This window comes from Xyrauchen texanus, chromosome 46 (genome assembly GCF_025860055.1).
Source record: "Xyrauchen texanus isolate HMW12.3.18 chromosome 46, RBS_HiC_50CHRs, whole genome shotgun sequence".
Taxonomy (NCBI): domain Eukaryota; kingdom Metazoa; phylum Chordata; class Actinopteri; order Cypriniformes; family Catostomidae; genus Xyrauchen; species Xyrauchen texanus.
Window position 1 is genome coordinate 12,118,169 of NC_068321.1, and position 118,608 is coordinate 12,236,776.

Here is a 118,608-nt window from a genome sequence, read left to right on the forward strand (position 1 = left end):
CCTGTCTTAGGTCAGTTAGGATCACTACTTTTAATTAAAAAATGTGAAATGCCAGAATTGTAGTAGAGAATGATTCATTTCAGCTATTATTTGTTTCATCACATTCGCAGGGAGTCAAAAGTTTAAATACAGTTTGTTAGTATTTGGTAGTATTGCCTTTAAATTGTTTAACTTGGGTCAAACATTTTAGGGAGCCTTCCACAAGCTTCTCATAATATGTTTCTGGAATTTTGGCCCATTCCTCCAGACAGAATTGATGTTACTGAGTCAGGTTTGTAGGCCTCCTTGCTCGCACATGCTTTTTCAGTTCTGCCCATAAATTTTCTATCATATTGAGGTCAGGGCTTTGTGATGGCCACTCCAATACCTTGACTTTGTTGTCTTTAAGACACTTTGCCACAACTTTGGAGGTATGATTGGGTTCATTGTCCATTTGGAAGACCCATTTGCAACCGAGCTTTAACTTCCTGGCTGATGTCTTGTGATGTTGCTTCAATACATTCATATACATTTCCTTCCTCATGATGCCATCTATTTTGTGTAGTGCACCAGTTCCTCCTTCAGCAAAGCACCCCCACAACATCAACAGGATGGTGTTTTTCGGCTTGCAAGCAACACTTTTTTCTCCAAACAGATCGATGGTCATTATGGCCAAACATTTCAAATTTTTGTCCCTATGTGCACTTGCAAACTTTTTTGGGTGGTTTTGTAGCAGTGGCTTCTTCCTTGCTGAGCAGCCTTTTAGGTTATGTCGATATAGGACTCGTTTTACTATGGAAATTGATTTTTGTCTACCGGTTTCCTCTGGCATTTTCACATGGTCCTTTGCTGTTGTTCTAGAATTGATTTGCACTTTTCGCACCAAGTACATTAATCTCTAGAAGACAGAATGCATCTCCTTCCTGAGCAGTATGATGGCTGCGTGGTCCCATGGTGTTTATACTTACATGCTATTGTTTCTACAGAAGAATGTTATACCTTCAAGCATTTGGAAATTGCTCCCAATGATGAACCAGACTTGTGGAGGTCCACAGTTGTTTTCTGAGGTGTTGGCTGATTTATTTTGATTCACCCATGATGTCAAGCAAAGAGGCACTGAGTTTGAAGGTAGGCCTTAAAATACATCCATAGGTACACCTCCATTTCAGTACAACTCCAATCAGAAGCTAATTGTCTAAAGGCTTGACATAATTTTCTGGACTTTTCCAAACTGCTTAAAGGCACAGTTAACTTGGTGTACAGCCGGGACAGCCCCCTCCCAGCAAAAGTGAAATTGACGTATCCTTACCTAGATGCAGATCAATGCAATTTAGAGGGTGCATCCGCATCTTTAACTGTTGTCACCTTGTTCTTTTCGCTGGCAGCAATTTTGCTCAGTGTGTGCTCGTCTTTCAAGAGTTTATCGTAAAATGCAGAGCAATCTGTCTAAAATTAAAATGTACGAAAAGCATTGCCTTCATGACTGTTACACTGTGTTGAGATTTATCTGGTGTCCATGGTGCATTCATTAATGAGAACACGACCCACACATGCAGATGTCCCAGGCAGGCATAAAACAAACTCCATGAGCTTGTTTAAGACTCTGAAGTTGATGGTTTTGCACTCCAGCTCACAAAAAACATCTGTCCATGTCTCAGACACAGCCATCTTTGTTCATGTTCCACTCAGTGATGTGACGATTAACAATATTTTTCATGCAAGCCCACTCATCAAAGAATGTGGTTTCGCCAATCAAACTGAGAGCGGGGATTCTGGAGTAGAAGTGTTTGAGGCTGCTCTGAATGTCTTTCCACTCTGGGATGTCTCTCAGTTGGCCCCACTCAAGTTTTTCTGTGTTCTTCAATGACCGGCTCCAATTTAGGAGGTAATTCACTGATGCTAAATAAAAGTTTCTCACTGTACAAAAAAATTACTCCTCTCGTATGTCACCAGCTTCAACCAGGGCATCCAACTACTTTTTAATGTCAGAGGGTATGAATGATTCCTCCAGCCTGGTCAGCAATACTTTTCTCAGGTCACGTCCTGCGGCTGATATGTGGTCTTGCTCTACTATCTCCAGTGCATGGTTAAAATTGGCTGTTTGCTAAGTGTGAAGCCACTCAGACCATTGAAAATGTGTATTATTCTTTCAAGAGCTGGACCAAAGAGAGGAAATGTGTGTTGCCATGCTGCAGTAATTTCTGATGGGCCAGCTGCCCTAAATCACAAACACCTTTGAGCTCCTTGATGCACACTATGTAGATATGGATGTATTTGTACACCTTCACAGCAAAACTCTCTAAATCTATTGGAAGACAAGCCACTGCTCTTTGCAGTGTGTTATAGATCATGTGTGCATTACAACTAATCCCCAACATTTCCTAGCTTTAACTGCAGCTTTCTCCAGAATTTGAGCTCCACAAATCTCACACCTCACTTTTCTAGGCTTTGTCTGTGACTCCTTTTTTAGAAATGTAAACTCTTTTTTAAGATCCTCATTAAATGGACATGCACACTTCCTTTAAATTTTTCCAGCAGCAATTTCATCTGTGTGCTCTTTCAAACTGACTGACTCTTTAATCAGTTCACTATCTGGACGTCTATTGATAGGGGATTGTGATTTGATAGTTTAATACAATAATGTACTTCAAATAACACAGTGTGATTTTAATGGGTTTATAAGCCATATCGTTGGCTACCATTTATTAGAAAGTGACTGAGAAAGCTGCATAGCCAATAGAGACATTTTAGTAGAGGGGAAATATGGGACAAAACACAATTGTTTCAGAATAAGTCGGGACACTAGAAAAAGTGCTTAAATACAGGACTGTCCTAGAAAAAACGGGACATCTGGACACCCTAGCGATAATGCGTGTAAGGGTTTAAAACACGAACGCAAGTTCTTCTTGTTTCCTCACGCGGCTATAATCTATCACAAGGGTCAATAATGCACTTTGATTAATGGCATTAAAATGCCGTTATAGTAATACATTGATACATAATGAATCATTTACGCTGACATCACCCAGGGTATAAGCCGCAGGTGAGCTGAAACTACACACACTCCCTTCCATTTTTAAGCAGGCACTCAGTACTAATTCAGACAGACATGAAACAATACCTAAAGCACTTGGGATTTCCACGTATTATTAAAATACTCGAGCAGCATTATCACAACATCCATTCTCGTATATAAATAATATATAAGTAAATAAATAAAATGGTAAGAAAGGTGAAATTAAAAAGGGGGGCAGGGGTGATGCCAGCGCCACTAGGAGCTATATCATATTTACCATGACCATTATTTTCATCTCGTCACATTCTTGCTACTACTGAGGATTACAGAAATGCAAAAAGTATCCCCATTTATCAAAATAAATATAAATCCTCCCGTACAGACTATAGGAGAGCTTTTCGAGGGCTGCCACCTGCCCTAAATCTGAAAGCCACTCAAAAATCGGAGGGTTTCCGGAATATTTCCAACATTTCACAATCACACGTCTGCCCAACATGATGCAGCTCTGTATCCACTGTGATTCCGTTTTTTTAACATGACTTAAAGGCAGAGGGTCATGTAACATGTTTGACATGTAATTGCATTTGATATCGTAATTGCATCAATACTAATTTACAAGTAAAAACTATAATTTTTTATTACTAGTGCAAATGTTGATTCCTGATATCAACAATTTAATTACAACAATTGTTTTTAAATGTGTAATTGGTTTAAACTAGTGGAAATGTTCGTTTCAGATATCTGTAATGTGATTGCAACTAGTAAGAACTTTATAAGCTATTTTTTAATTACCCTTCAATTTATTGATATCTAACATGTTGAAATACATTTACAGATATAAAGAAAATGAACATTTTGGAATGGATATTTGTATAAGTAACAATGTAACTAGATATACAAAATTATCAGTTTTCTTAGTAAGAAGTGCATAGCTGATATGCAAAATTGGCGTTTCAATTGATATAAAATGATTTGTAATTGTGTTTTGAATAGGAGTGATTGACAGATCATTGTAAAATTCTACTAGTGAAAATGCAATGCAGATATCAAGAATTATGTTTTTTTTACTTGTTGGAATCACATTTTTTATACCAAGAAAAAAAAACAAGTGCAAATGAAATTACTTAAATATGCACTCAGATTGTTTTGTTAATTGCTAAAGTTTTAAACCGTAAGAAATGGTAATAGTACAATAGCATTTTTGAAAAATATGTTTGAATATGAGATGAAGAATCTTGTCATATCAGTCTTGGCGAAATATAAGTGTTAGCAGTAGTTCGGGCAGGTAGACTCGTGGGATCTTTATGCCATTCATTCAAATCAGGCATGTCCTCTAATCATAATCCAGCCTCTGCTTTATAAGATCTGCACAGCTGACTTTCATCTCTCGTTATGCCTTTGTTTGTTTTTACCTCCCTCCACCCCATCACCACCTTTTTATGTCCGATCTAGCCACTGGGGTAAGTTCCTCTCCCCTGCCCTCATCGCCTTCTGGCAGGATCTGATGGTTCAAGCGAGCATCTCAGCACTGAACTGTAGGACAGGGTTTATGCCAAAGGAAATTAATTTATCACTGTATTCTTAATTCTTTCTTATTTATTTTGATTCTTTCTGGTAGAGAATCTGGTATGTTCATTCTACATACAATATGGTGCTTGGTGCACATTCATGAGTGCCGCCATGTTTAGATCATATGACCAACCGAATATTACTTGCTTATCTCAATAACCTCCTAATATTGGATGCTTTTAATTTGTGAAATATATTAATCATTGCCAACTGCAAATAGTGCACTACAATGAGAGTTGTGTCACAGTGGATGTGCACAGCTTATGGGGTTCAGGTTTGTATGTGGCTTGGGTCATGTTTTAATCCCTTTCCCCCTCATAACTACCCGTTATTGTTAAGGCAAAAAGACTGAAAAAAGTGTCAGTTTTGTAACAACCGCAACCATCCAACCTGCCTGTCATCATGGATGGTACATTTTATGTTGCAAGTCATTTCCATAACATACTGTTGGCCCACTGTTATATTATATAATAATATTTGGAGTGTGATTTATTTTTATTTTATTTTTTTTTTGGGCATTGAATACCCTACAGTATGTCCTTTCATATAAAACCACATTTCACTATACAAACTGGGAGGTCATTTTTATTAAACCACTGCTTAGGAAATGCGAGAATACTGTTGATTCAACAGTACCTTCAAGTTTGGTGTATCCTGAATCAAGTGATTGGTTTGCATGTTCAGATGGGGCATGCATGTACTGTACAAACTTGCTGAGAATGAACTGCTGTGTTGAACTACCCGTCTAAAGGGCAAACAGGCTGGCATGTGATCTGAACCTCTGCAATGAAAATAACAATTCTTCCAGTGCTCTGAATGTTCCTTGTTAGAGTAGCTTTTGGCACAAGTAATTATGGCATAATTGTATGGAAATATTAGCTTCTCCTACTTACAAAATTCGCATTTATGTAAACCATGTCCAGAGTACAAGTGATGAATCATTTATGGTGCTGTCCTTTAAATGTACCCAGGATGATGTCGTGATTACTGGAATTGGTGTCTGGAGTTTGGAGATGGAATTGTTGGTGTTTGGAGATGGAATTGTTGCATATTAAGATACAAATGGAAAGAGATTCACAAATAGAAAGTTGGTTCACAAATAAATTCAATCAAATTAACTGTATAATTGAATAACTAAAATGAATAAGGGGCGATAAATCAATAAGTACTAATACAGCAGGCTGGAAAAATAGACATTTATATATTTTAATATCTATTTAATATGTTGAAACTTGACACCTGGTGACATACACAGGAAAGTGCACCGTTAGATCAGTTTCATGCCAAAGAAGTACGTTTTTACATAATGTTTTCTCATGTAAATGTAAATGCGCATTATGCAACATCATCATACATGTCGAAAGGACTAAGGCCTGTCACGCAAAACATGAGCTCATTAGTGTCATCATTATTCCTGGTCGGAGTCTTCCGTAAATATTTAGTTTATATATAGGGTTACATTCTACCTAAATTTAATGGTGCGATGCTCAAATATTTAATAGTGCGTAAACTGTGACTCAATGCCCATTTACACCACAACTAGGCTAAATTGGAACGTGCGTATAGCTGGTGCAAGCGGCCCATGATTATTATCTTTATAGTTAACCTGTCTGACAGCATGAGTCTGCTATTTAATTTTAACAGTTTCTTTACTCTTAATGTCACATGGCAGATGTAAAAAATATTAATTAATTGATTGATTTATCTTTTTAGCACTTAGTGTTATGGAAGACCAGTCCAATGTTACTCATAAGAAATAATTATGTCAACCCTGTAAAACAATATGTGTTTCACTTATTTACCCAGGAGGTATATGGGCTGTGAGATACAGGAGAACAACAACAATAATAATAATAAAAGAGTTGCGAGGATACTGGAAAACTGGTGCTCTCTGCTCCACATCACAAAAAGATGGAATTGTGTTACTGGTGGTAAGACATCACAAAGGTCCATGGCCCAATCTTGTTTGTGTAACATGTTCTTTTCTATACAGTAATGGACTTGTTTTTAACGTATAACAGTTCCAATCATTTATGCAGAACGCTCTTACCCTGACTAGGAGTATCCTTCCCAGACAACTGATTCAACACCATGACGTGGCAATGGGGATGTTCATATACAACAAACTCAAGCAAAATGCAAGCACTCCAGTTGTAATGTTTAATTCCAGTGATTGTGTATTTAAATACATGTGTTCAAATGTAATGGCTTTTGTAGTTAGATGCATGACAACTTGTAATTTAACCAATAACCAAACAATTATACCTTTTTGCCAACAATTAAACTTGCTTTAAAGACTACTTGCTTTAAAACAGTCACTCATTAAAACATATTTAACTCAAAATGCCTTGATAGAACTCATCATCATTTGTCAAATGAGATGAGTTATAATTTATACTCATATTCATGTTGTTCCAATCCCAAACGACTGACAGAATTTTCATTTTTAAGTAAATCAACCCAAAGGCAATGTTACGGTTTATTTACATTTTGGAGCAGGTGAGTCAAGTGCTCAAAGTCAGGGCCGTAGCAAGGTAATCTTGGCCCCCTGACTGTACATTGCTCTGGTCCCATTCCTATTTAAAAATACAGTTTAGAATTTGTTGTGGGGCCCCTAGAATCATAACCAACTTTCACCCCACTAGCTACGGCCCTGCTCAAAGTTAATGGGCATACACAGGAGAAACATCTGAAAAAGATAGCAATAACCAATGTGTCAATTATCACTGTCAGAACATGATGCTGTATTTTATGAAGGGACCACATACCTCCTAAAACAATCACGCAAAAGGGCTAAATGCAAAATTCGAATAATTATTACCTTACAACTGCTTTTATTAAATACATTGGCATAGCAGATCTTGTACACTGTGTAATATAGAGTATTAATTTATGGTTTGTGCTCCTAAGATCATCTGATATAGTTCATGTTTTATAAAGACACTATCTGTACTACTGATCTTTTGTAGTGTCTAGAAGTGTGTCTGTTTGGATCTGCCATGTAACATTAAGAGTAAAGGTTTTGACGACACATTTCAGTCAAGAAACTCGGTTAAAATTAAAATGGCAGACTCATGCTGTCAGCCAGGTTAGCTAATGCTCATGCTGTCAGGTAGAAAGCTAATGATCAGAACACTCTACAAATGAGCAATTTTCAGCTGTTGTCATTTAATAAGACACTACACATCTTTATAACTGAGAGAAAATGATACAAACCTTATATCACAATATTCATCTGATGGCTTCTGTGTCTTTAAAAGTTTGCGGCCTTGGAGCTTATCTGTATGTGCTTGATTCCATGCTCATGAGAGCGCTGTGATTCTTGTCCTGCTCTGATAGTAAAATGAGCGTGGTTGGTTGAAGCTAGAACATGCTATGATTGGTTTGATTAATGTGGCTGTTATCTGATTCGCTTGAGTTAGACGATGGGTGGAGTCCACCTCCATAGTATGTGAGATGGCGCTTACCAGTATCTCAGCAGAATGGGGTCAATGTCAGTGTTTTGGAACATTCGGTATGTAATTCGGTGAATAATAAAAAATTCAGACTTCACATTACAGTGTGAATGCTTACTACACACATACTAGGTAATAATAATGGCTTTTACTTTTGACATACTGTTGCTATGTTTTGAAAAAGCCTCTAGTTACTCAGTGGCTTTGCTATCATAATTAATTGTATTAACATAATTAACTTATTCTATAAGCAGTTATGATTTTTTTTAATTCAATAATCAATATATTAAACCTAGTCTTAACCTGGTGTTAGATTTATAGACTCTGTTGAACAGTTCTATAACTTGTCTTCTCTTAAAAGATTTTAAAACACTTAATTGTATCTAATTATATCATTTAAATATTTTTGTTATTACAATTATAATTATTTTAGTATAAGAGGTAGTGATCAACCCAAATTTAATGTAATGCCTGTGAGGGGGTATATGAAAAATGTATGTGTAGTACATTGTAACATCCCGGAACCTGTTATTAGTGGTGAGCGAGTGGGGTAGTGTAAACTGGTAGTTTGTGGAGAAATGATGGAAACAGAAAAGAAGACATCACCACTGAAGCCTTTCCTTTCTCCTCTCCAGTTTTTCAGTCAAAAAAACACCTGGTAATTACTGGAATTCAGACTCACTCTTTGCCCAGGAGATGTCAGCATGCTTTTTTTTTTATCGATGGCTAAAGGTTAAAAGAAGGTACAAATGTTTTAATAAGAATGAGTACAGGGCAAAGACTGGTTATTGCACATCCCAAGAGACAAAATATTTCTAAATAATTGATTTTCTTAAAAAAAAAATTTACATCAAAGTCTGCACTGCAAAAACACACACGACTGATTACAAAATGCCTAGAAATGCTTTCCTCCAAACATTTGTAAGACTTGACTTCAAGTAGAGAATGCTTAAGGAATGCAGAGCTAAACAATAAGAATCTAAATAAAGGAGCATTTCACAAGGGATCTGTGTACATTAATTATAGAGCAGTAAAATTGGGTCATAGGTCTGTCCTGATAAGGTTGCGGACATCGGAGAAAAAAAGTTAAATGCAAAATACCACTAAATATATAATAACGCATAGATAGATAATCGCAAAACATTTCAAACTTTTAGAAATTCAACATATCTTTTGTTGTTGACATAAAAGGGTGTGCTTCAATGTATGCTGGGGCAAATTCATCTGTCACTTGGTAGACGCTAGCCAAATTTGTCAGGTGTCAAAATGGACAGGATGCGTGACATAACCTCATCCTCAAAAAAAAATATATTACTGCATTAAATATGTGCTGACATGAGGAAAAACATGGTTTGTATCAAGCATGTGTTTTGTTCTGCGAATTATTAGCTGCAGAGAGCCAATAGAAGATAAATGAGGAAATGAAACTTGAACATTTGTACCTCTCCTTTTGTGTTCCACAGAAGAAAGAACATGAGGGTGTAAAAATTATTACAGAATTTTTAATTTTGGATGACTATGTCTGTAATGATGATATCTGTTGATCAGTATGAACTTATGACTCCTTGGTCCATTGGGATAACTGTATGAATTTGTTGTTGTAGTTAAAAATTTACTTCTGTACTGTCTGTTCTCTATTGCACCAGCAAAGAACACAAATATCCATCTACCCACCAAAGCACACATTACATACTGCCTTTGATGTGTTCCCCATAGAGCACAAACTATGTGAAGGCACTGAATGACCCCACTCTCCCTCATATATATGGGTGTTTTCTTTCTCTTAACTTCCCGGCAAGGGGTCTGGAGGTGCTCGTGTTGGATATGTCTGTCCCACCCAAAAATCCAGGAATTCTTCCATCTGTAGATCAGGTTCCATGTCTGTGTTTCTGAGTGTATCCTGGGCTGAAAACAACACACTCTGAGGTGTGTCTCTGTTATGCATGATCTTGGTAGCCTTTTTACTTGTGCAATGATCTGCAATGTGCCAGATTCAACAAATAACATAAATGCATACAATTATTCAAATCCAACTCCAGAGCTATGTTTTATGTAAGAGGGAAAGTTTTTTGAGTTTTAGTGGGAGTATGTTTGTTTTCAGTAAATGTTGATGTAAAATTAAATTAAAGGAATCATTCATCCAAAAATTTAAATTCTTTCAAAATGTACTCGACCTCATTTTGTTCCAAACCAGTTTGAATTTCGTTCTTATGCAGAAAACAAAAGGATATGCTTTAAAAAAATATCACAACCTGTTTTTTTTTTCAATACAAAGTGACTCACTTTAAAGCCTAAAAAGGAATAAGAAGTATTATAAAAGTAATGTGGCTTGAGCGTCATATTCCAAGTCTTTTGAAGGCATACAACGAAAATCAAAACCGGAGATCACTATGAAACTAAAAAACAAGCTTCTCTCATAGCGCTCATGACAATGCAACAAACGTCAAGATTTTTACTGATAAATGGCTTTAATTGAAATTTCTGTTTTCAGAAAATTTGGAATATGAAACAGGAGTCACATAGACTACATTTATGATATATTTGGGTCCTTTTTAAGCTTTAATGTGAGGCACTATCAACTGTCATTGTGTTGAAAAAACAGGCTGTTAGGCATATGCCATAACATATCGATATATCGATTATATATTGGCAAGTTATTTTATCTATGTTTTTGAGGCATCGATATATTAACATTAGCTGACATTTACATTTGAAGTCTAATTTGCATGCTTTCCAATTCACTGTCAGTTAGCCTTGTTTAATGTTGTCTGGTGTAACAGCTTGTGGAGACCACAAATATTTACTGAAGCCGGTTGTGGGACAAGCCAAACAATTCTGAACTGTGGATCTTGTCACTATACACACAAACGTTACAAGGTTTTTGTACTTGTTCAAGAATGAACAAAGTGACGTTGATGAGTTTGTAGGTTAGTGTATGAAACTGGTGTAACTGCTCAAACTGAATAATTAGAAATCATTATGCAGTTTGTCTGTATGTAGCTTTGAATATGTTTCATTCAAGTTGTCAAACCACAAAAAGACACACATGTAACTGAAAATACATTGTGTAGGCTATATGAAAGATACATATACAAATATAACATCCAATGATGGCAAGAGTAAATAATCTTTGTCTTTCGATAATGATTTGGGTCGAATTTAATGGAAAACTATGCATGTTGCGCTCCGTGGTGCTGCGGAATTTTGAGCAGCCTCTGGGGTCACAGAGTCGTAGTTGTGTTGTATCTCTGCATTCCTTCATAGAAAATAATTATTTCAAATTTTAGAATGCGCCATGTCGTTTACCAGACGCGTACTGTGTGCAACACCCTTTAATTTACCTTGCTGCTCTATTTTAAATATCAAATGTTCTGGTTATCAATGCATGAAAAAAGCATTGAGGGCCATCCAGGCCTACAGGCTGTGATATTCATAACAACATCTTTTGTGTTCTGCATAAGATAGAAAGACCTATGGGTTTGGAATGACATGAAGATGAGAAAATAATGACAGAAATAAAATTTTTGTGTGAACTTTTCCCTTAATACTCCTTAAAAACAAAGACGGTTCCATCAATAAATGACGAGTTCTGACTAAATTAAATAAAAAGATTTACTAAATATTTTGTTTAGTGTACATTTTCCAGAAAAGTCAAAAACAGACACCCTCCTTTTCCTCTCCTTATGACTCACTTTTACCAAGACAAAGTCAACAATGGACTACATGCACCACATATTGTTTGCAAAAACAATAGTTTTATGTAAGGTCTTGGTCCAACATTAAACAAAGGATATAGAAGAGCCTCACATGCCCTAACAGAAGATGTTGAAATTCAACTGCAACAAAAAGAGATGCTATTTAATTTTAAATGAGCAGAAATCAGAGTTTTCCCAGGGTTTGTAATTTATTGCAATTTTGGTTGACAAGCTGAATCACAATCCACAGAGCCTCAGTCTACACGGAGACATCTTGGTCAACCATTTTTGTCTCATTACACCACACTGTTATACTGTATGTCATTTCTGTGGGAATAATTGGGAAAAGCAACATATTGTGTTCTTTAAATAATGAAAAATAAAATTAATTCTAAACACTGAAAATTAGAAATGTGACTATACGGTACACTGTTAAAATTAAAAGTTGGTTTAAAAGATAAAACATGGAAAGCATGGTTCAATCTATCACTTTTACTGGATATTTTTAAATTAAAAATAGATTTAAAACCTGCAACTGTTACCATAAAGAGCTACCAGATATAGTCAGGTTGATTCAGTAATATTTTTTACTTAAATAAAACCAGTTAATTTAGATAATACCACATGAAGCAAATTTTTCAGTGTATATTCATGTCAATTAAATTTGTTCCCAGTGCTTTTTGTTTTACCAGACAGATCTCACAATGAAAGGAAACAGAAGGTTGAGTTTTCTTGAGCTAAATTCGGCCTGTGCTTCCCCAATATTCTAAACAATGCCCCTAGTGGCCAAAGGGTGTTGTTGGGCATTTGAGCATGCATGAGCTCCATTTTCCAGGAATAATGTCCACTACTAGGTGCCAAAAGAGAGTTGTGAAGTTAGTTTTTTTCGGCTGTAAAGAATGTAATACAATGAAGAGGAACCCCCCAACCCAAACCCCAAACCTATACCTAACCATCAGTGGAGTAAAATGTTACAGGGAAAAATGCAATCTCTGAATTGTGCTCTTCACTGATTATGCAAATGCAATTTCCAAGTCCAGGGCTCCCATGTTGCTGACACAACCTGCTTACGGTTGTGCCACAAGGGAAGGTGTATATATACTTAAGCTGATGGAATAATGTCTGATAGCAGATTCTTGTCAGTGAGTCGGCATAATATGGTTGATCCAAGGGTACTGAAACTCTCAGAAACAACATGCCGACTTCCCGTGTGATCATATTGGTTTTACAAATACAGTCCACAGTCATATTTGCACAATAAATGTGTTTTACAGTATCAGACACTTCATTATGAGACAAAGACCCAAAAACATAATTACAGACAGACAGGAAAAATTAAAAGACAGGACCACCAGCAGCTCTCCCAGGACACTGTCTCTCGGGTGGAGGGAAGAGGCGATGCTACCTGAGGCATCTCACAATAGATACCGGTCCAGCCCTGATAACACTGACAGGTGAACTTTTGCCTCAATTCCAGGATGTCGAGGTTATTGGGGTGTCCACTGACATGAAAGAGCTGTCCACGGATGCCACGGTTTAGGCAAATTTTGTAGAATCGTGGGTTGCGGTGCAGATAAGTTCTAGAGTCTAGACTCTTACGGACACATTTGAAATTCTTTTTGCACAAAGCCTTGCTGCAGAGTGAAAATTGGTCAAATTTTTTCAGAACACCTGCCAAATAATAAAAAGAGACTCCAATTATTCATAAAAAATATTGTATATGTTTACAGTCTTATGATAAACAGAAATAAAAAAAAAACTAATCCTAATATTGTAAGCATGTAAAGTTCTTATTTTTATTCCACTAGATGGCAGAAAGTAAAAGAAAATAAATATTTCCTCTATCATCTTCCATCACAAAATGAAGATCCGAAATGTAGGTGGCACTCTAAAGGGACTTTTCCACTGCGCAGTACAACTCGACTCTTCTCGCTTTTTGGGGGTTTTCCACTGTGGATAGAACCTGGTACCTGATACTTTTTTTAGTACCACCTTGGTCGAGGTTCCAAGCGAGCCGAGCCGATACTAAATGTGATGTCACTACCAGCGTCACAGGATTTCTGACATGTGACATCAACCTGCTAGTTTTAAAGTTAGCAACAGCGATAACAGTATAATTTGTTCACCCGACTTTCGAATTGTGAAAAAATAAATGGCTGTGTGCAAAACCACGCCGTGGTCAATAAACGAGATGCAGACGGTCCACTCGTTAGCGATGAGCGAAACAATAAATTCTCTCAGGAAGTGTCTCAGCTGTTGGCCGTACACAGCTACCACCGGATCTACCAACAGTGTAGGGAAAAGTAAAAAGAAAAATTTAAAGTGACTACAGAACCATCAAGGAAAAATGGAAGTGGTTCGATCAAATGGACGCTATCTAAACCGGCGAGCAATGGGAGGGAGAGTGCCCTGGACTGGCATTGATCCACAATGGAGGATGGTATGTTTTGTTATGTTAACTCTATACTATGCTTGAAAGCTTCACTTTATTTAGTTGACAAGCTACTGGAAAGCTTGCTTCTAAAACAACCAGGCAAATTTAACTGTAACACTTGTGTAAAATCACCATGCAACAACTGCTTTATTCAGCACAATGAGCTAGTAGCTAACAGCTAGCGGTCTTGTTATTGTTTTGGTCAGTTTGTGTCGTGTTTAAGATGATGTCACAGCAGTAGAGGCGGCACAACTATGATGATCATCCTATAACCCTACCAACGTTGAGGTGGCACAAACTGCAATGGAAATGCAAGCTCAGAAAAGTCAAGCGAGCAGAGTTGAGACGAGTCGAACTGTAACGTGCAGTGGAAAAGTGCCATAAAGCATTTTAGCCCTCACAAATGTGCTTGTCCATAGACATTCAGTCTAATATTCAGTTCATGCACCACCCCCATTGTTTCATCGAATATCTCATCATCTGAGTGGACTAGAAGCTCAATCTACAGTAGGTGTCATTAGAAATCTGAGATTCTGCCCTTTGTGATTATATAAAAATAGTCCAAAAGAAATTTCCAGAGATTTGTTTAGCATGCTTTTCCTGCTGGACTGCATATTTTGTTCGGGACATATTAGATATAACATTGGATTATTCACCTAAGCAAGCTCAAGTTAATATGTGGCTCATTTTGTAGACAGCTGCCTAATATGCAGATATAAAGTTATTGGCTACTTGGGGATTACAGCTACATTGATCAGCATATATTTGATCATCTTTTGAAAATATTTCAAATTGTTGTATAAGGGCAACAAAATAAACTGTTCAGTCACATTCCTGATCATGAGAGCTTTCCTTTATATAACTTGTCCATTTAAGTGCTATGTGAAAGACTTTAAATTCACATTAATATTTCTACCACATTACCTCTAGGTGGCGCTTATTTGTGACGCAAATGTTTTGAGGCCTTATTTTATTATTTTATGTAATAATAAATAAGTATTTTATGTGTTTGTTGGTATTCTATGAAAAGTTTAGATTTTAAGCTTGATTCAAATGATACACCATATGCCTGACTTATGTATTTGGGGACTTTAACGTTTTCAGTGATACACCATATGCCTGACTTATGTATTTGGGGACTTTAACGTTTTCAGCGTACAATTATTTTGCAATATTTCGCCCCTCTATGGACTGACGGCAGGTCAGTTTTAAATAAAAAGAAACAAGAAGTAATAATTATACCTGTTAACGTGATTTAAGTGTGATAAAATAGCTCACTAACTTTTAATGTGTTTTATTCAGCAGGGAAATAGCAATAACATTCTAGTGGATAGCATAGCTCGGATAATTTGATTTGATTCATTTTGAAATGTTTGACTTTTGATTGCAGACTTGGATATCTTGGCAAATCTGGCCACAGTTTGTGACATTGTTGTGATTTGTTTTAAAAACTCCACAGACTTGTAAGATTATTGGGGTCTTTTTCTCTGGAGAAAAATATGAGAGGCAGGAGACTGAAGCCAAAGTCTCAATATGGTCTCCATTTAATCTAATAAACTACGTTTCCATTCAAGGATTTTTTGCGAAAAAAGTTTTAGTGCATCAAAATAAAGCTGATGGAAACGCATTATCGCTAAAATGTCACAAATGTCGACATAATATTTTTCCGTTTAACTCAAGCACATAAACTCTAGGTCGATACATCAAATGTCATGAATAACTGGTTTGGAAACACTTTTTATCTATAAAATTGGCATTAACGCATAAATGTAGTGTCACGTGACAGAGTTTGCCCCAATCGTTTGCCTGTGTTAATCATGAGGATAGTATTGAAAGCCAATTTATTGTATGTGATTATGGATTGATCTTTATGGAATAGACCCGATCTGCAAATGTGACACTTCCAGGAGTGCCAACAAAAATATCTCGTGCACATCGAACAAATGAATGGCCACTGTTGTTTGGCACACATACAGCCCAATTCTATTAAATTATTGTTTATTTTTACTTTTGAAAATTGTGAATTGCAAATAGTCAATAATCTCCCCATTTTACTCAAACTTCAGAGGAATGTTTTTTATTAAACACACATTTCTGAATGGAAACAACTTCAGGGCAGATTTATTTTGCGCTAAATCAAAATCTATGCGACAAAGACCTATGTTTTTTTTAGGCACGATGTCATCACGCACACCATTTTTATTGATAAAAGGCCATTTGAAAGGAAACGGGCAGAAGTCGGCAAATTTTTCACTTTGTCGATAACAAAATAGCACGAAAGGTGGATTAAGCTATTGATATTAAAGAGATGTGATTTTTCTTTCCAATAAATAAGTGTGTTTTTGTGTACTTGACAGCAAAAACACAACTCCGAGCTAGTCACAAATGTATAAGTGGGACATATTATATTCTAAGCTCATTTACGTGTCAGACAAGTAAATATTTAAAAAATGCCATTATGACATACAATAGAAAAACACAATAGCATGATGTTAACTCCTTCCATCTGGTTCAGTTAACTCTCACCCTGTGCTTTTTGTAAACAGGAAATGGGACGAACCCACAAAATGAGCATGTGTCCTTTAGAAGTACGTCAGTCTGTCATTGAGTGAAATATATCACCAAATACAGAGACACCCTGATGTCATCTGACATCATGTCACCAGTATCGTTCTATTTTAGGGTTAGACAGAAATAGCAGAAATAATCTTTGAGATGTCCCTTCATAAGACATAAAACATCAAACGGATAGATAGTACTCTGAGCTACCATAAGCTTGAATTCATTAGAATAATAAGTAGATGCTGATCCCAAAGTGGTTCCAAATGCTTCTGGTTATGAATGCAAATAGTAATGAATTTTATAAATGCACCATCTTAAAGCCAAAATGGTTTAATTTTGAATTTGTTTGAAGGATGTTTATTAGATTATTGATTCAGTGGTTAAATGTGCCTCATGTCTGATGTAGATGATGAGTACCTGAGATCTTGCATATTCAGATGACCCCTCACAGGATCATTCCAGCAGCCCCCAGTGCTGCACTCTCCCCTATGGTGTGCACCAGGTCACTTTGTACAAGGTGAGAATATCCATATAAAAGGATATACTATAGCTTCAGGCATTGCTCAAAAAAGGTGTGTGAGCTCCAAATTGCCATTAAATGGAGCCCTTATCAATTTTCCATCACCTTAAGTATATATACCTTTGCTTGTGACGCCGCCTTTTGGAGTTGATGCGGCCCTTTTTTGGGGTAACTCCACCCCATTTTGGAGTAACCACACCCTCTTTCAGGGAATCCAACCCCATTTGGAGGTCTCCGGCCTGCAGCTATTCCTACTTGACTTCAACCACCCTGGCAAACAACCCCAACACTCTTAACATCATAGCAGTAACTTTTTCAAATTCAAGGTCCATTTATATTTCTTCAGAAAATGTAAAATCTAGTTTGTAATATTAGCACAAAAGATACATTTCTTTTAAATGCTTTCTTATTTGCATCTATCTAGACATTGTACAAATGGGTAGTATAGGTAGTTAACTTTTAACTTATGGTCAGAAATCTGTTTTATCACAATGAACATATGGAAGCTATTGGTTGTAACCCAATCTAGTCATAAAAAGTACATTACCTTGATGTACCTCACTGTCTAGAAAGGCGGGTGGTCCCATCAAACTGAAAACATGACTGCAGACCTACTGCAGAGTTTGATTTGGAACATTCCCCTCATAATTATGTGACAGATGAGTGTTTTAGCATATCGCTGGCACTTCAGATTCTGGAGAGGGTCTGTCATTCAAGTATCTAAGGAGAGATTAAAACAATGTGTGTTTGAGAGGTTCCAACAGTGATAGAGGGCTGCAGCAATGTGAAGTAAAGTTAAAGAGTACTAAAACAATTCCATGCAAAAATTAATTCTAATTAACTAATTGTTAAAGGTAATTTTTTTAAATTATCAATAAATATGCAGAGACAACTTTAAGTAAGCCATTCATGTATTAGTTTTTTTCACCCAAAAAGTGTAAACACCAGACTGACATAGCAACTTTGGCTCAATTAATAGCGGGAGTTTGGAGATGGACCAAAATGATCTCATTGTGAATTTGGTAACAGTAGGTCAAAGGTTCTTCAGTTGAAATCGGCTTGTGCTTACTGAAATTCAAACCACTGCCAGAAGCTGGTAGAGGCAGAAGCTGGAAGTGTTGTTGAGTGTATGGGCAAGTGTGAGCTCCAGTTTTGGTGGAACTGGCCAAAAAGTGGCACCAAAAGATTTGTAGTGAGAAAACAGGAATGCATGTTTTTTTAATCCTACCTCCTAACCCAAACCCCAATCCTAAACTTAACTGAGGAGTAAAAATGCAATTTTAAAGAGAAAATGCACTCATCATTGTTAATGTGAGTGTGATTACTTCCTGGTTTCCATGGGTCCAGAACCTGTGTCTCTAAGGCTGCTTGCACAATGCACTGTAAGTTGCCCCATAGGAAAAGATAAACAATTTGAATTGCTGCAAAAATGTCTAATGGGAGATGCCACTTTTCAGTAATTCAGCAGAACGGGTCGATTTCAGGGGTACCAGGACATTTTGTAGCAACATATCGAGTTCCTGTGTAATCATGTTGGAGGGACTATTTGTTTTGCAATCCAGTTTCATATTGGGGAGTGTTTACTCCAGTGGCACTTTAACTTTTTTATTTATTTTTAACCTTTTGCCATTTTCTATTGATATGCATACGGTAGTAGGGAAATTATTGGAGTGGGATCGCAAAATGACATCTCCTTCAACCACTTTTCCACAGCTCCAACTTTTTTACATAAAATGAACTGATTGTTACCCCAAAACATTATCTGAACCTTTCAATACTCTGCTCAGCTCTGACAGTACAGCAGATGTGTTGGCATAGAAGGACCTTGAGTAGATGAAAACAGGCCATGTGTAGTCATTTGGGTGATTGAGGCAATCCGCATGGCCTCCTTGACACGGTAGTGCACAGATTTTACTCCATTTTGTGAAGACTTAAGCTCATAATCGAGATAGATTGAAGGGTAGAGGGCTGTACTCACTTTCAAAAGCCACATAAGGTGATCATTACATACATGCTCTATATTAGGACACACTCAAGTTAAATGTGATGGATGCTCCTTTATATCTGTAGTTGTAACTGTTAGGAAAGAGGTAAAAACCCCATAGACCATGTGGTCAGCAACTTTCGGCCAATAGAAATGTTGAATTCATGAACACTTGACCAGCTCTCTCATAAAGCTTTTTGCTTCATTTTCCACCTTACTTTCTGGCCAGCCTGAATGCAGCTTCCTAATAAGCTCCTTGGTCTTGTTCCGGTAAATGTCTTTAGAGCCCCAGTTGCACACCCGCTGTGGTCGGCAGTTTTCCCTGTCGATGACGGCCAAACCATGAAAGTCTTTGAAGTCTATAAGCTTGTCAATGTCAGCTTGAGCTTTGCTGAGGTGTTTGCTCAGACTTGGTTTTGAGGAAGTCAACCGTTAATGGGAATTCCTGAGCTGGTGTAGTAAGGGTAGTAACCAGGGTAACTGTGGTAAAAGATTGTCACGTTGGGGCCATTTAGCGTCTCGTTGTGGTTAGCAACTATGTCGAAGACACTAATGTCCAAATCTACCTTGTAAAAGAGAAAGACAAGATGGTATTTCCATCATTTAGACCACACATATGTAACATTTGCTAGATTGAGAGAGAAGACGTTCAACTAGTGTTATTTTCATTTATGAACACTAAAACGTGAACTAAAATTCAAACTAAATTAATACATTTTTGTCAAAGGTGCACTTAGTAAAGTTTATGTATGCTGCCAACTTGAGGTGTACGTAGAGCACACAGTTTCTGGTGTAATTTTAAAAATGCTCTAATTGCAGTCAGCTATGATGAATTTATTCCACAAGTAAAAGCGTAAAGAATAATTATTGTGATAAAGCTAGTAATATTTGGCTGATTATGTGATCTCAATATGGTGACGCTCAAATATTTGCTTCCAGCACCAGTTGTAGAATAAAGCATCTTTTTCTCAGGCTGATATGACAAAAGTCTTCATCTCACTTGAGTGTACAGTACATTTTAAAATATTTTCAAAAATACTATTCTAGTATTAGCTTCTATTTATTTCTGTTTAAAAGTTTAGCAATTAGCAAAAAAGTGTACTAAGTGCACCTTTAAGTAAAATAAAAGTTTAAACTAAACTGATACATTTTCATGAATTCAAAACTAACTAACATAAAAATGACCACAAATAATTATAGCTAAAACAAATAACTAAATATTTTAGTTTAAGATCAGTTAATTAACTAGCTTTGGCAACAAGTAAAAAAAAAGTCAAGTCAATTTGATTTGTATAGCGTCTTTCACAACACACATGGTTTCAAAGCAGCTTTACAGAAAATCAGGCATTAACAGACAATGAAACTGTAATATCTATGATGTCTTAAGAGTCATCATTGTGTTTTTTGATTGTGAATTGTGTTTAAAAATAAGTAATTATACAATAATTGTATTTATAACCCCAGTGAGCAAGCCGAAGGTGACTGTGGGAAGGAACACAAAACTTCATAAGATGTTGGTTAATGGAGAAAATAACCTTGGGGGAAACCAGACTCACTGTGGGGGCCAGTTCCCCTCTGGCTAACATCATGAATATAATGTCAAAATGACTTACGTATAGTGCAAGTCATGGTTTAAAATGATTAAACTAAGTAATTATTAAACTAAGTAATTGTTAAGGGACAGTGTTTAAACAAAGATTTTGAAATGAACTGTAAGATTAATGACTAAAGTCTTTGAAGTTCATCCTGGATTAACTGCAGAAGATACACTGATGAAATTGTCCTTGAAGGGTTTTGTTGGCAATTAATTGATAGTCTAGGTACGTATTCCATTTCAAGATTGTAGTCCATCATTAGACCGAGGTGATGCAGGCAGAGATCAGTTAAGTGCAGCGCAGTTCAGGTTGAGACAGGGAAACAAATAAAATAATATTAGCATAGATGCCATTCAATTTATTGCAGAATTATATAGATCATGATCAATGTTTCTGGTAAAACTTAAAAAACAACCAAATCAAATTTTAAAGGATGCATTTAAAATAAAGTGGAAATAAAAACTAAATAAAAAATGTGTTAAACCTTGAATCGAAGAAGGCAGGATTCAGTTTTTCTCATTCCACACAACCACGATGAAGCAGCAAAGGTGTGTAGGACTGTTTCAACTGATCGCCCCTGGCAACCACCAATCCACACTGCCAAAGCCAGATAGCCAATCAGTGTCATTGCCCGAGCACACTCATTGCCCAATCAACCCACATGCCACAACTTGAAGAGATCTATGAAGAACAAAATATAAAGAATCACATCACTGCTGAAAAAATTGTTTTATTATGAGGCTTTTGGCCTTTTGTCTTTGGCTCACCCTTGGGCCAAACAAAGCAAATGGGAAATGAGTTGGGTTCAATGTCAACGGTGGAGATTTGTCAAACTTGCCAGGTTGGCACCAGGGCGCCGTGTTAAAGGTGGGTTTTAGGGCAGCGCTGCATGGCTATTGGCCTGATGGTGGGAACGCAGATTGATTTTTGTCTCGCGGCTCAATGTCCGAGGGTATTGGCCAGTTGATATCCCTGGCTGGCACTGCCCCAATAGCAGAAAAGCTGCTCCCGGTTAGCGTGATTCAGAGTTTGCATTTTACTCTTAAATTACATTTTTAGACTGAGGGTTAGGTTTAGTGTTTGGAAGTAATAAAATATGTATTTCTCACATATACAACTCGTTTTGGCCACTGGGGGCAGTGCTTTGAATTTCGGTAAGCACAGACTGATTTCAGCAGCAGAACTTTCTACCTGCTGTTGCCGAATTCACAGTGCAAACAGTCTTTTGTCAAAATGTATGAGTTCATGATTTTAACAATAATGACCGAAATCAAATCTCTTGGTTTGGCTCAACTATGCACAGATTCAGAGAAAACTGCAGTAACTGAGTGTGAAAAGTGCAGTAACTAAAAAATGACTTAAAAATGACTTTAAGTGTGGATTTTGAAGTCATTTTTTCTTCGTTTCAATTTTAGTGTAGTAACTGTGTTTTTTGCCTTTGTAGGACAGAATTGCTGTAAAACATTTCCCCAAGACAGCGGTTTTACGCAACCACAAAACAACATCACTGACAATACCTAGATTCGTACCCCTGAATATTTGGGAACAGATTTGCAATTTTGCTCACATAACAGAAGACTAGTATGTTAAATTAAAGTCTGTTGTGAAGTTTTAATAGTTTCAAACAAAATAAGATTACAGGAGCTTTGGCATTCAAAGTTGTTATCTGTTTTTTTCCTCCTCCTTTGATAGACACTTGAAAATTGACGTGTTACATTAAACTTCCTCGCTAATCTCTGTTGAATCCCTTTCACGTTATAAGTGTGAGCGTGTACAGGCCGGAGGCCTCGTAAATGAAATCCACACTGAACATGGCCGTCCTGCCTATTTGTTTTTGTTTTTATTTTTTATAATTCTCTTGAAAGAAGTCTTATATTTTTGCTAAAATAAATTAATGATCAAGATTTGTTCTTATTTATTTTTATAAGGTGTTCTGCCTCATTCAGAGTTGTTGTTTTTTTTTCGTCTCTCTCAGATATTCTCATATTTTTTACAGATAATATCTCCTCATGGGTTTTTGGGGATCTGTCAGATACCATAAAGGGATGATGTTGCTATGTAGATGGGGAAGATCTGCATTTCCTCTTCCAATGAGATGGCAGTGAAATTTAAAGCTCTGCCCAAGAACAACATCGTGGTGAAGTCACTAAGTCCTTACATAAACCACAACCATCCACAGTTCCCAACCACAAAAAAGACCCCCCAAAAGTCATGTCTGAGACAAACTGGCACAGGCTTTTTCCTCAAACACAAAGAGGTTCTTAAGGGACATGAGAGCCAAGTCATTTTTTCCTTTTGTCTTAAAAAAAATTTATTAAATCCAGATGACTAAAAAGCTGAACATCATATATATATCTGCATTTATGTTGGAAAAATGAACTGTCACTTTAATAACTTTACAATGTAGATGTATGTAAAAGTTTTTGTGGACCACAAACCAATACCTTCATACTGTGCATGCATTGATCTGAATCAGTTTGATCAGATTTTTGCTTTCATTAAGACCTCAGAAATAATGAAATTATTTTTAATCTAAAGTAAACATCTTGAAAAAGTAAATGGACTGCAAAAAGTCTTCTCTCTTATATTTTGCGATAGAACCAGAGCATTTACTTCATATTGTAACCATCTGTGTGCAACTGGAATAAATACAGTGGTCAGCAGCAGCAATTAAAAGCCCTCATGTTGCATACTTAGTCTTGTGTTCTCTAACTTGTGTTCATTTTCTTTTCTGAAAAGTAAGTTGGAAAAATGGAGACAGTGCAGAAATAAATGTAAACCTCATTTAAACCTTTAAACACAGAAAAATAATTTTATATCTGAGACTGGGAAAAGGTTTGTCATTTCTGAAGTAGTAGATCAAGATTTTCCAACATTATTCTTGTAAGTTTATGACATAATAGCTTTGACAGAAACAAACCCTGAAGAGATTTTGCATAAGATATGATGATGTAAATCAGAATACTCTCTAAAAGAATATTTCATCATGCCACTGTGCATTGCTGGTGAAGCTGGAACTGGAGCTTGCCTAGCTACAAACTACACATCATTTTACTAAAGTCAAGCTAATCTTTTGAAAAGTTAAATTTTCTGAACCTAGATTCAATTAACCTGAAAGAAAATTCCCTTCAAATAATGTTTAAAAATAATTAAAAATTATAACAACACAAAATATTGTATAATAGACAGACCTTTTAGTATTTCTGGTGTGTGAGCATGTAACGGAGTGCGTACATTAATCCCCCACCCCATTCAGAAATTGCAAGCAATTGTATGGCCTGTGAATAATAATAAAAAAACACTCAAATGACCCTTAATGGAAAAAAGGTTCCCCACCCCTGATCTAAAACAAAAAGTAGCTAACTTTGAAGCTAGTTAAGGGGGCAATATATTTATTTTGACACAAAAACAAAGACTACTTTTGAATGGATGTGCATTTAAGCTTAACCAGAAAAATTTACACTAAACACAATGAGAGAAAAAAATCTATATAAGTTCAAAACATTTGTTATAAAAAGATACCACACAGGTACTCAAATCAGTGATGATACATATGAGAATATGCAGTTTAGGAGAGTGTGTTCTATTATTGCCTTAGTTTGCTTGGCTATAAGGTAGTGTGTGCAATACAATGTGACAAAAAATAATAGTGTAGCGTTTTGTAGTTTGCTTACACTTGAAAATAACAGGTAGATACTGAAAATACTGTCATGCTATTAAAAATGTAGCTAAGTTAGCAAAGTAACTACTTTTAGTTCGTTACTCCAACACTGTCCTTCCCTGATGAAAAAAATTAAAATAAGCTGGTCTCCCAGCCTGGCAAAGCTGGTCTCCAGCTGTTCCTCAGCTGGTCTCTTATCTTGGCCAAGCTGGTCTTCAGCTGGTCTAGCTGGTCACCTAGGCCGTCCACGCTGGTCTCCTATTCTGGCCACAGTGGCCTTAAGCTGCTCTAGCTGGTCCCCTAGCCTGGCCAAGCTGGTCTTCAGCTGGTCTAGCGGGTGTTCTACTGTAGCTTGGTCAAGCTGGTGTTTAGCGGGTATAGCAAGTCTTCAGCTGATCTCCCAGCCTGGCCAAGTTGGTGTTCATCTGGTTTAGCTGGCAGATTAGCTGGTCTCTCAACCGACAAGTGGCAAAAAGTCCTCTGAAACCAGCAATCAGATCAGCCTAACTAGGCTAAAGCAGGTTTAAGCTGTTTTCCAGCAGGATTGTGGCATACAACAGTTGTTGATGTAAGGCATTTTATATATATAGCTTGTGTGAGCATAGTGTGTACGTGATAATGTGTAAATTCTATAAAAACAATTTGCATATGGCTTTTGGCTGATGTGGGATACTTTGCATGGGGATAAGAATGTAAATTAAGAATGTGAGAGTCTTGCCTCAAGACAGAAAAAATGAGTCAGCTGCCACAGACTCTTTTGTCTGCTGGAGTCAGCATGTGAAAATACAGTATGTGTTTATATCTGCTGTTGGTCCCATATACCTTGTGGAAAAGGCATATAGAGTTGCTATGTTTGTATTTTTCTGGGTGCTCTTAATATATTTGTTCCCAAGGGTCATGTCATGTCTGAATGACCCGCTGTGCTTCATTGATTATTTACAGCTTTATGTGCTTCATCCGGACATATTACATCAAGTGGCCTTTTGTTTATGTGCTGTCACTCTACAGTTAAATGGTTCCCAAGAAACAGGTTGCCCTCGCAATGAATAAATGGGAACTGGTGCTATTGAAAGCCTCTTCTTTCAAGCCCTGATGAACTTTTCTCTTGTACAGTCCTAATTAGGAGTGACTTGGTCTCGCTTGGCCTACACTCAAACATTTTGTTACCAGCAAGCTCATCAGCAGGACTTTGTCCATGCCTTGAACATGTTGTTTCTTATAGTCAGCTTCTTTTTAACAGCTTTTGCTCTCTAATTTAAAGGTGAAATGTGTAATTTTCTGTACCACTAGTGACATAAAACGGAATTGCTAAAATAATGATTGTTTTTAAGTTTCCTAAACACTCCCCCTGTCTTCCATTGTTTGGAGGAAACAGTTAGGCCTTCCCAAAATGCCACTGGTTGAGCCAGAAGTTTACATGTCAGGCCTATACAAACAAAAAGATTAATGTATTGATAGCGCCACATTGCTTACATTTTTCGGGGAAATCAACCTTTGAATGGCTTACTTAATGTATAGTAAGTATTTAATATTAAAAAAATTACATGTTGGGTAATTTCCTCTGCATAGAAATCATATCCAATGGCAATGTTGAACTGGTTAAATTCTGCACAATATATTTTCTGTCAGTGGTAGGCTACTTGGTAGTCCTTCTTCTAAAAAACACTGGCAATTTATCCATAGCTTTTAGGGGGTTCATCCCGCATAAAACTCAATGTCAATGAAAGTTTCTGTTTTTAAGCTTCAAACTGTCTGAATGGTATTTCAGAGGATATAGTTGAGTCAGCAATACTTTACATTAAACATTAAAAGCTGTAAAGGATTTATGCAAGACTTGACAAAGGATTCGTCTCTTTTATTGGGATAAACACACTACACTCACCTCAACAGCCTGTTTTCAAGGAGGAACCAGCAGACTTCTTGAGCCACCACTGTGTCCTATGTCCCCTAATGCAAACTAGGAGGCACCAAGTAACACGTCCAGTGCCGTTATCTTGTCTCTTTATGGAATATCCAGTTTTGAAGTTCAGCTGTACAATTTGTGCTCAAAGGTATCACAGTTTATATGGGGTTGCAATATGTTTTGCAATACGAGTGAATGGCACCAGCATTGGCGCTCTCTTGCATTGGTAATTGAATTGGCTCCTCCTTACGAAGCTCCCAAATTAAAAAAACAATGTGCCAAAAGCAGTGTGTGTTGCTTCAGGATTTTTGGTCTGATAACAATTAAAATCTTTTGCACCAACAATCATACAAGCGATTATCTAATCAGCCAATTGTGAGACAGCAGTGCATAAAATCATGCAGATATGGGCCAGGAGCTTCAGTTAATGTTCACATCAACCATCAGAATGGAGAAAAATGTGATCTCCATGATTTTGACCTTAGCATGATTGTTGGTGCCAGATGAGCTGGTTTGAGTATTTCTGTAACTGCTTATCTCTTGAGATTTTCACACACAACAGTCTCTAAAATGTACTCTGAATGGTGGCAAAAAAACAAAAAGAAACATCCAGTGTGCTGCAGTTCTGTGAACAGAAATGCCTTGTTGATGAGTGAGGTCAACAGAGATTGGCCAGACTGGTTCAAACTGACAAAGTCTACAGTAACTCAGATAACCACTCTGTACAATTGTGGTGAGAAGAATAGCATCTGCTATTCTGAGATGTGTGTTGGTGCAGTGTTGGCGGCACGAAGGGGGCCTACATAATATTAGGCAGGTGTTGTGGCTGATTGGTGTATATATAAACAGACCGCCTAAGAAAGGAGCATGTATTGAGAATATGCTTAGCACTGCACCAAGATATACACTTGACATTCATTCTTATATTTATACAGTTGTAAAAACATGGCCCTGTTTTTTATCGTAATACAATATCGCTGTTGTCATGGGGAGTAAATCTACTAAAGTAGACAGTTTCTGTAATGTCAGGTGGATTAACTTTTCAGACACAAACGTTTAGACTACAAGACCCTATATCAGAACCACATGCCAGTTTCTTCATTTTCTTTTCTTATAATGCATGCATTTGTTGCTTCAGACACATTCCTATAGCTTTCATATACAGTACGACAAACGTTACATTTTTCTTGCAGAGGACGTGTTTTGGCAGGACTGATAGCCATTACAGAAAGCCTTATGGTGCATTCCTGTCAGTATTTATCTGATTTTGTTACCCACACATGGGAGGGAATCAAGACCAAAGGAAGTTCCCCATCTCTGCTTGCAAAACAGGAAAATTGCATACTTCAACACTATTTGGCTCCACATACAGCTCAAGGGCTATGGTTTGATTGCATATTCGTAATAGCAACACGAGGGGGGAGAATTGTCTCAGCCAAAAAAGTACAATCGAGGGTGCAGCAAGGTGTGCAATATACACAGACGTCATGCACCTATCAATTTATTTATTTACATTTTTTGAGGGGGCACCAGTGGCAGTTCTGACTCACTTGGGACTTTAGACATGACTAAAGGAAAAAAAAAAAACGTTTTTGTTCTTAATATAAGAGGAAGATGGGACAGTCTGGTGTCACAGCTTTTGTTTGGCTGAATGAGTAAAAGATATTAGAACCATGAGTTTGCCATCATGTGACATTTGTAAGAGTTGTGCAAGGGTTTAACAGAAGTGAATCAAAAACCAGTATTCATCAAGCATATAAAAGTCCTCTTATTTGAATACATTCGTGTCTGGTGTGCTCATCTGAGTGAAGATCACAGAGATGATTGTGCTGTTAGAATTTCATGAAAGAAAACACATGATGCTTCATTACATTACCTGATACAGACAGAAGATTTAAAGGAATCGTTCACCCAAAATGAAAATAATTTACTCACTCTTGCTTCAAACTCTGAACTCAAAAGGAGATATTTAGTAGAATGTCCCAACTGCTCTTATCCTTAGAATGAAAGTGATTGGCAACCATGTCTTGAAAATCCAATAATTAAAAAATGACAAAAAGTACTATAAAAGTATGGTAAAAATGATCGGCAAGATTTGTGTGCTACTGTATATTCTTCCAAAGCCATACAATAGGTTTGAATAAGAAAACAAATGCACAAGTCATTATTGACTGTAAAGCCTATAGATTTATTGTAATATTGCCATCTGAAAATACAATAAAACAATTATTTCTATCTGATTTCAATGTGTTTTAAAATAAAACATTTTATAAGTGTTTTGATTCTGTCTTACCACAACATTGTGGATTAGGTGAAGGTAATGTATATTGTCTTTTACTTCACTGTAAAAAACTATTGAGTTTTTGAGTCAAAGATACCACGAAATGTGAATTTCTTTCATCTACATAAAACACATGATAGAACAACATTCCCCCAAATGTTGTCCCGACTAAGTTATCTGAATGAACAATTTCGTATTGAACAATGAGTTCCCAGCATCCACTGCAACATGAATAATTTATGTGGTTAGTGTAGCCTAATAGGCTTTTTTTTTTAGCTGTATATTAACTTTATGCTGTTATTGTTGTTTTTTTATGCCATTGTTAATAAATTGTTGTGTGGTGATTTTGGGAGCTCATCTTTTAACTTAATGAGGTTTGTTGACTGTCACCTTTATTGAGGTTTGTGTGTTAAGGGTTTAGGTCTATTGTGTATCAAATAATAGTATGTACTGCCTTGCAAGTCATACCTCTCTTTAGGCCAAGATTGCAGTTACCTTCATGTCAAAATAATTAAAGATATTTAGTACAATTTCCCAACTGCTCTTGTCTTTAGAATGAAAGTGATTGGCAACCATATCTCGAAAATCCAATAATTATAACGTGACAAAAAGTACCATAAAAGAATGGTAAAAGTGATCAATAATATTTGTGTGCTACTGTATGTTCTTCCAAAACAGTGACAAAATGAAAGTTCTCGTATTGTGAATTGATAGTTGGTTGAACAAGAAATGAGTAGTTCTCTCAAAATGAATTGTTGCATTTAATGAACTGACAAATGCACATTGACTAAACAAAGCAATGTGACTGAGGACAATTATTACGCAGAACTTAGTCCATTACATGTGCAGACAAAAAGATGCATTTCCTGACAATGCTATTGAGACTTGAGTGGGAGAATGTGTTCTTGTGTGAAGAAGGAAATGGCATTGTAATTGTCTGGACTAAGCTGATGCCTAAAATTTCTCCAAGATGCATTGTGGAGAGGTCTGGGTGTAAAGAACATCCTGAACCAGCATAACACTAAAATCCTGACAACAAAGTCTGATGGAATAAGCCTGTGAAGCCAGAACTGACACATCACATCACTCCCTATAATTCCCAAAGAGCATTCAATCCTATACTCTTGCACTTCATTGCAATCTAGTGGCCAGTTCATAGAATACCACTTGTCTAGATGTTATGCTTATGTTTTTAACAGATGAGTTAACATTATCTGTTAAACAGGGTAGTCAGACACAACCATAATAGGCCACAATTCAACACATGAAAAAACATTTTGTTCAAGTTTTTGGTGTTAAAATGTAAAATCCTCTAAGTAGAAAAATAGCACCCAAGTGTGTACAATGCACATCCAAACCCAAGTTGGGTACAGGTGCAGGTCAAAATACAACAAATGTAGAAAAAAGAGAAAGCATGGTATTATCAGTGTGCAGACATCTATTTCCTTTTTCTAAAATCGTCTTTGTAAATACCTTCTTATAGTGTCTATAAGGGTGATCTACCAAACATATTTTCCTGCACATAAACATAGTCAGGGATCAATTTCCTTAACATTTCTAAAGAAAACTTATAAAAGAAAAAAAGGACATTTAAAAAAACACTTGACATGTATCGTCAATGTACCAGGCAGGTTTGAATGCGCAGAAGTAACAAGCGAATACTGATTATTTTCTGTGAATAATGTTATGGTTATGGATTTTGGATTACAAAGCACTGGCAATAAGACAATTAATAACTTACATTTATTTGTAATTATTGGAATTGTCAATTGCAGTCAGAGACTACTGGTACAAAATAGTCAGGAATGAGCACACATCCACCAAATGTCTTTATTTCTGCACATTTAGTCAGACATCGACAGTGTATCCCTAAAATGTCTAAAGTCTATAAAAGCAATCAAGCTTCAGTACTTAAAATCTGACAAGGCAATGGAAAATATAAAAAATAAATTGCATGATTATTGAATTAATTATGCATCTTCAGTGCTTAATGTATGTTATCACAAATTATAACTGTAAACAGTTTTTATAGTTCATTGTCAACAGTTTAAACAAATACATAAACATGGGTAATAGAGGCCATTAATAAATGCACATGAGAAAGATGTTGATGTTCAGAAATCACATGAGTAACCTTAAAGGCACAATTTTGAATTCGATTAGCTCTTTGCAAGACAAATTTAAGGAAACTGCATGTTTTAAACTATGAAGACATGCTATTTTAATATACTGAATGTTCAAGTAAGTGCTAATGTTTCATGCTAGCTCTGAACCCAAGACAGGAATGAATTTGGAAGAAGTTTGCCTACCAAACTTTTAAAAACAGATGTTGCTTGTCTATAGCTGTATCTGAATTATATCTACTTCACAACTGCTTGACTTGTCCAGCAAAAACAACCTCTTCGAATCTGTTAAAAAAACAACATCTCTCCATCCTGAACTAATTCCACTGAGAAAACACTTATACTGTAGTTTACAGATGAAACCAGTCCTGCTAGACCCGCTCTGAGCGGCATGGGAGGCGGATGCGCTAATGAGGAGGCTAAAGGCTGCAGCCCCTAGCGTCAGTCACTAGTGCGCCTTTTGAGGCCAGGGGAGTGAGGATTACAAACTGCACAGCTATCATATACTAGCTGGCTCCCATTGCACTCACCCCCCTAAACCTCACTCCCATCCGGGTCATGGCACCACTGTAACCGGTCCTGCTAGACCCACTCAGAGCGGGATTCGAACCGGTGATGCCAGCATGGGAGGTCGGCGTGCTATCAAGGAATCTAAAGGCTACAGACGGCTCCTGTTACACAGAGACTATTTCTTTTCTTATGAAATTATCACTGGCTCTTTGCTGGTCTGATTTTTGGTTAACTAGTAACTAGTGCTTCGTCTGAGGAACAAGTTCCTGTGTCAAAAGTCAAAAGCACGTAAAATAAAGGAGGAAATTGAAGGAAATTCTAAATGAGAGACCTCAAGGTGAGAGGTTCAGTGCAGAGAATGGACCAGAAGGACATTTTTTAAAACACACATTGGAAAATGAATTAAACTTCAGGCTGCGCAATCAATGGAATTAAAATGTTTGTTGATTTTAAAAGTATTTTGTACACACACACACACACACATATATGTATACCTTTGGTATAAATATCTTTAAAGTGGTTTCATGCATTATGTTCCATTCTTGTAGCTTTACTGCCAAATTAATCAATGTAAATAAATACTGGAATTGAAGAAAGAAAATACCACCACCATAAAAAAGCAGAATGATTACAGGTGAATAGGCCATTTAGACTGAATTTTGGGTAGATATCAAATATTAGCTAAAACACATTTTCTGTTTTTTCTTTCTTCTTTTTTTGGATTTTCTCCCCTTTTCTTCCCAATTTGGAATGCCCAGTTCCCAATGTGATCCAAGTCCTCATGGTGGCCTAGTGACTCCCCTCAATCCGGGTGGTGGAGGACGAATCTCAGTTGCCTCCGCGTCTAACCGTGCGTTCACACCAGAAGCGGTGAGAGCATCAAAATTCGCTCTGGCTGGCCTGCCTTCAACGCTCGAGGACGTAGTTGAAATAGGCGGCAACGTTTGTTCAGAATGCTTTGTTTTGTGAACTATATTTAAAGGGGCCGCAATTTAAACATCCAGACATGTCGACCATTTACTTTTTGCTGACCTATCACAAGTAGCGTATATCCTTATGAACTCTTTAAAATGTGAAAATAAGAAATCGATCGATGGCAGAAAGTAATTAAAATTATAGTTGTTTGTTATCAAAATAAAATAAATTTGTAATAATATCTGTGGTCTTGGTTGTTTTATATCCCTGTAAGCAAACAGGGACAGATCATATATTACTGGGAAACCGGCCACGGCAATAATTAGTTTCTCCTCCATTTTATCTTCAGAACTCCAATAAGTTGCCGCCGAACCGCGTCACAGCTCATTACCATAATGTTGACTGCACTTGAACTTTCATCTGATGCCCACACTGCCCAAGACGCTGGCTGTCATTGAAAATGAATGACTTCCGGCCGATTTGACGCTCTCGCCGCCTCTGGTGTGAACGCACGGTAAGACTGTCAATCCACGCATTTTATCATGTGGCTTGTTGAGCATGAAACATAGCGCTGGTGGAGGCTTCACGCCATTCTCCGTGGCATCCACGCACAACTCACCACGTGCCCCACCAAGATTGAGAACCACATTATAGCGACCACGAGTAGTTACCCCATGTGACTCTACCCTACCTAGCAACCCTGCCAATTTGGTTGCTTAGGAGACCTGACTGGTGTCATTCAGCATGCCCTGGATTCAAACTTGCGACTGCAGGGATGGTAGTCAGCATCTTTACTCGATGAGCTACCCAGTCCCCGACAAAATACATTTACAAACGTTTAGTCAGTTAGAAACTTAAATCTGTTGATTCTGAGCTCCTCAAGCAGCTGCTTCTTTGCTGTTTGCAAATTGTATTCCCAGGCTAAAAATAAATAAATAAATGAATAAGTATCAACCAACATATATATATACTGTATCAGAAAGAAAGTTTGAGTATTTGTGAGGGTATATGTCAGACTGTGATAGCTCACCTGGACTGTAGCAGGTTAACTGAACACTGAAAGTCGCTTTTGCTCCAAGTGTCTCTTCTGTGTCTTCAAACACTGGCTGTGGCAGATTCTGCTTTTTAAACCACTCATCTAAACAGTTTCTTGAAAATGAATTGTCTGGTTCTATGAAAGGATTAGAATGGAAGAAAAAGTATTATATTCCCATCATAAAACTGGAGATTCCTGTTAAGATTAGCTGTTGCGGTACATCTTGTGCTATATGTGAGACCTCACAGCCTCGTTTAATTTAATCTAAATTAAATACTGTATGGTGCTACTATGAATAATTTACACATTAAATGAAAAGCCCAGAGGGCTTCGACTTATGATTTAGGTCCCCTTAACCAAAGTAAAGATGTGTCAAAGCGTACGCCAAAGGTTAGGTTATTTGGACCCACTTTATATTAGGTGTATTTAACTACAGTGTACTTCAGCATTTGATACAGTGTACTTGGTATGTACATATGAATTGTTGCATTGTTCTTGCATTTATATACATCTGTAGTTACATTGTTGACCTTAACCCAAAACCTACCCTAACCATAATCCTACACCTAAACCTACCTGTACCTCAACCTCAGTAGTAGAGAATTCTGCACATGAACACATGTAGTTACACAATATATACATGGTATTGTACTGTATGTACACTCACCTAAAGGATTATTAGGAACACCATACTAATACTGTGTTTGACCCCCTTTCGCCTTCAGAACTGCCTTAATTCTATGTGGCATTGATTAAACAAGGTGCTGAAAGCATTCTTTAGAAATGTTGGCCAATATTGATAGGATAGCATCTTGCAGTTGATGGAGATTTGTGGGATGCACATCCAGGGCACGAAGCTCCCGTTCCACCACATCCCAAAGATGCTCTATTGGGTTGAGATCTGGTGACTGTGGGGGCCATTTTAGTACAGTGAACTCATTGTCATGTTCAAGAAACCAATTTGAAATGATTCAAGCTTTGTGACATGGTGCATTATCCTGCTGGAAGTAGCCATCAGAGGATGGGTACATGGTGGCCATAAAGGGATGGACTTGGTCAGAAACAATGCTCAGGTAGGCCGTGGTATTTAAACGATGCCCAATTGGCACTAAGGGGCCTAAAGTGTGCCAAGAATACATCCCCCACACCATTACACCACCACCACCAGCCCGCACAGTGGTAACAAGGCATGATGGATCCATGTTCTCATTCTGTTTACGCCAAATTCTGACTCTACCATCTGAATGTCTCAACAGAAATTGAGACTCATCAAACCAGGCAACATTTTTCCAGTCTTCAACTGTCCAATTTTGGTGAGCTCTTGCAAATTGTAGCCTCTTTTTCCTCTTTGTAGCGGAGATGAGTGGTACCCGGTGGGGTCTTCTGCTGTTGTAGCCCATCCGCCTCAAGGTTGTGTGTGTTGTGGCTTCACAAATGCTTTGCTGCATACCTCGGTTGTAATGAGTGGTTATTTCAGTCAAAGTTGCTCTTCTATCAGCTTGAATCAGTCGGCCCATTCTCCTCTGACCTCTAGCATCAACAAGGCATTTTCGCCCACAGGACTGCCACATACTGGATGTTTTTCCCTTTTCACACCATTCTTTGTAAACCCTAGAAATGGTTGTGCGTGAAAATCCCAGTAACTGAGCAGATTGTGAAATACTCAGACCGGCCCGTCTGGCACCAACAACCATGCCACGCTCAAAATTGCTTAAATCACCTTTCTTTCCCATTCTGACATTCAGTTTGGAGTTCAGGAGATTGTCTTGACCAGGACCACACCCCTAAATGCATTGAAGCAACTGCCATGTGATTGGTTGATTAGATAATTGCATTAATGAGAAATTGAACAGGTGTTCCTAATAATCCTTTAGGTGAGTGTATTTTATTGTTATAAATTTCATTTTTTTTGTCACAGTTTTTCATCTTCAAGAAAGACAAATTAGGTGAAACTGTTGGCATATCATTGCTCTCACCTGTCCTTACCCCCAGCAGGCCCAGTATGCGTGAACTAAGATGATTACGAGCTGCTTTCTTGGAGCTTTTGCATGTGCACTTCACTGTGTAGTCACTGAAAGATATCTGGATGCAGGCCTTTTTCAAAGGGTCTTTAGGGGATATAATGGGGTCTTTCTGCCCAGCCCCTTTCAGCATGGAGATCAGCTGATTCTCCACCTCCTCCGCAGTATTAGCTCCAGTTAGTGAAGGATAATTAAATAGAGGTGACAGTGAACTTAGGGCTTTCTGAAGAGCATCTAGCTTGGCTTCACTCTCTGAGGACCCTAAGAAAGACCATATCATATTAACAGAAAGGCAAGCATACAGGAAATTAAATACACATATCTTTCTGTACCCAATTAGTATACTGTTGTTTAATAAGGTGTTATTAATAAGGGTTCAACATAAGGGGTTGCAACCTTCAGTCTAATTTATACAATGGAAGAAGTGAACTAAAGCACCATAGACCAACGATGCCAGCATTTAAACAACATGTGGTGTAGTTTTAAAATCAGGGTTCCTACGGTCATGGAAAACCTGGAAATATCACAGAATTTTAAACTTGTGTTTTTCCTGGAAGTCATGGAAATGTATAGGTCCAAATTGCTCTGAACCAGTGAGTCGTTCGTTTGTGCTGATTTGTGTCTTTAAAACAAACACTGTAACTATTTATCTTCCTTATAAATAACATGAAACTTTTCGGGTGCAGTGACTTCACACCAAATCGCTTCAAACCAGTGTCGTTCATTTTTGTTGATTTGTGCTGTTAAAGGAAACATCATAACATATTCCTTTCTTTGTGTTTCATAAGATAGCTTTTGGGAGCCGTGAAATTATTCCAGCTCTGAATACATTTATTAGTTTTAATTCTGCTAGAAGCTGGCGTGACTTGTGTTGACATGTTTGTGTAATTGCATAGTCTTATATGTTAGCTAATATTCAAAATATTTGTTTGAAATTTCAGCTCAGTATTTGAAATCATGTTATGTGCCATTCACATGCTTTAATGCATTTGGTTTTGCACATGGGGTGGAGAGTGATGTCATTGCTACCGAATACAAGCTGTTTTTTCAAAGATACAGACATTGTTATTTTGCTAGCCATCTTAAACGGATCTTAAACTTATCTGCTGTTCTTTTGATAAACATAGTTAACTGAAGAACGTAGTTACACATACTTGGTAATACACAACAGACTATGCATAGTAGTTGACAAAAGAGGGATCCCTTCTAGATATCTGAAAGGACTTTGAGTTGGGAATCATTCAACAATGGAGCTTGGCTGCCCTCTATTGGAAATTTGTTGTAATTGCACTCAGAACTGGGATAGACATATGCATTATTTTCTAGTATTTTTACATTTCAGTTAATATTTTATTATATTTTATTCATATAAATATAAGAAATATGTTTATTAACAATAAACTTGAAAATCCAAGCGTGCCAAATACCTCAAAACATGTGAATATACACAAAAAGGAATGATGACATTTACTGCATTGTCATGGCAACAGTGTTTAAGATATCAAGAATCCCTTCAGAATTTTAAATCTGCACTGTCTTGACATTATTCTAAAAAAATGTATTAGTAATTCAGGTAAACATAATAGGGGTATTTTAAAGTCTGTTAAAAGTGACACACTTCCTTCCACCAGATGTTGGCGCTACGACCATGACCCACAATAGCCACATTAATTTGATCAGCCTGCAAAGACAAATATTTGGCTAAATTTTTATGTAAATGTAACGCAGAATATATGAGACATTTCCTTATTCCAATTTTTTTATGTTATTTTATCGTATCGCCATGGCAACACCGTTTGATATATCAAAAGTCCTTTCGCAATTTTGCATTGTCAATGTCTTGGCATGATGTTGCCCACATTTGGTACCTGTAACATGAAATCCCAGGCAGGAGTATTTCAAATTCCAGAGCATGCATTTTTCAAACAATCCAAAATGGCCAAATTCCTGTTGGGCAAAGCTTATGACTGTCAGCGCGAAAGTTGTCTGGCTTGATGAGATCTATATGTGTACAAAGTTTGGTGACTGTAGCTCAAAAGGGATGTGCTACAGAGCTCCCGAACATGTCCATGTTCTAGGTGGTGCTAGAGAGCCCCCCCCCCTCGCACTTTCAGTGCTTGGGTCCTAATTAAGCTTCATTTAATGAACCAAATAGCTTTCAGCTGTGTTTGATATAATGGCAAGTGATTTTCTAGTACCAAATTAGCAATTTAACATGATTACTCAAGGATGAGGTGTTGGAGTGATGGCTGCTGGAAATGGGGCCTAGATTTGATTAAAAAAAAATGCCACTTTGATTAATTAAATTACCAATTTCCGTTCCGAAACAGCAAAATCTGTACTTTATTCCAAACTTTTGGCCGCCAGTGTATATGTATATATATTGCTTTACAGTGAATAAAGTGCTCTGCTCTTTGACATTAATACACACACACACAGAGCGCATGTGATGTTAATCTTGCGGTTAGTGTATAGGCAGCTTCTCACATTCACTTTCTGTTAAAGCACGAAGCTCATGCAAACCGTGTAGGCTATTTTTTTTTATTAAATCTGAGCCTTTTGGGGTTTAATCATTGCACTAGGACATATGATTTTAATTTGATTAATGGTGCATTTATACATTAACCAAATATGTAAAATCCTGTGACATTCCATGATTCACGGTTAATTCCGCTTTTATAACTGAATTCTGCGATTCAGGCCATGTTTTCTGCAACACAACAACCTTAATGCCCTACATGTCAAATGAGTTTGTTGAGGAAAATGAATAACTAAAGAACGTCACTCATGGCCACCACAAACCCACGATTAGTTTTAACCAATCTTCGACTAGTTGAGTTTTCCTATCGCATGTCAAGAATTTCAGGAATGTGCACAAATAGGAAAAATATCACCAAACGATCATCTTTGCAGAACAAAAGCATACAGTCATGTCATTATAAATTTTTAGCCAGCAAAAGAAGCTTGTTTGCCCAGTAAGTTAGTTTATTTAGTTTAAATGTTGAACTTCTTGCAGAAATCCTAGTTTGTCTAGCCTCTCATATTTAGTTATAAGGTGTAGACAAAGCCAAACACTCAAGTGGGATGTGCAATGCAACATACTGTACCTGAAATCAGAAATCTGTTTACTTGCGCAAATCACTGGGGCACAGACAGCACTGCACAAACCAGAAACTGATCTGCACTACACTAAGTGGATCGCTCTCACTAAGGTCAGTTACGTTGCACAGTTTAGTTCGGTTGAACGGTATTATATTGAAAATAATAAATCGAAATAGGGGTAGGGGTGCTAAAAATGGAATTTAATTTAAAAAAGGTCACCAACCCTGTTCTACTTGATTCTACTAATTGAGTAAAAAAAACCCTGTTGCTTCACTCTACGCAACATCAAATGACAAAACGACTTACCTTGTCCCTCATAGACAACGTTGTAAGTTATGTTCTTTAGTAAGCAATAAAATGGTTTTGTTGAGGCCTCAAAATCTTCCTGAGGAAGGGCAAGAGAGTTCTGAGAAAAGTGTTGTTTCACCTTTTCACTGGACTTCTTTTCATCTTGAATTAGATATTAAAAAACAGCTTTGTTTAAGCAGCATAAATATAGCTATGTATAAGGAATATTTATGCTACAAGAATGCAGAAGTATTCATAATATGCAACAATGTACCTGTGCTAGGATCTAAAATTGCCAATGTGCAGCCGAACAACAGGTAGGTTTTTCGAATGGCTTCTTTCTTAGTGTCATAGCCTTGGTTGTTAGAAAAACTAAAATTTTCAAAGTTGATTCCCACAGTACATATGAAATTCTCATCATAATTGATGTCCTCAAATTTCACATGTGGTGGCTTCAGATTATATACATTAAACAGTTCGTCTATTTCTGTAAAAAGAAAAAAGAAAAGACAAACATGTTACAAACATGTACCTTATACCTGCAAATACCTTATTAATAAATACTTATCATATTTATTCAATCATTTTGAAACATCTATTTTCCTACTTTTATCAAAGGAAACACCCCCCAATGGCATCCCTCGCAATAATAGCACATCATCTTTCTTCATTAAGACTGTAGTCTCCATTACCTGGACAATCAATCCTGGCCTTTTTCCTGTGTGAGCCTGGAGAACTGGACTCTTTAGGCTCTGATAATTGAGGAACAGTATAACTGACTGGCTTCTGGTGTGATGAGAGCTCCAGTGGTGTGGAGATGCATTCAGACTCCAGCTCTGAATCCTGTTTCACTGGTGCCTGAGTGATAGATACTACAGAAAAATCACTAGTCAGACAAAAAAAAAAAGGTTTACTGGCAATAGAGAGGTGTAATTTATACTACAACTCTTTTATAATTAGCCAAAAAACTTAAACATACTTTGCACGATTCCATTTGCCACAGATGCCAGAGCATAAAAAACAAAAAAATAACTAAAGTCAAACTCACAATTTGAACGGTCTGTGCTGATTCCACTGATCACAGACTCTTCGCTTGGTCCTTCTTTTTTCTCTGTTTCATAGACAGCACTGCTGAGACTCAGCATCTCTAGACACTCCTTCAAACGACCTTTAAAATTCGTCTCAGTATCGGATATTGGAGCAGAGTTGAGGATCCCTGACAGATGCTGCAGAGCAACTTTAGCTGCCTGTTGCTCAGCCTGTTTCTTTTTGGTGGAGCCCACTAAGCAATTTAAGAAATGAAGACTAAAGATCAACATAAAACATCTTGAAAATGTAACCAAAACTCTTTTAGTGAAGAGAAGATAAATTGGTAATCTCATAAGGAATTATGACATATTTCACCCTAAAAATGTATGATATTTTTCATAAAGAATGTAAATCCAGTTTAAGATTTATTTGGATTTTAGATTTTCACTGTAACATTATCTTCATGAGAATTAAGCAAAATTCCAATGACAAATACTGCAATGATGTATATTACTATAGTTCTTTACAAATGTACTTTATCATTTAAATAATAGCTGCTTTTTTAGTTTTTGCATTATTCTAATGAGAATTACTCAAATGAGCTTTTCACATTTTAACAGACCACTGAATCAATTATTATAAATAAATATTTTTTGATTGAAAATCAACAGATTTTGGGATGAAATATGACAATTCTAGACAGACATTCACCCAAATGGTATGTAGTTGATGAATAACAGCAGGACAGAAATCACCTCTGTCATAAAAAGTAAAAGGCCCGTTGAGTTTGAGCTTGCAGATGATTGTGTTCTCATCAGTCGGAACAAAAATTGCTTCTGGTGTTTGGAAACCACACACGCTGATATATTCTGTGATTGCTGACCTGTATGTTTGACCTGTTGTAATGGGAATAAAAACCAACCTGATATTCTGAAAATCATTTTTAAACAATAATGCTAATTACAGAACATCTTAAACAATAATGCTAATTACAGCTTTATCTTTATTCAAAATATGCTGTAAATGCTAACAGGTTTGCCTCACAATAAGACCTTTAAGTCTTACCCCTCAAGAATCAGTGAAAAACCTTAGCTGTCAATATATTAGCTCAGACAAAAATATTTGAAAAATAATCTAAGCTTTATACTTTACCTTCTTTTGGAGCACTGATGCAAAAATGTTGCCATAAAACCTTATAAGCTGATTCACTTGCTTCCTCTTCATTTGAATAACGTCCATCAGACACAATTTCTTGATCAAGGACCACAGTAACTTTACCAAAGTATATAGACCCTGATATGTAAAAAATCATAATTAGATATATTTCAGTCAGCACTACATCCATCAAATGAATACTTGACTTGAATTATTTTATTCACTTATAGACAATTGAAGCAATATGATGATGTAGGCAGTATGGTTCTGTTCTGGGCAAACTCTCCACCCATCCGTGCATGGAACAGATCCAGTAGAGGTATTATAACATTGTTCATTGCACAATACATTAAATGGACACTTAATGAACTTCAAATACTGTATTTCAAGTTGGTAAATCAAGAACAACGTGCAATAACACATTGAAGATAGGAATTTCAAACTGGCAAACAATTGTAGTCTTGGTGTGCAGAACACAAGACAGATGTAGATAAAACTAAAAGCAAAATTGCCATACAAGAGGTGGAGCTGGGGATGGAGGAGGGTGTTCAGTGCAGTTTGGATCCATGTAATGAAAAGGCAGCTAAGGCAATGAAGAAATGGAGCACTTAAATAGGGCCGCTCTGATAAACGTCTAAATTGTATTGTACTGTATTGGACATCATGATCAGCTGAGGATCAGCTGATTGCGAGCTTGACTCACGTGACCTGCCTGAACTGATGCTATGCTTGATTTTCAAATTTGTGCATAAGGACTATGCACCATTATTTAATACTTCGATTAACTTTTAACCTTTCACCTAATATTGTACCTGTCACAAAATAATCAAAACTCAACATTGCTTTGATTTTTGAGTGGCCCAAACAATTGTACAAATATTTGTACGAGATGGCAAATTCATAAGATATCGTACTACTTGGCTTGTACGTAAAATGACGACTTTATAACAACGAATAAAAAAACTGAATTTCAAATCAATACAATACAGACATCCTATCCAACACTTTTTAGATTTACTGTAGGGTTGGGGTAAGGGGTTAAACATTATGGTTAGGTTTAGGTTTGGGATAAGGAGTTAAACTTAGGAAAAATCATAAAACCATTGTTTGCTGTTTTATTTAGACAGTATTTCTCTATGGGAGTAAAAGTTTTACATTTTGTACCAGCCAATTAGTATTTCACCATTTCGTACTGTTATTACAACTTGACATAAGAAATGATCAATGGCATGACTTTGGGGTGGGACTAAATGTTTGGCCAACAATGAATGATGGGGTGTTTGGGAAACATTACTTTTGCAGTTTCATCTGTTGTTGCTAATGGCAGAGGAATTGCACATTGTGACTAAATATGTATATGTGACCATTTATTTATTTATTTATTTGTTTGTATTTATTTTTTATTTATCTATTGGTTTGTTAATTGCTGTTTAAGATTTTTCTCTTCTGTTTTTTATTTTATTTGTTCTTTCACTTTTAAGTTTTTCATTTCATTATAAAAAAAAACACATTTTATTAAGTTATAACATTTTTCTGCCATTTTAGTCTGTCAACTTGCAATATACACTCACTGAGCACTTTATTAGGAACACCTGTACACCTACTTATTCATGCGATTATCTAATCAGCCAATCATGTGGCAGCAGTGCAATGTATAAAGTCATGCAGATATGGGTCAGGAGTTCAGTTAACGTTCACATCAACCATCAGAATGGGGTAAAATGTGATCTCATTGATTTCATCCATGGCATGATTGTTGGTGTCATGTGAGCTGGTTTGAGTATTTCTGTAACTGCTAACTTGGATTTTCACACACAACAGTCTCAGAATGGTGCCAAAAACAAAAAACATACAACGAGCGGCAGTTCTGCGGACGGAAACACCTTGTTGATGAGAGAGGTCAACAGAGAATGGCCAGACTGATTCAAGCTGACAAAGTCTACGGTAACTCGGATAACAGCTCTGTACAATTGTAGTGAGCATAATAGCATTTCAAATTGCACAACACGTTGAACCTTGAGGCGGATGAGCTACAACAGCTGAAGACCATGTCGGGCACTTTATTAGGACCATAGTGTTCCTAATAAACTGCTCAGTGAGTGTACATGCACCCTGTTCATGTTTTGAAATTACATTTAAATAAAAGCATTGGGAAACTACACAAAACTTTTTTGTTTTTTGGTCTTTCATTATACTCTAACTGGCGCCTCCTTCAATAGCACATCATCTTCTTCTTGAATGTATGCTCCATTACCTGGACAATCAATCTTGGCCTTTTTAGGAGAACTGGAATCTTGAGGGTTCAACGTTAGAGGAACAGTATCACTGACTGAATCTTGGTGTGATGAGAGCTCCAGTGGTGTGGAGATGCTTTCAAACTCCAGCTCTGAATCCTGTTTCACTTTAGCCAGAGTGACAGATGCTACTCCAATATATGAGAAGAAAAAACAAAGAAACCAAGAGGGATAAACAGTGTGTGAGTATGCAACACTTTATTATGTTTCGCCAAAATATCTCAAAATACCTTGCACAATTCCATATGTCACAAATTTTATGCCAAGTCATACTCACAGTTTGAATGCTCTTGGCTGGTGCCACTGTTCTCTGACTCTACGCTGGGTCCTTCTTTTTGCTCTGTTTCATAAATGGGAATTTTAAGACCTTGGCCCTCTAGACGCTCCTTCAAAACACCTTTAAAATTCGTCTCATTATCGGATATTGGAGCAGAGTTGAGGATCCCTGACAGATGCTGCAGAGCAACTTTAGCTGCCTGTTGCTCAGCCTGTTTCTTCTTGGTGGAGCCCACTAAGCAATTTAAGAAATGAAGACAAGATCAACATACAATAAGCTTTTAAATCAAAATAAATGTATTTTGTGAACTAAAGATGAATTTAACTGATCAATAACAGCAGGACTGAAATCACCTCTGTCATAAAAAGTAAATGAACCGCTGAGCTTGAGCTTGCAGATGGTTGTGTTCTCATCAATTGGATCAAAGACTTCTGCTGGTTTTTGGAAACCACACTTCATGAAATATTCCATGATCACGGACCTGTATGTCCGACCTGATGCAATGAAAATGAAATTGAGCTGTTCCAAAAATCATTTTAAAGCTGTATGTTCTCTTGCACAAACCAGAAATGGCTTTATTTAAAAAAAAATATGAAATTCTGACATGTTTGACACAATAAAGGCCAAAGTATACTTCGGTTTTCTGCATGCTGGTACATCTCACACACAGTATGCATGACGCAAATGTAATCAGCAGAGTACGTGCACTGCGCAGTCCGTGTTTTTGAGTGGTCGGCACATGCGTCTGCCGCTAACTGTACTAAAAGCATATCACAAAGTAGGCTTGGTTTCTATTTGTAGCATTGGTAAATGCCTATTGTGAAATCTTATTTTTCTGAAAATCTGAAGATAGTATGCATGCAGAAAAAGAAAGTATACCCTCCCTAGCCTTAACGGGAAATTTCAACGAAAAATTTAAATTCTCTCAGCATTTACAGCCATCCCAGATGTGTATAACTTTATTTCTTCAGAACATATTTGAAGAAAAAAGAAAATCTTAGCTCAGTAGGTCCTTAAAATGCAAGTGGATGGTGATCAGACATTTGAATCACCAAAAAGAACAGACAGTCAACATAAACCTCATCCATATGACTCCGCTGTTTAAATTAATGTCTTCTCGAGCTAAACGTGTGAATTGGTGTGAAAAGATAAATTGTTAAGTACTTGAAAATCATCACTTCTGGTCAGCAGCAGTATGTGCATTTTCGAGAGGGCGGAGTACAAGCGGCCTTTCGTGTGACGTATTTGCGTCGGCATGTTACGGACATAATTTCATGTTTTCCTCTCAGTTGAGACATCCAGGATGAGCACACAAATGCACTATTGTGAGTAAATAAATGTGCGTCTGTTCTGAACATGCCAACGCGATTACATCACATGCGCGTACTGCTGCTGACCGGCAATTTATTTATAGTTAAAAAAGTATTTACTGTACATATTCATCTTTTTTGCAGCAAAAGCAATCGTTTCACTTCAGAAGACATTAATTTAACCAGCGGAGATGTTTGGATGACATTTATGCTGACTGTCTGTTCTTTTTGGAACTTCAAAGGTCACTATCCACTTGCATTTTAAAGACCTACTGAGCTAAGATATTTTTCTTCAAATGCGTTCTGAAGATGTGTATGACTTTCTTCTGCTGAAGACAAATGAAGATTTTTGGAAAGATATTACAAGCTCTGTAGGTCCTCACAATGCAAGTGAATGGTGACAAGACCTTTCAAGCTCCAAAAATAACAAAGTCAGCATAAGTGTAATAATCCATATGACTTCTGAAGCGATACATTCACTTTGGGTGAGAAACAGATATTTAAAGGTGCTGTAAGCTATTTTTTCATGGAAAGATCTCTCTGAAAGATATTAATGAAATAAGTGTTGTGAGATATCGTTCTCTCTAGACTCTGTAAACAGCAAACAAAAATGTGTCCTCTGACCACAGTCTCTGATGATTTCTGCCTGTCAATTATTTTGCACGTTCTCGTAGTATTGTATTTGCAGCGAATTACTGAGGTATAATGCCCTTTTTAAGCTATGTTGTTCATAAAAGTTGTCAGTTGAGGGCGCTATTTTGATGCTGTTGTTTTTGACAACCATTTTTGCTCTATGTCGGTCTCAATAAAGCTCATTTGATATCTTTGTATTGCAGGGATTTGGAAAGAGGGGGTGTGGCTAATCTTATATATAAATTATAGATTAGCTTGCATCATCTTTAACTCATTATCTCATCACATTCTGAAAAGGAAAGTGAAGATTTATAGTAAACAAATATTTAAATATTGATCTGTTCCTCACCCAAAGTGATGATAACACTTCAGAAGACATATTAAACCACTGGAGTTGCATGGATTTCTTTTATGCTGTCTTTATGTGCTTTTTGGAACTTCAAAGGTCTGGTCACCATACACTTGCATTGAAAGGACCTCGTTTGTGTTCAGGAGAAGAAAGAAAGTCATACACATCTAGGATGGCATGAGGGTGAGTAAATGATGAGATAATTTTCATTTTTAGTTTAATTTTAAGTATTTTAAATGTACAGAAAAAACATTCCTCCTCAAGAATAAGTGGGAGGCCCTTTAGAGATGACAATAGACTATGCCATAGTGTAGCTTTACACTGATATTAAATTATTCCTACATCTTTAAAACCTAACCTAAGCATTTCATGCATTACCTTGTATTGGGTTCATAACACCTTGTAAATGTTTCCATAAAACCTGATAAGATGATTCAATTGCTTCTTCTTTGTTTGAATAGCATCCATCAGACTCAACTTCTTGATTAAGAACCACAGTCACTTTACTAAAGAAAGTGATCCCTGAAATGTCAGAAGTTAGAAATAGATGTTATACTTTCATCTCAGTTCAGGACTGCGCACCACATTTAAATACAGCAATTTTCCTTTTTTTTGTATTACCCGAGGAAGGAGAACTGGACATGTCAGTCTGAATGACTGATGAGGCTGAAGAGCTTGATGGTTCATTTGTGGTGTCAACCTGTAATTTCAGTTGCTCAAGGGCCATGCATGCTACCTCCTGATGGGCAGCCTTCCTGCCATTCCACACCTTTTTGCCGGTGAAAATTTGTCCATTCACTTCCACCCGACCCCTGTAGCCTGTACAGAGAAGAAATTAAATTACTTACCGGTAATGTTCTTCTGATCAAAAAACAACCAACCAGGGATGTTGGATTTTGTTCATGTCTTTCAAGACATTTTGGGTAAATTAAAAAAATGTATGATACCACATGTCTGTGTATGACAGAGTGGTTATTCAAATAATGGCACAGCAGTCTTTATTACTGCCTTAATCAAAACCATTATATAACTTTTAAAAGATTTGATACCATTAACATTACAAATTTTGGCAAATCCATTGATTAGATCTTCTTCAAAAGCTCTTAAAAAAACTTTAGCATGGGAAAAGATTTGGATATGGACAGTAGGGACTTGACACTACCTCCTATAAGGTATGAGACTATTGAATATACCTTATCAATATTGCTAGTGATTACAGTTGTGACAGAAATAAACATAAGTATTGAATGTAATATGAAGGCATTTATAGTCTGCACATTTTCTGTTTCACTAGGCAATGTTTGAAAAAGACTATTAAAAATATTAGCAGAATTAGCAAGAAACATGACTGAGGATAATTAGTTTGACTTCTGTGGTTAAATTTAGATCTTCAGAAGCGATACAAGTGTGGGTGAGAAACATCAATATTTAAGTCCTTTTTACTATAAATATCCACTTTCACATTCTTCTTTTGTTTTTGGCGAATCACATTCTTTGTGCATATTGCTACTTACTAGGCGGAGAGGAGAATTTATAGTAAAAAAGGACTATAAATATTTATCTGTTTCTCACCCACACCTATCACATCACATCGCTTCTGAAGACATCGATTTAACAACTGAAGTCTTATGAATTACTTTTATGCTGCTTTTATTTGCATTTTGGACCTTAAAAATTCTGGCCACCATTCTCTTGCGTTGTATGGACCAACAGAGCTGAAATATTCTTCTAAAAATCTTAATTTGTGTTCAGCAGAAGAAACAAAGTCATGTACATCAGACATGGCATGAGGGTGAGTAAATGATCATTTTTGGGTGAACTATCCCTTTAAACATTCAAATGTGTTTATTTTGAACAAAATCATCAAACTTCATGTTGTAAGCTTGTTTTTATTCTATGTCCAAAATGTGGTGTACAGATATTTACGTACTTAATAAAAATACTTTCTCTAAACAAGAGTAACTGATTACCTGTAAGAAGCCATTTTACTTCAGGTACTGTAAAAACATGGTCCATCTGTATACATGATTGATTTTAAAAACATCCCTACTAAAGTTAAAACCAAACATACACCCTTGGAAAAAACAATTCTGGCAAACTGATAAAAAATCTGTGCATCCTGACTCCTGGAAAATGAGTAGAAGCCTGCCAGCTGAGCCTGAGATTACCTCTGTGCCACTTTACCATATAAAGCAGCGTGGTTTCCTATCAGAACCCCTACCTGGCCTGCTCTGTTCTTATATGAATAACTGTGGAATCTGACCTGAATTAAAAGAAACTGCATTTATGTTTTGTATCCCTCATTTACAAAAATGATTCTATTATTTTCCTTCATGCATTTCCTGTGAATATATTCCTGTATATCTTACGTAAAAACTACATGTTAATCTAAAGGACTAATATGCATTTAAAGATGGACATATAGAGTATGAACTGATGATGGATCGTTACCTTGAGCTTCCTGGTCCTCAGTAAATGTAGGATCTAGCCATTTCTTTGCACGAGAATATTCTAAAAGATGATTCTTGTATCTTGGTGGTTTGTCAGAACACACTGGATCTGTGAAGGGCAAAACATTGGGTATTTCATTGGGTATTTCAGGACCTGTATGATATTTTATTGTTATATTACACAGTAAAACAGGGGATCACATGAAAACTAAATATCAGTATTCAATTAATGAATACTAAATTAAATTATTTAAATATTAACAGCATGACAGTGATGAAACTAATTTTTTATAATGATGATGATGGCTAATTTTTTTTCTGATGAAACAATGTTTATATTTGTTTAATTCAATCATAAGCAGCAAAATGCTGACACTAAAGACAACTCTGTAAATATCCAGTAAATATCAAAATCATTGTACACTTAAAAAAATAACTTTTACTATAGTTAGTTTTACTCAATGTTCATATTACTCAAAAAACTCATGTAACCAAGGGAGATTTAATTAACTGAGTCTTGTCATCTTTACTTAATCCATTTGTGTTGGGACAACATTAATATTTTTTGTTTGGTAAAATTAAGTGTTATTTTATGTGTCTTTGTGAAAGATGAATATAATGGGGAGACTTTTTAGTGTGTAATGTTTTGTTATGAGATTTACAAGAATTTCTGTTATGTTGGAGCTTTGGCGGCTACCATCATGAGTGGAGCTTGAGCCTAGGTTGAGGTCCAATACATTTACAGTATTCTAGATATTGCTTTATCCATTGAGCAATTGCTGTGCTAACTAGGGCTGCACGATATGGGGTAAAAATGCGATAAGTTGTTGGAAAATACAATATGAGATATGTCATACGATAATCCTATGAAGAAGTCATCGGAGAGTGCAGAACATAATAAAAATGGACCATATATCCCACAGGCCACAAACATAGTTGTCTTTTGTTCCAAATTGCATATTGACTGTGTATAATATGTACAGCTATGTAAAATATATATATATATATATATATATATATATATATATATATATATATATATATATATATATATATATATTTTATCCTCTTTTTCTGCCGAATTTGGAATGCCCAATTCCAACTACTATGTAGGTCCATGTGATGGCACGGTTACTCACCTCAATTCGGGTGGCGGATGAGAAGTCTCAGTTGCCTCTGCATCTGAGACAGTCAATCCACACATCTTAACACGTGGCTCATTGTGCATGACACACGGAGACTCACAGCATGTGGAGGCTCATTCTACTCTTCACGATCCACGCACAACTTACCACATGTCCCATTGAGAGCAAGAACCACTAATCGCGACCCCATGTGACTACCCTCCCTAGCAACTGGGCCAATTTGGTTGCTTAGGAGACCTGGCTGGAGTCACTCAGAACACCCTGGATTCTAACTCACGACTCCAGGGGTGGTAGTCAGCATCAATACTCGCTGAGCTACCCAAGCCCCCTTATGTAGCAGATATTAAAATGTATCTTCAATGATTTATTTTTTTGTAAAAAGCATATGAATTGAAAGTTAATTTCACCATATTCTGTGATATCCTTAAAGAATCTGTGTTGTAAAATATTTATTCTTACATTGTAATTCATGTTCGATTTCACAGGATAGCTATTGATAGATATGAATATCGCAATATATACATTTGCAATATTTTGATAAATTCTATAAAATATGCAGCCCTAGTGCTAAACTAGGTTGGTGATTGGCCTGGGATTTTACATAGCAACTGGCCCAAAAGTTGTTGAGGGTGGGGGTGTCCACCGTCCTTTTACGCATATTGCGGCACCATTTTGTGGTCCGTTCTGCGTAACACAGCAGCTCGTTTTAGCTTATCGCAGCCCATTCAGCCAGTTTTGCGGCCGACCCGCTCAGTTCTCCCGATGGCCATTCCGCCCCTGATCGGCCCCAAAGGCGGGAAAATGCCCGATATGCCAGATTACCAGTCCAGCCCTAGCTAGCACATCACAGTTATTTTGATTCAGTAAGGTTACAACAAGTGTTTAAGCTAATATTACATGGTAATTTTAATATAAGAAAACTCATTTCAAACACGTGGAACCACTGTCCATGATTGAATCAAGTTCAGCCATAGAGTTATTTCTTAAGCATTTTCCAAATCTTTTATCACCTATCAAAGCTATGTATTTGTGGGTGAACAACCTTGTTATTATTTTCTTACCCACCATGTGTCACCTGCTCCAGTTGGTCCACTCTGTCAGTCAGGTTGGTGATCTGATGATCATGTTGATCTACTTTGTCCTGCATCTCTTTAAGTTTGGTGACCTGAGGGCCCAAGTTCTCAAGGAGGTCTTTGTTTTGGTCCAGAAAGTCCAGGAGATTGTTCATACCCTGTGGTTCTTCCTTAAAATACAGAGACAAACACAGATTTACTGCCCATTACAGCTTAATCCAACAGTTCTACATAAAACACTGGTGAGATGTATTTTTTCCATGTTCTTTTAGGGACTGTTTTCTTTAGTTTTCTTTTCATACACAATGTTAAACATCTACTTACTTTGGCGGTTTTATCTGGGTTCCCCTCAAAGCGGAAGAGAATATCTTCAATCTTTTCCTTCATAGCTTGGTGCTCACGATCCAGAACTTTCTGGATATCTTTCACGCTCTGGATATCTTCCAGTTTGCCATCTACTTCATTTTGCGAGGTTTGACAGAAATTCTTGTCCAAAATGTTGTTAAACTACACAGAACATTGAAAACGTTTAATTACTGAATTCAGTTATTATTAATAATAAATTATATTGATTATCTGGACACCACTCACATGATGACACAATTATGTAGCATTCTACTGTTTAAAACGTTTATTGTGGAGCAATGCCTACTGTTTCACCAACTAAATACAGTGTATACAGTGCAATATACAGTAAGTAGTAAACTAGTATTCCATTCTAAACATAGCCTATGAAAAACACAATAACTGGGCTGCACTTGTTTGTGATAATTACGTGATTAATTTGCCATCTACCTGTGTTATCTCTTCTCTTAATTCTTTGAGTTCTGGGGCATAAGGTTCAAGGTCCTCTGCAAACTCCAGGACATTGTGAAGATATCTGGTCATGTCCTCATTGCTTATTTTCATGTCAGGTGAGTGCATCACACTGTTCCGCACATTTATTACCTTAATCGATCAAGGGGAAAATGTGTTAAAAATCCAGCACAACATGATACATTTTAATACCTTGTAAACCACCATAACAATACAGCACACAGTATTTGAAAAGTGTACTCTTATTTTAAAAGATCAGAAAAATATTGAACGTTAAACATGTATGTGTTGAAGAATTGAAGGGGAAAAAAAAACAAGGATATGTGCAATCGGATACTACTATTCTGATGCTAGAGAAACTTTGTAATTTAGCACTTTTCGTACTACTGTCTCCTTAAGATGGAATGCTTATGATAAATACATTCCTCTTTTGTAAGTCGCTTTGGATAAATGCGTCAGCCAAATGAGTAAATGTAAAAAACTTACATTGCTCAGAAATCGTCTTGGAAAGTCGTTGAAATGTTTGCAGAAATTCATAAAGTTAAGGATGGCGGAAACATCAAACTGGGCAAACTTGCAATGCGGCCTTTGCCCACGCGACATATATGCCTGCCATGAGAAATATACAACACATATGCAATCAACACATTCTACTCTAAAAGACATCTATTATAAAGACATGAATGATTGTTCTTGACACTAAATATAATCACCATATAACATGTAATCATGTAAATATAAATTTAATCATCAGTATAAATGCACAGTAATCACCAATTAATGTCATAATCAACTCTAAAAGTAGGCCAACTACTTTAGCAACTCTAAAAGTAACTTACCTTGGCGACTTCCCACTTTTCTCTTGACCATAGATGTGGTCGGCAGTTTCCCCAGTGTATAGTTTTCTTTGCCTTATGATTGGCCTCGATTTCATCCCTCCAATTATTACAAACATCGCAAAGACGAGACTATGGGTATCAGCAAACCACAATTTCAGAGACGGGTACTTTTTTAAAGACAATTAGACAATCTTGACTTTTTAGTATGATAAAAAAATAACTTCTCATTGACTTTATTGCTCTACACACTTTTAACACAGATCTGCCTTGCAGTGCTATTCTGGAATCCTTTTGAAATTTTACAATTCGGCAGTGCTAATTTTGTTGGCTCCTTGTGATCAATTGCTTTGTATTTTTCCACTTTGTATAAAATGCACATGCAACAATTACAGCAGATTGCCTATGTGTTTGTTGCAAAAAAAAGGACCAATTTATAATTTATTTACTTAATATTTTCTTCAATCCAAAAAAAAAAATAACATGGGTGGTGTGGCATAGGTCAGACCTGAGCTAGTTGTAACACAAGGAAGTTGTCACAAGGACTGTATATCAGTAATGATAAGATTTGGGAGTCAGAAGTTCAATAGTTCAAATGTGTGCGCTCTTATCAGTGGTCCAAGCACATAATTGATTGCCTTATTTGTATACATCATATAAGATTTTTTTGTTAAATATGAAATATATATATATATTCTACAGTATATGTTTCAGAATGTATTTCTAAACATGGTTAAATGTGGACTAATTATTTCTGCATTCAAAAAAAAAAACTTTAATCCAATAGGAATGAACTGCAATTTTGAAATGTGTGTGTGTGTATATATATATATATATATATATATATATATATATATATATATATATATATATAATGAAGACTCACATGAGATGAAGACTCTAGTCATGTCAGTAACCTTATAAAAGTTGTTTTATTCTACATGGAGAGGGTCCCCTCACGGAGGCAGCCATGTTAGATCACATGACCAGCCCAATACTACTCGCTTAATCTCAGTAACCGCCCAATTACTGGACACGTTCACTCGTGGATGAACCAAGTGTCAGTGTAAATCCAAGAAAATATTGACGAAAACTTACTGTTTTCGTCTGAGTGCACTTTTAAACACTAGAGGTAATAATGTTTGTTAAATTCATTTGAAACTTTCGAAATTATTGAAAGTAAGAAAGTCTATTTTAGTACCTTTTACACTGGTGTCTCTGGGTTGGATGAGAGTCTGAATGGGGGTTTCTGGGTCTAGTTTAAAACCCCCGATCTAAAGCACAATAATTATTGTCCTATAAATCACACATCCAAAATGCCAGCCTGCTTCCCTCACAACTTTATGCTAAACCTACTCAAATACTTAGAAATAATATGCATTGGGTTCTAGGGTGTGTTTACTGTTGATAATCTCCGTACAGACAATAAACTACTCAAGGAAGTCTTGCATAATTTAGGTTGCTTGGGCTTAAGGTTAATTCCTTTCATTAATAAGCTGATATTTACCTTGTTATTCTTATTATCGCAATTGTTCTTACAGATCCGTCCATTTAGAGCAGGTTTATTCCGAAGAGAGCTGTGATAAGTTTCGGTTTCCTGCTCAACGAAGTCCTGAATACGGCTCCTCAGTATGGCAAGGCTCTCGGCTGTTTTTAACCAGTTTTTGTAGTTGTCATCATTGAATCGCTTGCTAGATGGTATGCTTGTCATGATGGCTATTTAAAAATGAAATAAAGGTCGCATCCAAATTCGTGTTATTGTATAAGAGCGCTGCCGATATGCCTCTACTGTAATCATCTGATCAGCTGACTCATGGAGTTGCCAGGTAATCTCAAATTAATTCTGTCTTTCTAATCATATGTATCAATATATATGTTTCTTTACATTTTCAGAACGAACTAAGCACATACATGTAAAAAATAAAACAACAGTATGAATAATAAATATGCAGGTATTTATAACGTTTTTGATATTCGTTCATTTAAGTGTTAAACATCCGTACAGGGCTGGAGTTGAGGGGAAATACGATCCCCCTTGTTGCAAGAAATACCTAAAAGCACCCCCCCCCCCCCTTTGTAAAACCACCATCTTCCCCTTAGCATCCCCTTTAGATCAGTTGTGCCTTGTATTAGAACTAATCATGTATGTAAAATATTTCATATTTAATATGTTTGATAAATAACAGACTTTAAAATATAGCTGCAAGCAGCAATGCGGATTCCTCCTCAAAATGGCAAATCATTTAAAATTGATCAGTAGATGGTTGGGGATAAACCCTCCCAATTAAGGAATTCAAAAAACATGTCTTTGTCTGATTCCTAAACAAAACATTTTCAATGTACAGGAAAACCATACCGGACCTTATTGATCCTTGAGGCTTTTTTGTTCCCAATGAGAAATGTGGCATGTACACCAAGTTTCAGAAGAATTGGACAAATGGGGTGGATATTATATCATTTTGAAAAAAAAAAATTTGGGGCGTGGCCTGTAGCGCCACCTATGGGCAAATGTTGGTCATTCTTGGTTTGTGGGTTCCTGTTGGCCTGTAGTATAAATGTACAAAATTAGAAAATATTTGACCAGAAAATGGGAATTTTGGAGTGGCCTGTAGCGCCCCCTAGGGGCGAATGTGGGCCTTTCTTGGTTTGTGGGTTCCTGTCGGCCTGTAGAATCAATACACCAAATTAGAAAATGTTTGACCAGAAAATGGGATTTTTGGCATGGCCTGTAGCGCCCCCTAGGGGTGAATGTTGTCCATTCTTGGTTTGTGGGTTCCTGTCTGCCTGTAGTATCAATGTACCAAATTAAAAAAAAATTTGACCAGAAAACGGGAATTTTGGCGTGGCCTTTAGCTCTCTAGTGGCTGAATGTCGGCCATTCTTGGTTTGTGGGTTCCTGTTGGCCTGTAGTACCATTGTACCAAATTAGAACATTTTAGACCAGAAAATGGGAATTTCGACATGGCCTGTAGCGCCCCTAGGGGCTAATGTCGGCCATTCTTTATGCAGTACTTCAGAGTGATGTCATCTTGAAGCATGTTAGGTTTGAAAAACCATCAGTCAAAATTACATTTGATTTATTGACAGGTATATATTGTTAAAATTTGGACATTTACATAAACACTCCTTTCAGACATTTTGTATCACATTCATTTTTCCTAAGTAATGTTTTCAAGGATGTCCATTCTACAAATGTGTACCAAATTTCAAGTCAATTGGAGCTACGGTTCAGGAGAAGAAGAGTATTTTTAGGTTTTCGCAAATTTTCAACGTACGGGAAAATCCATCATGGTGAAAGTTATGGGTCCTTAAGGCTTTTTTGTTCCCCATGAGGAATGAGGCATGTACACCAAGTTTCAGAAGATTTAGACAAATGGCGTGGAAATTGTATCACTTTGAATGAAAAATCACTTTGAAAATCTCTACTTTCACTTTCACTTCTCTCTTAAGATTTTTTTCTGTTTTTTTTGTGTGATTTACATAAGCATATCACAAGCAATTTTATTTGAAAGACTATCTAGGCACATAATAACACTGTATAGCTGTGACTGTTTATAACTATTTCAAAATGTAGCCTACAAGCTCACACTTTAAATGGTCAGTGCTTTGATTTTTAAATCATTAAAATAGCAACAGATCCAGTGAAAAAATGGAGTGATTGTGTTTACATGCCATTCAAAAACGTGGCATTTTACAAGGTAAGAGAGAAATAAAAAAACTTAAAATAATACCATTTGTACTTCTCAATTACTTGGGAATGTCTATGTTCAGGACGAAGGCTAAATTGTTACTGTCTCTTTAAGAGGCTTTTATCGCATGATACGATACTTAAGGCACAGTTCAGTTTAATCTTTTGAGAACTGAGAAGTATCATTATTTTCGTTTTGTGCCATGCTTGTTGCATTTGTATTCATTGTGAGATGATAAAATACAGACTGCGTGAATGGTTGATTTTGTTCACTTGAATTTTGTGACGTGTTTCAGAAAAATAATCGCGAAGACAGAGACTGAGCACCCTGTTTATTTATTTTACAAAAGCACAAGGTTTTGTTGTTATTTTAAGTGTACACAAATAAAAGTACGACTTTCATAGTTTGTGATGATGTATTAAATGTATCAGTATGGGCAAAAATGACGCAGTATTTTGTTTAAGTTGTTTCCGCTGTTTCGAGAGAAAAATATAGCAGGACGTCATCTGGAATAATGCCAGAATAAAATATAATTATTCCAGATTTCTTTCTCAACTGTTTGTTCACTTGAGACATAACAGACTCCTCAATATATCATGTATTTTGACACTCTGTTGTATGAAATTGTCCGTTCAGACGCAAGCAGCAGCGAAAGACATCGGAGTGCGTGGAGTTAGACGCCGACGCTGCTCGCTGTGTCACACAAACAGCTCGCAAACATGTATTTGAGTTGTTTTGACATTTGTTGAGTTGAATAGTGTAAAATCGCTTAAATGTTCAAACAGGCAAACATTGTATACAACCGACAAACCTTCATGATGATGCGAGCAAAAATGATCTCGCCTCGCGGTTTGCGTGTTGTCAGAGACAATTAAACAACATCATTCTCGGAAGTTTTGATACGTTAGGATTGATCAGCCCATCCCTACTTTCTTTAGACATATGTTTCATGTTTGTGTAAGTTTTTGTGACGTGTTTCAGAAAGATATTCGCTTAGACAAAGAGCACACGGTTTATTTTCTTTATTTTACAACAAATAAAAGTACAACTTTCATAGTTTGTGACGATGTATTAAATGTATCTGTATGTGCAAAAATAACGCAGTATTTTGTTTAAGCTGTTAACGCTGTTTCGAGAGAAAAATATAGCAGGACACCACAGCGGCATCCGTGTTGTTCACAATAATTCATAATTAAATATATTGATACCCAATTTCTTTATCAACTGTTTGTTCACTTGATACATAACAGACACCCCAATATATCATGTATTTTGGTGTATGAAATTGTCCGCTCAAACGCATGAAGCTGTGAAAGCTGAACTCTCATCGGCGTAGCGAGCGTTAGTCGCGACGCTGCTCGCTCGCTGTGTCACACAAACTGCTCGAAAACATTTATTTGAGTTGTTTTGCCTTTGTTGAGTTGAATAGTGTAAAATCGCTTGAATGTTCAAGCAGGCAACCATTGTACACAACCAACAAACCTTCGTGGAAGATGCGAGCAAAAATGATCTCGCTCGAGGATTGCGTGGTTGTCAGAGACAATTAAACAACATCATACTCGGAAGTTTTGATACGCTAACGCTGTCTCGATAGAGAAAAATCTAACAGGACATCACAGCGGCATCACTAGACCCCTTCAATAATTCATAATTAAATATATTGATACCCAATTTCTTTATCAACTGTTTGTTCACTTGATACATAACAGACACCCCAATATATCATGTATTTTGGTTTATGAAATTGTCCGTTGAAACGCAAGAAGGAAAGCGTAACTCTCATCGGCGCGCGAACGCTAGACGCCGACGCTGCTCGCTCGCTGTGTCACACAAACTGCTCGAAAACATTTATTTGAGTTGTTTTGCCTTTGTTGAGTTGAATAGTGTAAAATCGCTTGAATGTTCAAACTGGAAAGCATTAAGACACACAATTGATTTGACATACCACCATGCAGACGCAAAATGTCTTCTGTAGTCTAAGTCTGGAGCTCCACCCACTAGGAGACCGAAATGCTTCATTAGAGAGATTGCTACAGAAGAGCTGCATGTGGTAGACAGAGTTACTCCAGTAGAGGGAGCCTCTTTGCTCAGCCAATGTAAGTGAATGGGATTTTACATGTGGACCATATTTGTCCAGTAGAGGGAGCACTTTTGCTCAGCCATTGTAAATCAATGGGATTTTAAAAATTTTTGATCATCTTTGTGTGTACATTTACATAAACACGTCCATTTCAGCCATTTTGTATTGTATTCATTTTTGCTAAGTAACGTTTGGAAAGACATACATACTACACACGTGTGCCAAATTCCAAGTCAATTGGAGCTGAGGTTCAGGAGAAGAAGAGTTTTGTAGGTTTTCCAAAATTTTCACTGTACAGGAAAATCCATAATGGCAGAAGTATGGGTCCTTGAGGCTTTTTTGTTCCCCATGAGAAAAGAGGCATGTTTACAAAGTTTCAGAAGATTTGGACAAATGGGGTGGAAATTATATCACTTTGAATTTTTGTTTTTGGGCGTGGCCTGTAGCGCCACCTATGGGCGAATGTTGACCATTCTTGGTTTGGGGGTACCCGTTGGCATGGAGTATCAATGTGCCAATTTAGAAAATTTTTGACCAGTGACTTTTTGAGCTATTGGGGCTCAAGGAGAAGAATAATAATAATAATAATAATAATAATAATAATAATAATAATAATAATAATAAAACCGACAAATACAATAGATTCCCTCCTTACGGAGGAATCTAATAAGGGCGAATTAGATTTCGACATGTGTGAGGTTGCCAGATTTCTATAGTTGAATCCCATAATCAGATCTGGACACTTGTACAGAGTGATGCTTTAGTCCCGCAATCTGGCAACCTTGAGCGCGCGAGCTCTCTCCCCACTGTGAAAAAAGACACCGGATTTTGCCAGAGTTTGCCATGGGTTGACCTGTCCTTCCTAGTGTTCAAATGAAACTTATGCCACAGGTTTTCAAATGTTTTACGCACTTTCAAACATGGTCAAGTAGTAGATTGGAGTAGGAAAAATGCGTGCATGCAGTGGGCGAGCGATCTAGATTTTTTTTTTTTTATGATCATAACGTGGATTCTTTAAAAAAATAATAATAATGCAAATACAGAGGATAACAGGTGCATATTATGGCCATGTGTCCTAAGGGTTAACACAAACCATATGATTAAAAATGCTATTGTCATGGCCTGGGTAACTCAGCGAGTAAAGATGCTGACTACTACCACTGGAGTCGTGAGTTTGAATCCAGGGTGTGCTGAGTGACTCCAGCCAGGTTAGCTAGATTTTTAAAAGGATTGTTTATAACATCTTGTTTAAATTAGATGGCGCCAGGAAGTGAAATCAAGCTTGAAATCTTGATCGCCAAGAAGACTGCAGATTTATAGTGAAAAACAAGTAATATTTGGGTCTGTTCTCACAGGTAATGCATTTGACACTGTCGATCACAACATACTTCTTGACAGGCTGGAAAACTGGGTGGGGCTTTCTGGGATGGTCCTAAAATGGTTCAGGTCATACTTAGAAGGGAGAGGTTATTATGTGAGTATAGGAGACCATAAGTCTGAGTGGACGTCCATGACATACGGAGTCCCTCAAGGCTCAATTCTCGCGCCACTCCTGTTCAACCTGTATATGCTCCCAATGAGCCAAATAATGAGAAAGAACCAAATTGCTTACCACAGCTATGCAGAAGACACACAGATCTACTTAGCCCTATCACCTAACGATTACAGCCCCATTGACTCCCTGTGCCAATGCATTGATGAAGTTAACAGTTGGATGTGCCAAAACTTTCTTCAGTTAAACAAAGACAAAACTGAAGTCATTGTGTTTGGAAACAAAGATGACGTTCTCAAGGTGAATGCATACCTTGACGCTAGGGGTCAAACAACTCAAAATCAAGTCAGGAATCTTGGTGTGTCTCTAGAGTCAGATCTTAGTTTCAGTAGTCATGTCAAAGCAATAACTATCAGCATACTATCATCTGAAAAATATTGCAAGAATTAGATGCTTTGTTTCCAGTCAAGACCTAGAGAAACTTGTGCATGCTTTCATCACCAGCAGGGTGGATTATTGTAATGGACTCCTCACTGGCCTTCCCAAAAGACCATAAGACAGTTGCAGCTCATACAGAACGCTGCTGCCAGGATTCTGAGCAGAACCAGAAAATATGAACATATCACACCAGTCCTCAGGTCTTTACACTGGCTCCCAGTTACATTTAGGATTGATTTTAAAGTATTATTACTGGTATATAAATCACTCAATGGGCTAGGACCTCAATATATTGCAGATATGCTCACTGAATATAAACCCAACAGATCACTCAGATCATTAGGATCACATCAGTTAGAAATACCAAGGGTTCACTCTAAGCAAGGAGAGTCTGCTTTTAGCTATTATGCCAGCCGCAGCTGGAGCCAGCTTCCAGAAGAGATCAGATGTGCTCCTACAGTAGTCACATTCAAATCCAGACTCAAAACACATCTGTTTAGCTGTGCATTTACTGAATGAGCACTGTGCCACTGTGTGTCCGACTGTTTGTACTGTATTTTATTTTATATTCTAAACTGTTTCAATTATTCATATTTTTTTTTTTAATTCTTATTTTAATCTCTTCTATGTAAAGCACTTTGAATTACCATTGTATATGAAATGTGCTATATAAATAAACTTGCCTTGCCTTAATAATATCACTTCAGAAGACATACATTAAACCACGTGTGTCATATGGATTACCTTTATGCTGACTTTATGTGTTTTTTAAGCTTCAAAGATTTGGTTATAATTCACTTGCATTGTATTGACCTACAGAGCTGAGATATTCTGTTAAAAATCCTCATTTGTGTTCTACAGAAGAAAGATAGTCATAATAGTCATTATATATTGCTAAATATTGACATGAAGCATAAGAACAAAATACTAGAACACAGATTTTTTTAGTTATTACATTATTAGAGTTGATGTAGTTGACAGAACTGAATAACAGATCACAATTATTCCTTCTATGATTTTATATAATATATTATGATTATATATTAATGCTTTTCAGATATACAGTATATATTGTATCAGCTTTGAATGGGTTTTCTGTGAATTGGATATAACCCACATACAGTATAAATCTTGAGTGAGATTGATATGGAGAAAATAACCATAAGACTACAGAGGCAGATATATATTAAAAGAATATATTAAAAGAGTCACCAATGCCAAAATAGGTTTATGACAGTATGTCATGTGGGCAATTTCTCCATTTCTTTTTCAGTGAAATGCAAATTTTCCTATTGTATTAATTACTTTTGTGAAGTGACATGTGATTGATTGCTGATGTTGACCTAACTGTATTGTTCTGAATTTTAAAGTCTTGATTTAAGTTTCATATCTTTACATGAGAATGGTAGAAACAAAAACGTAATAAATACAGTCATATATACAGTAGTATTGTCACATCAATACACCTTCTAGCACTTCAGCTCCATAATAAGTTTTGTTTAGTCCTCCGATATTAACTAAAATACTGCCGTTTGTGCCTCTGACTGGATGTGCGACGTTCCAAATGTGCTGATATTCAGTCCGACAACACTGGGATGCTTCACTATTTGTACTGCTCCGCTTCTCCGCCGCTTGTTCGTTGCTTACCAAATAATTTACAGGGATTGCAAATTTACGCCAGTAGGTGGTGAGTAGTCTCAGCTTCAGACTGTAGGCCTACGCCCACAGACCGCTCACAGTCTGATGCACACAGCACACAAAATTGGAAAACATTTTCTCGAGCAACTCAGTGCAAATATTATTGGCTGGTTTGATGGAACTTCCATGAGCACACAGGACTTTTCATTAGTTTGCCTCGAAACACAGTTGTGTTATTTATGTTACGCATTGATGCAATGAGTGCTTTGAGGATGAAATAGACATCAGAGGGCTTCAAGCCCTCCAGCCTTACATGCGGCCTTAAGTCATTTGTAAATTATCTACTTGCATTGCTCCTCAAAAATCTTGCTTTACCAATGTGAAAATACTAGTAGTAAACAATTCTTTTAACAGTCTATAAATGGAACCAATGAATGCACTAAAGTAACTCACAATATAATAATTTTGAGCATTAGTTCAAATCTGTCAAGTAAAGGATTAGATCAGTCTACTTTTATTCCTTTTCTATCGTTGACGGCGCGGTGCTCCACCCTCTCCGCCAGAGTCTCCGCCCCATTCCGTGTGCATCCCGTCCGCATTCTGCAAGAGGCAAGGGAAAACAAGGACAGACCACTATGAAGCAACATAGGGGACAATCGTTTTGTAACTGGAATTTTTACACTTATAATTCCATGTATATGGATTTTAAACGAATAATTTAATATATATATTTATATATGTTATACCATTTTTTTAAATAATATTTTTGTATTTTTGGTGTATTTGTGGCAATGAAGCAGCAACCAAAACCATCCCCCCCTTAACGAAGTTTGCCATGAACTCTATCGTCCTCCTGCCATGTTGTATTGAAGGATCGTTATTGCTTAAGGAGTTAGGAATGAAAGTTTTAATTATGTTCAGTCTGTTCAAAGTGGACGTGTTCAAGAATAAATAATCCACGGCAGTTAACGATTCGCTTCCGCACCGCTCGCGCATTGGAAAAACACTACGTCAGATTTACTTGTATGCGGAATTCCTAACGGGATGAGCCACGCGCAGGCCATGCTGATATGTGATTGTACACATTTCACATAGAATAATCTGAGACGAGACAAACGCTTCATTTCATCCGCCTGCAATATGAGCGGCCACCCGCCCCAGAGGAGGGTGGCAAACGTCGGCTCTCTACTACTGACCCCCCAGGAAAACGACTGTCTCTTCAACTACCTGGGCAGGAAATGTATTGTAAGTTGTGTTTACTCTCGCGGCCCCATCTGTAGTCCTTTAAACGCAGGATCATATGCAAATGATCCTGCTATGAAAATAACCCGTTATGCAAATGAAAAATTGGCTTTGACTTTAACTTCTGGCATGGACAGTTGTCTTTTAACGCAGTAATAGTGTCCATAAGGGAATGACTGAGATATTATTTCTCATACTATGATTGTGAGATGCACATTTCATGGAACTTTTTCAGTAAAAGGCTGTCCGCTTGACTATGGCAGCGGGCTGTGTCTTAAAATATGTTGAGCTGCCTACCTAGACTGCATTATGTGGAGTCATTAGCGCGTTCTGAGTCAGCTAAAGAGTGCACGTGCCTATGATTCTATCTATCTATTTATTATGTGCACTGGTTTTAGTTACAGTTCCATTTAAACTTCTGTAGTTATCGTCTTCTAGGTCAGTACATGTCAATTTGGGAAAGCATCAGTAATATTCCTGCTTGTCCTACTTATGCTGAAATGTGATCTACACCCCGGGTTATATTATATCCATTATCCTATCCAAACATTGGGCACGTGTTATATGATCTTTTTTTAGTTAATGTGGTTTTCTGTCTCATCAAGGACTCGTAGGTATGTAGTGAGAGTATATTAGTGGTGTTTCATTATTTTTCTAAATAACTGTGCAGCACTGACAGGTGAACTGTCACATGAATGATTTTACGTCTGCATAACCAAATCCGTCAAGCCTTTCATACCAACCATTGACTTTTACCAGAGTTGGATCATATCAGCGAGATGCACAGGGTCATTTGATGGCTTTGATGCCTTTAATATGATTTCATTGCTCAACAAAACTATGTTCTTGTTAAATTGAATGTGAATGTAATTAAATGGTGTTAAAACCAGAGATTGCGGACTCTACCGTCACTGAGCACTTTATTAGGAACACTATGGTCCTAATAAAGTGCCTGATGTGTTCTTCTGCTGTTGTAGCTCATCCGCCTCAAGTTTCAACGTGTTGTGCATTCTGAGATGCTGTACTGCTCACTACAATTGTACAGAGTGTTTATCTGAGTTACTGTAGGTTTTCTGGACATTCTCCTTTGACCTCTCTCATCAACAAGGTGTTTCCGTCCACAGAACTGCTGCTCACTGGGTGTTTTTTGTTTTTGGCACCATTCTGAGTACTTTAGAGACTGTTGTGTGTGAAAATCCCAGGAGATCAGCAGTTACAGAAATACTCAAACCAGCCCACAAGTGAAATTACTGAGATCAAATTTTTGGTTGATGTGAACATTAAGTTAAGCTCCTGAACCGTATCTGCATGATTTTATGCATTGCTCTGCTGGCACACGATTGGTTGATTAGATAACTGCATGAGTAAGTAGGTGAAAGGGTGTTCCTAATAAAGTGCTCAGCAAGCGTATATCTGGTTAGGAGAGGTCATAAGCTTGCAGTTGTTAAAGGAAAAGTTCACCCAAAAATGTTAATTCTGCCCCCATTAACTTACCCTGATGTTGTTCCTAAAATCCAGTTTGTTTGTTTTTTTGTTTTTATTTTGGTGAAATATGCCTGTTCATTTATACGAGACAATCTCTGCATATCCTGTCTGAGTGCATACTTGCATGTAGCTGTGCAAGCTTGGCATCAGATATGTGCAAAATAGCATTTAATTTTCTTATTTAGTACTGCGTAATGCAGCTCTCTGTGTCTGATTCACAAATATGGCATGCTTTCTCATCAGACCTAATTAAGTTGCTTGTCCATAACTAGGATGAAGAGAAGGTTGACCGTTCACGAGCACTGTTAGCCCAGGAACGGCAGCCAAGAGGCTAGGCCATAAAGTGGGCTTTTACAGGGAATGAATAAATATGAGACACGTTGTTTAGGGCCAAGATGTAGCAGTCATGGGTTCATTCATCACTGTTTGACCCAAACAACACCAAAAACTGAGGGCAGAGCTAGGATGGAGTCCAAATAGCACAATAAATAGAGTGTGTGAGAGAGAGAGATGGAGAGAAGGGAAAATATAGGAAGAGAAGTTGGGGGGTATGCATGATCAGCAGTCTATAAGGACAGGAAGTGAACTGATCTGCCTCCTTTCCTTGGAGATTTCAGTTTTAATGAATAAGGCTGCTGAGCCAGAGTCAGGTTTCTGCGCAGACCAACGAAAGGCATAAAGAGGTTGATTGCTTTGAAAGTAGGAGAAACAAGTCTTACATGCTTATTCATTGTTCTTGGCAGACACTTTTCCAGACAGGAATGCCGTACGGATGCAGTTTACATAGAAATCCTGGCAAATATCCATCTATTTTACCACCCTTGAATTTTGTTTTTAGTATGATAAGCCCAGGTTGATTGATCAAAATATGCAAGTGTATTTGACAGCTTTAAAGGCAAACAGTATGAAACATTGAGTTAAGAATAGTTGATCAGAGTACTTGGTTGTTGGGGGTTCCATTCACATATTTCTTGCAGATTTAGGGGATATGGTATACAAAATTCTGTATGGAAACTCCTAAATGCAAATACAATTTCCAAAATGCCCTTAAAGCTTATATGCTCACTTGAGGTGGATCATTGTTTTTTATAGAGTAATGGCTAATGTACACTTCGTTTTGCCATGTCATTCTGTTTCGTGCATGGTCGAGCACACAGCCTTTCAAAGTAGAGGTATACCAATATTACTGATTAATCAGTGCTGATAGTTGTTTTTTGGAACTATTGGTTACCTACCTCGCATGACATTTCAAATGTTGCTTTGGTCATGCTGAAATGCTGGAACTAAAGACTCATTAAAATGAACGACACAGTCTCATGGAGAAGTTGTACATATTTGTACGAGTTTGCTAAATCGTTTTGCAGCAGCCAGTCAGGATACTCTCCCTTGTCAAACGCAACAATTACTTTCTTCCATCATACAAAACATACTCTTTAAGTTTCAGATCATCCTTACAGACACTACTGGTTAGGTTTCAGATATTTTAGGGTTTGGGTTAGGACATGTAATATATAACAAGCATGTTCACAATGATTGCTTCTGCATTACACATTCGGGAATTTGCACGTCTAGGACTCGTAAAAATTCATATGGACAAAGTCATACGATTTCATATGATTTTGGCAATTCGTACAAATTAGTTCGACTTCTCATAAGATCGGTTTGAAATGAATGCTACACTATTACCTTCCAGAACTGACTGACACACTGTCGCTCCCATATCACTAGCAAAGAGTGTTTTGTCTGCATGCGCTAATTTGCAAGTGATTCATTATTTTCTAAAAGAGCCACAGATTTTCTTCAGTGGCTACAACTTGCATTTAAATTTTTGTTTTGCACCAGTTTCTCTTGATGTGACTATTTTGTGAGTTGTTCTTGCGATATTACAATATTTTGTATAAATTACATTTGCAACTTGGATGGAAACCTAGTTAGGTGCTTATGCAGTGGCCATGAAAAATATTTGGACACTTAAGCCACACACACACCTGTACACCTACTTATCCATGCGATTATCAAATCAGCCTGTCATGTGGCAGCAGTTCAATGCAGGAAATCATGCAGATATGGGTCAGGAGCTTCAGTTAATGTTCACATCAACCATCAGAAAGGGGAAAAAATGTATCTTAGTGATTTTGACAGTTGCATGATTGTTGGTGCCAGACGGGCTGGTTTGAGTATTTCTGGGATTTTCACACACAACAGTCTCGAGTTTACTCATAATGGTGCCAAAAACAAAAAGCATCCAGTGATTGGCAGGACGGAATGCCTTGTTGATGAGAGAGGTCAACAGAGAATGGCCAGTCTGGTTCAAGCTGACAGAAAGCCTACGGTAACTTGGATAACCCCTCTGTACAATTGTAGTGAGCTGAATAGCATCTCTGAATGCACAACATGTCGAACCTTGAGGCAGATGGGCTACAACAGCAGATCATGTCGGACAAATTATTAGGACCATAGTACTCACTAAGTGTTTTTTTAAAGATAGCGCAAGTACACTTTTCAAGCAAAATGTTTTACAATAGTTATTGCCTACTGTTCAAAATTGTTTGCAAAAATGGCTCACAAATGTTAGTTCTGACAAAAGGTCTAACATCATTTGTTTGCAGATGCCACTTGGTTTGATATTTAGTTTACGAATGCAGTGACATTTAGACATTTTTAACAGTGGTTTATGTGTCCATACTGATTGGGGCCAATGTATATCCTATGGAAACTGGGCGCACTCTTGAATTCAATGAACTCTGAATGCAGGGTGCAGATGTCTTTCTGACTTGCTGTGGATATTTCTATGAATACTAAGAGTTTACCGATGACTTTGAATTACTCCGCTCACCAAGACAGGATGAGGACTCATTTTCAGATGCTGAGTATGCACATTCTGAGCACAAGAAAGCAGTTTTTCATCACAAGAAAGTGTTGTTTCATTGATACTTCTGTAACTGATGTGGCTGGATTGCATTAAATGTGTTCGTTACCCAGCAATCAAATTTGAATGAACAAAAGCTACATTGTGGTTGCATATTACTACATTTATTTATATTAAATGTTTGTACATAATGTATGTGTGTGCTGTAGTTTCTTATAGATACTGAAGACTGAAATCGAGCACAGATGCTTTTTCAATAAAATGCTGCAAATTAAAGTAGTCTACTTTTTATTTGAATATTCAAGTAATTAAATTATTATCAAAAGTTACATCAAAGTTTATTCAATGCACAACAATACATTTGTCAAAGAAACTTTGACTTGACTTTTGATACTTATTTATCTTGTTAATGGAAGAAATAATCAACTGACTAACTGATTATATAAAGTAATTGGATGGCTAAATTGAAGAAATAAAATGCATTAATCAATTATATTGATCAGAGACTTTGAAATATGGAAAGTTTTTGCATTTTATAAAGTTTTTTTTTTTAATGATCAGTGTTTGATGGTGAAAGCAGTTATTCCTCTGCATAAGCCAATGTGTGTGTATTGCTTGTCCATGGAAAATATTTAATCTTCTCTGAGATCTTGGCTGTTCTCGCTATGACAGTATTGCCAAGACGTTGGCCTATTTTTCCCTTTGGTAGCCTACATCCTAAAAAAGGGTGTTCGCAATGATACTTTAAGTCATGTGCATGGAACACAGATACACTGAAGGTAAGAGCCCCTGAAGAGGGAGAATAAAATGCCCCATCGGGTTTGACTCTGATGTCCTGGCTGCAGTTTAAATTACTGCAGCATTGGAGATCTATAGTGGGAATTGTATACCAAAGACCATCATGCAGTATTCATGCACTGATTTTTGTGTAGTTTTTGACATGCGTGCAGTTCAGCCCTGAATGCAACCCTGACATGTAAAATGTGGGATATGAGAATAATTTCATAAAAATCAAGACAAATGCAGGGCTCAACAATAAGGATGGCCCGCTGGCTTGTAGCCAATGTGAGAGAGTTTTGGGCCAGTTGACAGTACTGTCACTGGCTGCTGTGTTTGACACTACATCTTACATTTGTTGACATTGAATGTGTGTTTTTGATTTGTGCAGATCCAAAGAGCTTTTGTTTGGTTATTGTCTGCTTTTATCTGTTTATTGACGAAACCTGAACATATAGCCTAATTAAAAAATACAAAATTAATTCTGGTCATTTTTGTGCCATTGTTTGTATGTATTTTTTTCCAGCAAAAGTGTGTTTATGAATATAGCTGTCATGGAGTTATTTTATATTGCAAATTAAACACCTAGGGATATTTTATGTATTTATGTTTGATAAAGAAAGTTTACATGGCACAAAAATTAGGGCTGTCAGATGATAATTTTTATAGTTAATTGTAGATTTTGAAAATGCTGAAATGTATACTTGTATTATATACTTTTTTTGTTTTTTTTTCTACTGTCAAAATGCATTATGTTTTCCATCTTAGGAAAGTAGAGGTACCAAAATGTCAGTACTCTGTACCGATACCAGTGAAATTTCATGGTTCTCGATACAAATTTTGATACCATTGCAAAAATATGCTAATATGATAATGTACTATTGAACACAACATTTTAGATATTTTTTATAATTGAACAATTATTATTTTGTATTTTGTATTTATTTTTTTATCCCCTTTTCTCCCCATTTGGAATGCCCAATTCCAACTACTTGGTAGGTTCTCGTGGTGGTGTGTTTACTCACATCAATCTGGGAGGTGGAGGACAATTCTCAGTTGCCTCCGCTTCTGAGACTGTCAATCCGCTTCTTATCACGTGGCTCATTGTGCATGACACCGTGGAGACTCGCAGCATGCTACTCTCCGCAATCCACGCACAACTTCCCACATGCCCTATTGAGAGCAAGAACCACTAATTGTGATCACAAGGAGGTTACCTCATGTGACTCAACCCTCCCTAGCAACCGGGCCCATTTGGTTGTTTAGGAGACCTGGCTGGAGTCACTCGGCACACCCTGGATTCGAACTCGTGACTCCAGGGGTATAATTTAATAATTATAGGTTAATAATAATTATTATTTTCCAGAACTCCATGTTTTAAAATTCAATTTAATTTCATCATCAAAATGGTGTCTAATCAATTAATTCTTAAAAATTTTAACAAGTGAAAATGGAACTTTTCAATATGTCATTGCATTTTTTTTTTTTTCAAACTTTTATTCAAGAGCAGTCTTGCTTGTGATTTATATTACTTGATTATTATTACAGTGAATATTACATTTTACTATACAGTTATTATATATATTTCAAAATATATTTATTTTGAATTGTGCTTTTATTATGATGTTTGTTTTTTGCCAGAAGCTTCACTTTACCAGATAAACAGTTTGCCACAGGGCCAAGTGTGATCATTGAAGACTTTTATGTTACGTCTGAAATCTCATCTCTTTACACTGGCCTTCGAGTCTGACAAATGAAATGTAGGACACTGTTTTGGATTGTTTTGATTTTTGATTACTGGTGTTTATGTATGTGTTAATTTTGAAATGTTATGTTTTAAATTGTATTACTGTGAATCATTTTGGTCAACTCTTTTGTTTTAAATGTGATATAAATAAAGTTTGAGTTGAGATTAAAGCTCAAATGCTGTGATTTAATTATATAAATATATGTTTTTCATGTGCTGCGTGGTTCACAGTGGATTAGTGCTCTGCTCTGTCATCTGATACAATGAAAATTATTCTCAATGTCTGATGCATTTCCAGTGTCTGAGCGGTCAGGTTTATACATTAAAAGTATGCTACATCCATGCTAAAGATTCCAGCCATGTCATGATTTACAAAACATTTCCGGGTAAAAGGAATAACATGGCACACGTTCAAAATAAGCCTGTGAGCATTTTAAAGCAGTCATGTGTCAGTCTGCTGGTACCGGATTGAGTCGGTGCTCGGTATTGTTACATCTTTTTTATTTTTGTATCGACTTGAGTATGTGAGTTGAGCAGCAACAATTTCTCCTCCACACTCAAAGCATTCTTTAATCACTTTTCTCCTGCTCCACTCAGTGTTGTCCATTTCCCGCTCCTCGCTCGCTCCACGCTCCTGCATTAGAGACACCCTGCTCCATGTTCACTCCATGGCAAAATTAGCACCTGACTAACTTTCCACTGTAAAGTTTTGACTAGATTAGAAAAACATTAAATAAACAATAGAAATTACCAAATGAAAATAAAATGACTAGAACGAAAACAAAACATTAAATTAAGTAAAATTTATAAATGACCAAACTAAAAAAAATTTAAAAATTAAAAAAAACACTATTAGGCCTATGTATTATTGCCTTTTTATTTTCTATTATTGCACTTCTTTTAATTAACCTTGCCCTATAATTTTGTGAATTAAAAAAATATTGTTCTCAGAATGTTTTACACATTTTTTTTTTAATCAAATAGATAAGACTGTCAAAACGATATGTCGAATGCAGAGTTCACTTTTAGAAATACTAGCTTTTGGATTTTTAAAGATTTTAAATCTATCTCTCTCTGCTCGCATTTGCTGAGCTTCTTCATCTGCAAAGGAATAATGCATAAATTACCCTGCGGCACTAAAATTAATTTAGATGGCAATTGATCAATGTCAAACAATATAATATTAACATGTTGATTAGTTCAGTTGGTGTTTTATGTCGTTAAAAGCTCAATTCTATTTAATGCGGGACATAATAGCCTACAGTTAAGATTGAGATGCATTAGATTAGAATGATTATATGATTATTCAAAATATTTTATTGGGGACATTTTTTACTGATGTAAAAAACAGCACCATCACTATTTGAAAAAAGTAATTTTTGATCAAATCTAGACAGGCCCCATTTTCAGCAGCCACCACTCCAACACCTTATCCTTGAGTAATCATGATAAATTGCTAATATGGTACTAGAAAATCACTTGCCATTATATCAAACCCAGCTGAAAGCTATTTGGCTCATTAAATGAAGCTTAACATTGTCTTTGTTTGTTTTTATGTTGCCACATTATGCAATAGACTGGCATGTCTTAAGGTCAATATTAGATTAAAAAAATGGCAAAAAAAAGAAACAGCTTTCTCTAGAAACTCGTCAGTCAATCATTGTTTTGAGTAATGAAGGCAATACAATGCTTGAAATTGCCAAAAAACTGAAGATTTCATACAAAGGTGTAAACTACAGTCTTCAAAGACAAAGTACAACTGTCTCTAACAAGGACAGAAAGAGATGTGGAAGGCCAGATGTACAACTAAACAAGAGGATAAGTACATCAGAGTCTCTAGTTTGAGAAATAGATGCCTCACATGTCTTCAGCTGACAGCTTCATTGAATTCTACCCACTCAACACCAGTTTCATGTACAACAGTAAAGAGGGGTGCAGGCCTTTTGGGAAGAATTACAAAGAAAAGCCACTTTTGAAACAGAAAAACAAAAAGAAAAGGTTAGAGTGGGCAAAGAAACAGACATTGGACAACAGATAATTGGAAAAGTGTGTTATGGATCTTAACCCCATTGAGCTTTTGTGGGATCAGCTAGACTCTTAAGGTGCGTGAGAAGTGCCCGACAAGACAGTCACATCTATGGCAAGTGCTACAGGAAGTGTGGGTTGAAATGCTGTGGCGGGCCATGAATTTAAAGTCTAGGCCTTCAGTGTGATTCATGCCAGAAAGAAAACACAGTTTCACAATGAATAAGGCACACTATGACTTTGGGCATCATACATTATGTCGCAGCTAACTAATAATACCAATTGACATTTTAAAAACACGTCCACACACAAAAGCCAGAACTTGAAACGACACTTAATGCTCAAGCAAGCCTATTTTTAACTGCAGCATGACTGTTATGTGAAATGAACGTCTCACGAACAGATATTCAAAAATCCTAATTTTTCATATGAATTTAGCAAGGAGCAATAATACCTGGAAAAATGTATATAATAATATTTGCAATGAAAATTTTGCTTGCAATAAATTTAATTTCATCAGGGTACACGGTTATGCTGTATTCCATTCAAGTTGGATGTGAGATATTCCATTGTGCATTCCATTCCCCCGAAATTCAGAAGATGACGTTTACGAAAACAAAACTGCAATGCTCCTGTTAGCTTAGCAGGGGTTTGACTCTCATTAGAGATGTCTCCAAGCCAGTGGCGGATTTAGGCATGGCAGACATGGGCAGTCTCCCAGGGCTGTATCTGGACAAACTGTCAGCTAGAATAACAAGGATCTGCAAAGTGGTCATTGCTGCACATGGAAGATTTTTTGATGAGAAATCTTTGTAGTTTTAAGAAGTTCTGACATTTTTTAAAATAGACTATACATTGTGATCAGCTGAATGCCACTTCGGTGAATAAAATTACCAATTTCTTTCCATGAGAGCAAAATCTGTACATTATTCCAAACTTTTGGCCGCCAGTGTGTGCGTGTGTGTGTGAATGTGTGTGTGTGTGTGTGTGTGTGTGTATATATATATATATATATATATATATATATTACTGACCTTTAGATTTTCTCTCCACGTGTGAACGGATTATCATCATGTTTTCTGGACACGTCTTTTAGGATTTCACAATGCACTTTTGATCGTGGTAATCACCTCTTTATTCATTCTCCTTCACTGTCCCGACATTAATTTTCAATATACGCCAGCTGATGTTAGAATAAAGAGATGAGAAATGAGAGTGTAGTTAACTAATCCTATACGGCAAGCTTATCTCAATAATAGGGAACTTGAACATAATGCAGAGTTTGAAAGCGAAAGTAACCTTTACATGGGAGGTTGAATATTACCAAGTGCCTCTAGATTTCATTTTTTTTTTTTGTCACATTCTTTATGATCACATTAGAAATTCCAACTTTCCTTCATGCCAATAGTGTTTAACCCTGCATAACACGTGGTATATTACTGCATTAAGGGCCGTTAACACCTTGGTCCAGGCAAAATCATGCCGCTCTGCTCACATACTCTGGTATCGACTTGGTACTGAAGTACCTGTACTTTTGACAACACTATAGGACAGGAAAAAAACAGTAACAATAAACCAATATACCATTTATTCAAGTAACATTAAACGGTTCTCAAAGTCTAATTAGAAGGTTGATTTGTTGAAAGAATTAGTCCCATAGGTTGCATATTCATTCATATTTTCATTCATTTCATATTTCTATATTCATAATTTTACATTTAAAATATTAATCTCATAACACTTTATGCATTTGCAACTACTTTGTAAATGCATTTATTCCTGCTCTGTGAAAATACACTTAATTGCCACTTCAGATGCAGCTTCTGTGCCAACTTTGCAGTGTAAAGATGGCTTTAGTCCCCATAGGTTAAATATTTATTACAATGGGCATTAAATCTCTTAAACTCTCATCCTCCACAATATTAATCTGCCGATAGACTGTGACTATCTGCTTTCCTACAGCAATCCTGAAGCTGCGTTCATGATTTGTGTCAGAGCATCAACGCCAGCATCCAGCGCCGCTTTGACCTCCACAGGAAAAGCGGAGTGATGGTTAAGGCTTGACATGCTTCTGTGGTAATGCTCCTTACACAGGCTGAAAATACTTGATTTCTATTACAAGTCCCATCTGGGCTTGTTTTGTACATCAAACAATAGCACTAAGAGGTCTATTATCCATCATTTTATCACTGACAGGGAAGCGCTGTTGTGGTGTTAACGTCAGTGTAATGACTCCGGGAGGACACATCACAAAGGTTTCCACCCTCAAAACCAGTGTTTATGCTGGTTTATGCGGTATCAATGGTAAATGCGTTAATCGCGATTAAGAAAAATGAATGCGTTAAACTTTGAAAATTGATCACATGCAATTAATACGTTAATTCTGACAGCTCTAGTAAAAATATATTGTTAAAAATAACATTTATAATTTTTCGATTGTTTGCCATAGTTCTCTAGTGGAAGTGTGTTTATGAATATAGCTGTAAAATATTAAAAAAATTCCTGGCACATAAAATATGCAATGCTAAAAATAAAATGTCAGTTAACATGTTGGTGTTTACCACAGTATGTATGTTTACCCATTTTTATTGGAAAATAATTTTGGAAGGACATTTTTACAATATCCTTGATTTAATATCAACTTCAAAAATCTTTGAAATCTTTTTATCTATTTCAATGCTGTCTTCGGTTATTGGTTCAGATTCATCAAATGTGAGCTATAGTTATCCAAAGATAATTGATTTACAGCAAATATTTTGTCCCTTCTTTACAAAGTGAGTCGTAATTTTATTATGCTCTCAAGAATCGTGTCTGTATTTGGTAATGAAGGTCTAATTCTTTTGTCTCTTTGCAGTCGTTGTGCTCAGCGGTGGTCCAGGTGTACGGAGCAGACAGGGGCTCATCCTGGTCGAAGTGGTGCTGTGGTGTGGCATGTTTGGTGAAAGATAACCCTCAGAGGTCCTATTTTATCCGTGTGTTTGATATCAAGGTGAGCTCTCTGAGCCAGTGGACCAGTATGTTTAAATTAAACGTTGACTATACTTTCTCTATGCCCAAATTCTTCACTTGTGTTCTCTTGGTGCAAATAAAGTGTACAGTATCTTTTTTTGTTCTCTAATTTTTTGCAGGATGGGAAAAGAAAATTTGAGCAGGAGCTCTACAGTAATATCACGATCAATAGTTCTAGGACATACTTCATTACCTTTGCAGGAGATGTAAGCTCTTTTCCATATTTCCCTATTGACCATGCAGGAACGCATACAGAGGCATTCTGTATAGATGTTCCATAGAAAAATGTGACTTGTTAATTATTGGCTTGTCATTCTTGTAATACTGTGTTCAACTCAGCTGTTGTGATGATATATGAAACTGCTTTATTTGTTATTGGATGTGTTGGTTTGGTTATAAGGTGTGTTTTGCCCTTTAGTCATATCAGATTGGCCTCAACTTCGCCAGTGAGGAGGAAACCAAACGATTTCGGAGTGCACTCAACGAACTACTCAACAGACGACAAAGGAAAACTGGTAAATTTGCATTGTTTCCTAACTTTGATCCTGTCCCACATTCTCCCTGTCTTTTCCCGTAATTTAATCACTATCTTTAACACACTCCGCTAACATCCTTTACACTTAAAGGGATAGTTCACCCAAAAAAGAAAGTTCTGTCATAGTTTACTCACTGTGGAAGGGCGGAGGGCGGGGGCGAGTGTGCGGAATCACGAGCCGGCCCCGCCCTCCACCCTGCCACACTCACCCTCATGTTGTTTCAGTCCCATAAGACTTTCTTTCCTTTGTGGAACACAAAAGGCAGAAAACTTGCCTTAATCAACTTCAATTTTAGTATATAGAGAAAAAAAAAAGCCATACAATTTTGAAATGACATGAGGTTCACAATTGAATTTTTAGGTGAACAATCCCTATAATAGCAACTAAAGGGAAAACAATATCTTTATAGCCTGTGCTCTCTTATCTGAATCTTACATTTGTCATAAACCTGTTTCTGGTTCCACATTTAAGTTTATTTTTATTTCTAACTGTCTTTTCCTCCTTTCCCTCTCAGTCTGTAGTTGGAATCTGTCATAGTGGCGTAGTCGTAGGGATTGTGCGGTTATTCTCTCTGTATGGTGTGTCGTAAAACCTTCATAGTGGGTCTTTTCTCCCCTTGCTCCTCTTGTAAACGCAGCAGTCTCTCTTCACTTCCTGGCTGGTTTCCAGTACTTCCTGCTCTGTTTTGCATGCTGGGCTTTGAAGTTTAGGCTTTTCCTGGCTGACTGTTTTTTAAAGAGGCCCAGGTGCCTTGTACATCTCATGTGTCTGTCTAGACTGGATAGTTGAATTCTGTCACCATTTATTAACCCTCAAGTTGTTTAAACCTGTATGACTTTCTTTCTTCTGTGGAACACAAAAGGAGCTGTCAGGCCAAATGTTAGCCACAGTCACCATTCAATTTGTCTGCAGCTTTCTTCATACAATGAATGTGAATTGTGACTGAGATTTCCATTCTGCCAAATGCTGATTCTAATGCTGAAGCCAAAGAAAAAGAATGTAATAAAAAAAAAACATGAATTTGATTGGAGGATCTTATGTCTTGAAAAATAGGTGTAGGAGTTCAGAACACCTCTTTTTTTGTCTTGTATCCTAACCTTTCCAAAACTAACATAAACCATAAAACCGTTTCCTCTCCTTTTGGTGACTTCCTGTTGGCTCTCCTCATCTCCGTTACTGACCTCAGTAGTCGTTAAAATTTGGCCTCCACATTTTAACAATGTTAATTTTGTTTTTGCAGAGAAAAGGCGTGACCCACCAAATGGTATGTCTGCTGGTACTTACATTCACTCATGAATTTACTCCTAATGTTGTCAATGAAAATCATTTCTGGTTGATATTTGTTTTATTACTCTTTTTGAAAGGGTTGTTTTAGAAATGCACATTAATAAAGTGTCTTCTATAGAATTTTTTTTCCTTGTGCGAGCATTGTCAAGCGCGATGGTACGCGAATGTGTTTAAGTTGTACATGACCTAATTGAGAGCAGTGTTCAAGCCGTCTATGGAAGCCTGGTGTTAATCTGTGTGCTGGGAGGCCATATGTATGCCACATGGACAATTCCATATGACTGCACTGCCGTGGGCCATCTCCCATTCAGTCACACTTAATTTAAAGATTTTCTCATGGATGTACTTAGGAACCGTCCCTAATAGTTACTCAGTTATATTTAGTTTGCCCTTTGACAAGCTGACAGGCTGTAGCAGAACAAGTGTGACACCAAATATAGACCATCAATACTTTTGCTAACTGCATTGTTATATGCTAGAAAGAACACTGTGCCTTAAAGCTTGAAGTATACTTTGGTCAGACACGTGACGCAAATTTCGTCATCAGCAGAGTGCTCGAGCAGCCCAATTTTTCTAATCCCACGTCTTTGAACGTGCAGAATGTGCCTGGAATTATTTGCACTAATTATTGGGTCCACAAGGTGGCAACATTCACAGCTGAGCCGCAAAGAAGCACTAGAAGAAGAGATCATCACAAGTAAACAACGGGAGACAAATGTGAAAGCATCATTGAATGTGCAAATCAAGAGCGTGTGTGTGAGGAGGTCAGGAGATACCAGCATTTGTATAATTTGAGTGTGAAGGAATATAAAGACATCTTTATGTGTCTAAACTCCAGAGTCCTGTATCTCGTAGCATTTGTAGTGCACATGCGCCAATCGCCTGTGTATGTGCACACTACTGAAGTATGCTTTGACAGGCTCACCTTTGACTGAACGCTGATGCTAAGCGTTCACGTCACATCCAAAGTATACGTCGGGCTTAAAAGTAATAGGAATCTTTTAGCAGAGAATAAAGTATTAAACTTTAGTGAATTGTTTTAATTTTTCAGCATTAGTAGACTTGTCAGTATAATTTTCTGATTGAAATGTTATCTTTGAAATTCAGGCCCATTACTTGAATATGAATCTGACAAGTCAACATGTTTGCCCTAGATTTGTTACGGCAGCTCTGGAGGCCAGTTACTTTATTTGAATTTTTTTCTGCAGTCTGTTCACATTACAAATTCACCTTCATAATTTATAGCTGTGGTTAAAACCATATTGTTCCCCCGCTTAACAATGCAATGAATAATGATGTCATTAAAATCAGATTTACACAATGTGTCGAAAAAATAATACTGTCTTAAGCCCAAAGTCTACTTTGGTTATTACAGGGACACTTAACTTCTGCGTACATCAAATGCTAGCCTTTCAAAGTATACTTCATTTAACTATGACTGCTATGAGATACTGGACTATTTCTCTTCGAGAGTTTAGTCCTATAACGATGTGTTCATATTCCTTCAGACTCGAGCTATACAAATACATGTATCTCCAGACCTCCTCACACACGTGCTGTTGACGTGCGTATCCAATTTTGTTGTTTCTACATTAGTTTCCTGTTGTTTAGTTGCATTTACATCATCTTCTAGCACTTTCTTGTGACAGCAACTGCTCAAATGTGAGTGACGACACTTTGCGGACACACAAATTCATGCTAATAATTCCAGGTGCATGCGCATACTGCGGGTTCAGAGTATGTGCTGTTAGAAAAACCAGGCCACTCACGTTCAGTACTCAAGCACTCTGCTCAGGATGAAATTTGCATAACGCGTCCTGTACGCAGAGGTCTAGCTTTCGCATCTAACCAAAGTATACTTTGGGCTTTATAAGGTGTTTATCTGCAGATAAAAGCAAATGTGATCTTTCCTCAGCTCACTTTCTTCTCCTGCACTTCTAATTGTGTAACTTGCTTGGCAGCCATGATATCCGACTGAGCATGCTCAGTGCTGTTGTTTTATCTTCGTAATATAAAGATATTTAGCAGTAAATCAGTAATTTACTGGAATGCTCCAATGAAAGGTTCTGTGGCATTGTTTAGCTAAAAGAACCAGTTTGGGCTGCATAGTGTTATTGACTTAAATTTATTGATGTTACATAATAGGTTCTTCAGATCAGCATATTGGTTTCTGGGTTCATAATATTAGCATAACATGGTTTTCTCTAGAGATACAGAATACAAAGTTATTGCATCAGGCTGCAAAATCCTTTTTGGTCCCAGATGAAACCTATATTTTTAAGTGTGTATCATGACTGAAGATAGCAATACGTTTGTTTGGTGAAACATACACGCTCAATCTTGTTTATAAGATGTAATCTGTGGTTTTTCCTGCATTTGCAGACTTGTAGTAATGCTTACAGCAAATTACAGAGATTAAACAGGATTAGCGGCGATTTAAGTAATTTATGAATATTCTATTCTGCATTCATACTTTTTCAGGATTTCACTTTTAAAAAATGTAAAAATCCCAATTGGTTTAAAGAGCATCTCAGGGGACGACACAGGCAATTGAGAAAAATGCTTCTCGATAGTTTGGTGACCTTTCACGTAGGGTAAATAAGGTAGCTGTTCTGTTACTTCATGGCTCAATGTGAGGCTACAAAGATAATGTTCTGCACAACCTTCCTGTCGGCCTCATCTGAAGAGTTTTTAGAGGATTTTGAAGCCAGATGGTAGCCTGATACCCCTGCAATGTTTGGTGTTATCCAAGGACGAACTGAACGTGCCTTTTCCTCAACCGTGTTTTAGTACGGTGTTGAAATTTAGCAACATACCCTCCATCTTGGCAGAGGATATTCTTTCAGGTGCTCTGGGTTACGTCTGGAGGAATTTCAAGGCTCTCAGTTACGGTAGGTGTCCAAGGAGATTTGTGTTGAAGGGGTTTAGCAGGTATAGTGCAGAGAGATCTGTGATCTTGGCACACTTATAGTAAAAAAAATAAATAAAAAAAAAAGGGTTCAACTGGGACATTGATGTGAGTGAAGCTTCTCTTGGGCATTTTCAGAAGTATTGGGGGGGGAACAAATGTACATAATTAATAAACTACCAAGGAAAAAACCCATACCAGTAGACCAATATTATGAATATGGGGGAGACATGTCCCTCTCAGTGTCTGTGGTGGTTATGGCCCTGACATACAATACCCTATAAAATATACAAATTTAAACACACCAATTCACTACAAGGGACTATTGTCTCTCATGCATGTATATATGCTCTTAAGGAATTTGGGGAATCCCAGAGTTTTACATAAAAGGGAAACCCGACTATTGAAGTGCAATCTCGCTGCAGGTCACAATGGAAAGTTAAGGAAAAAACAAAGCCACAACTCTGGAATATCTGTAAATAAAGCAAAGCAAAAGAGAATAAATGACAGAAGTCTTCCTCAAATCCTATCTTTGTTATTTATACAAGCGTCACAGGGAAATTACATTTCTGTGGAGATAGCCGCTTACTGACCGAGCCTCATGTATACAGGGGGAAAGTAAAAGCAGACAACACAGTTCTTGTAAACGCATATGCTGATTTTGAGTCTTAAGCAGCTTTCTGGTGTCCATGTAAACAAGCTCAGTGAAAAAAACTCTCATTAAAAGCTGAAATTCTTGAGAAAAGAAATGTTGGCATTAGTAGATAGGGAATAATCTTTTATATTCATTTCTTTGAAAAAAATAACTAGTCAAACAATTTAATCTTAAATAATGTTTATATATGTTTGTCTACCAACTCAAAGTCAGTTGGTGTAAACATTTTGTTTTCATGTGACAAAAAAAACAAACATAAAGCCCAGAGGACCCCTTTAGACCCACTTGACTGTGTGAAGCACTACGAAAACTTGATATTCATGACTCAAATTATTGATATTTGTAATATGTGTGTGTGTGTGTGTGTGTGTGTGTGTGTGTGTGTGTGTGTGTGTAGCGTGTATTTATCACTTTGTGGGGACCGAATGTCCCCATAAGGATAGTAAAACCCGAAATGTTTGACCTTGTGGGGACATTTTGTCGGTCCCCATGAGGAAAACAGCTTATAAATCATACTAAATTATGTTTTTTGAAAATGTAAAAATGCAGAAAGTTTTCTGTGAGGGTTAGGTTTAGGGGTTGGGTTAGGTTTAGGGGATAGAATATAAAGTTTGTACAGTATAAAAACCATTATGTCTATGGAAAGTCCCCATAAAACATGGAAACACTACGTGTGTGTGTGTGTGTGTGTGTGTGTGTGTGTGTGTTTATACTACTTAAATGTAGTAAATAATCCTTTTTTCTTTCAAATAATGATCAAGCTATGTTAATACCTCTTAAAGTTTACACCACTTGACATTTTTAAAGTAACTTTTAAAGAAAAAGCTCAGTGTAAAATGCGTATTAAAGCAGATTTTTTTTTTAAGATTTCTCTGTTTTAGTACTTTGGAGAGAAAAAAATTATCAATAACTTTTGGACATAATGGAGAACAAATAATTGGATAAATAGCTGCAGTTTTTTTTATTCTGTGAAAATCGTTGTTGTTTAGATAGAGGTCTAACTGCTTTGGGACTTTGTTTTATTGTTCTTTTCTTGACCTATGGATTCTTGCAAATTATGTACACAGACATTTATGGCTTTGTGTTCCAGTTGAACTCCCTAGTTAACTTGAGACTGACTACTAGCCAATGCTTGTGGGTTTGGGGAAAGTTTTTTTTACACAAAGCCTGTTGTTCCTACAGCAGCCGTTGCTATGAAAGCTGCTTTGTATCCCTTGATGAGAATAATTGTGACATCATATCTGTCATGATTCACAATTTATTTAGCTTGTGGCTATGTTGGTCACTGGCCATCTGTCTAAGGGGATCATGTTGGTATGAATGAAAGGAATAATAAGAAATGTAGTTAACATTTCCATTTAGTTGGAGAAAGCATTTGGTGCTTATGATCTTATGAAGTAAACAGCTTTTGCTCAAATATTATAACTTAATGTTAGTAAAAAAGGTCGGACACACCTACTCATACCTATTATAAATGTGGAAAATATTCATAATGAAGTCATGACACTATGCAGTAACACAAATTGGAGTGTGGGAATTATGTAGTGACAAAGAATATCAAACAAGAAGAAACTATCTTATATTATTGCTTATATAATGTAGATTACAGCTCTGCACAATATAGATATTCTTAAAAATTACTTCATGAGGTACCACCTGAGATGTGTTTTATACAGTATTGTAGTTCCCTTGAATTCTGGTCTTTTTGGAGGCTTTTCCTTCTCTATCCAGTCATACATTTAAAAAATAAAGTTATTTTAAGCTATTAAGTTATTTAGTTTTTAGATCAAAATGTTTCTAAGCTCATTAGGAACATGCATTTGTCAATCTTGTCTGCCAAATATGGGCATTATGATTCCAAAAACACCAGTATTATCTGAACATTGAATATATAGGGCATCAAACAAAAACGTTCAAGAATATGTGTGATTCATTCATGTGGATTGCAAAGAACCACAACTTTATGCGACGCCCACTCAGTGTTCAGTGCTTACACATGGAGAGAATCAGCTGTTGTTGACAACACAAACTCTCAGAGCTCGACCAGCGAGGACTCCTGTCCTTCTTATATAGATATGTGTTCTGGTTTGGGATTGTCAGACTGTAGTTTATGACTGTTGTCATGTGCCCAGGTCCTGCTCTCCCAATGGCGACGGTGGACATCAAGAATCCGGAAATAAACAACATGCGCTTTCACAACAATTCCCACATGAATAACATGGTGCACAGTGGCCTTAACAAGAAAGAAAAGAAGGTGAAGGGCAAGAGGAAGAAACTCACAAAGGCTGACATTGGGACACCAAGCAACTTTCAGTGAGTTTTTGAGTCTTAACAATTTCAGTCAGCAAAAGGACTTCCTGTGTTTGCAGGAAGTGACATCAGAATTGCATATCATAGTAGGGTTGGGTATCGATACCCAGTTACCATAGAGTTCCCAATTTCATTCAATTCTGATTCACAAGCTCTTGATTTGATATGATTTGATTAAATTCTGATTCATTTGGTTAGGGCTTTTGGTTTAACACATTAAGTGTGTTTATATAAAAAATAAATAGTTTACAAAATGTGCATGATTAATCATGCCTCCTTACACATCCGTAAATTGCTTGAAGTATTTTCCTACCATCAGAGCAATTGAAGCTTGATGTACATGTAGCAGGGTTCCCACACGTCCTGGAAAACCTGGAATTTTGCAATGCAGTTTTCTAGTCATAGAAAAGTCCTGGAAAATTAGAAAAATACCTAAATGTCCTGGAAAATAATTATTGGTCCTGTAAAATATTTTAATATAATAAAAAGGTTTGATTGTGTTGCTAGCAAGGTTTTCGTTACATGTATAAAAACATGGTAACCATCGTGACTCGGAATTGGAGTCAAATATACATTCTTATCGTTTTGTCACAGTCGGCGGCTGCGCATTGTGTAACAATGTGTAACAATCCTGTGCTTGGAATGGTTAAGGGCGCTTACACATCGTGATTGATTACAGCAGCAGCCAATCGTGTGCTTGGCAGTCGTGGTCCAACCAAGGCAGATCACTTGATTGGTTACAGCTACGACCAATCATGTGCTTGGCTGTAGCAGCGCGTGCACATTGAGAAGCGGCACTCATGAAACTTCTCATTCATAAATAAACTGAGTGACCTGGAACATGCACCGACCAACTGAATGAGAAGGGCATGTTGTTTGTTTACTTCAGCATTGGCATGTGAGTCTACCTTGTTTGTCACAGAGAAAAGGGTGGAAGATCTATTAATGTGTCAAAGTGCCTGATGTTTATAAAAGTCTATGAAGGGATGTGTCAGCACAACCTCAGCTACAACTTCACACCAAAATGTTTTTCACGCATGTTTTTGCCTCCCACAATGATGTCTTTGAGATGTGTGGGCCGGGGAAGCTCAGCAAGTATTGACGCTGTCTATCACCCCTGGAGTCACGAGTTTGAATCCAGGGTGTGCTGAGTGACTCCATTCAGGTCTCCTAAGCAACCAAATTGGCCCAGTTGCTATGGATGGGGTAACCTCTTCATGGTCGCGATTAGTGGTTCTTGCTCTCAGTGGTGCTCGTGGTAAGTTGTGCGTGGATCGCAGAGAGTAGCATGAGCCTCCGCATCCTATGTGGTTCCTGTGGGTCTCCGTGGTGTCATGCACAACGAGCCACGTGATAAGATGCACGGATTGACGGTCTCAGAAGCAGAGGCTACTGAGACTTGTCCTCCACCACCCGGATTGAGTTGAGTAACCGCGCCACCATGAAGACCTAGTAAGTAGTGGGAATTGGGCATTCCAAATTGGGAGAATAGGGGATCAAAAAAATAAATAAAGGAGAAGACGTTATTGAACCTTATTCATATTTATTAGATATTATTTTTGTCTTTTTGGATAAAAAGTCATGCTCAGCAGTTCACAAACTGAAGGAAAAATATAGCTCTTACTATAGTTTTTATAATGCTTAAATACTATAAAGTCTATTGGCAGATTTTGGTCATGAAGATCTCAAAATGGCAATGCCTCTCTCATTGCACATAAGATGCTCATTTGTCGGCACTTTGTGGCATCCCCAGAAGTGGTCACAAAACTGGTCAATTAATGAAACTGAAGAAATTTGTGAAACAGAAGTAAGCCACACCAATATACCCTTTATTTTTGCAGCTAATTATGCACATCTGTGCAGATAATTTGCTATACTTGAATCATTAAAATAGCTTAAGTTGGTGATTTTAGCTTAATCTTTAAAAATGAACCCTGGAAAACTTTGTGAATCATGGATCAGTGATTGTCTCAACTTTTTCGCCTCTCGTGAGTTTGCATCCCTGTGAGTTATAAACTTTAGACAATGATGAGAATCAGACCACTGATTTTTTTTTTTAAAGGAATTCACACTGGGTTCGTAGGTGGTGATTCGCCGTTAATACCTCAAAATTAATTTACATGATCAGAGTCAGCTTATACCACGGTTACCACAGTCCTGTGCCACAGGCTGTGGCTCAGGTGGTAGAGCGGGTCGTCTGCTAATCGCAGAGTTGGCGGTTCGATTCCCGGCCCACATGACTCCAAATGCCGAAGTGTCCTTCAACCCCAAGTTGCTCCCAATGGCAGGCTAGCACCTAGCACCAACGGCAGCTCTGCAGCTATTGGTGTATGATTGTGAGTTTGGATGAAAATTAATGTTTGAATGTACAATTAATCAGATTTAAATTGTGATATGTCCTAGTGTGATAATTAAACAAAAAAAAAGACTCTGATTTAATTGGATAAATTAATTTGTGGAGCTGTCCGCTCATACATTAAAAACACCTCATCATGTTTATCACGCACACTATTGTGTGTGAGATGATAGAGACAGAGAGCACTCTGAAGTGTGCTGCACATACAGACTATGTATTTAATTAATTGAACCACAGTTTTATGGGGACTAGTAATCACACTGGGCCATGGAGCAAACTGCTGAGAAACTACCATCAAAAAACAAACCGAAACCGAAAATTACCTGTTTTTATGAGCTGCATCAGCAGGGGGCATTTAGCACTCCTCAACAAACTTAATAAGCAGCATGGCAACAGAATTAGAGCTGGTCACACGTGGCGTGCTCTTCACAGCTCGATGAAGCACAACAGAATTTCAAGACACATTTCAAAGTTTAACAACAAAGTGACGCTTAAGAACAAATAGATTGATGAACTCAGGGATGCTATTGTGTTGACTGTAGGCTTATGTTCAATGAGATGGGAATAAAACTAAAAATATATTCAATTCTAAAGACACTTTGTATTGTCTAATCAATGCTTTAATGGTCTGCCACAATAATGCCATCTGAATATCTGAATTATTATATTTATGATATATTTTATATTAGGGATACACCGATATGAAAATGTTATTGATACAGATTTAAAAAAAAATATATAGATCAATACCGATATTATGCCATTTATCTTATTTTGTCTTCAGATCACTGTTTTACTTAGAAATGCTTAAAATGTATAAAGTGGTACAAAAGCTTTTTTTAATGTTCTAACAATAAATCATTTCCAGTATATTTAATTTCCGATATCTCAGAAGTCAAAATCTGCTGGTTTCAAAGTGATTTGCATGGTTTCCTTTATCATGTAGCCTATAGGTCCATTTATGCCGTTTTTCTGCATTACCGTGAGGACGAGAAAGAATGAACATTTTTTATTACGTGTTCTTAGGAGTGCCATCCCTTCTACATATTGTGGCTATTATTAGTTCTGAATTGTGCATTTGAATTCAGAGTTTTTTACATGGTGTGTTACTAAATAAATGACCAGTTTTTAAATCTGTGTTTTCATGTTTATTTCCGATAAGTTCATTTAATTTGGTCAATTAGCCGACGAATATTTGCAGCCGATACATCGTTCATCCCTATTTTATATTTATAATTTATTTATATTATTGTGTATAATTTATTTTTAATTATCCTTTTTGGGGGCCCTTTTCAGCAAACATCGGCATGTCGTAATTAATTTGATTAAAACTTTTTTTGAATATTAAACTGAAAGTAAAAGATCGGTCTCTGGATTTATAAGACTCTATATTGGAATAGTTCAAATGAATGTCATGAATAATCAGAAAATCTGTGTTTTAACCCAGACCTACAGTGGTATGAAAAGGATGTGAACCATTTGGAATTATCTGGTTTTCTGCATTAATTAGTGATAAAATGGGATCTCATCTTCATTATAGTCACAAGTATAGACAAATTACAATGTGTTTAAGCTAACAGCACACAAACAATTATAATCTTTCATGTCTGTATTGAACACATTCCCACAGTGCTGTGGATAAAGTAAGTAAACCCTTGGATTTAATAACTGGTCGATCCTCCTTTGGCTGCTATAACCTCAACCAAGCATCACCAGTAGCTGCGGATTAGACCTGCACAATTTTCAGAAGGAATTTTGGACCATTCTTCCTTACAGAACTGCTTCAGTTCAGCCATATTCTTTGGATATCTGGTGTAAACAGCTCTCTTGACATCATTCCACAGCATCTACACTCACCTAAAGGATTATTAGGAACACCTGTTCAATTTCTCATTAATGCAATTATCTAATCAACCAATCACATGGCAGTTGCTTCAATGCATTTAGGGGTGTGATCCTGGTCAAGACAATCTCCTGAACTCCAAACTGAATGTCAGAATGGGAAAGAAAGGTGATTTAAGCAATTTTGAGTGTGGCATGGTTGTTGGTGCCAGACGGGCCGGTCTGAGTATTTCACAATCTGCTCAGTTACTGGGATTTTCACGCACAACCATTTCTAGGGTTTACAAAGAATGGTGTGAAAAGGAAAAACATCCAGTATGCGGCAGTCCTGTGGGCTGAAAATGCCTTGTTGATGCTAGAGGTCAGAGGAGAATGGGCCGACTGATTCAAGCTGATAGAAGAGCAACTTTGCCTGAAATAACCACTCGTTACAACCGAGGTATGCAGCAAAGCATTTGTGAAACCACAACACACACAACCTTGAGGCGGATGGGCTACAACAGCAGAAGACCCCACCGGGTACCACTCATCTCCACTACAAATAGGAAAAAGAGGCTACAATTTGCAAGAGCTCACCAAAATTGGACAGTTGAAGACTGGAAAAATGTTGCCTGTTCTGATGAGTCTCGATTTCTGTTGAGACATTCAGATGGTAGTCAGAATTTGGCGTAAACAGAATGAGATCATGGATCCATCATGCCTTGTTACCACTGTGCAGGCTGGTGGTGGTGGTGGTGTAATGGTGTGGGGGATGTTTTCTTGGCACACTTTAGGCCCCTTAGTGCCAATTGGGCATCGTTTAAATGCCACGGCCTACCTGAGCATTGTTTCTGAGCATGTCCATCCCTTTATGGCCACCATGTACCCATCCTCTGATGGCTACTTCCAGCAGGATAATGCACCATGTCACAAAGCTCGAATCATTTCAAATTGGTTTCTTGAACATGACAATGAGTTCACTGTACTAAAATGGCCCCACAGTCACCAGATCATCTTTGGGATGTGGTGGAACGGGAGCTTCGTGCCCTGGATGTGCATCCCACAAATCTCCATCAACTGCAAGATGCTATCCTATCAATATGGGCCAACATTTCTGAAGAATGCTTTCAGCACCTTGTTGAATTAATGCCATGTAGAATTAAGGCAGTTCTGAAGCAAAAGGGGGTCAAACACAGTATTAGTATGGTGTTCCTAATAATCCTTTAGGTGAGTGTATATTAGGTTATGGTCTGGGCTCTGACTGGGCCAATTTGAAAGGTGGATTTTCTTTTCTACTAAGCTCATGTTTTCTGTATAATAGACTCATGAACAGAGATGTTAACCAGTTCCAGTGATTCCTTCAAGTTTTTAGCTGTCACTCTAGGTGTGCCCTTTGAGTCATCTTGGCTGGACGGCCACTTCTAGGGAGAGTAGCCACAGAACTAAATGGTCTCCATTTATAGACAATTTGTCTGTAACTGTGGACAGATGAATATCTAAGCTCTTCAAGATAACTTTGTAACCCCTACCAGCTGTATGCAAAGCAACAGTTCTTGATTTTATGTGAGGCATGGTTCACGTCAACAGATGCTTCTTGTGAATAGCAAAAATGTTTGAGTGCTTTTTATAAAGTAGCTCTAACCCAAACCTCATAGCTTTTTTCATTAATTGGATTACTGTAACTTTTGTTGACATCTTTAGCATATGGGTTCACTTTTTCCACAGCACTCTTAATGTTTTATAGGATGTGTTCATTAATGAAAGATTATAATTGTTTAATGAAGATGAGATCACATTTTATGACAAATTTATGCAGAAAACCAGCAGATTGCAAGGGGTTCACATACTTTTACTTACCACTGTATATCCAAGTTCTGTCTCACTGATTTGCTTTTAAAGATCCGTGTTTTGTTTGTAAGTATTTTTCTGGTTTTCTGCTCAAAAGCAAACACTGAAGTGTGTATTGGATGTAGTTTGGTTTAGCCTGTTTCGGTTTTTAAGTTCTCCCTTGTGTCATGTGGCCCATATCAGGTTATAGTTTGTGCATCTGCATTGACACTGACCTGAGCTCTTTCATGTGTTTATTGCAATCTTTTACAGGCACATTGGCCATGTAGGCTGGGATCCGAACACAGGCTTCGATGTGAGTACACAACAATGATTCGCTGTCACTCCCAACCAACACACACTCTGTGTCTCATACAGGCTCTCACATACAAATTGAAGAATCTCTTATAGGAAAACAATGCTGACCTGTGTAGACATGGCATGATGAAATGCCTAAATAGCCTTGTGTTCATGCAGGCTGAAGCATATGACGCTTGAAAATGCTGCCTCTCGCCCACAACAATCTGCATTTTTACATGCAGTATACATATATTCATATTGTTTATAATATAGATTTATGGCAAAAAAAAACATTATGGAAATACTGCAGGTCCTGCCAACGTGGTAGTTGTTGTGTAAAATAAAATTAGGTAATGTTTTAAATTTACGATTCGATCAGAATTTCAGTGTCAGACAAGCTTCCTTGTGCCAGAAACAATAAAGTTTGAAAATGTTACACTTATGTCTCTGGAATTTAGTTTTAAATGCTCTCAAGACGCTCTGGAATTTCAAGTGTTGCATTGTGCATGCCGTTGGAATGTCCTGCATGACATAATGGCTGGTTTTACCAAAGCCCTCTGTGTTTACCATTAACAGTTTCACCACAAGGTGGCAAGATCGCACTGAATTTGATTACAGCATGGAGTTTAACTCAGATTTTTTGAATACTGAATTGCGGTTGATCTTTCTTACATCTTTTGGCATACTGAATTGGGATGTTAATCCACTACTATTAATCAATCTCTCTCTCTCTCTCTCTCTATCTATCTATCTCTAATTTAAGCAAACCCCGAACCCGAAGTATTAAACTTCAGCATGTATCTAGTAAATCAAACATTTTGAGTTATGGACATGTATTATACCTCAAATCATGCAACCTATTGTGTAGAAGTGTGCTGTTTCTTTTGTAAGCGATCAAATGATTTTTCAAATCTAAACATGCAAATAAATTCTATAGAATTGCATTGAAATAGGAACCCGAGCCATATCTAGGGGCCAGATTATCAAAGAAATTTGGCCAGTAAGCAAGCACCCAGAACTCCCTAGCAACTGTGTTGCAACACTGTAAAAACCAATGTGAACACCTTAGCAACTGCATAGCACCCTAGCAACCATCCACAACAATCTAGCATCAATGCGCCGACTTTTGCACAGCCAAGTTCACTCAATAAGAGTAGTTTTACTTAAAATTAACACTGTTCTATTGAAGCCTTGCAAGCACTAGGATTTTCTTCAGGAAAAGGCCAATTTTGTTTAATACCCAGTTTCCTTACATTTCAAAACAAAGTCAGTATTAATTAAATTGTGCTGATTGTAAAATAAATAAATAATAAAAAAAAGTCTTAATACTTGGTCTTAATACTTTTTATTGCAGTTAAATAACTTGGACCCAGAGCTGAAGAACCTTTTTGACATGTGTGGCATCTCCGAGGCCCAGCTTAAAGACAAGGAGACATCTAAGGTCATCTATGACTTCATTGAGAAGAAGGGAGGTGTAGAGGCAGTGAAGAATGAGTTGAGGAGACAAGGTGAGACTGATTGCTGTCAGATACTCACTGCACTGAACATCTGCGATTTTGTGGCCTCAAATATTTAGATCTTTGTGGTCTGTGCACAAACCATAATCAGTTGAAAAGTTGTCTGGCCTGTTGCAGACCTGTATCAACAAAAATAATTTTCCATGGCCATAGTGACACTTGTTAGTCCTAATTAGGCACAGCATGACATGTTTCAAGCGTCACGGCAGAGACAAAATGCTCCACAGAAAATCACAATTATTCAGTCAAACTTGTATTTAAAACACTTAATTGAATTAAAAAATAACCAATTTCCAAATGTGTTTTACAAACATTCCTAATGCCTTTTGACTCAACTCCCAGTCTCCCAGACCAATAGAATAGACTTTAATAGAAGCTTTATGCTATATTTGATCCATCAATGTGGTCTGTCTTCAGGTCCTCCCCGGTGGTGTGGTAGGTAAAACATGTTTTTTTTTTGTGAAACTAGGCTTAGAGTTGCATGAATAAGAGGTCTGAGTCTTTGCAAGCTGATGTGGCTTGTTTTGAATGTTTAATTGATGAACACTTTAAAGGACATGTCTTGGGTGTGAGAGTGCCTGTTGAAATTCAATGTGAGTAGAGAGTTGTGCATGAGAATATTAGCAGACTTAGTGTAATAAGTGTAATACATTTTGAATAATGGCCTGGCTCCTCCTCTTCTGGATTCTTAATGAGCATTTATTTATGTATAAAAGACATTAAACCTTATTTAAAGGAGCTAAATGTTTTTCATCTTTTGAAGTGTGAGATACCATTCATAAAGACCCCATTTAAACCTGGTATTAAGAGGCATTTTGGGTGATCCGATCAAAAGTGTTCAGCGCTAATTTCAGGTGTAAAAGGGGATCTAAAACTTTATGCGATTGGATTACAAAAGCCAAATACAAAGGTTGTCAAAAATGCACGTTTGAGGTGTAACCGCTAATCCGTCCTGATGCGAGCCGGACAGCAGCAAAGCAACACCTCTCGCCTGTCAATGAACCACTGCACTACAACAAGAGTTCAAACTGTGTCTTTCACAAGCGGCTTTCAAAGCAAATAACCACCCGATCTGAACGTTTGAAAAAAGCGAATTCATATACCTACACGAGAACTTCACAAATCTTTTTTATTGTGTCTGATATCGACATGCAGAGACACAGATGACATGCACACATCTGAAGCTCTGCTAACACAGGTACTCCACTAAAATAAAAATAGCAGTTCATTATCATGCAGTAACACACTGACTTATTGATTGATTGATTGATTGATGTTGTCATGAAATCAGTGGACACTCCTCTCGAAACCTAACCAACAAGTGGACTAAGGAAAGGCATTTAAGCAAGCAGGTGTAAACAGCGATGTGTCTTGCCTGAACACATGTGATCGGATCTCCCTAAACGCCTCTTTAAACTAGGTGTAAACGGGGTCAGTGCTGATGTGATCTGTGAACTATTTTCTAAAACAAGTCTATATATATTTAAATCTTTTACATTATTCACATGTACTTACTTGCTCTGACTTACTCAAAAACGACTTTTCTTTCCGGCTGACATCACCTAGATTGCATGGGTGTAGAAAAGGATGTCAACCAACAGACAAACAGCTGTTTAGGCATTGTTTTGGACTACTGCTATTTGTAATCAGGCATTTTATCCTGCATTTGAAATTTTTTGGTCGCTTCCAGTGCAAAATTTCTGGCCACCAAAGCAAATTTAATGGTATTCATCTCACACTCTGTGCTTAAAATGCTTATGATCGGAAACGTGTATCTGTGCGGTGCGTTTGAACATTGTTTTCACATGCAGAACCATTTGTGCAAGTGGTCCACCCTGAGCCATCCTGAATAGAGCACTTGGGTGCGCTGGCTTCAAGACTTTCCTCAATGTACATGTTCCAGGAATAGGAAAACACAGAGTGGATCACTTGCACGAGTCAACTAGATTTCCCTCTATTGTGGCACAGACCACAAAATGCTAATAACATTTTCCAGATGCTTAGATGATCAAAAATAAATCATCCAGTATGTGAACATTATATCTAGTGATATAATTATAAAAATAAAAAAAATTGTAATAATATATATATATCTATATATATAGATATATATATATAGATATATATATATTAAAATATGTATAAATAATTACATTTGTCCCAGGAAGAAGCAAAGTGTTTTTCAAATACTCTATCATGTTCATTTTAAACTATGCTAAAATAGGGGAAAGAGCTCATTTTTCTTTTATCTTAATTCAATTATTTTCTTGCAGCACCCCCACCTCCACCCTCCCGAGGTGGCCCACCTCCCCCACCCCCTCCTCACACTTCTGGACCCCCACCTCCACCACCTCCAGTGCGGGGACGAGGAGCCCCACCACCCCCTCCACCTTCAAGGGCGCCCACATCCGCCCCCCCTCCACCTCCTCCATCCCGGCCAAACATGGGAGCGCCTCCACCACCACCGCCCAGTAGAGGACATCCACCTCCTCCACCTGCCCCAGTCTCAATGCCTCCACCACCACCTTCGTCTGGAGGACCCACCCCTCCTCCACCTCCCCCTCCACCACCACCACCTGGACCTCCACCACCTTCTGAAATGGATGGTGGCCACAGTGAACCCACGCCCTCACCAATGAATGGCAAGTCAGCTCTGCTTGAGCAAATTAGGGAGGGTGCCAGTCTGAAGAAGGTGGAGCAAAACAACAGGCCTGTGTCGTCCACTGGGCGAGATGCACTACTCGACCAGATCCGACAGGGCATCCAACTCAAAACGGTGAGGATCACAACCTTTATCCAGGATAAACTATTATTTATTTATTTTGAGGATTCTCCCCTTTTATTACATTGTACAGTAAAAAGTCTGGGGGGGGAGTTGACAATTTGTTTCTCTGCTTCCCAGCAAAGCAAAACAAAGCTCCTAACTTACAATGCTTATTTCCCAATAAGTGGAGTTGGACAATATATTTATAAGTTAACTTGTCCTTTTCAAGGGGAAATGACTTCATACAACCACAGAAAATCACCTCAGAACCAATGGGTTATAAGTAATTGCAAAAATGTGAAATTGAAGTTAGATCGGATAAAATGTCTAGCATTATTTGTTTGTAGACGCCACTTGGTTTGATTGTTTTTTTTTTTTACATTCATTGAGACCCAAGTGTCCAAATATTTTTGGGGGGGGTTAATGTGTCATATGAAACATTATATTTCTACTGAAAGTCATGGTTGAGCATGGTTCTCGTTCCTTTTCCTATTTTTTACTGTACAGGTATCAGATAATGACTCAGGACCACCCACCACTGCTCTGTCAGCCGGCATTGTTGGAGCTCTAATGGAGGTTATGCAAAAGAGGAGCAAAGCCATCCACTCCTCAGGTAAGTGTCTTGTCCACTTACAAGTGTTTATTTATATTGTCATTAAATAGGCCTTTTAAACATTTAAGCTCTGAGTTGTTGTTTTTTAAAGATTTCCTGTTTCAGTTGCATACCTAAAATTAAAGGCTTATGACTTGACAAATAATATGATGTGATAATATTATAAATTCTGAGACTCTCAGCCTTAGAAACTACTGAAAAATCACACAAAAAATTTGCCAAACATTTTCTTTTTTTCTTATTTTTCTGAATTTACATTATATACCTCAGGGTGTAAATTAGGTTGCTCAGAAAAACTGCTTTTGTTTTGTTCTCAATCATGTCAACTGTAACTGAGTAAAATATTGTGTTGAACATTTTCAACCAAAAATTTTTTTTCTTGTTTCCAAAAACATCTCCAAGTGTCCAAAAGCCTCTCCAAACAAATAAAACATAATTGTACATAAGAACTAAAGTACACAGGCAAACACAAAAATGAATAAAGGTTTGCATAGCATGAGATTTCACAGAATGATTTTCATTCTGTGCCATTTGAGTCATCATTGAGTCTGTGTCATGTACTTGGCTCCATCTCCTTTACTGATTACAATATGTACAGTGCAAAATTATGAATAATTTAACAAAACTGCAAATTTCAAAGCACTTGTTCTGTTTTGGTCGTAATGCCTACATACATTGTAAAGTAGAGCTTCTAAGCTTTCAAACGATACCTATTTTGTAACTATTACTATTATAGTTATTAATACCTATTAATAACTGTAGTTATTAATATTTTCCAAGCTTAAATGGTTAGATCATTCCTGACTGTTGTGTTAGCGAAAGCTCTGTATGAGTGTTTGATTTATAGTAAAGGTGTAGAAAAAGACAGTTTCAAATCAACCAGGAATACAGTGAAATTGGATTTCGGAAAGCAAATTGGACCCGCCTCTCTGAAATTCTCTTTGGTCACTGGATTCCTGCAATAGTATGCACTGCAACAAAAGTTTATTGCAAACCCTTGCATTTTTCCTGTTCTTGCACTGCACAGGCCCCATTTGAAATCAGTGGATTCACAGAGTTCTCTGATGTTGCATAAACTCTGTGTAAGTTCCCTTATAGAAATGGTTCACCCCAAAAAAATTCTGTAATTATTTACTCACCCTCAAATTTCAGTGTTTGGAACATTTAAAGAATGCGCTGGTCGCTCTTTTCCAAGCAAGTATAATGAATGGGCTCTGGAGATTTCAAGCTTCAAAAACATTCAAAAGCACTATAAGAATAGAATAGAAATTGAAGTTGTTTATCATTTTTGGGTGATTTTTTTTCATACGATCGTATGCCGCAAAAAATGAACCTTTAGGTGACACATCGTTTAGATTAACTTCACTAGTGATTGTGAGTTAGAGTGGAATTCAGCATTAACTATTGAGTTTTTAACTGTGGTTATGATAACAATATCTTTGGTTCCTCAGATGAAGATGAGGATGACGAGGATGATGAAGACTTTGAGGATGATGACGAATGGGATGATTAATCCCCCAACACTAACTCCACCCAGTAGAGTAAATGATACTAAAATCTCACTTCCCCAAATTTTACTCAAAATTCTGTGTATGTTTTTTTTTTTCAAATCGCTGTATATTTTTGTTGCATTTTTTTTTATAATCTGTGCAATACCTTATGTAATCTGTAAAGTATTGTCATTTACCCTTTGTAAAATAATCTTGTGGAATAACCATGTGAATTTTTATGCCAGGAGTTATTATTTGTTGACCTGAATGTTTTTGTTTCCCTGTGAGAGTGGAAAGGGAGATGGACAGGACGCTTGATGCCCTTATTAATTGTAGATTAATGATTTAGATAACACTATTTTCATACCCTACTTTTCTGTACCTCTGATTTTTTTATTCAAATCCTAATTTAGCATTCTTAAATTTGATAAGAGGTTCTCCTATCAGATTATGTATGTGCCCAGTATTTTTTCCCTTGTAAATGTACACCAGGCTGATATATTGAGGCTATATATATATATATATATATATATATATATATATATATATATATATATATATATATATATATATATTTTTTTTTTTTTTTTTTTTTTGCACAAATAATGAAAGGAAATGAACTGCAGGATGACAACACATTGGCTGAACACATTAAATATGATTTATACGGCAGTCACGCTCAACTTAAGATGTCCCACTACATTGTACATCACAGAGTAGGCAGTTTGGAGTTTTTGGTTTCACTTTATTAACAGAAAAAATATATACTGTAGATTGAAATTGTAAAATGTATGAGTACAGCCTACTTTAGATCCGATAAGTCATCAATTCCCAAATGTAGAATAAAATAATAAAAAAGGCACTTCACAACTCTATCTTTAAACTTCCATTCGTTAGAAGCTTTTTAAAAGTCAATGCTTGACCGACAACTACATTCAAGGTAATGAAAAAAAACACCTTTGTGTACAATTAATGCTGGTTTAACAGTATTGTTTGTCTGAATTGTAATTGCTGTCCTGTAAGGGCAGTGCTGCAAAAAATGTAAAATTGACAAAAAAAATCTTACAAGTGGTTTGGTATGTGAAATGAAAACACTAAATTCTATACTTAAATAAATGGTAATATTTACAAACCCGACATGGTGCCTTTCTTGATAATCGACACTTTTGTATTGCTTATAGGTTTCGTTTATGCAAATGTTATCGGCGAATGTTTATGCCCTGAATATCGCCCACAGTGTGCCTTTTATGTCACATCCCTTTTGATCTCTTGCTTACTTGATTTTACATTTACAAAGAAGTAAATGAAAGAATGCTGTCTTGTTCTGTTGCATTCCAAAATGCATCAGACTGCAATTTATAACACAATGGAAGTACATGTTGCATTCTCAACATTACCACAAGAGGTGCTATAGCAAACATTAGTGTGAACGGTCTGAGTTTTTTCTTTCAAGTCAACTACTGTCATGGTGAGGCATCAGTTTAAACAAGTAAGGTTAAGTCAATATATTAATTGCATCTTACCTAAATTATAGCAAATTCAGTTTTAATGGCTCATACTTTTGAATTCTGAAGTTAGTTATGTCCACGTAAATGCATCAGCCAAGGCCTTCTCACTGCGCATACTTGTGTAAAGAATGTTTTTCACCTCATGGTAATGGTTCACTTTGGGTTACATTTAAACATATTTTAGCCTATTTTTAAGATTTACACATTTAAAATTGTCATTATTATTTGATAAAAGATTTCTCAATTGAATTGCAATGCCTGAATCTAAATATATATCTATATATATCTATATAGATATATATAGATATATATATTTATTTTTATTTTTGTATTTTTTTTTTTTTGAGTGTGGTGTTGGGAGAATATCAATATAATTATTATTCAGGTTAATGAAAAACGGACAAACTGACTTTCATGTAACATCCAAAGTAGTAAATTCTTCCACTAGTGCAGTGCATCGTGCAAAGGTGTGCACTGCACACGCACATGACTGTAGTTCCAAATTAGGCCACTGGGGGTTGGGCAGTTCAGAAATTCAGCGTAGACCAATTTTAGCAGACAAAACATTCAACCTTCTGTCACCAATGTTCTGTGTGATGATCAATCTGGATAAATTATGTTTTGCAAACTTTCAGTCCATTCAGTATATTTCATAATGGTTCTTTCCACTTATGAGTTGCTTGCACAAAATTAAGTACAGTTTGAGCAGCTGCTTTGTAACTTACATCAAATGAGAAAGATCAAATCCAAACGGAAAACTGCAGGTCTTAGACTAACTTGGAATGAGATCTGATCCCCATAATTCAGTTTCCATCATGCAACTAGTTGAGGTTGATCCTGTAAATTTAGCCATCATAGACAAAAGACATATAGACAGGGCCATAGCAAGGAATTATGGGCCCCTTGAAATGTAAATTGCCACTTTCATATAAAAAAATATAGTATAAAATGTGTTTTGGACCCCTAGAATCATTACCACCTTTAACCCCATTAGCTAAGGCCCTTGTATAGATGTAACAAAAGTCTGAACTTTTCAAGTAAAACTAGTTATGAAATGAGGTTGCGTAAGGGGGGTCAAATCGAATGCCAGATAAGAATTGTTTTTATTGTATACATTTTGTTTTGTCATGAAGATTAATTTCATAAGAGCGATGATGAGAAGTGACAGTCACCTGCAAGAAAAACAATTAGTCAATTGAATGTTTAAACAAACATGTTCTTTACAAATGTAATCAGACAATTTGTGCTATAGCTAAGTGGATAGTATATTAAGGTTATCTGCCCTCTTGGTCAATTGGTTTCAGCTGACAAAATAGTTTGGGAACCCCTGATCTAGAGTTTGATATTTTAAGTGTCTGTCAAATAAGAGTGTTTTTGCTTCAGAACAACGTTGCATGTACTGTAGAACCCTCAGTGCTCAGGGTTCCTGTCCTGTCCAGCAATGTTTCTAGAGTCAGTTGTCAATTTGAGGATTGTACTTTTGAGGCTTGGCTTCTTGAATATGTCCAGGACAAGTAAAATGTCTTACCCTCTGAAGTGTACCAATGCTGCTTCTACGAATTGCTGCCAATAGATTATCACGCATTGACCTTTGATCACCTTCCAGACACTTTCTGTCATCTTTTCTGATAATTGTTTCAGATACTGGTTTTAGGGGATCTTTGCGGTCTTGAAGAAAATTCTCGCCATGTTTGTCACCTTTTGAAGTCTCAAAATGTGATGATTGTGTGTTGTCCATAGTGTCCAATGTTTTTGCTTCTTGTTCAGTACTTTCAATTGTCTTGCTCTCCTTTCTGTAGCCGCTTTTGCCACTGATGGTCTTGGTTGTAGGTTAAGATCCTCGGGCCAGGTAAGTCAAACTGATATCCTTGTTTCAAGAGAGTGGTGTTGTCCCTCAGAAGTGTTACCATCTCCATCTCTACTTGGCCTCCACAGATGTGGAATCGGAGCTCCACTGTAGTGTTGTATTGAAGAGACCAAATCAAGGCCAGGATACCTTTGCCTTAAATAATTGTGGACTTGATGTTAAGGTTGGTGATGTTCCAGTTCTCCTTAAGCATTTTGGCCAAAGCCAAAGCTACTTGGTCATCTGCATGGGTGTTGGCAAGGCTGAAGACCTTAACATATTGTTTGAGATCAAGGCATCAGCAAAGCTCACCAAAACCCCTTGGGAAATGTTTTCAGTGTTGTTTAGACATAACTTATGGAGGAATCGTTTGTCAAGATTTTCTTCAAGATCTGGTCAATGTCAATGGGATTACCACTTGGCCTCTCTTGCTTAGCATTCAAGTTTGAGTCTACATGATGCAGGACAGCTATACTAATGCTGTTTGGTTTCTGACTGCTGTAGCAATTCCTCTTACAATTGTATAGGGATAAGTCCTTAAAATTCTGTCTGCTTGACCTTGTTTCTTTCTCCCCATCACACACCTTTCCAAGCCTTCTGTTTTGTTGCACTCCCCCCTCAGGGTCCTTATCCTCAGAGTCTTCATTGCCACATTCCTCTTCACTCTTATCTGTCTGACTCTCATCCATGCTGTTCTGTGAATTGCTATGGAAAGGAAAACAAGGCTGAGCACTGGCATACCTCAGGCAGTGACTCTTAATTAACAAAGACAGTCACCTTCTGAGACAACTACACAAGCAACAGCTATGTATAACTAGGACCAATGAAGGCAAGTTTATGATAACAAAATCTTTGGTAATCCCATTTGAAGAAAGTTTAGTAAATTTAGAATGTTTTTTGTCATATAATATAGATTATATATCACAATCAAATATGTGTCACTCAATCACTACTTTCAAACCTCTAAATACCTCTAGCAATCTGTAAGTCTCGTCTTCCCAATACTTGGCAAAAAGTCCCTGTTGGCAACTTGGCCTCCTGGTCCTCTTGCCTTAGTCCAATGGTTGTACTTTCATCTGGTTCCATCTCAGCCATTGCCCTCTCCAACTCCTGGAGCTCTTCATTGGTCAACAAGGCTAGAAGTTCATCTTCATTAATGTCCTAATGCTTCTCAAGCTCTTTACAGTATCCAAAGCCGCTCATACTTCTAATTCTACAATCTCATTCCTAAAATTTAACTCTTTCTCTCCTTTTGCAAATACTTCATACTGAAAATGTGGGATTAGTACCCTGCACAAGCTTGTGAGTGTTTGTTGCCCGGTGTTTGTTGAAGCCTGAGTGATGCACTGTTAATCTAATCTGGGAAGCTAGTGGAGGAACTTTAGGGGAGGGGGATGCAAAACAAAGAGTCTATGTTCATTTTGTGGTGGTAAAACCTGTCAGCAACTGTTGGCCCAGTACAAACATAAGCTAGTGTCTGTTATGGACCACATTTAAAAGGGCATGTGATCAACCTAAAAAAAAAAAATAATAATAATAATTTGGGCACTTTGCCTTGCATTGTGAAAGTAGCCATATATCATAGTGTATACTGTTAACTTTAGTATAATACAACCTTTTATGCCTAGTTGATTGTTCAAAGCAGCTCTGCAGACAGTAGTTGAGACATCACCAGATCACCTATGCATTAATTACATTTCACTAATTCTTTTCAAATTAAACTTTTAAAAATGCACTGATTGTATGAAATTAATATATGCAACATGGAAGCTTCTTAATTAGCCAGCAAACTATACGTTTATGACCTCAAGAACCATGTATTGACAAATAAGCTCCTTGATGACACTTTACAATAAGGTTCCAGTTGTTAATATTATAGGTATCATCATGAACAAACAATTAACAATATAATTTTATACTTTTTAATCTTTAAAAAATGTTTTTTATCTTTGTTGATGTAAGTTAATAGAAATACAATTGTTCATAGTTCATAGAACTTTTACAAATTAAAAAAATGCTAATAATTACTATAAATTGAAATTAAGATTAATAAATGCTTAATAGGTTTTGTTCATTGTTAGTTCATGTTAACTAATATTATTAGCTAATGTTAATATATGGCATCTTATTGTGAAGTGTTACCAGCTCATAATTTAATATATTACATAACAGGACACACACAGTGCTCATCATTGTAATCATTGTATGCTTACTTGTGCATTATCGTAAATATTTCTATCAGATGAAATTTTCAGGAGTACTGGAATGGGAACCAATAAAATGCCTTGCCTATCCAATAAACTACAAATATGTCTAATAACAGTGCACTCTGTGTCACAAGGTTTGTCAGTGTTGAGACTGCGATAATGCATAAGTCAAAGGGTTTTCCTTGACAAGAAAGCAAACATGGTTTTTGATATTAACAGGACATAAAGCTATAAATAGATATAACCTGCTTTTGTGACATCCATTGTGCAGGTCATTCCAGTACCACAGTTATGAAGTGTAATCAAATTCCCAGTGTCAAAGACACAATAAAAGCACACTGCATGTGTACTATATTAAACTGTAACACAAAACAAATGGAACATCTTGAATGTACATTTGGTGGTAGCACTCAGTGGAAAGCAGCCTTAATTCATGGAACAAGCATTCACCCTGTTATATTTATCTGATACAAGAAGACCAAACATGTTTTTGTCAACATTTAGCTAGAACATTTTTTTATTGCACAAATGGGCACCAAGACATTGCTGCAGAGGCAAAGTCCTTTTAACGTAACAGAAAATCCACATTGAAATATTTTGTGATTTGAACTCATCATACACATACTGTAGTGAAACCTCTGGTCATGTCAACCTCATGTTCATTTCTGAATAAAACTCAAAATAAAGTGCTTTCAAACATCTATACCCTCAATTCCTCCTCAACTTTCACCTTTCGAAAAATAAAACTTCACTACTCACATATAATTTTCCCATACAAATCATACTCTTTGTACATCAGGTAGCCTGTCAGTCCCGGTGGGAAAGGACCTGATTTTATGAACTTTGGGTCGCCAAGCCTGCATGGGGTCATCTCTCTCCTGATAACTAGTCTGCACAGGTGTTTCAGTGATCGAGGGTTTCCTGAAATATCCATACATCCATGAGTAATCATGTTACAGTGCTTATTTTTGTAAGTTTGTTAAAGGTACAGTGGCCCCAAAAGGTATTTGTGCATGTGCTTTCTTTCTGTATTGCTGTATTTGTTAATGTTACTCACCCAAAATTTCTGAAATTTCGGGCCACTCTTTATGCCTCTTCAGAACCATTTTCAGCTTTGAACAGATGGGAACACAACTGACATAGTCTAAGAGAACCTGCACGGCTTTTCCTGAGAACTGCACTAGCCAAGAGACGCTGATGAAATCACAAAACTAAACAGAAACAGAAGATAGAGACAGATGTCAGAGACGTTAGCATACAACAAAAAATTTCCTTCAGAGGTAAATCAAAAGTTTGTTTTTTCCAAAGCCTAATGAGTTGCCATGATGCATGCTGCCTACAGAGGCAGCTGCCTTCTAAGGCAGCATCCTAACTGGAACTTCAGACTGAAAGTGACTGATTTGGGAAACACTACATAGGCAACAACATCTGCACATACAAATACTGTAGTACTCACCTCACGTGATTGATTTCAATATTTTGATGTTAACATGTTGCTAAGCTATTGGCATCCAAAACAACATCAGCACAACATACAAATAGCACTCCTCAAGTGATTGATTTCAATATTTTGTGTTATATGTTAGCATGTGGCTAAGATATCACAGTGATACTCTAATGTTTATCCCCACATCAAACAGATAGCACCCCTTACGTGATTGATTTCAATGTTTTGATGTTAACATGTTGCTATATATCGACATTCAAAACAACATCAACATTTGACATTAGCATGTTGTTAAGCTTGCGCCATGATACTCTAATATGTAACCACACATCATACAAACAGCATTCCTTATGTGATTCATTTAAATATTTTGATGTTAGCATGTTGCTAAGCTATTGCTGTGATATAATAATATTTAAAAAATTATATATATACACAACAACATCTGCACATTATACAAATTTCACTTCTCCCATAATTCATTTAAATATTTTGACATTAGCATGTTGCTTAGCTATCGTAGTGATACTTTAAAGGGGACATATTATGCAAAAAACACTTTTTCATTTTATTTTTACATAATTATGTGTCCCCAATGTGTGTAGACAACCACAAAATATGGTAAATGGTGAAAGAAATACTTTCTTTCCTTTCCCCATCAATAAAAAACAGTGTCTCTGAATGAGCCGTTCAGGTTTGCAGCCCCTTATGACGTCAAAAGGGGAAAGGTACCGCCTACAGCTAGCGAAGAGATCTTTCTGAGTAGCTTAGATCCGCCCTCATTAAAACCTGAGCGAGCAGCGAACAGTCCGCCATTTTTATTTCCACACTTCTGTCGCTTGTGCACACAAGGCTGGATTTACTTCAAAGCTAAGGATCAACGATGGATCGATACCAACTCTCCATGACCCAACTTCAGATTTGCAAATCGTAAGTTTCGCACTTAATACTATTTTAATGTTTGCAATTTGGCTTTCTGAATTTGCTTGTTTGCACATTGCAGGAAAAGAGGCTTGTTGTGAAAACATTTTGCTTTATGTAATGTAGCAACTAGCCCTTAACTACCTTATTCCATAACAATGAAGCTGTAGCTCCATTTCAGTTACGATATAAACTGATTGGTGTCCTCCAAAGTCCCGCTTGTGTGGTCATGCATTGAAGATTTTCCATGTAATAAAACCGGTCATTATTTAAAAAAGTTTATGAAATGATAGTGATATTTTTGAAAACTTCAGCAGTTTTTCATATTTCATAACTTGACCTTTGTTATACAAAATACAATAAGATGATTGACTTAGTGTGTTCTCCAAGTTATTTATCATTTTGTTGTTGCCGGGGTATCCATGTCACCAGCAGGAAAGGCACAGCCCACTTCCAGAAAGGGGTGTGGGGAGCAGCAGCTCCTTTGCATTTATAGCTACAGACACTAAAACAGCCTGTTTGGAATAGGGCTACAGAACAGGGGTATACTGTAAAGGCATGGTAGAATAAAGGATCTGTGAGGTATTTTGAGCAGAAACTTTACAGACAAATTCTGGGGTCACCTGAGACTTATATTACATTGTGTAAAAAGGAGCATAATTATGTCCCATTTAATATACATAAAAATACATAGCACACTATTGGGTAAAATAGCCAATTATTAATTAAAACAAATATGTATTAATTTAAATATAAGTATATTTATAATCAACATTTCTCTTGCGTTGTTTAAATTGGACGTTTTATACTGAGCTAGTTGCAATGCATTCTGGTATAGTATATTGGCTGGTTTTTATAGGGGGTTTGGGCACTTTAGCTGGTCGGTCTAGACCACCTCAAGACCAGACTGGAAGACCAGCTAGAACAGCTTAAATCAGCACACAGCTTAGGCTAGGTTAAGCTGGTTTTATTGGCAGAGAACTTAAAATACTGCAAATGGGAGTCTCATGGGCACTACACGAGGGTTGAGGATCTTGTAATACGTTGATAGATCACTTCCATGGAGGCAAATTTCACTGAGTTGGTTACAAGAGTTATGGATGTTGAGAAACGGATCAATTAACTGGAATCATCGGAGAGGGAATTTGCTGCTTGAGGACTTGAATGACTTGGAGAATCGTAATCGGCGAAACAACGTCTGAATTTTTGGAATTCCTGAGCATGAGGAAGACTGAGATATGGTAAAATTCCTGCTCGACATAACAGGTCTTAAGCTGGAAATAGAGCGGGCTCACAGAGTTCCGGCTCGGAGATCCATGGAGGGAGACCCGATCAATGCTGGCCAAATTTTTTAGATTAAACATCCAATAAAGATCTTGTGTTACGCGAGGCGAGGAGTAAAGGAAGGCTTTCCCACACTTTGCGAATTCGAAAAGAGAAATGTGATCGATTCAAGGAATTTAAGAAACAGGAGTCACGTGATGCCATGCGAGGAGCAGACGTGCAAACGGCGAGCTCTGCACACTTTGCTAGTTTTTAATAATTTTATGTCATAAACCAGTGAGATTCGTTATACCCTGCTATATATCTGTTCTTTGAAGTCATCATGTCAAAGAATTCAAAATCCTCAGGCTCTGGATATATTAAAAGACACACGTGCTCAAGCTGAATCCTCAGACAGGACTGCAGACTAGAGACTCGGTTTGGACGGTGCAGCGGGAGAAATCTAGAGGCAACTGTCCAGCATGTCTGTGATGCTAATGAAGGTTGTAGCTGACTTGGAGGATCTTTCTGTAATACGTCGATCGATTAAGGTGATGGACACAAAATTCTTTGAGTTGGTTACAAGAATCAGGGAAGTTGAGAGACGAATTGTGTGCCTGGAGTCATCGGAGAGGAAATTCGCTGCTAATCCGGTAACGGCCAAGATAGATTTCGAACGAGTTTCGGATTTGGAGGATTTGTTGAACTGCAGTAGGCAAAATAACGTCCGAATTGTTTGTATTCCTGAGCATGAAGAAGGCAGAGATATGGATTTGCATGTCTACATTTCTACAGAGATTGTCTCTCTCCATGTGAATGGGTTGGGGCACCCCAAAAAAAGAAGGAAGTTTATTTATTTTCTTAAACGTAAGAAATATAATCTTCAATAAATGCATCTTTCCCTGCAGGAAGCTGAAAAGTTTGGGAAGATATGGGGTGGACATATTTCCTTTAGTGCTGGCTCAAGTAAGAGTAAGAGCAGGGAGTCATTACATTGATAAGTAAGCATCTACAATTAAAATATCTCAAACACAGCAAAGATAAATTAGGAAGAGTCATTATAGTTTTAGCAGAAATTCAGAGTCAAAGCTTGATTTTGGCTAATATTTACGCACCTAACGTTGATGATCAGGGCTTTTTTATAGATCTTGAAGTGATGTTGCAAGTTGCTGGCACCACTCAATATATATATAATATTGGGAGGAGACTATAATCTATTGATGGACTCAGTCCTTGATCATAGTGAAGCAAAAGTGTGTAAGCCCCATGGAGCAACATTGTTCACAGTATGTGATTGTTAGACTTTTGAACCCATCTGAGAGGGACTATACATTATTTTAATCAGTCCAAAAGATTTACTCTAGAACAGATCATGTTTGAAAGTATATCTATTTTTAATGTTTTATTTATTTTTATATATAATTATATTAAAATGTTTTATGTTCTAATTGTTGGTGACCACTTTAATACGTGTTTGTTTCAGGTGGGGGGTGTGAGGGGAATGTTCAGGGGGAGGGGTTTAATGTATACAATTGATTCCATATTTTATGTTATGGTTGTATGATTTATGTCTGGAATCAATAAAAACTATTTATAAAAAAAAAATTAATACTGCAAATGTAATTATTGTAATTGGAAAATAGCAATTATGTAGGTGGAAAACTCACTGGGATCTTCTCGTTGGTATGTTCTGAGCGGTGACCCCATGTGGAATCATGATGACAACTAAAGCATTTTTCCGCATTATAACCACTGTTTAGCAGCAGCCGCATCATCATTTCATCCTTCAGGCAGTACTGTAGCGCAGTAGGGAACACTGTGTCATTGACCACTGTGAAGAAACAGTTCACATCCGCATGTTTGGCCAGGAGCATCTTGACAATCTCGTACCTCCCAGCCCTAACTGCCACTAAGAGGCAGCGCAGAGGATCCAGCTCAGTTTGGGCTCCTGCATTTAACAGCACCTGGGTGCAGGTCACATCTCCATTGGAGACAGCAAAGTACAAGGCGGTCTGTCTCATGTCCCCATAGTTCTCGGAGATGTGAGTGTCTAGGAGAGCATTAACATCAAAGCATTTGTCCACTAGGAACTCCAGGCACTGGACATGGCCTCCATCTGCTGCTGAGTGAATGGGGCTCTGGCCTGAGAGATGGAGAGCTTTCCTTGTGGTTATGGGTATTAGCATTCTCAGCGCACTGAAAAGAGATTGTATAAATATGGATGTTGCTTATGAATCGAGATTTTATTTTTGTGTCCAACATCCATCCAAATCTTGAAAAGCTAATCATGTCTCCAGTTATCTTCGACTTGGAAGATCGGGGGTTAGAAAATTGGCAATGTAGAATATAGAGTATTTGCATCTTTATTTAACTTACAGGTAATGCCCTTCATAGGCTGCGTGGTGGATGGGAAGCTGTGAAGAAAGATTAGCGATGTTAGGATTGGCCCCATGTTGAAGAAGAAGCTCAATGCAGTCAGGATTGCCAGAACCAGCAGCATCAAATAGCACACTGTCCCCATTTGGTGCCTGAGCGTTTACATCGCCACCTATTGGTAGGGAGGACATCATTGTGTTAGTTCTCTGATTTAAAGGGTTAGTTCACCCCAAAATAAAAATGTCATCTTTCGTCCTTTCATGTTGTTATCTCACCCTCATGTTGTTCCAAACCCAAATGTCTTTCTTTTAAGCAAAAATTAGAAATTGGGCAGAATGTTAGGGATTAATAGCCTCAGTCACCATTTTGCCTTAAATCTCCTTTTTTGATCAACAGAATAAAGTTATACGGATTGAAAAAAAAAAATTGAAACTGCGATAATGCATATGTCACTTTTCTCCCCACTTTGGAATGACAATTCCCAATGTCCTATAAGTCCTTGTGGTGGCGTAGCAATCCAGGTGATGGAGGACTAATCTCAGTTGCCTCCGCATCTGAGACCGTAAATCCTAGCATCTTATCACATGGCTTGTTGAGCCCATTACACGGAGAGGTAGCGCGTGTGGAGGCTTCACTCCATCCACCGCGGCATCCACAACTCACCACAGACCCCACAGAGAGTGAACCACATTATAATGACCATGAGGAGGTTACCCCATGTGATTACCCTCCCTAGCAACCGGGCCAGTTTGGTTGCATAGGTGACCTGGCTGGAGTCACTCAGCACGGGATTTGAACTCGCAAACTCTAGGGGTGGTAGTTAGTGTCTTTACTCACTGAGTTACCCAGGCCCCACATATTGGAAAATACTAAATTATACTGGGCAAACACGCTTTTTTTAATTTGCTTTAAAATTATTACAAAATGCACTATACGTTTTTGTTTTGCTAAGGTGTTTATTTGGTGGTATTTCTACTGTTCGCTTACATCCATAAAAGTCTTGTCCTAGGAGTACTCAGCTAGTTGAGAAAGTTTCATGGTTTGTTAAAACTAATAGTGGGTGTGGTTTGGACGTGACTTTCTTTACAATCACATATGCCTGCTGAGAAGATTGTAGCTATGTTACTATCTTAACATTAAACATTTTAAACTTTAAAGCACGTCTCTCTGTGTTCAAAAGTACACTTTTTCTATATGATGCTAGAGTTCACAAAGACAAAGTGGCCCTGACATGCATGTAGAGAGATTTCAGTGTTGTCGGCAAAAGTGATAAGGGCTCTGTGGCAAGTTCCATAAGGCAAAGAAGTTACACAGCGCTAAAGGCGGCAATTCTTCGAGAGAATGATCTGCTTATTGGCATTATCCCTTAACGTAACCCTCACTGAACTAATTCTAAAACAAAACTGTGCATGCTTTGTTCACCAAGGATGCTTTAGTTCCTTCAGGACAAAAAAGTTGGCTTCTTTTATTAGGCTTAAATGACAACAGAATTGTACTATTTGGGTGAAATCTCCCTTTAATATAAAAAGTTTGCATATACCAACATGACCCCCTGAGTATCTAGACTTTTTGCTCTATATTCTTCCGTCAAGAATTTGCAATTAAATGTAACCTTGTTGTTGCTCCGGTCAACTAGTATTACCGTAGTGAATCAGGATATCCAGTACTTCTGCTTGGGCGTACTCTGCAGCAATCGCCATGGCCGTTACTCCATTATGGTCTGTCTCTGAAACGTTTCCTCCATGTTTTAACATGAGCTGAAGGATGTCAATACAGCCCACTTTGGCCGCCTCGTGAATGGCTGTCCATTTTTTAAGGCAGGCTTGGTTCACCGATGCTCCCCGTGATAAAAGAGTATAAGCAATTTCAAACGAGTCTGTTCTTACAGCTGAAACATATAGCATGGGAACTCATTTTAAAAGCCATAGGGATAGCATAGACCTTTGAAGTTCTACTAAATTTATATCTAGGTAAAAAGAATATTTCAAATACAAGTACCCAGTAATAGAGGAGACTCATTCTTGCTGTTGGTCTTATTAGGTGAAGCTCCATTCTCCAGCAGGGTCCTAACAATCTCCACCAGCCCAGCTTGTATAGCCAAAATCAATGGTGTCTCTCCTTCTGCAGTTTCCTCCTCTAAAGTTAACCTGTAAGAAGCTATTTTCAACCAAACCACTGAGCATAGCAATTTACATGACCATAAATTTAACATAATTCCTAATAAAGAACCATGAAAAAAGTTATGTAAAGATTTTGAATAAGATGATTTAAATATGTGATGCCAGTGATATGTTATGATAAAAAAAAATGTATGTCTGAAGAAGGTTGCATGATGGAAAAATAAGTGATGAAAGAATAAAAGATATTAGCCCCTCGGGAACAGGTCGTAAAAAACGTTTCCTTTGAGATTTTGACTGGTCGTAATTCCCAAACCCGAATTTCGGACCAGTCTCGTTTGAAAGGTCTCCCAGAGACCTCTCAAACGAGTCTGGCCTCGACTTCCTAGCACCTCGGCCACTCGGGTAGAAACCACCCCGGAGATGCCAAAGATACAGTAGTAGACTTTTACTCTATCTCACCATAAAGTACCATCTCCAACACCTGCACAGACTGCTGGACCACAGCCCTATGAAGTGGGTACCATCCCCTGCTATCCACCTCAGTGAATGCAGCAGGATAATCAGCAAGATCCTGAAGAGCGAATAGGTCACCTACGGGGCCAGATAAAAAGCGCAGAGCTGCATATCATTTTTATTTAATGCATAATTTACATGCAAGAAAGTTTTTACTTTCTTTGTGGGGTCTTACAGTCTGATATAACAGTAAAAATCGGGTATTCAAACTCTATTTAAAATTGGAAATAAACCAATTTATTGGATTTTTTATTTTAATTTGACATTATATAAGATATATTTAATGTTCTGAACTATTTCTAAGTCAATAATCAAAAGAAAGCAAATTTGTGACTTTCACCATGTTAACTTTTGCACAGAGGGTCGGATTTCCTTGCTTCCATTGAAGCTCACAAAATGTTCTTTGAAACATTCTCAAATCATGCTGGATAACATGGTTCATCAGTTTTTGCAGAAACGTATGGAGTTCATGCCAGCTCAAGTGCATGCTGTCTCTAAAGCAAAAGGGGAAATTCAAATTGATATGCTTTTTGAAATAGTAAAATTTTCACCAGAGGTCAGAATTTTGAGCTTCAATGTAAATTCTGTCATATTTCTGAGTTAAGGTTTTTACAGCAAGCATAAAATCATATATTTAGGGGAAAATTACGTATTTCACCTCGGAAAATTGCATCCAAGATCTTTTGATTTTCCACACTGGAAGTTTTAGAAAGATAGAAAAATTAGAGGGAGCATGACAGGCAATATATATAAATATATTTTTTCTATCTTATGTTTGCTATATTTCAAGATTCTAAAAGCATTATTCTGAGCATCACACCTTCCGAAGAAGGTAATGTCTTTCAAAGATTCTTGAATGCCCAGTTGGATAGCAGCATCGAGAAGCTCCTCATCTTCATCAAGGTCATCTGATGGATCCATTTTTTCTGGAGGTAAATATACATTTATATATGTATATATATATATATATTAAGTTTTCATGCTATGTTCTGATTATGTTATAACATTCTTCTTGGAAAGTGTACTATTGTTGTTTAAACCAATAAGAAATTCAGAGAAAATTTTACATGACATAACAATCACAGGAATGTGCATTTCCAGTGACCAGTCAATTTCCAGAAAGAGGATTCTGCAGCATTTAAGAGGAATTCATATATCTGTGTCATTCAAGGTAGTAGTTTTCACAGAAACTTTAAGGGTTTTACATGTTTACAGCTGTCACAATAGAACAGAGAATTTTCAACCTTTACACCGCTAGTACATCTATGCATAAGTTTCAAGGAAATGCTGAACTTGGGCATGCACAACCAACACCTTCCCTGCCACTTCCACTGAATTGTTCATGCTTCACTCAACAGTAAACAAAGGCTTTAATCTCACCTTGTGAAATGTAGTTCCTGTGAAATCACACGTCTTGCACCACTGTGCCAGTAGTTTAGCTTGACCCAATCTAGACTGCAGCCACCCCCTTGCCCAAAACAGCAACACACATGTGTCTAATTTTGGCTTTCACCTGCTCTGGTTACTGCCATGCACACCAAGTCAAATGTTACTGTATTATTACTCATACATGACCCCATTTTTCAAATGATAATGTTTATGATAATGATATGCAATAATAAGTATTTTAGGCTGTGCAAATAAGCACCAGATTTTACTCTGATTTGATATGATGGCTGAAATAAGAGGGTCAAAACACCCAAAAATGTACATCTAGCCTGAGTCACCATTCACTTTCATTATATGGAGAGCAAATAAAAAATAAATAGCTTCAGCCGAATACACAAGACCTGATTGCACTGATTTTATACTTTGCACAGTCTTCAGGCAATGTTTATAGCCTTCTATAAATGTGCTGTAACTGACCCCATTTGAGTTCAGCTACTGATATAATGTATGCACAGTGAAAGCATAACTTTACAACTGGGGAAAGCCCAGACACACTGAAGAATATAGTCACCATATGATAAATTAATAACCTTCAAAACTAAGAGGAGGTCTTGGAAACAAGTCTCACATTCACTTGAAAAAGCCTTGAATAAATACTTCAATTGTCTTAAATGTTTAATCTTTCACAGGTCTTGGGCAAGAAGTCTGTTTTCAGTGCAAATGAAAAGGAAAAAAAGGAATTAAAATGGACAAGGAAAGGATATGGAAGGATAGGACTTGAAGAATGTGAGTGCAAATATAAAAAAAGAGTTTACAAATTAACAGCTCAAAGATACATTTGTAAATAAAAATCCTAGTCACACATTTAGTAATTAACCCTCCCATGGTCTTCGGTCATTTTTTACTGGAATCATGTTTGCTGATTTAATAATAAAAATAGCTTCCTTTATCTGAGCGGTACAAGAATTTGTGACTTTTCATCTGCTTGCTATCTGACCATACAACAAAAAAAATAACTTTTTGGGCATGATTCGATAAGTCTAAGTGGTTGTTTAAAAATAAATAAATAAATAAAAAGAGAGAGAGAGAGAGAGAGAGAGAGAGACCTTTTGTCTTCACGGTCAAAAATGGCCAACCATTGAATATGAATGGGAAAGACTATAACACAGAGCTATTTTTTTTATCTGTTAAAAACTATAAATAATTCAGCCATAGAACCGAAAAAAACACACAGAAATTAAAGACTGAGACTCTAAAAAATCTAGAGTGCAAAACACACTCACACACACACACACACACACACACACACACACACACACACACACACACACACACTTACACAAATATAAACTGTTAAGACTATAACAGAGAGCATTGTTTTTAAAAGTATCAAATAAAACCAATAAATCAGCCACTATGCTTAACACACACACACACACACACACACACACATGTTGTGTTTCCATGTTTTATTGGGACTTTCCATAGACATAATGACTTTTATACTGTATAAACTTTATATTCTATCCCCTAAACCTAACCCTACCCCTAAACCTAACCCTCACAGAAAACTTCCTGCATTTTTACATTTTCAAAAAACATAATTTAGTATGATTTATAAGCTGTTTTCCTCATGGGGACCGACAAAATGTCCCCACAAGGTCAAACATTTCGGGTTTTACTATCCTTATGGGGACATTTGGTCCCCACAAAGTGATAAATACACGCTCACACACACACACACACACACACACACACACACACACACACACACACACACACACACACACACACAGTTGTGTTTCCATGTTTTATGGGGACTTTCCATAGACATAATGGTTTTTATACTGTACAAACTTTATATTCTATCCCCTAAACCTAACCCTACCCCTAAACCTAACCCTCACAGAAAACTTTCTGCACTTTTACATTTTCAAAAAACATCATTTAGTATGATTTATAAGCTGTTTTCCTCATGGGGACCGACAAAATGTCCCCACAAGGTCAAACATTTCGGGTTTTACTATCCTTATGGGGACATTTGGTCCCCACAAAGTGATAAATACACGCTCACACACACACACACACACACACACACACACACAGAGTGAAATAAAGTTGTGTGGACAGTATCCCAAGAGACATTAAACCAGCATGGTGTGCAAAAATTCCATCTGTGAGGTACATGCCATCATAACAACATACTGCAATGAATCAAAATATTGTTTGATATTTTTTATACATTTATTGTTTTTCATTATTGCTGTTCACCTCACTGACTTAAAACTGTTTACAAAATACATTTTTACAATAAAAAGTTTGAAAAGTTGCAAAATGTTTACTCTGATTCTTCTGCTTTATATTCATATTAAATTTTTCAGTTTATTTACTGCAAAAACTGACACTTCAAATAAATTATAAATTGCTAAACTTTGACAAATAATAGTTTGATCATTTCTAAATATATATCCAAATGCATAACTTGTCATCAAATATAAAATGAGTTTACAATAAGCAATAAATAAGACTGCAACAGCAGTCGACACAGAATACTGCAGTCATGTTATTTATAATTTGTCCACCAGAAAGCAGAAATCTGCCTCCAATACATGACACATTCTCATATTTTCTGTTTCAACTTATAGAAATGTGTTTTTTACTTTAATAAAGTTTCATAAATGTGCTTATTTGCATGTGAAAATTAATGGTAAAATTCATAAATGTACATGTAAATAAGATCAGTATAGAATAAAGTCTTAAAAGAAGTGCATCATTTTATTGTTATCACTTCACAGAAGAAATTGCATTATTTTCATCATCAAAAATGACCAGGAGGACCAAAGGTAGGGCTCATTTATGAAGATCATAGGAGGGTTAAGACAATATTTTATAGAAATTTCATTGTCAAAATAATGAAAGGACAGGCAAAATTACAAATTCTGTAGTTCTGATTAAAAAGCCTCTATAAGGTTTTTGGGTTTAGAGACTATAAAACAAAGAATAAAAATAAGCACTAGAGACTTCATAAAAGTACTCTGGCTTTGTCAAACTGACATAATAATGAAAAAGATTTTAAATATTAATTTAACATCCAAGGCTCATAAAAAAATCACTTGTTTTCACTGAACACAATGTTGAATAAACACAATTAGCATTTCTATAGTTTTAAAATGTATTCCATCATGTAGGCTAATTCAAATTAGGGAGAAGGTTGTTGTAGCACTCATTTAGAATCCAAAGTACTCTTAATGCACAAACGTGGTAATAATGTTCAATCAGTTGTTTACGCAATTGACAACCAGGTACTATATGTAATGTCTAATGAAAGAACTTTTAAGACAGTAAAACTTGTGGAAAAATGAACCATTTGGAAAACCATAAAGATAATATTCCTTCATTTCAGATCATCTTTCTTGTGTAGCAGAAGATGGCTGCATCTGAAAGCTGAAAATTGCTACATTTGGAGGATGTATAAGCAGGTTGGTTAGGCAACATATGGAAATCCAGTATTTGTGTCACATCCTGTCTACTAAGACACCTTCATCTGGTCAATTTTACAGTAAAGTTACTGTAGCCTTTCTGTCAGTTTGAACCAGTTTGGCCATTCTCCATTGAACTCTCTCATCAACAAGGCGTTTCCGTATGCAGAACTGCCAGTTTGTGAGTGTTTTTTGTTTTTGGAACCATTCTGAGTAAACTCTAGAGACTGTTGTGTGTGAAAATCCCAGAAGATCAGCAGTTACAGAAATATTCAAACCAGCCCATCTGGCACCAACAATCATACAATGGTCAAAATTACTGAGATCGTTCTTGTTAATGTGAACATTAACTGAAGCTCCTGACCCATATCTGCATGACTTTATGCACTGCACTACTGCCACATGACTGATTAGATAATCGCATGAATAAGTCAATGTACATGTGTCCTAATAAAGTAGTCGGTGAGTGTATATATAATACAATACAAATATACATAATGCATAATAACTTCTGCAGATAAAATTAGACGTTGGTTATGTTAAATTGTATTATACTCTATGGTATAACCGGTAAGTATCATAATGTTGTAACTGTGGTAACAATTATTAATGAGAAGTAATGACGTACTATACAGCATATTATGAGACATTACGAATGCATTATAATGCATTTATAATACCTTGACAATGCATTATAAACATGGGCTTCAAAAAAATTGTTACGTAAATAGTGGATCATTAGATGTTACGTTATGATGCATTGGAAGGCTGTCCGAAACCAGCGTCCTTACGAGGTGCCTTCAGATGCAAATTACGTGTAAAGCCATGGACTAACTGGGCATGGAGGCATTAAGACAGCTGGCTAAGCTTTCCGATGCAGCCAATGTCTAATTGGAGGTTGAAAGGAATCCATTCTGCTGGTGTAACATAGGCTTTAATAGTTGTAAGAGTTGTGACTTTATGACCTCCAGACATCTGGTGCTTCAGGGGTTGTATGTTGCCTGAAATAAAGCCAATCTTCATTAATCTGCCTTTCCTGATATTAAAAAATCGTCTATCTTTAGAAAAGTGATATTATGTATGGTAATTTTGGTACTGTAAGCTATTGAGAAATGTCTTCATATATTACATGTAAACCACAATTAGACTTTTTATATATACAGTATATACTGTATATATATATAAACTGGCTATGCAAATGAATATATAAATGTGCAAATAACTGTGTTCTCTGAACCCTGAGAACTTGTGTTCTTTGAAATCATGCATGATGTTGCATATGTCTGCCCACTGTCTTGTTGCTCCAGAATACATCTGAGATGTGAGAATGTACTGTAGCTGACATACTGCACTCTAGCAGAATCAGAACCAATCTTCCAGACAGGTGAACCAGATAGCACACTTATGATGTCTCAGATCTATGAGACAAAATGAACAAAATCTTTTCCCCTTTTACCATTATCTGTAGCATTTATCTGGCATTGTTTTTCTCCACTTTGAAATGTGACTTCCTTTGAACATGTTATGAATAAATAAAGTATCTAGCTATATTCCAATAAGACGCTTCACTGTCTACTCTACTGCCAAGCCAAAGGCAACATCATAACATCATGGAACCTCTGGCAGCCATTCTCAAAGGATCACTCACTTGAGCAAAAATGCACAGCACAAACAAATATTTGGAAATTGGATGCTAAACATAACCATGTCTAGCTAGCAAATGTGTCACAATGAGTTCTAATTATATCAAAGGCCTAAGTTGTCTGTAATGCATTCACATGAGATGGACAACTTTTATCTGTCTCTATTTTGACACTCAAACTCAATTAAAATGTCCCAAAACAGCCCTAATCCAATTTGCACATTAACACCAGTGTTGGTTCTTTATTACAGTAAAATAGCCTACCACAGGTGCCCCAGGTGACTCATGTGGTACTTACCATTGGGATGTTTGATTCAGTTCAGCGAATCGATTCATTCAAAAAAATGATTTACCGATTCTAGAGTTATAACTCAGAAGTGTTCCCAGTCCAAGAAGTAGCCTATCTGTCAATTTGTTTTTCATTTTTGTAGTAATTGCTATATTTTATTACTACATATTTGATTTGGTTATATAGACCAATCATGTCAAACACTTTGCCAACTTTGGCTACATATGCTAAAGGTACCAAAATTGAGCTATCATGGAGTTTTTAGATGACCAAGGTAATGCCATGTTCTTGGTATGAATCATGCTAGTGTCATGACATTCTTGAAGCTCCTTTTGAGTTCCATATGTAATGCCATTGATGTCTGTGGTAAATGCCAATGATATGCTAATGCAAAGGTAGGCTATAGGCCAATCCTTTGGCAACTTCACAGCTTACGTCACACATGGAAGTGGTGGCAGAAATCATCCACAAACAGGAATGTTTTACCATATTTCGTAAAAAAAAAAAAAAGGGTTCTTGTGGACAACTGTGGCTTCAAACCATCAATGGAGCTGACTGGACTGAAGAGATCATTTCAACTCACTGCTTTGTGGCAAACATACAAAGTGAACATTATTATGTTATTAACTGATATCATTATAATAATTTTATAGCTAAGAATATTTGTATATTTTTGATGGATTTGTGACGTTCTTTCGTTTAATCTTCTAATCTGCAGGTGTGAAAAAGTTCTTAGAAAGTATGGATAGGGCCTACTGAGTGAAGTACAAGTATCTAGTCAAAAACATTCTTAAGTGATAGAAAAAAAGTATTCACATTAAATTGCACTTAAGTATTAAAAAATTAAAAAGTAACTTATTTAGCTACAATGAAATCAAAGAGGAGATTGTGTGAGAATGCTGTTAAATTCGAATTCCCCCAATAACATTCACAACCTGGTAAAAGAATCATGTTACAATAACTACATTTTTGCTAAATTATTTTTATGTGGCTTGTTGTACATAATACATCAATTTCCTGGTGGATAGAACACTAGAATTGCTAAAACAACAACAACTTGTATCCCCTTTCACTCAGTTCAAGAGTAAAACGGCAGATTATAAGTTCATAAACACATACTTTTTGCTATGTTCCTCACATAATGCTATCTTATGACATATAACCACTTTTACTATAGTAAACTGATAGAGTGTTGCGTATGCGATACAAATGACCGGGGTGCGAGTCCTGAAGAGCACACAAGCTATTTAATCAGCTGAAAGTGTCATAGAAACACTACAAAATGACATGGATGCTTCAGAAATTGTGTTTTTCATGTCACATTAGCTTTTTCTGACACTATTGATTAGCATTAAGATTTAAGGTTTAAGGTAGGGGGGGTCAGTCTCGATAGAACATTAACCTTAAGCATATCTCTTCATGAGAACATGTCACTCGCTTTTAGCATCACAGTGGACATTTCACTTTGAGACTTATGAACCACATAATTTTATTTTGCAAGAAGGTTGCCATAGTCACCTAATATTTGTTTCATGGGAGAAGGCACTCACAAATTTTTATATCAGAACATCCAGCCCCCTTGAGACATAAAGATAAAAAAAACTAATTCAAAATCAAAATAAGCTTTGAAGAATGTTAGTAATGCTGGTTTTGTGAATTGTTTTCTGAGGTTAGCTACCAAACCTTGCTGTTTAGCAGATGGATGAATTCAACAACATTCATAATTAATGTTTACTCCGATTTCATTATTCTTTCTTATTATCATCATCATTGCTGAGTTTATAGTTATTATTATAATTAACAGTTGCCTAACAACAACAACAATAATAATAAAGCAAATAGTGAATAAAAATTAATAGATATGTTTGAAATATGAAGGCAAGTGTAGAAATAAATGACATGTACACATTTAACTATAAATGCTTTTTGTTTATATATATTTGCAACGTGAATGATATTTTTTGACTTTATAACTAACCAATCTGTAGAAGTAGCAGGCGATTAGAATAATCTTAGGACATTTTTCTCACCGCGCATAGTTTTGAATGAATGAAATCACATTAAGTCAGGCGGTCATATACGGTCTAGTCACACAAATATTTTAACATATCCAAAGCTCAAATCAGATCTGATATTCCACTTCTGCAGATGGTCGGAACTCCACACAAATGATCTGCAAAAATGTAGTGAAAATGTATAAAGTTATAAATAAAATTGTAAGGAGTAAAAAAAAAAAAGAATTATTAAAATATTTTCTTTAGATATATAAATATATATATATCGTTAACCAGCAGACAAGCTAATCCAGCACAAATTAGTGCATAAAAGGTCACCAAAATGAAGTATTTGAACCTCATAATTAAATACAAAAGGAGGAGAAAAACTGCAAAAGGGTCCACTTTTTGAAAAAAAGAACCCCCCCCCCTTTCAATAGGCTCTATGCACGTCGCAGTTCCGGGTTCGCGTGTACTAGGCTATCAACTTCCGGTTCAACTTCCTGTTTATACACAGACAGATATGGCTCTCTTTTATAGTCGTTGTCTTCAGGACTTACCTCGTCTGACGGTAAATGATGTAGACCGACTCATAAAAAAATCATGTGCTGCTCCTAACAGGTTTCGAGTGGTGTGATTTTGTTGTATGTGCGCAGGAGGACATGCTTGTTGAGCGTATATACAAAAATATTGATGTAATGCGCACCATTAGAGACCGAGCAG

The 118,608-nt window shown here is 36.9% G+C and overlaps 4 protein-coding genes and 1 pseudogene across 8 annotated transcripts; 1 reads left to right on the forward strand and 4 right to left on the reverse strand.

Annotated features, from left to right (window-relative positions):
* Positions 1-12,916: 12,916 nt before the first annotated feature.
* LOC127638030 (hyaluronidase-like) lies at positions 12,917-21,437 on the reverse strand (annotated as a pseudogene).
* Positions 21,438-30,470: 9,033 nt separating this feature from the next.
* LOC127638103 (uncharacterized) lies at positions 30,471-57,686 on the reverse strand. Of its 2 annotated transcripts, none has more exons than XM_052119452.1 (21): positions 57,651-57,686; positions 52,020-52,148; positions 51,667-51,789; positions 51,160-51,312; positions 50,689-50,871; positions 50,357-50,534; positions 48,148-48,255; positions 46,318-46,515; positions 46,075-46,218; positions 43,758-43,898; positions 43,405-43,638; positions 43,088-43,255; positions 40,831-40,971; positions 40,434-40,574; positions 39,698-39,931; positions 39,342-39,521; positions 38,924-39,136; positions 38,668-38,811; positions 35,215-35,520; positions 33,233-33,373; positions 30,471-33,123 (listed from the first exon to the last, which is right to left on the reverse strand). In XM_052119452.1, the coding sequence occupies exons 1-21, from the start codon at positions 57,654-57,656 to the stop codon at positions 33,041-33,043; spliced, it is 3,348 nt and encodes a 1,115-aa protein (XP_051975412.1). In that variant the 5' UTR covers positions 57,657-57,686; the 3' UTR covers positions 30,471-33,040. The 2 variants fall into 2 exon arrangements, with proteins under 2 accessions (XP_051975412.1, XP_051975411.1); XM_052119451.1 differs by lacking the exon at positions 57,651-57,686 and adding an exon at positions 53,524-53,815.
* Positions 57,687-62,199: 4,513 nt separating this feature from the next.
* On the forward strand, positions 62,200-95,393 carry LOC127638116 (actin nucleation-promoting factor WASL-like). Of its 2 annotated transcripts, XM_052119473.1 has the most exons (11): positions 62,200-62,598; positions 74,353-74,487; positions 74,627-74,713; positions 74,926-75,022; positions 76,284-76,307; positions 82,026-82,206; positions 88,481-88,523; positions 89,862-90,015; positions 92,298-92,800; positions 93,296-93,401; positions 94,853-95,393. In XM_052119473.1, exons 1-11 carry the CDS (start codon positions 62,494-62,496, stop codon positions 94,912-94,914), a joined length of 1,497 nt encoding a protein of 498 aa, XP_051975433.1. In that variant the 5' UTR covers positions 62,200-62,493; the 3' UTR covers positions 94,915-95,393. The 2 variants fall into 2 exon arrangements, with proteins under 2 accessions (XP_051975433.1, XP_051975434.1); XM_052119474.1 differs by lacking the exon at positions 76,284-76,307.
* A 2,158-nt stretch (positions 95,394-97,551) lies between these two features.
* lmod2a (leiomodin 2 (cardiac) a) lies at positions 97,552-99,812 on the reverse strand. The gene is given in 6 exon segments (XM_052119481.1): positions 97,552-98,188; positions 98,190-98,527; positions 98,530-98,595; positions 98,598-98,940; positions 99,217-99,253; positions 99,255-99,812. Coding segments are annotated over 6 exon segments (1,314 nt in total). The 5' UTR covers positions 99,449-99,812; the 3' UTR covers positions 97,552-97,852.
* Positions 99,813-100,957: 1,145 nt separating this feature from the next.
* Positions 100,958-110,583, reverse strand: asb15a (ankyrin repeat and SOCS box containing 15a). 3 transcript variants are annotated; one of them, XM_052119464.1, is made up of 10 exons: positions 110,473-110,583; positions 109,913-110,018; positions 109,751-109,788; positions 109,039-109,170; positions 108,458-108,616; positions 108,102-108,347; positions 106,460-106,631; positions 105,751-106,279; positions 101,510-101,663; positions 100,958-101,373 (listed from the first exon to the last, which is right to left on the reverse strand). In XM_052119464.1, exons 2-10 carry the CDS (start codon positions 110,011-110,013, stop codon positions 101,204-101,206), a joined length of 1,701 nt encoding a protein of 566 aa, XP_051975424.1. In that variant the 5' UTR covers positions 110,014-110,018; positions 110,473-110,583; the 3' UTR covers positions 100,958-101,203. The 3 variants fall into 3 exon arrangements, with proteins under 3 accessions (XP_051975424.1, XP_051975427.1, XP_051975425.1); XM_052119467.1 differs by lacking the exons at positions 109,751-109,788; positions 110,473-110,583 and having other exon boundaries at positions 109,913-109,991; XM_052119465.1 differs by lacking the exons at positions 109,913-110,018; positions 110,473-110,583 and having other exon boundaries at positions 109,039-109,586; positions 109,751-109,776.
* Between the last annotated feature and the right edge of the window lie 8,025 nt (positions 110,584-118,608).

Excerpts from the sequence above, each read along its gene's own strand:
- LOC127638103 (XM_052119451.1), bottom strand. The coding sequence starts at position 53,727 with ATGACAAGCATACCATCTAGCAAGCGATTCAATGATGACAACTACAAA. Across the intron at positions 50,872-51,159 it reads TAAGAGAAGAGATAACACAG|TTTAACAACATTTTGGACAA; the intron begins GTAGATGGCAAA and ends TGTTCTGTGTAG. Across the intron at positions 46,219-46,317 it reads GTCCAGTTCTCCTTCCTCGG|GGATCACTTTCTTTAGTAAA; the intron begins GTAATACAAAAA and ends CTGACATTTCAG.
- LOC127638116 (XM_052119473.1), top strand. The coding sequence starts at position 62,494 with ATGAGCGGCCACCCGCCCCAGAGGAGGGTGGCAAACGTCGGCTCTCTA. Across the intron at positions 74,714-74,925 it reads TCATTACCTTTGCAGGAGAT|TCATATCAGATTGGCCTCAA; the intron begins GTAAGCTCTTTT and ends TTTGCCCTTTAG. Across the intron at positions 92,801-93,295 it reads AGGGCATCCAACTCAAAACG|GTATCAGATAATGACTCAGG; the intron begins GTGAGGATCACA and ends TTTACTGTACAG.
- asb15a (XM_052119464.1), bottom strand. The coding sequence starts at position 110,013 with ATGGATCCATCAGATGACCTTGATGAAGATGAGGAGCTTCTCGATGCT. Across the intron at positions 108,617-109,038 it reads GTTGGAGATGGTACTTTATG|CTTCTTACAGGTTAACTTTA; the intron begins GTGAGATAGAGT and ends GGTTGAAAATAG. Across the intron at positions 106,280-106,459 it reads GCCTATGAAGGGCATTACCT|TGCGCTGAGAATGCTAATAC; the intron begins GTAAGTTAAATA and ends ATCTCTTTTCAG.